This window comes from Hemitrygon akajei, chromosome 23 (assembly GCF_048418815.1).
Source record: "Hemitrygon akajei chromosome 23, sHemAka1.3, whole genome shotgun sequence".
NCBI lineage: Eukaryota > Metazoa > Chordata > Chondrichthyes > Myliobatiformes > Dasyatidae > Hemitrygon > Hemitrygon akajei.
Genome location: NC_133146.1, coordinates 18,703,131 through 18,847,309, shown reverse-complemented (window position 1 = coordinate 18,847,309; position 144,179 = coordinate 18,703,131). Strand labels below are relative to the sequence as shown.

Here is a 144,179-nt window from a genome sequence, read left to right as displayed (position 1 = left end):
AGGAAGTCAAAGCTCATGTAAAAGCAAGAGAGAGGGCATACAACAAAGCAAAAATTAGTGGGAAGACAGAGGATTGGGAACCTTTTAAAACCCTACAGAGAGCAGCTAAAAATATCAGGAAGGAAAAGATGAAATATGAAAGCAAACTAGCAAACAATATCAAGGTGAATAGTAAAAGCTTTTTTCAAGTATGTACAAAATAAGAGAGATGAGAGTGGATATAGGACCGCTAGAAAATGAGGCAGGAGAAATAATAACGGGATCAAGGAGATGGCAGGTGAACTAGATGAGTATTTTGCATGAGTCTTCACTGTGGGAGACACTAGTGGTGTGCCAGATGTTCAGATGTTGAAGGGTGTGAGGGAAGAGAAGTGAGTGTAGTTACTATGACAAGGGAGAAGGTGCTCAAAAAGCTGTAGACCTAAGGGTATATAAATTACCCAGACCAAATGAACTGCACCCTAGGGTTTAAAAAGAGGTAGTGTTAGATATTGTGAAGGCATTAGTAATGATCTTTCAAAAATAATTGGACTCTGGCATGGTGCCAGAGGACAGGAAAATTGCAACTGTCACTCCACTCTTTAAGAAAGGAGGAAGACAGCAGAAAGGAAATTATAGACAAATTAGCCTGACCTTAGTGGTTGGGAAGATGTTGGAGTCAATTGTTGAGGATGAGGTTATGGAGTACTTGGAGCCACAGGACAAGACAGGACAAAGTCAGCATGGTTTCCTTAAGGGAAAATATTCCCTGATGAACCTGTAGGAATTATTTGAGGAGATTACAAGTAGCATAGATAAAGGGGATGTAGTAGATGTTGTGTATTTGGAATTTCAGAAGGCCTTAGACAAAGTGCCAAACATGAGGCTGCTTACCAAGTTAAGAGCCATGGTATTACAGAAAAGTTACTGGCATAATTAGAACATTGGCTGATTGGTAGGAGGCAGCGAGTGGGAATAAAAGGATCCTTCTCTGGTTGATAGCCAGTGACTAGTAGTGTTCTGCTGCAGGGGTCAACTTCTCTTTATGCTGTATATCAATGATTTAGATGACGGAACAGATGGCTTTGTTGCCAAGTTTGCGGATGATACAAAGATTGGTGGAGGGGCAGGTAGAGTTGAGGAAACAGATAGGCTGCAGAAAGACTTAGATAGATTAGGAGAATGGGCAAGAAAGTGGCAAATGAAATGCAATGTTGGAAAATGCATGGTCATGAACTTTGGTAGAAGAAATAAAATGCAGAATATTTTCTAAACAGGGAGAAAATCCAAAAATCTGAAATGCAAAAGGACTTGGGAGTCCTTGTGCAGAACAACATGAAGATTAACTTTCATGTAGAGTCGGTGGTGAGGAAGGCAAATGTAATGTTAGCATTCATTTCAAGAGGTTTAGAATACAAGAGCAGGGATGTGATGCTGAGGCTTTATAAAGCACTGGTGAGGCTTCACCTTGAGTATTGTAAACAGTTTTGGGCCCCTCATCTAAGAAAAGATGTACTGGCATTGGAGAGGGCCCAGAGGAGGTTCACAAGGATGATTCCAGGAATGAAAGGGTTATCATACGAGGAAGGTTTGATGGCTCTGGGTCTGTACTCGCTGGAATTTAGAAGGATTGTGGGGGGGGGGGGGGCGTGAAATCTCATTGAAACCTTTCAAATGTTAAAGGGCCCAGACAGAGTAGATGTGGAAAGGATGTTTTCCATGGTGGGGGAGTCTTGGACAAGACGGCACAGCCTCAGGTAGAGGGTCATCCATTTAAAACAGAGATGTGGAGAAGTTTCTTCAGCCAGAGGGTGGTGAATTTGTGGAACTTGTTACTACATGCAGCTGTGGAGGCCTAGTCATTGGGTGTATTTAAGGCAGAGATTGATTGGTTTTTGATTGGACACGGCATCAAGTACATGGGGAGAAGGCTGGAGAGTGGGGTTGAGGAGGGAAAAACAAGATCAGCCATGATTGAATGGCAGAGCAGACTCGATGAGCCAAAATGGCCTAATTCTGCTCCTATATCTTTTGGTCTTGAAGGTATAGCGTCCATATGGTGTGATAAAGATTGTGAGCTTCTGTGACTTAGGAGCCAAACGGATATCCCAAAACCCTGAGTTTGGATCTAGTTTGGTGAAGATCTTTGCTCCACCCGCCAGACCAAATTTGTGCTCAACAAAGGCGGAATGAAATTCTCCCGCCTCGCTATTCAGCATTATTCAGTTTTGTGTGGTCATCAATGTGCCATCTGGCTTGGGAATGAGAACAATGCCTGCACAGCAGCCAGTAGGTCCATTCACCCTGGTTATGATATCGAGCACCTTTATTCTCTCAAGTTCAGCTTTGACTTTGGGATTGGTATACACCTCACTGTGGTCAGAGAGTAGGGTGTCACTCCTGGCCTAGTTGGATAACGTAATCTTCTTTCGGTACCCCCAGGCCTGTGAACATTCCGGATACTTCTGCCACTGAACATTGTTTGGCGAACCCAGCCTTGCAGTGAGGTTCGGCTTCTTGATGGCAGGTCATCCTAGCAGTGTTGAGAAGAGATTCTGAACCACATGGACATCCTTTTTAACTGTTTCTCATTTTGATGAATGGAGGTGGTGAACCTTGCTTTCACCCTGGCCCCATGAGCACTTTCCCTGTTGGGTTTAGTGTAACGGCTGTTTTCTTCGCCAGCTTTGTGAAGAGACTTTTGGGCATGGCTTGACACCTGACCCAGTGTCCATTTTGAAGATCACTGCCTCATTTTGCTACTGAACCATAGTACACCAGCCTTGTCTATTTGAATCTAGAGTCTCAAGGAAAGCGCTCTCTTTTTTGGAGTCTCCTGAAGACTCGTTTTTGAGTAACGTTGGCTTTTATAGTGGCCAACCCGATTGCACTGTGGCATTTCACTTCTTTTGCTGGACAGAACTCCTTGACGTGCAATGGAGACTTGCTGCATCTCCTGCTGTTGGACCATTTTACCCATTCTTGGTTTCACTTGTCTGTTTTGTTTGAGCTGACCTTTACTGTCATCTCTTCCTGTAGTCTTCCTGACTGCACCTTGTTTCCTCTCATATGTCCCATTTTGCTTTCCTGTGAATTATTTTCTTAATTTGTCCTGCACAAACTAAGTTGCCGTTGTGGAGGGAGTCCTGGTACGATACGCATCCAACCGGGCCAGCTTCCGGAAGTTTGGATGCTCTAACTCTCCGGAGTATGGATAGTTGGCGCGGTCTCTTTAAGTATTCAGGACTGTCCCCCAAACTGGCTGCCATGTTTTGGTAACAGGATTTCAGTATTTAAGGAACACCTGAACAGGGGTTCAGGTGTTCCTCCATGCAGAATACAAACTATCTACAACCACTCTCTGCCTTCTGTGGGCAAGCCATTTCTAGATCCACAGAGCAGGGGAACATAGTCAGATACCTTCCTGAAATCCATATACACTACATCCACTGCTCTACCTTCATCAATGCATTTTGATACATCCTCAAAGAATTCAATTAGGCTCGTAAGGCATAACCTGTCCTTGACAAAGCCATACTGACTATTGCTAATCAGATTATGTCTGTTCAAATGGTCATAAATCCTGCCTCTCAGGATCTTGTCCAACAACTTGCCCACCACTGAAATAAGACTCACTGGTCTATAATTTCCTGGGTTATCTCTACTCCCTTTCTCGAACAAGGGAACAACATTTGCAACCTTTCAGTCCTCTGGTACCTCTCCTGTCCCTATTGATGATACAAAGATCATCGCCAGAGGCTCAGCAATCTCCTCCCTCACTTCCCACACTAGCCTGGAGTATATCTCATCCAGTCCTGATGATTGACTTAACTTAATACCTTTCAACAGCTCCAGCACATCCTCTTTCTTAATGTCTATATACTCAAGCATTTTAGTCTGCTGTAAATCATCCCCACAATTGCCGAGGTCTTTTTCACTGGTGAATACTGAAGTAAAGTATTCATTAAGTACCTCCGCTACCTCCTCCGGCTCCATGCATGTGTTTCCACTGTTGCACCTGATTGGTCCAATCTCACACAGCTCATCCTCTTGCTCTTCATGTACTTGTAGAGTGCCTTGGGGTTTTCTTTAATCCTGCTCACCAAGGCCTTCTCATGGCCCCTTCTGGCTCTCCTAATTTTATTCTTGTGCTCTTTCCTGGAACTCTTGTAATTTTCTAGAACTCTAACAGTACCTAGTTTCTTGAACCTTTTCTTCTTAACTAGATTTTCTACATCCTTTGTATAGCGTGGTTCTTTTACCCTACCATCCTTTCCCTGTCCGTGGAACATACCTATGCAGAACGCCATGCAAATGTTCCTTGAAAATTTGCCATATTTCTGCTGTGCATTTCCCTGAGAACAACTGCTTCCAATTTATGCTCCCAAGTTCCTGCCTAATAGCATCATATTTCCCCCTACCCCAATTAAATGTTTTACCCATATTGTCTGCTCCTATCCCTCTCCAGCACTCTGGTAAAGGAGATAGAGCTGTGATCACTCCCTCCAAAATGCTCTCCCACCAAGAGATCTGACATCTGACCAGGTTCATTTCCCAATACCAGATCAAGTACAGCCTTTCCTCTAGTTGGTTTATCTACATTTTGCATTAGGAACCTTCCTGAACGTACCCAACAAACTCCACCTCATCTAAACTTCTTGCTCTAAAGAGATACCGGTCAATATCAGGAAAGTTAAAATCACCCATCACAACAGAATCTGCCTCCCTATCCACTCACAAACAAGAGAAAATCTGCGGATGCTGGAAATCCAAGCAACACACACAAAATGCTGGAGGAACTCAGCAGGCCAGGCAGCATCTGTGGAAAAGAGTAAACAGTTTCACATTTCAGCCATTTCACATTTCAGAGAGAGTGATTGGAGGGACAGAGCATGAGAAAGAGGTTAACGTGGGAATCGAACAAGAAGAGTGGGGGAGTGAAGAATCAGATGAGGAGAGTGTGGGAGTGAGGAATCGGACGAGCAGAGTGTAGGAGTGAAGAATCAGAAGGATTGCAGGGAGAAGGTGTGAGAGTGAGTGTGCGAGTGAAGGATTGGGAGAGGGGGAATGAGGCAGTTGAGACAGAGGATGATGGAGTGAGGCATTGGAGAGAGAGAATGTGGGAATGAAAAATTGCAGGAACAGTCTATGAATGAGTAAGGGTTTGGAGGGAGGGAATGCGGTGGGGTGGAGGATCAGAGGGTGTGATGGGGTGAGGGGTCAGAGGGAGAGGGTGCGGTGGGGGTGAGGGATTGGAGGGTGGGGGTGAGGGGTCGGAGGGAGAGGGTGCGGTGGGGGTGAGGGATCGGAGGGAGAGGGTGAGGGATTGGAGGGAGAGAGTGAGGTGGGGGCGAGGGGTCGGAGGGAGTGTGCGACTTGGGGGTGAGGGGTCGGAGGGAGTGTGCGACGTGGGGGTGAGGGATCTGAGAGAGAGGATGCAGTGGGTGATCCCCAACAGTAGGAATTCTGCCTATGGGACAGATCCATCTGTGGCACAACATGGAGGATGTAGGGTTTAAGGAGGAAGGATTTAAAGACGACCTGATGGTCAGCCATGCTGAGAGTGGTCCGGTTATGGAATGAGCTGTCAGAGGAAGTGGTTGAGGCAGGTGAATTAGTAAAAGTTAGACAACTTGGACAGATTAATGGATTGGAAAAGATTAAAGGGTTATGGGCCAAAGGAGGGCAGATGCGACTAGTTTCAACAGGCATCTGATCTGGGGTGGATGAGCTGGGCGATGACTCCATTGCATGCTGCGTGACTCCATGATTCGAACTGCTCTGTGGCTCTGTAAGACGAAAGTGTGGCCCTCCAGCTGAGACCCTCGCTCTCGGGCTGTGGGCCCTTGCCTCTCAATGTGGGCCTGGAGCCGATGCATCAGCCGAAGTTGGACAAGAGGTGGTCCTGATGAAGGGTCTTGACCCAGAACATCAACTGTTTATTCCTCACCATTGATGCTGCCTAACCTGCCAACCTGCAACCTACCAGGCTCCTAAATCAGAGGAGATAACTTCAAATCACCCCAATACTGAACTGATCCCACAACCTACATGCTCTTTATCGAGAACAAATTGATATTCAATACCATCATTCCTTCAGAACTAATCAATAAGCTTCAATAGTGAGGCCTCCATCGCTCAGTGTCGAGCATGGATGTTGCATCCTGGCTGTCTAGATGTGCAAGCCAGGGCAGTACGATATGGAGAGCAAGTTGTTGCCCCTGTAGCAGGCTCCCCCTCCCCATGCATCTGATAAACCCGAATGAATGGCAGGGACCGATACAGTTTGGTACCAGCAGGAGTTGCCAGTCAGCATTGAACTCAATGGAGGACTGCCTGAGGGACTCCATCTCCAGATTTTCCATTGGGGTTTACTCCCGAAGCCTTTCCCATGAGTGGGTTCAGCCACAAGGAAGTGGAGGTTTGAGATCAAGAGCTTTCCTGCTCCCAAATGAGCTGCCAACCACGGCTGATGAGTCCCATCTGCCCAAAGCGACTGGTTTTAAGGCTCCAGTAACCTGCCTTTACCCCTTCTCCTGTCAGTAGAAATGGTTCCACCGGGCTTAGTAACTAAGCCACATGTGAAGAGCAGGAGCTGGACTTGATTGTCGGAGGCTATTTCAGGCGCATGTCATTGGGAGCATTAAATAGGTAGTGGGAACTTGTCCCCATTCTTACCCCCAGCTGTAACAATCTTAAGGGACCAAGCCTCCGTACCCTTTTGTGCAATTGGATCCTCTGTTTCCCCCCCTTGCAGACCCCAATCAACTTAGAGTGGTAACATCTCCTGCACAATCTCCATCAGCACAGGTGCATCACAGTGCTGTGTGCCCAGCCCCCTGTTCGCTTCATACATATGAGTGTGTGAATAAGCACAGCTCCGATGTCATATTTCAGTTTGCTGATGACACCACAGTCACAGGTCGAATCAAAGGTGGTGATGAATCAGCATGTAGGAGGGAGACTGGAAATCTGCTGGCACAACAACATCTCACTCAACGTCCACAAGATAAAGAAGCTGATTGTTGACTTCAGGAGGAGGAAACCAGAGGTCCATAAGCCAGTCCTCATCAGGGGATCAAAGGGGGAAAGAGTGAGCAATTTTAAATTCTTCAGGGTTATCATTTCAGAGGACCCGTCCTGGGCTCAGCACGTAGGTGCAGTTATGAGAAAGCACAGCAGCACCTCTACTTCCATAGAATTTTTCAAAGATTTGGCATGACATCTAATACTTTGATAAACTTCTACACTGTAGAAGTGTGGTGGAGAGTATATTAATTGGCTGCATCAGTGCCTGGTACGGAAACACCAATGCCCTTGATCAGAAAAAGCCTAAACAAAGTAGTGGATTTGGCCAAGTCCATCATGGGTAAAGCCCTCCCCTCCACTGAGCACATCTACACAGAAAGCAGCAGCTATTATTGGAGACCCCCACCACCCAGGACATGCTGTCTTTGCATTGCTGTCATCAGGAAGAAGGTACAAGAGCCTTAGGACTCACACCACCTGGTTCTGGAGCAGTTACTACCCCTAAACCATCTGGCTCTTGAACCAGAGAGAAAAACCATGCCCCATCTCTGAACCGTTCCCACAGCCTATGAACTTATTCTAAGGACTCTTCACCTCATGTTCTTGATACTTATTGCTTATTTATTATTATTATTTCTCTTTTATATTTGCTCGGTTTGTTGTCTTTTACATATTGTTTACATATTGGTTGTTTGTCCATCCTGTTGAGTGCAGCCTTTCATTGATTCTATTTTGGATCTTGGATTTACTGAGCTTGACCACGAGAAAGCAAATCTCATGGCTGTATATGCTGACATATTTTGTACTTTGCTAATAAATTCACTTTATTTATTTGTTTTGAGAAGACTAGAATAGAAAAATAGGAATGTGATGTTGAGGCTTTCTATGGCGTTAGTCAGGCTGCACTTGGAGTCCAGTTCTGGGCCCCTTTGTCAAAGGAAGGATGTGCTGGCATTGGAGAGAGTCCAGAGGAGGTTCATGAGAATCATCCCAGGAGTGATAGAGTGAGCGTATGAGGGTCTGGGCTTGTACTTGCTGGGGTTTAGAAGAATGAGAGGAGATCTCTTTGAAACCTATTGGGGATCTCATTGAAAGCTATCAGTGAGGAGGAATGTCTTTAGCCAGATGGTGGTGAATCTGTGGAGTTTATTGTCACAGACGGCTGTGGAGGCCAGGTGATTAGGTATATTTAAAGCAGAGGATGATTGGTTCCTGATTAGTAAGGGCATTGAAGATTTTGGGGAGAAGGCAGGAGAATAGGGTAGAGAGGGATAATAAATAAGCCATGATCAAAGGTTGGAAAAGGGAAGAGGTCCTGAAAGGAGAATATAGGGAGTTAGAAAGGGAGTTGAGAAGAAGGACCGCAAAGGTAGTAATTTCAGGGTCACTGCCTGTGCCACGCAACAGTGAGAGTAGGAATGGAATGAGGAGGAGGATAAATGCGTGGCTGAGGGATTGGAGCAGGGGGCAGGGATTCAAGTTTCTGGATCATTGGGACCTCTTTTGGGGCAGGTGTGACCTGTACAAAAAGGACGGGTTACACTTGAATCCTAGGAGTCCAATATCCTGGCGGGGAGATTTGCTAAGGCTACTGCAGAGACTTTAAACTAGAATGGTTGGGGTGGCGGGAATCAATTTGAAGAGACTAAGGGGAGGAGGTCAGTTCACAAATAGAGAAAGCTAGTAGACAGTGTGTGATGGAGGATAGGCAGGTGATAGAGAAGGGGTGCGCTCAGACCAAAGATGTAGGGGAGAAGGAAGAAAAAGATAATAAAGTTGTTTGCAACATTAGGGATAAACAGAGAGGAAGAGGTGGAGAATTTCTTAAATGCATCTATTTTAATGCTAGGAGCATTGTAAGAAAGGTAGATGAGCTTAAAGCATGGATTGATACCTGGAAATATGATGTAGCTATTAGTGAAACATGGTTGCAGGAGGGGTGTGATTGGCAACAAAATATCACACACAAAATGCTGGTGGAACACAGCAGGCCAGGCAGCATCTATAAGGAGAAGCACTGTCGACATTTCAGGCCAAGACCCTTCGTCCTGGGTCTTGGCCCAAAACATTGACAGTGCTTCTCCTTATAGGTGCTGCCTGGCCTGCTGTGTTTCACCAGCATTTTGTGTGAGTTGTTTGAATTTCCAGCATCTGCATATTTCCTCGTGTTTGGCAACTAAATATTCCTGGATTTTGTTGCTTCAGGTGTGATAGAATTGGAGGGGCAAGAGAGGGAGGTGTTGCATTGCTTGTCAGAGAAAACATTACAGCTGTGCTTTGGCAGGATAGGTTAGAGGGCTTGTCTAGGGAGGCTATTTGGGTGGAATTGAGGAATGGGAAATGTGTAGTGACACTTATAAGGGTGTATTACAGACCACCTAATGGGGAGCGAGAATTGGAGGAGCAAATTTGTAAGGAGATAGCAGATATTTGTAGTAAGCACAAGGTTGTGATTGTGGGAGATTTTAATTTTCCACACATAGACTGGGAAGCCCATTCTGTAAAAGGGCTGGATGGTTTGGAGTTTGTAAAATGTGTGCAGGATAGTTTTTTGATGCAATACATAAGAGGTACCAACTAGAGAAGGGGCAGAGTTGGATCTCCTGTTAGGAAATGAGATAGGTCAGGTGACGGAGGTATGTGTTGGGGAGCACTTCGGGTCCAGTGATCACAATGCCATTAGTTTCAATATAATTATGGAGAAGGATAGGACTGGACCCAGGGTTGAGATTTTTGATTGGAGAAAGGTTAACTTTGAGGAGATGCGAAAGGATTTAGAAGGAGTGGATTGGGACAATTTGTTTTATGGGAAGGATGTAATAAAGAAATAAAGGTCATTTAAAGGTGAAATTTTGAGGGTACAGAATCTTTATGTTCCTGTTAGGTTGAAAGGAAAGGTTAAAAGTTTGGGAGAGCCATGGTTTTCAAGGGATATTGGAAACTTGGTTTGGGAAAAGAGAGAGATCTACAATAAATATAGGCAGCATGGAGTAAATGAGGTGCTCGAGGAATATAAAGAATGTAAAAAGAATCTTAAGAAAGAAATTAGAAAAGCTAAAAGACGATATGAGGTTGCTTTGGCGAGTAAGGTGAAAATAAATCCAAAGGGTTTCTACAGTTATATTAATAGCAAAAGAATAGTGAGGGATAAAATTTGTCCCTTCAAGAACCAGAGTGGACAGCTATGTGTGGAGCCAAAAAAGATGGGGGAGATTTTGAATGATTTCTTTTCTTCAGTATTCACTAAGGAGAAGGATATATAATTGTGTAAGGTAAGGGAAACAAGTAGGGTAGATATGGAAACTATGGTGAATAAAGAAGAGGAAGTACTGGCGCTTTTAAAGAATATAAAAGTGGATAAGTCTCCGGGTCCTGACAGGATATTCCTTAGTACCTTGAGGGAAGTTAGTGTAGAAATAGCAGGGGCTCTGACAGAAATATTTCAAATGTCATTAGAAACGGGGATGGTGCCGGAGGATTGGCGTATTGCTCATGTTGTTCCATTGTGTAAAAAGGGTTCTAAGAGTAAACCTAGCAATTATAGGCCTGTAAGTTTGAAGTCAGTGGTGGGTAAATTAATGGGAAGTATTCCATTAGATGGTAATACTTTGGTTGATAATAGATGGTAATTAAATGGAAAGAGATGGTGTATATAATTATCTGGACAGACAGGGTCTGATTAGGGACAGTCAACATGGATTTGGGCGTGGAAGGTCATGTTTGACAAATCTTATTGGATTTTTTGAAGAGGTTACTAGGAAAGTTGACGAGGGTAAAGCAGTGGATGTTGTCTATATGGACTTCAGTAAGGCCTTTGACAAGGTTGCACATGGAAGGTTCAATCGTTAGGTATTAATATTGAAGTAGTAAAATGGATTCAACAGTGGCTGGATGGGAGATGCCAGAGAGTAGTGGTGGATAACTGTTTGTCAGTTTGGAGGGCAGTGACTAGTGGTGTGCCTCAGGGATCTGTACTGGGTCCACTGTTGTTTGTCATATACATTAATGATCTGGATGACGGGGTGGTAAATTGGATTAGTAAGTATGCAGATGATACTAAGATAGGTGGCGTTGTGGATAATGAAGTAGGTTTACAAAACTTGCAGAGAGATTTAGGCTAGTTAGAAGAGTGGGCTGAAAGATGGCAGATGGAACTTAATGCTGATAAGTGTGAGGTGCTACATTTTGGTAGGACTAATCAAAATAGGACATACATGGTAAATGGTAGGGCATTGAGGAATGCAGTAGAACAGAGTGATCTAGCAATAATGGTGCATAGTTCCCTGAAGGTGGAATCTCATGTGGATAGGGTGGTGAAGAGAGCTTTTGGTATGCTGGCCTTAATAAATCAGAGCATTAAGTATAGGAGTTGGGATGTAATGTTAGAATTGTACAAGGCATTGGTAAGGCCAAATTTGGAGTATTGTGTACAGTTCTGGTCACCGAATTATAGGAAAGATATCAAAAAAAAAAATAGAGAGAGTACAGAGGGGATTTACTAGAATGTTACCTGGGTCTCAGCACCTAAGTTACAGAGAAAGGTTGAACAAGTTAGGTCTTTATTCTTTGGAGCGTAGAAGGTTGAGGGGGGACTTGATAGAGGTATTTAAAATGATGAGGGGGATAGATAGAGTTGACGTGGATAGGCATTTTCCATTGAGAGTAGGGGAGATTCAAACAAGAGGACATGATTTGAGAGTTAGGGGGCAAAAGTTTAGGGGTAACACGAGGGGTAACTTCTTTACTCAGAGAGTGGTAGCTGTGTGGAACGAGCTTCCAGTAGAAGTGGTAGAGGCAGGTTCGATATTGTCATTTAAAAAAAAATTGGATAGGTATATGGACAGGAAAGGAATGGAGGGTTATGGGCTGAGTGCAGGTCGGTGGGACTAGGTGAGGGTAAGCGTTTGGCACGGACTAGAAGGGCTGAGATGGCCTGTTTCTGTGCTGTAATTGTTCTATGGTTATATCAAATGGTGGAGCAGACATGATGGGCTGAATGGCCTAATTCTGCTTCTATGTTTTATGGTCTTATTGTTTTATTCTATGTTTTATTGGTCACTGGACCAATAGGACTGATCCTCTGCAGTCACCATGATTCTGTGATATCTAATGTCAGCATTGCCAGTGACACTGATCCCTGAGTGAAGCAGATATCTTGTAGCTGCCATTCACCGTGTTATTGTCCTGTCAGTGCTCTCTCTAAAATCGCGACCTTCTCTTCACGTTCCTCGCCTTCACCTCGATAACTCCTCTTCCACTGTACCATGGAACTGTCCATCTCCCCATCATTCACACCATTATATCATCTTGTCACTCCACTATTTCAGATCCTAGAGATCCCAATTGTAATATTCAACCATTAACTCATTCTGTTCAATAATTCCACCTCTCTGTCCTAGTGCCACCCGTGGATTAAAACCTCTTTGATTCAATCATTCTGTCAATCTATCAGCCTCTGATACTTACATTTTACTGCTCTCATTCCATCTACTTGGTTACCAGTTGCTGCTCAAAATCTAATATAGTGCCTGTACTTCTGTCAGTTGTAGCATTCTGCTCTTCTGTCATGCAGTGTGTCTCTCATTTCACGGTCCTACGTCTGCCTCTGACGGTTTGCACATTTTCCCTGTGACTGTGCGGGGCTCCCCGGGTATTCTGGTCTCCTCCCACTTCGCAAAGGTGTGCGGCTGCAGTTATTACCACCAGCACCGCGCAGGAATGTACGGCGACACTTGCCCGCAGGTGACGCACTTCACTGTGTGTTTCGATGTACGCCTGATAAATAAATGAATCTGCACCCGGATCTTAAAGAAAACTATCTGCTGCAGGAATGCAGCTGGTCAGGCAGGATCTGCTGGGAAACCCTGTATCTGGATTGAGTACCCTTGCTAGTGGTAGCCTCCTGCTGATGTGATAGCCTCTAACTGTGGAGCGTCACTGATGATAAAGCTCACTTCTCAGGGTGCAGGGACAGCTGGAAGTACTCAGTGAGCCGGACAGCATCTGTGGGGCTGAACCTCCCTGGCTGAGCTCTGCTCCCCCCTCCCCCCCCCACTCACATTTACACCAAATGTAGGAGATGGATAACAACTGGGAGTGGCAGAGTTCACCTGCTAGCAGGCTGAAACTGCATGGTTAGTAACCTCCCACCAACTCACCCCACCCCATCACCGACTCCCCTCTGTCACCAACTCCCACCATCCACAACTCAACCCCCCCCGACACTAACTCCCCCGTCCACAACTCCCCCATCCTCAACTCCCCTCCACCTTCAGCTCTCCATCAATAACTCTCCGTCACTGACTCCGCACATCCATAACTGCCCTTCCCCTCAACTCCCCCTGTCTACAACTCCCCCATCCACAACTCTCCCCTATCACCAACTACCCCCATCCACAACTCCCCTCCATCCACATATCAGCCCCCCCAGTCATTAATTCACCGGCTTAGGAAAGTTTCCTTAATCAGTATGTAGAAGTCCCAGCACGAGAGTGTGTGATACTTAATCTGCTGTTAGGGAATGAGACAGGGTAGGTGAGAGAATTTTGTGTAGGGGGACACTTGTACCTCATGATCATAATGCCATTAGTTTTAAATATGGAAAAAGATAGGTCTGTTCTGTGGGTTGAGTTTCCAAACAGGAGAAAGGCCAATTTTGATGGCATCAGAAAGGGTCTGGCACTTGAGGATTGGGACTGTTTTCTGACAAAGGAGAATTTAGTAAGTGGAGGCTTTCAAAAGTGAAATTTGGGGAGTGCAAAGCTTGTATGTGTCTGTCAGAATGATAAGTAAAGATAATAGGTTTAGGAAACCTTGGTTTTCAAGATATTGAAGCCCTAGTTAAGATAAAAGAAGAGGTGCATAGCAGATATAGGCAGATAGGAACAAATGAGGTGTTTATGGAGTATAAGAAGTGCAAGAGAACATAAAAGAAAGAAATCAGGAGGGCTAAAGGAAGGCATGAGGTTGCCCAGCAGACAAGGTGAAGGAGAATCCTGAGGGATTCTACAGGTATGTTAAGAGCAAAAGGATTGCAAAGGACAAAATTGGTCTATTGGAAGATCAGGATGGTAATCCATGTGTGGAGCTAAAAGAGATGGGGAGATCTTAAATGGATTTTTTGCCTCTGTACTTATTCAGTAGACAGACACAGAGTCCATAGATGTGAGGCAAAGCAGAAGTGAGGTCATAGACCCTATACAGAATACATAGGAGGAGGTGTTTGCTGTCTTGAGGCAAATTAGGGTGGACAAATCCTTAGGGCCTGATGTGTTGTTCCCATGGTGAGCTTGACATCAGTAGTGGCAAAGTTATTGGAAGGTATTCTCAGGAACTGGATATATGAGTATTCGGACAGGCATGGGCTGATTAGGGATAGTCAGCATGGCTTCATGCGTGGCAGGTCATGTCTAACCAATCTTATAGGTTTTCAAGGAAGTTACCAGGAAAGGCGTTGAAGGCAAGGAAGTGGATGTTGTCTCCGTGGACCTTAGCAAGGCATTTGACAAGGTCCCGCATGGGAGGCTGGTCAGGAAGGTTCAGTCACTGGGCATTCAAGATGAGGTAGTAAATTGGATTAGACATTGGCTTTGTGGGGGAAGCCAGAGAGTGGTAGTAGATGGTTGCCTCTCTGACCGGAGGCCTGGGTCCATTGTTGCTTGTCATCTATATCAATGACTGGATGATAATATTGTTAATTGAGTCAGCAAATTTGCCGTTGACACCAAGATTTGGGGTTTAATGGACAGCAAGGAAGACTGTCAGATCTTGCAGCAGGATCTGGACCATCTAGAAAAATGGGCTGAAAAATGACTGATGGAATTTAATGCAGACAAGTGCAAGGTATTGCACTTGGAAGGACCAACTGGGGAGGTCTTTACACAGCGAACGGTTGGGCACTGAGGAGTGCAGTAGAACAAAGGGATCTTTGTAGAACAAAGAGTATGGTTGAAAGAGTACAGAGAAAATTTACAAGGATATTACCAAGACTAGAGGACCTGAGTTATAAGGAGGACTTCATTTCTTGGGATGTAGACATTGAGGGGAGATCTGATAGAGGTATACAAAATTATGAAGGGTGTAGATAGGGTAAAAGCAGGCAGGCTTTTTCCATTGAGGTCAGGTGGAGCTACAACTAGATGTCATAGATTAAGGGTGAAAGGTGAAAAGTTTGAAGAACATGAGGGGAAACGTCTTCACTCAGGAGGATGTGAGAGCGTGGAACAGGGGTATGGAAGGCTGTGGTTGGTGCAAGTCAATTGGAATAAGCAGTTTAAATAGCTTGGCATGGACTAGATGGGTCAAAGGGCCTGTTTCTGTGCTGTACTTTTCTATGACTGTAAGACCAGCTCCCCACATCACCAACACCCCCCCCAACTCCCTCCCCCCCATCACCACCTTCCCTGTCCACAACTCACCCTGGCACTGACTCCCCCCCCAGCAAACAGTTCTCTACACTCATGAAATCTCCCACAGCCCATGAGAACCCTCTCCCATCATAGATTCTCCCCTCGCCTGGAACGTCCCACTGCCGTTGCAGACCACTCGTACATCGAAAGATGAACTCTTGATCTCCCATTCCACCTCAGTACGGCAGTAGTACTTTATTTCTCTGCCAGCACCGCTCGTTCTCTGTAATGTCACCACATTATCCTGTTTTCTTTTTAACTACCTTGAGCAACCTCTGTGATGTGATTTACCGGGATGGCACACTAAGGTTTTCACTGTAACTATACATGTGACAAAAACAAGTTAATAAGGCCACAGACTTTCTCCTCGATCAAACCTTTCCCTGGCTACTGTGTCCCCTCCCACAGTCCTCGGACACGCTTCTCACATCACCCCCTCTCCCCTCCCAAGGACACTCTCCCCCTTCACCCCCTCTCCCGGTCCACAGAATGTCCCACAGACAACGGACACTTCTGCCCCTTTGCCCCCTCTCCCTGCTCGTATAATGGCCCAGCCCGAAGACACTCTCCACCATCACCTCCTTTCCCACCCGCTGATAATCTCCCTCTTCACCCCATCTTCCCACCCACAGAATGTCCCACAGCTCACAGATACCCTCCCCCTTCACCCCCTCTCCCTGTCCACTGAATGCCCCAAAGCCCAGGCATACTCTTCCCCCCTCATCCCCTCTCTCCACACACAGAATGTCCCACAGGCCACGGACACTCTTCCTGCATCACCCCCCTCCCCTCCTGAGAACAGTCTGCCCCTTCACCCCCCTCTCCCCACACACAGAATATCCCACTGCCCAGGAGCACTCTCCCTCTTCGGCCCCCCGATGCTTGGGGACAGTGAACTTGTCTAAGGGAGGCTGGTGTAATGATCGATGGTCGGGGAGTGATTCAGAACAGAATCCTCTTCTGGGAGTCCGCTGCACCTAACACCATTGCAATGAGGCAGCTGGGAGGAAGCGCTGGTGGTGTCTGGCCTGACCACGTCGGTCAGTGCTGGTGTCTGGGGCTTCTCCTGCAGCGTGGGCTGGACTGGCCCTGATCGCGGGCTGACACCCTCTGCTGCTGTTGGTGAGGGGGCAGGAAGCTAAGCAGTCGGCACCAGCGCTTATCAGTAACCTGGCTGCCTTCAGCACAGTAACGCTGGCAGATAATGTGCAGACCCTGCCCGCTCCCCAAGCCATTAACCCTTCCTGTGCCACTAACTGCCCACTCCCCAGACCATTAACCCTTCCTGTACCACTGTGCCCATCTCAGACAATTACCCCTTCCTGTACCACTACCTGCCCATCCCAGACTATTAACCCTTTCTGTACCACTCTGTCCACTCCCATCCTGTACCACTAACAGTCAACTCCCCAGACCATTATACTTTTCTGTACCACTAACTGGCCACTCCCCAGCCCATAATCCTTCCAGTACCACTTAACTGCCCTCTCCCCAGACTATTAACCCTTACTGTATCATTAACTGACCACTCCAGTCCATTAACCTTTCCTGTACCACCATGTATCTGCCTGCACACCAGTGCCATTAACCCTTCCTCTACCACAATCCTCCCATTCCTCAGCCCTATTAATCCTCCTTTACTCATATGCAACTGCATGTTCCATCGCCCTTTAAAGCTTCCCGTACCACTGTGTAACTGTCCATTTGCAGTCCAATAACTCTTCCTGTACCTCTAACTGCCTGCGGCCCATCTCCATTAACCCATCCTCTTCCTCTGTGACTGTCCAGACCCATTAACCCTTCCTGTGCCATGATGGCCCTGCCCGTTAGCTCGTGTATCAACATGAGACCCTTGCCACTTCACAGCCTCATTTTCTCTTCCACTTATTAGTTTTCTGGTATCGGGCGCCACCGTCGCAGGCCAGCGTGTACTGCCGCTGTTAGAGTGGGATGCGGGCGAGATGAGCTGCCTTCTGGAACCGCCGCAGTCATTTCTGGAGAAGGTGCTCCCTCAGTGCTTTGGGGAGGGAGTTTTGGGGTTTACACCCAGCGACGATGGAGGAGAGGGGAGGTCCCTGGCGTGGGACCTGGAGGGGAGCTTGTGGGTGGTGGTGTTCCTCCTTACCCGCTGCTCCTGCCTTTCTTGGCGAGGGTCGTGTGTTTCTGTCGGAATAGTCTGTGAGAGTAACCGATTCAGGTTTATTTATCGCTTGTACGCAGAAGCGTACAGTGAAATGTGTCCTTTGTGTTAACAACCAACAGAGCCTAAGGATGGACTGAGGGCAGCCAGTAAGTGTCATCACACATTCTGGCACCAGTGAAAATCCACAGTGTTTGGCAGAGCACGGAGCACAGCCAGCTACAAGACAAGCCCCGTCCCTCCCTCCCCAGGAACACTCTGTAGACGGTGCACAGCACAGCACTGTCACCTGTAGGGGAGGGAGGGAGTGTTAACCTTTGCAAGAGCTGTGGAATCACGAGGGCCCAGGTCACTGGGGACTGAGGCCTGTGCGAGTCCAGAGGTCGCGGCCCGAAGGTCAAACTCATGATCGGCAAGTCGTGGGGTAAAGCTCGAAGTTGGGGCCCAATGTCTGTGAATCTGAGAACCCGAGAGCAAAAACTGGAAGGCCAGAGGCAGCTTTACCTGGAATTGGAGGCCTGTTTGTGTGGGTGTGTGGGGTGGGGGGGGGGGGGGGAAGGAACTTGTTTTGCTGTTGTTGTTGTTTGCGTTGTTCTGCTGAGCGTTGCGGATATGCTGTGTTAGTGGCAGAACGTATGGCTGGCCCCCAGCTCATCCATAGGAAGTGTTGATTGTTAACGCAAATGATGCGTTTCCGTGTACGTTTTGAAGTGTGTGTGATAACTAAATGATTCTGAACCTGAAATCTGAGAATTGAACGCCACAGAGCAAAAATATATTCTTTCTTTCACTCCTTTTATTTTCTGAAGGATATTTCTCATTTTCTCATTTTCCATAGGACACTCAAAGCTGCTGCGCAGATTGACTCTGTGGTTAAGAAGCCATACGGTGTATTGGCCTTCATCAATCGTGGGATTGAGTTTAGGAGCCGAGAGATAATGTTGCAGCTATATAGGACCCTGGTCAGACCCCACTTGGAGTACTGTGTTCAGTTCTGGTCGCCTCTCTGCAGGAAGGATGTGGATACTATAGAGAGTGCAGAGGAGATTTACAAGGATGTTGCCTGGATTGGGGAGCATGCCTTATGAGAATAGGTTGAGTGAACTCAGCCTTTTCTCCTTGGAGTGATGGAGGATGAGAGGTGACCTGACAGAGGTGTATAAGATGATGAGAGGCATTGATTGTGTGGATAGTCAGAGGCTTTTCCCCAGGGTTGAAATGGCTAGCACGAGAGAGCATAGTTTTAAGGTGCTTGGAAGCAGGTACAGAGGAGATGTCAGGGGTAAGTTTTTTTTAATGCAGAGGGTGGTGAGTGCGTGGAATGGGCTGCTGGTGGAGGCAGAAATAATAGAGTCTTTTAAGAGACTCCTGGATGGCTAAATGGAGCTTAGAAAAATAGAGGGCTATGTGTAAAACCTAGGTAGTTCTAGGGTAGGGACATGTTTGGCACAGCTTTGTGGGCCGAAGGGCCTGTATTGTGCTGTAGGTTTTCTGTGTTATTTTTTAATTTAGGGTACCCGGCACTTCTCACCCAGTGAGTCTGTGCTGCCTAATTACATCCAATGTGACCCGTTAACCTATTACCCTACATATGCCTTTGGGCTGTGGGAGGAAATCAGAACACCCAGAGGAAATCCACGCCGTCACAGGGAGAGCATGCAAGCCCCTTACAGGCAGCAGTGGGATTTGAACCCCGGTTGCTGGCACCGTAATAGTGTTGGGCTAACCACTACACTACAGTGCCTCCCCGCTGGGGTATCGCTTCCTGCTTCCTACAACACTGAGACCAAAACTGGTTTAAAAAAAAATTCCCAGGTATTCGTAAGTGCAGGAAAACCCCTTCACATAGCCGACAAGTTAAAGATGTTTCCGTCCTCTGAGTCAAAGAAGCTAGGCCAGTGATACCCAACGGTACTTCATTCCCCTCTGAGAAAGATGAACATCTCCATCACCATTGAAATCAGAAAGCTAGGAGACAGAAGAGGAGGCAATGTGGGTGAGAGAGAAGGAAATAATTCACTTTGTGCTCTTGATAACAGTTGTTTTATGTTCCCTGTAACATAGTCATTTGGTTTGGTGGTGGAATTGTTTGAGTCCTCTATCAGGCTCGGGACATGACATGGAGCAATATAACAATCAGATGCCAGCGTGCTGTAAGTGGAAGATTTGCTCAGTAATACACTCACATGTTCAACAAATAAAATAAAAAAAAAACAAGAAGTTTGGGAGTTAATAAGAAAATCTAAGAACAAGCCTCTATATTGAAGCAATAAAAGCCCAACAATTGGCAAAGCATTATGTATCAGAAAATTGTGTTGTTCATAAAACAATGAATAATTTATAGGGAGCATTACATTATTTAGTAAACCAAGGTCCCATAACTCAAAGTGTGACATAAGTTATTAAACCTGTATATTATTTATTTAAAATGAATAATTTTTCAAACAGCAACATTTTTATTAAACTATTTACATTTTTTTGAATAATGAATTGTGTGTCACATTAAGATGGTGTTTATTAAGACCTGAGTTTTCTCCCCAGTAAAACAGACAGAATATTTCACATCGCAATCAGCTCAGTCACATGAGTGTCTCCACAGTCAGAGTAAAATTCATGCTCTTGTTGTCGGGTTGGGGGGGGGGGGAATAGAAACTGTTCTTGTACCCTTTCCATCTCCTCAGCAATACAGAGATTTCAGAGTAAATTTATTATCATAGCACCATATACTACCAAGATTCAACTCTTGCGGGCATCCAGGACACGCACTCCCTCTTCTCCCCGTACCCACTTAATGACAAGTTTCAGTTACTCTTTCTCTCTGATTAAAGACTTTGTGAAGTAATGAGAGCTGCTCCTGTGTGAGCTGGTCCTTCGATTTGTGGGACCTACCCAGAATGCATCCAAACGCACAGTTACCATTGCGGACGTACGATCAGTTTTCTGAAGAATGAACCCATGGAAAGCATCTGGCCTGGCTGGTGACGCTGCCCGTGTTCTTAGATTCTGCGTAGATCAGCTGGAGGGTCTTTTCAGACATTTTTAACTTCTTTCTACTTCAGTCTGGGATTCCCACCTGCTTCAAGACCACTATTATCTTTAAGAGAAACATGATAACGTGCATTAATGTCTACCGCCCAGTGACCCTGACATCCATCATCATGAAGTGTTTCGAGAGGCTGGAGTTAATGCATACCATGACTATCCTCACAGAGAACTTCAACCCATCGCAATTTGCCCACCGTCGAAACAGTTGTATGACCGTTAGACACTGCACCATGCTTAGGGTGAACACTTTTTAAACAGCTTCCATTGCATGTACTTATGTTCAATAAACAATGCTTTTTTGTGACTGATAGTTGGTAAGAAATAAGCAACAAGACAATTTAGAATTGTTTTTCTCACTGTGGTTTCAAGCATTCAGGCTTGGAGATGCCAGAAACGGCTGGGAGTGAAAACGAAACGATTCCACTATTTCAACAAGTTAGGAACTACAAAGAATTTGAAGGTATGGACAATCATCTTGAATGTTACAGTGAAAATGAAGATTATGATGATGCATCATCAAAAGCTTTGTCCACAATCTGCACTAGGTACCTGTACTGATTTTGTTCATTTAGTGTCAATCAAAGGAACATGGCACCATGTTGGTTGTACATCGTATCCGGTGATGACGAGGAAACCCGTGTGAAAAAGCCATTACACTGACACAGTTCCGGTGGTCGCCACAAACTGGGACCTTCCTTGGAGGCAGTGGATAACCATGACTTCTGTGCCTCATCACGCCCTTTGCTCTCCACAAAGTGTTGCAGAAGTGCCTTCTTGGCCGATCCATTAGATCTCGCCTTTGATCTCATTTGCCTGTCCTCTGTGGCTGACTTCACACGCGACTGTATGACAGGCATGTCCCTATTTCACCGGAGTATGAAGCCTGGTTTGGCCTGTCTGTCATAGCAGTGCACCTGGGTGTGGTAGCCGTCACACGCAAACGGCTACTTGGAGCCACAGGTGAGAGCCGAGTGTCCGGTGGGGGTCAAAGTTGAGTGAGCTGCCCCAGAATGGACACGATAAACCCTTTCACCGGAGGTTCTACTGCTCCCTGGACACCCCATCCATGGCAGTGTACACTGGACGAATTCCTCCATCAATAACTATTAGAAACTAATTCACAGTTCTATATTACAGTGGCGCATTTCCACAGTGATGAAGTATTTTCAGAGGCTGGTGTTGAAGCATATCAGCTCCCGTCTGAATCGTGACTTGGATCTGCTCCATTTCATTTATTGAAGTAACAGGTCTACAGCAGATGCCATCTCATGGGCTCTTCACACAACCTTGGAACATCTGGACACATCAGAATGTGTTTTATTGATTACAGCTCAGCATTTAATACCATCACCCCTCAAAATTAATCAGCAAACTCCAAGACCTGGACCTCAATATCCCTTTGTGCAATCAATTGGATTATGTATTCCCTCACATGTAGACCCCGGTCAGTCTGGATTGGCAAAAACATCTCCTCCACAATCTCCATCAGCACAGGAGCATCACGGGGGTGTGTACTTAGCCCCCTGCTCTACTTGCTTTGCACCTGTGGCTTTGTGGCTCCAACACCAGATGACACCACTGTTGTGAGCCGTATCAAAGGTGGTGATGAATCAGCATACCGGAGGAAGATTGCAAATTTGTCCGAGTGGTGTCATAACGACGACCTCTCTCTCAATCTCAGTAAAACTAAGGAACTGATTGTAGACGTCAGGAGAGAGAAACCAGAGGTCCATGAGTCAATAATCATCGGAGAATCTGAGGTGGAGAGGGTCAGTAACTTTAAATTCCTGATGTCACTGTCTCAGAGGACCTGTCCTAGACCCATCGTATAAATATAATTGTGAAGAAAGCATGAAGCGCCTCTATTTCCTCAGGAGTCTGTGAAGGTTCGACATGTCATCAAAATCCTTGGCAAGCTTCTATAGATGTGTGGTGGAAAGTGTGTTTACTGGCTGTATTATGGCCTGTTATGGGAACATCAATGCCTTTGAGTGGAAAATCCTACAATAGGTAGTGGATTCAGCCCAGTACATCATGGGTAAGACGCTCCCAACCATTGAGCACATCTACATGGAGCAGTGCCATAGGAATGCAGCATCCATCATCGAAGATCCTCACCACCCAGGCTGTGCTATCATCAGGTTGAAGGTACTGGTGCCTCAGGACTCGCTCCACCAGATTCAAGGGCAGTTACTACCCCTCAACCATCAGGCTCCTGAACAAAAGGGGATAGCTTCACTCATTTAAGGACTGTTTTATCTTGCCATCTTTCATGCTCGTTATTTATGCTATTTATTTATATTTGCATTTACACAGTTTGTCGTTCATTGATCTTGTTTACAGTTACTGTTCTATCGATTTGCTGAGTATGCCCGCAGAAAAAGAATCTCAGGGTTGTGTGTGGTGACATGTATGTACTCCGATAATAAATTATACCTTGACTTTGACTACTGTAATAGCATAGGTAGTGTTTTAATTTGTTCTGTATTTAATTTAAATATGCAACTTGCTACTTAGTTAAACTGGTGTTTGTCTTTTTGCTACCTTTTTATCTATTTCCATGAAACTTCATCTAATTGTGGCAACCATTTAACTAGGCCAAAATTTTATGGTCCTGTAGTGTCCTAACTAACCGGAATCCATTGTGTTGCCATTGCCTTGGCCTCCACAGCCATCTGTAGCAATGAACTCCATAGATTCAACATCCTCTGGCTAAAGAAATTCCTCCTTATTTCTCTTCTAAAAGGACATGCTGATTTGAGTGTATTTCTATATTACATTGACTGTTCTATTTATTATAAATTATTATGATTGCACACTGCACATTTAGATGGAGATGTAACGTAAAGATTTTTACTCCTCATGTATGTGAAGGATGTAAGAAATCAAGTCAATTCTAATCCTAATTCCCTCTGATCATAGACTCTCTCACTATTGGAAACATCCTGTCCATGTCTACTCTAGGCTTGGCAATGTTTGATAGATCCGAATGAGATTCCCTCTCTTCTGAACTCCAGTGAGTACAGGGCCAGAGCCATCAAACACTCCTCAGACATTAACCCCTTCTTTCTCGGGACCAATCTCGTAAACCTTCTCTGGACCCTTCCAAGGCCGGCACACCCTTTCTTACACAAGTGGCCCAAAGCTGCTCGCAATGCTCCAGACGAAGCCTGGCCAATGCCTCAGCGTTACATCTTTGGTTACGTCCCACAGCTGGACAATCCCAGAGACAAGCCGTGGTTTTCTGCTGCCTTCCCCCCAACCCACACCCCCGGTCTGCAGGTTTGAACTTTACCACCCCACTCCCGCCACAACGCGGAGCCATTTGACATCTACCAGCAGCTTCAGTAACTAACCTCTTGTCCTCGTGCTCTCCCTCCAGGGCTCCGAGTGTAGAGTGTGGGCTACACGGGGAATGTACAGGCCTCGAGAATGGGTGCCTGGTTCATTTGGGTTGTTTTTCAGACTGCATCCAAATGCGCCACAGTGCAGGTCACAGCCATAGAGTAATAGAGCAGAGAAAACGGCCCTTCTGTCCATCCCATCCATGGTGCCTATTAAGCTCGTCCCATTTGCCCATCATTGGCTCATTTCCCGCCAAACCCCTCCTATCCCTACATCCATCCAAATCTTTCAAATCCATTGTACCTGTCTCAGCCACAACCTGTGGCAGCTCATTGCATATATCCACCTCCCTCTGGGTGAACAAGTTGCTCCTTGTCTCCCCTCTCACCTTAAACCTCTGCTCTCTTCTGATTAGTTCTGTCTCCCTAGGGATAAATACTTATGTGCATTTAGCAACAGAATCATGTCTATTTTCACTGATTTCTGTCATGAAATTTGTTGTTTATGGCAGCAGTACTGTGCAATAAATAAAAAAATTATTGTGTTACAATGACAAATATATTAAAAAAATAAATAGTACAAAAAAAGCAAAATAATGAAGTAGTATTTACTACTTTATGGGCAGTTCAGGTGGAGGGAAAGAAACTGTTTTTAAAACATTGACTGTGTGTCTTCATAAGGTCCTCCCGAAGTTCACCCCTCTGTCTCCTATGGTCCAGGAGATGAAGTCCCAGCCTGCGTCCGGCTGGACGGTGAGTGACGTCAGCCTTCCTTCCTGAGCCAACCCACCCTTCCAGCTTCCCTGCCCAGCTCCTGCCATTCCGTAAGGGATCTGCAGGTGGAGCTCTCCCATGAACGATGGAAACCTGGGAGCATTCCCAGTGTTACCAAAAGCTTTAAGTGCATCCGCGACAAACAGACGCCATCCTCCTGTTGGTGAATCCCGTTTCCCCTGGCGGGCACCATGGACACCAGAGTGTTCACCCCATCCCCACTCCACATTCCCTGCACTGTGGGAGTCCAGGAGATGGCAATGCCTCCTCAAACTCCAGACAAACTGAAACCCCACCATATCCTCCACTCAAACTCAGACCCTCCTCATCCTTCACTCAAACTCAAACCCTCTTCATACTCCACTCAAACCCTCCTCATCCTCCAGTCAAACTCAAACCCTCCTCATACTCCACTCAAACCCTCCTCATCCTCCACTCAAACTCAAACCCTCCTCATCCTCCAGTCAAACTCAAACCCTCCTCATCCTCCACTCAAACTCAAACCCTCCTCATCCTCCACTCAAACTCAGACCCTCCTCATCCTCCACTCAAACTCAAACCCTCCTCATCCTCCAGTCAAACTCAAACCCTCCTCATACTCCACTCAAACTCAAACCCTCCTCATCCTCCAGTCAAACTCAAACCCTCCTCATACTCCACTCAAACCCTCCTCATCCTCCACTCAAACTCAAACCCTCCTCATCCTCCAGTCAAACTCAAACCCTCCTCAAACTCCACTCAAACCCTCCTCATCCTGCACTCAAACTCAAACCCTCCACATCCTCCAGTCAAACTCAAACCCTCCTCATCCTCCACTCAAACTCAAACCCTCCTCATCCTCTACCATTATTTAAACCCTGCTCATCCTCCACTCAAACGCAAACCCTCCTCATCCTGGGGTCAGACACAGAGTGAAGCTCCCTCCACACAATCCTATCACACACTCCCAGAATCAGACACAGAGTGAAGCTCTCTCTACATTGTCCCATCACACACTCCTGGGGTCAGACACAGAGTGAAGCTCACTCCACACTGCCCCATCACACACTCCCGGGGTCAGACACAGAGTGAAGCTCACTCCACACTGCCCCATCACACACTCCCAGAATCAGACACAGAGTGAAGCTCCCTTTGCACTGTCCCATCACACACTCCCAGAATCAGACACAGAGTGAAGCTCTCTCTACATTGTCCCATCACACACTCCTGGGGTCAGACACAGAGTGAAGCTCCCTTTGCACTGTCCCATCACACACTCCCAGGGTCAGACACAGAGAGAAGCTCACTCCACACTGCCCCATCACACTCTGAGTGAAACTCCCTCCACAGGAGTTAATGGTGGTGTCATAGATTTTGGAGAAGAATGAATCATGCTTTGGACAGGTTACTTGGGGGTGAGAGACAACAACTGTTGAACACTGTTCATGTTCCAACGCAGGTAATCTGGCAACCATAACAGGCAAGGCCAGCAGCTATCTGCCGCTGTTACCAGCCCATGAAGTGGGTGCTTGCTGGTTCATTTTCACAGTCAGACTGGGTTTAAGATGGCGAATTTTGTTTGTTGATGAACAGCACTATATGATCATATGACATTGGAGCAGAATTAGACCATTTAGCCCATTGGGTCTGCTCCACCATTCCATAAGGGCTGATGTATTATCCCTCTCAACCCCATTCTCCTGCCTTCTCCCCATAACCTTTGACACTCTAACTAATCAAGAACCTATCAATCTCTGCTTTAAATATATTCAATCTCTTGGCTTCCACAGCCTTCTGTGGCGTTAAATTCCGCAGATTCTCTACCCTCTGGCTAAAGAAATTCCTCCACATTTCTGGCTTAAAGGGTTGTCCTTGTATTCTGAGGCCAGGATCACTGGTGCTGGACTCCCCCACTATGGGAAATAGACTCTCTATGTCCACTCTATTCTAGGCCTTTCAATATTCAATCGCTTTCAGTGAGATGTCCCATCATTCTTCAAAACTCCAGCGAGTAAAGACCCAGAGCCATCTAATGCTCATCATACATTAAACCTTTAATTGCTGGGATTGTTCGTGTGAACCTCCTCTGGACCCTCTTCAATCCCAGCACATCTTTTCTTAGCTAAGAGACCCAAAACTGCTCACAATACTCCCAGTGTGGTCTGACCAATCCCTTCCAAAGCCTTGGCATTACATCCTTGCTTTTATATTCTAGTCCTCTCGAAATGAATGCTAACATTGCATTTGGCTTCCTCACCACCAACTCAACCAGCACACTAACCTTTATGGAATCCTGCACAAGGACTCCCAAGTCCCTTTGTAACTCTGATTTCTGAATTTGCTCCCCTTTTAGAAAATAGTCCATGCCTTTATTCCTTTTATCAAAGTGCATGACCATATACTTTCCACATTATATTCCACCTTCCACTTCTTTGCCCATTCTCCTCATCTATCTAAGTCCTTTTGCATACTCCCTGTTTCCTCAACTCTACCTGCATCTCCACCTAGCTTTGTGTCAACTGCAAACTTGGCCACAAAGCCATGAATTCTGTCATCCAAATTGTTGATAGATAGATAGATAGATAGATAGATACTTTATTCATCCCCATGGGGAAATTCAACTTTTTTTTCCATGTATAAAGATGAAAGAAGTGGTCCCAACAGCGACCCTGCGGAACACCACTAGTCATTGGCAGCCAACCAGAAAAGGCCCCATTTATTCCCACTTTGCCTCTTGCTAGTTAGCCAATCTTCTCTGTCTGCTAGTATCGTTCCTGTAATACCATGGGTTCTTATCTTGTTAAACGGTATATGTGCAGCACCCTGTCAAAGACCTTCTGAAAATCTAAATAAACAACTTCCCCTTTGTCTATCCATTGACTCGCCGACTCTTCTTTGTCTATCCTGCCTGTTATTTCCTCAAAGAATTCCGACGGATTGGTCAGGCAAGAATTTCCCTTCAGGGAACCACGCTGACTTTCACCTGTTTTATCATGTGCTTCCAAGCACTCCAAAACCTCATCCTTAACAATGGACTCCAACATCTTCCCAACTACTGAAGTCAGGCTAACTGGCCTATACTTTCCTTTATTCTGCCTCCTTCCCTCTTAAAAAGTGGAGTGTCACTTGTAAATCTCCAGTAGTCTGGAGCCATTCCAGAACCTGGTGATTCTTAAAAGATCATTGCTAATGCCTCCATAATCTCTTCAGCTACCTCTTTCAGAACCCTGAGGTTAGCCCACATGGTCCAAGTGATTTATATACCTTCAGATTTTCAGTTTTCCAAGCACCTTCTCACTCACAATATCAACTGCACTCACTTCTGCCCCTCTGATGCTGAAATTTTTGGCATACTGCTGGTGCAGAATGCTCATTCAGTTTATACACCGTTTCTTTGTCTCCCATTACTATCTCTTCAGTATCATTTTCCAACGTCCGATATCCACTTTCACCTTTTTTTATTCTTTATACGAGGGGTGATTGATATGTTCATGGCCTAAGGTAGGAGGAGTCAATTTTAGAAAACCTGGCACATTTATTTTTCAACATAGTCCCCTCCTACATTTACACACTTAGTCCAGCGGCCGTGGAGCATACAGATCTTGGACCTCCAGAAAGTGTCCACAGCAGGGTGATTGATAAGTTTGTGAACTCAGGTAGAAGGAGTTGAGTTATACAGCTCTCGTTACATGCACATGCAGGTCAACTCTTTGAGTGATTATGCAGAAAGTTTGAAATTAATAACATTAGTTAATAACACAGCAGGGTGATTGATAAGTTCGTGGCCTAAGGTAGAAGGAGATGAGTTATTAACTTCAAACTTCCTGCACAATCACTCAAAGAGTTGAACTGCATGCGCATGTAACGAGAGCTGTATAACTCATCTCCTTCTACCTCAGGCCATGAACTTATCAATCACCCATGCTGTGGACACTTTCTGGAGGTCCAAGATCCGTATGCTCCACGACCGCTGGACTAAGTGTGTAAATGTAGGAGGGGACTATGTTGAAAAATAAATGTGCTAGTTTTTCTAAAATTGACTCCTCCTACCTTAGGCCATGAACATATCAATCACCCCTCGTATATCTGAAAAAACTTATGGTATTCCCTTTTATATTATAAGCTGGCTTACTTCCATATTTCATCTTTTATCTCCTTATTGCTTGTTGCCTTTTGTTGGTTTTTAAAAGCCTCTCAATCCTTTAGCTTCCCACTTGGAAGGATATCAATAGATAGCCGTACTATTTGTTTATATATTTTAGCTAACTTTATCTTGCCCCTATATTTACCTCTCTGGTGATATTTTAGTTCTTCACTGTGATTTCTAATATTCACTGCTGCATTTTTAGAGGGAACTCTGTACTGCCAAGGGGGTGCCACATTATCAGAAGTGAAATCTGATGTTACACTAAACCTCCTGTCTCTGATTCCTGTTCCCCTCCATTGCTGCTGTTTTCCCTTCAAATCCCTTTATCCTTCCCACTTTCTGCATGTCTTTCCCTCTCCCTCTGTCCCCCTTTCTCCCCTTCCCCTTTTCACTAGCTCAGTCCCTTGGAGATCCCTTGGATTTTGAGCACCCATATATGAGGAGAAGTCTGATGTTGGTGTCAGTGTTAAAGTGTGCAGATTAGGCTTTGAATCTGCGCTGCACACTTCCAAGGTGCTCTGAAGGGTTTGGGGGGTGTTGATTATTGGTGATAGGAGGTTGTATAGGAGCACAGGGCTCAGAGCAAGATTTCTGCCGGAGTAGTTATGACTTGAACAGAAATGGGAAGCGTAGAAAAAGCAACTCAACCCTCTGGAGTTCCTGGAGTGAGGAGGCAAATGCTTAGGAAGCTGCTTCTAATGAGTTATTGGTTGCTTGGAGGGAAATTGCAGTTCATGATCCTGATTTACGGGCTCAGCCCGATACATCACAGGCACATCCCTCTCCACCATCGGTTGTATCTACAGGAGGCACTACCTCAAGGTGGCAGCATCCAGTATCAAAGACCCTCAGCATCCGGGCCATGCCATCTTCTTGGAGTTAACATCAGGTAGGAGGGACTGAAGTCCGCACTCCCACACCACCACGCTCAAGAACAGCTACTTCCCTTCAACCATTTTGTTCTTAAACCGACCAGCATAGCCATAATCACAAGCTAGTTTAGTTATTTTAATTAGTTTTCTATTGATTGCGTTTAATTCTCTAATAATTTTTCAGTGAGGTTGGCAAGTCCCAGGGTTTGAGGTCTGTGAGGGTAGGCCGTACGAGGGCTGATGACCACGCCCCCCCCCCCCCCCCCCACCAAAGTTTCTCAAATTTTGGTTCAAGGCCTGTGTGCATCTGGAAGTTGAGGTCTGAAGATAAGACCCCATGACCAGTGAGTCCTGGGGCAAATACCCAGAGGCTGGCAAATTCCAGAGGTTGAAGTGGGCAGGCCAAGTATCGACGAGCCCGCAGGTCAAAGCCTGAAGGCTGAAGTCAGCAGGATCAGCGGTCGAGGCCCAAAGGTCAAAGCAGAGATCTGCGAGTCTGGGCCGGGGACTGGGAGTTGGAGGCTTGATCTCTGAGTCTGTGAATCCAGCGCCGGAATTTTAGCTGACACTTGTGAGCTGTCCCCAGCACATCCTTAGGTTGTGTTGATTGTTAAATCAAATGGCGCATTTCACCTGCGTGTTTCGATATACATATAACAAATAAATGAATCTGACTCTGAACCTTTAATTTGAATACTGTAGATCTACAAGTCTGTGAATGCCAGAGAGGTTCTGAACTTAGGGATATTTCAAACTATAATGAAGACGTAACCAGGCAGATGGAGACAGATCAAGGTCAGGTCGATGGAGGTAGGTCACGATCTGTCATTGAACAGAAGAATAGGTTTGAGGGACTGAATGAATTCCTCTGTATCTATGTTCCCTATCCCTCGCTCCCTCCCTCTCTCTCTCTCACACACACACTCTCTCAGTAAATATCAGCTCATTGAACCTCAGCAGGATTCCTTGCAGTATGGAGGAACAGAAGGATCGTAAGGTCCACATCCATGGATCCCTGAAATTTACCACACAAGTTGATAGGGTCGTTATAAAATGTAATGTGCTTTGGCCTTCATAGTCAGGGGATTGAGATCAAGGGCCGCATAAAACTCTGGTTATACCACACTTGAAGTGATGTGCTGAGTTCGGGTTGCCTCATTATAGAAGGACGTGGAAGCTTTAGAGAGGGGGTAGAGGAGATTTACCAGGATGCTGCCTTGATTAGAGAGCATGTCTTTGAGATAAGGTTGAGTGAACTGGGGTTCTTCTCTTTGGAGAGAAGGAGGATGAGATGTGACTTGGTTAAGATGTACAAGATGATAAGAGGCATAGATCGAATGGACAGCCAGAGTCATTTTCCCAGGGTGTATATGGCTAATAGGAGGAGGCATAATTTTAAGATGTTTGGAGGAAAGTATAGGGAGGATGTCAGAGTTAAGTTTTTTTACACAGAGAGTAGTGGGTGCATGGAACATAATGCCATGGGTAGTAGTGGAGGACGATACATTAGTAGTATTTAAGAAACTGTTAGGCACATAAAGCCATAAGACAGAGCAGAATTAAGCCATTTGGCCTGTCGAGTCTGTTCCACCATTCAATCATGGCTGATCCTTTATCCCACTCCCTGTAACCTTTGATGCCATGTCCAATCAAGAACCTACCAACCTATCATAACGTTACTCTTATGGTAACCCTTTCATTCCCAGAACCACCCTTGTGAACTTGTTCTGAACCCTCTTCAATGCCAGTGCATCTATTCTGAGATGAGGAGTCCAAAACTGTTCACAATACTCAAGGTGAGGCCTCACCAGTGCCTTATAAAGCCTCAGCATCACATCCCTGCTCTTGTATTCTAGACCTCTTGAAATGAACGCTAACAGGGCACTTGCCTTCCTCACCACTCACTCGACCTGAAAGTTAACCTTTAGGGTGTTCTGCAACAAGAACCCCAAGTCCTTTTGCAACTCAGATTTTTGGATTTTCACCCCGTTTAGAAAATAGACTGCACATTTAATTTTACTACCAAAGTGCATGAACATGCATTTTCCAACATTATATTTCATTTGCCACTTTCTTGCTCATTCCCCTTATCTGTCTAAGTCCTTCTGCAGCCTATCTGTCTCCTTAACCTTACCTGCCCCTCCACCAATCTTCATATCATCTGCAAACTTGGCAACAAAGCCATCAATTCCATCATCTAAATCATTGTATACAGCATAAAAAGCGGTCCCAACACCGACCCCTGTGGAACACCAGCAGCCAACCAGAAAAGGATCCTTTTGTTACCACTCGCTGTCTTTTAGCAATCAGCCAATCTCCTGACCGTGTTAGTAACTTTCTTGTAATACCATGGGCTCTTAAATTGGTAAGCAGGCTCATGTTTGGCTTCTTGTCAAAGGCCTTCTGAAAGTCCAAATATACAACATCCACTGCATCCCCTTTATCTATCTTACTTGTAATCTCGTCAAAGAATTCCAGCAGGTTCGTCAGGAAAGATTTTCCTTAAGGAAACCATGCTGACTTTGACATATCTTGTCCTGTGCCACCAAGTACTCCATAACCTCATCCTTAACAATTGACTCAACATCTTCCCAACCACTGAGGTCAGGCTAACTGATCCATAACTTCTTTTCTGCTGCCTTCATCCTTTCTTAAAGAGTGGAGTGACATTTGCAATTTCCAGACCTCTGGCACTATGCCAGAGACCAATGATTTTTGAAAGATCGTTAATAATGCTTCCACAATCTCTAACGCTACTTCTTTCATAACCCTAGGGTGCAGTTCATCTGGTCCAGGTGACTTATGTACCCTCAGGTCTCTCAGCCTTTTGAGCACCTTCTCCCTTGTCGTAGTAACTGCACTCACTTCTCTTCCCTCACACCCTTCAACATCTGGCACACTGCTAATGTTTTCCGTAGTGAAGACTGATACAAAGCACTCATTTAGTTCATCTGCCATCTCCTTGTCCCCCACCATTATTTCTCCTGCCTCATTTTCTAGCAGTCCTATAATCTACTTTCGTCTCTATTTTACGTATTTGAAAAAGCTTTTACTATCCACTTCAATATTGTTTGCTAGCTTGCTCTCATATTTCATCTTTTTCCTCCTAATATTTCTTCTAGTTGCTCTCTGTAGGTTTTTAAAAAGCTTCCCAATCCTCTATTTTTCCACTAACCTACATACTGTAGATGATACAAAAGTGGACGGTTTTGTGAGTGGGAAGGGTTAGGTTGATCTTGGATTAGGCTAAAAGTCCCAAAGCCTTGTACTGTGCTGTAATGTCCTATGAATGTGTCAATGGGAGTCTTTGGGAACCAACTCTCTGCACATGGCAAAGACCCCCAGAAGCCAGTAGAAATGAAAAGTCAGATCGAGGAGTTATTTGGGTAACACCAACAGACTTTATTATAACCATTGCTCCCTCCCAGTCGAGCATTATTGCTCCCTGCTGGCCTTGGTTTAGCCGTCAGTAATAGTCGTCCATATCGGAGTAATCATCCACCAGCGGCTGGGCTTGTCTCCACGGAGTGTCCAGCTCACCCAGCTGATCTGAAAGAGAAAGGGGGAACGACAGGAATGAAGAATTTCCCCATGGGGATGAATAAAGTATCTATCTATCTAAGAACACTCCCTGCTACAATAAAGCTGGGGTTGGGGTCAGAAAAGAGTGGGTGGGTAGTGACTGGAGCCCAAAGTAAAGAGATGGAGAACTAGAGGTCGTAGGTTAAGGGTGAAAGGTGAAGTTTCAAGAAGGACTTGGGGGGGGGGTTCTCTTCTCAGAGGGTGGTGAGAGCATGGAACGAGCTTCCACAGAAGGTTTGATTTCAACATTTAAGAGAAGTTTGGACAAGTATATGGATGGGAAGACTATGGAAGGCAATGGTCCATGTGGGAGTCAATGGAACTAGTCTGAGTAACAATTCAGTATTGACTAGATGGACCGAATGGCCTGATTTGTGCTGTAATGCTCTATGGCTCCTTGACTATGAGTCTAGGCTGGCATACTGATGGGAATAGGTGGCTCCATGGGCTGCATACAGGGCATAACCTGTCTAATGGGTAGAACTAGGTTGAAGGTCTCTTGTCCTGTTGGAGATGGGAAAGTATACTCCAGATTGCTAGCCTGATCCCAAGATAGTCCACTCTGGGATATACTCCCATGGCATGCGTTCTTGGGCCATGGAGAGAGAGGGGTGGAGAATTCTGCTCACCACCCCTCTCCAGCCTCCTCCAACCCGATGTGGTGGGATGGGATATCATTAGGCAGACAAACACTGAAACTGTCCCCACTCTCCCCCCACCTTCACTTTAACTACTGGTCCACAGAGAGAGTCATCCCACCAGGCTCTTAGATACAAGGGGCATGATGGGCTGAATGGCCTAGTTCCATGCCACCCCACTGTGGAAGGGTAAGAGACAGGCGGTGGCTTGATGCACTGCTCCCCTCACTCACCTGGTGAGACCACTGTCAGACTGGCAGCTGCCGAGACTTCCCCCAGTCTGTTTCGAGCACAGCAGCGGTACGTTCCCGAATCCGAAGTGCGGATTCCCTGGATCTGCAGCCAGCCCGTCACCTCGTATTTCATTGGGCCTCCTCGGAACTGTTGTGAAACACAAACAGGAGGGTCACCCGGACTGGTTGCTGTGACTGGCCACAGGATGGGGCTGGCGGCTGAGGAAGGGTTAAACACTACCTACCCCTGGAGTTCAAAGACGCCTCCTCGGTGAGGATGACACCAAGATTAGGGGCGCAGTGGACAGCAAAGAAGACTATCAAAACTTGCAGTGGGACCTGGTCCACTAGAAAAACGGACTGAAAAATAGCTGATGGAATTTAACGTGGACAAATGTGAGTTGTTGCACTTTGGGAGGACGTAACAGGGTTGAACTTACACAGTGAATGGTAGGGCACTGAGGAATGCAGCAGAACAGAGGGATCTGGGAATACAGATCCATAATTCCTTGGAAGTGTCATCCTAGTTTGAATGGCACATCAGCTTTCATAAATAAATATTGAATACTGGAGTTGAGATGTTATGTTGAAGTTGTATAAGACATTGGAGAGGCCTAATTAGGAGTATTGTGTGCAGTTCTGGACATCTTCAATAAGATTTCAAAAAGATTGAAAGAAAACGGAAAAAAATGAACAGGGGTGTTGCCGAGACTTCACGACCTGAGTTATAGAGAAAGGTTGAATAGGTTAGGACTTTACTCCCTGAAGCATAGTGGATAGATAGGAGTCAATGCCATCAGGCTTTTTTCTACTGAGGTTGGGTGAGGCTAGAATTAGAGGTCATAGGTTAAAGTTGAATGGGGAACATGAGGGGAAACTTCTTCACTCAGAGGGTGGTGTGAGTGTGGAACGTTTAAGAGAAGTATAAGTACAGTGGGCCGGCTGGTGGTGTAGTGGACTTCAAGGCAGATGGTCCTGAGTTCAAACCCAGCTGGGCCCCAACCTGGGCAGCAGCAGAAGGGCCTGGCAATCTACTTCCGTATCCTGCCATATGGACTCCATGAGGTCACGAAGAGTCGTACTCAACAACTGAACAACAAAATAAGTACATCCCATGGTGGGACAGGAATGAAAGGCTTTGTCCAGGTGAGAGTCAATGAGACTAGGCAGAATAACTGGTTGGCACGAGTTATTCCACGAGATGGGACCAGATAGGCTGAGGGGCCTGTTTCTGTGTTTAGTGGACTATGACTTTGAGTCCTGCTGTTAGACTCATTCTGGCCTGGAGTCCATTCCAGAGTCCTCACAACCTCCACAATGGCTGAAAACCTTTTGCCATTTCCACAAGAGTTATCCTGCTTACAGCTGGTTCTCCAGACGTTCCCATTCCCCACCCCCAGCCATTCCACAACTCACCTTCCCTAGTGCACCCCCCTCAGCCCACTAAAGCCCCAGGTCTCCCGGAGGCAATTTTCCCAATCTCTGCAAGTCCCCCAAACACTGGGCAGAAATGAGATCAGGAGAGGCAGACAACAGAGCCGATGTGGATAACCTTATAAGAGTGAGTGGAGGAAAGTTGAGGCGATTTTCCTATCTCCACAGACATTGCCTGAGCTGCTTGATAGAGGTGTACAAGGTAAGAGGCAAAGACTGAGTAAGCAGCCAAAGACTTTTCCCGAGGCAGAGAGCGGGGGATAACTTTCAGATATTTGGAGGAATGTATGGGTGGGGTGTGAGGTATGTTTTATCTATACACAGAGAGTTGTGGGTGCCTGGAACACCTTGCCAGGTGTGATGGTAGAGACATATACTTTAGGGACATCTAGATTGGTACTTGGTTGTACCACAGTTGGAGGGTTATGGGAAGGGTTAGACTGGTTGCACAGCAGGTTTATATGGGTCAGTACAACAATGTGGGCTGAAGGGCCCCTGCTGTGTGGTACTATTCTATGTGCCCAGAACCTGCCCCAGAGCCAGGGCCTATCTCTTGGGAATCTTTAAAACCCGGGACCGGGACTCTGGTGCAACCCAACAACCACGATGGGCGTATGAAAGCCTTCAGAGCAACTGCACTCCCAGAACCTGGGCACTGCCTGTGCCCATTAACCAGCCACGGGCAGGGTGCCCATTTCCGATTGCTGACGGAATGCCGTCAACCCGCTGTGACAGATTGGAAGCGTTCCGCAGATACCTGCACAGAGATGTGGGGGTCGTCCCCCGGCAGGAAGCTCTCCAGCCCCTCCTTCCGCCACTCGATGGCAGCCATTGGATAGGCAAAGATCTCACAGCCAAAGATGACGTCCTCTCCGGTGGTATTCCAAATGCTGAATGGAGGGGAGATGATCTGTGGGACTGAGACAAGAAGAGCAACGTTACACACTTCACAAAGAGAGAGAGAGAGACTACCAGGGAAGTTGCCAGGATTGAGCGGACAATGTGCTTGAAGAACATAGTGGGCAGGCTATGTTGGTACCTGAATGTGTGCTGCTGCTTGCGGGCTGCCCCAGCACATCCGTGGGTGTGTTGGTTGTTACAAAACTGACGAATTTCATAAGTCATAGAATATGTGATTAATTTAACACAATGTGTCAAATACATCTGAATCTGAACCCTTTGGTGATTGCCCACTATCAGAGGGCAGTGGAGATGCACTCCCGGGTGGACATCAAAGTGAGCAACCCGAAAGAGTTTCAAACCTTTAACGTTTAACTTTATCTGAAAGATAATGATTTAAGGTTAGCTTTGTTTGTCACTTACATCAAAATATCGAAACATACAGTGAAAAGTGTAATTTGTGTCAACAGTCCAAGGAAATGCTGGGGACAGTCAAACTACATTTAATATCAAAGTATGTATACTTTATACAACCGTGAGATTTGTCTTCTTGCAGGCAGCTATAAACCCAATAGAACCCATTAAAACAAATAGTCGTGCACCTAACATGCGGGGAAAAATATGCAAACAATGAAAGTAAGCAAATAGCGTTCAGAAATGAAATCACGCTGTGATAGGTGCAGGTCCCAGCCACAGTTCAGTGCAGAGATGAGTAAACCCCACAGAATAACGAGCTGAAGTTCAGTGGAGAGTCGAGTAAAATTCATGGAGCAGTGATATGAACAGGATCGTCCCTTGCCTCCGGCCCGGCGTTTAAATTGTCCGGACCTTGCTCTCAGACCCGGACCCTGCCGCTTTGATACGCTGTCCGGCCAGTGCCCCGCCACCTCAACTTTTCCAATTCAGCTCGGCGCGTAAGTCGATCAAACCTCGTGTCTTTCCTTGCTCTCCGGCTTTGGTCCGGGCCTCGCCGCTTTGACTCTGCATTGCCACCGCTCTCCTCGCTTCGAATTGCCTCCAGGTCTGCACCAGCCAAACACTGGCTCATTCCCCACTCTCTCGGGCCCGGACCCCGCTGCCTCGATTCAACCCGTACACAGCACACTGCAACCGCCTCGCACCCTCCAGACTTCAGTTCCCACCGCAAAAGCGCCAGGTCGCCCAGGCGGTTCGAAAGCTCAACTCCGACAGGGGAGTAACAGCCTGTTGCTTACAGTGATCGTTTAGCAGAGAAAGTGTAATTAATGCAGTTTGATTGTTTTCTTTGTTGTATTTGTCACCAGCGCCATCTTGTATTGCTTTTGACATCAACACAGCACGCTGGCAACTTACTGACCCTAGCCTGTACATCTTTGCAATGTGGGAGGAGACCCACACCGCGCTGGGAGAACATACAAACTGCTTACTGACGGTGACGGGAATCGAACCCTGATCTTAAAGCTGGTGCTGTAAAGCGTTACACTTACCACTACATGACTGTACCACCCTTCTGGCAGTCCTCCACGGAACTAATCCAGCCCCTGTTAGTCCACAGTTAATGGTAGGCCTCTGAATGGTATTGAGCTATGGAGGAATCTTGGGTTCCAGGCCATAGCTCACCAGAAGCGGCTGGCGCTAGAGGAGGGGGCAGTGAAGAACGTGCAAGGCACACTTGCCGACGTTGGTAGGAGTGTTGACTACAAGAGTGAGGAAGTCATGCTGCAGATATAAAACAAGTCAGACTGCACTTGGAGTATTGTGTGCAGTTGTGCTCACTCATTACAGGAAGGATGTGCAGAAGAGGTCACCAGGATGCTGCCTGGATTAGAGGGCGTGAGGTAGAGTGAAAGGTTGGGTTAAATTGGGCCGAGGGGAGCCTTGATAGAGGTTCTCAAAGTTATTAGAAGCATAGCATGGATGGTCGGAATCTTCCCCAGGGTAGGAATGTCTAACACCAGAGGATTCTGTTAATGTTGGGGGGGGGGGGGGGGGAGTTTAAAGGTGCCGTGAAGGGCAAGATTTTGCTTTATGGAGAGAATGGTAGCTGCCTGGACTGGGTTCCCAGGGGTGGTGGCAGAAACTAGCAGATTAATGGAGTTTTAGAGGCTTTTAGATAAACCCATGAATATGAAGGGGAAGGAGGGATATGGGTGATACACAGCATTTAGCATAAACTGGCATCAAGATTGCCACATTGCTACAACATTGTCCAGCACTGTACTGTTTGATGTTTTAATGCTTCTGCTCTACTGATGTGTAACAAGTTTTGAGTTCCTCATCTAGATTGGGTTCCTCATCTAACAAAAGGTGTGCTGGCATAGGAGAGGGTTCAGAGGAAGTTCACAAGAATGATTCTGGGAATGAAAGGGCTATCATACGAGGAACGTTTGATAGCTCTGGGTCTGTACTCACTGGAATTTAGAAGGATGAGGAGGGGGGATCTCATTGAAACCTTTCGATGAAAGGCCTGGAGACAGTAGATGCGGAAGGGATGTTTGCCACGGTGGGGAAGTCTAGGACAAGACGACACAGCCTCAAGATAGAGGGGCGCCCATTTACTACCTCACTTTTTAAAAAATATACAGTATTTCTGTTTTAGCACTTCTTAAAAATCTATTCAATATATGTAATTGATTTACTTGTTTATTTATTAGTATTATTATTTTTATTTTATTTATTTTTTTCTCTCTGCTATTGAACTGCAGCTGCAAAGTTGACAAATTTCATGTCATATGCCAGTGATAATAAACCCGATTCTGATTTTAAAGAAAGATGTGGTGAAATGTTTTTAGCCAGAGGGTGGTGAATTTGTTACCACGTGCAGCTGTGGAATCCAGGTCAATGGGTGTATTTAAGGCAGTGCTTGATAGGTTCTTGGTTGGCCACAGCATCAAAGGTTATGGGGAGAAGGCTGGGAAATGGGGCTGAGGAGGGGATAAAAGGTTCAGCCATGATTGAATGGCGGAGCAGACTCAATGGGCCAAATGGCCTAATTCTGCTCCTATGTCTTATGGTCTTATGTGTTGAAGTTTGGACACAAAGTTAAGTACAGCAAAAGGCATCAGGGACACAGGGAACTTGGTACTGAGACCCAGGTCAGCTGTGAGTTAACCAGACTTGAAGAGTGAGTAGTGAGAGTGGGAATGGGTGAAGGTGAAGCTGCCTCATTAGACCAGGGAGCAGGGGATGGGAATGAAGGGCAGAGATGGAAGGAACAGGGTGAGTGCATTAACTGAACAATAAACTGTAAAATCTTAAACAACACACACAAAGTACTAGAAGAACTCAGCAAGCCAGGCAGCATCTACGGAAAAAAAGTACAGTTGATGTTTCGGGCTGAAACCCTACGGCAGGACTGGAGAAAAAATGCTGAGGAGTAGATTTAAAGGGTGGGGGTGGGGGAGAGAGAACCACCAGGTGATAGGTGAAACCTGGAGGGAGAGGGTTGAAGTAAAGAGTTGGGAAGTTGGTGAAAAAGACAGAAGTCCATGGAAGAAAGAAAATGGGGAGGAGCACCAGAGGGAGGCAATGGGCAAGCAAGGAGATAAGGTGAGGGAGGGAAAAGGCGATGGGAGATGGTGAAGTGGGGGGTGGGGGGCATTGCAGGAAGTTAGAGAAATTGATGTTCATGCCATCAGATTGGAGGCTACCCAAATGGAATATAAGGTGTTGTTCCTCCAACCTGAGGGTGGCCTCATTGTGACAGTGGAGGAGGCCATGGATTGACATATTGGAATGGGAAGGGGAAGCGGAATTAAAATGGGTGGCCACTGGGAAATCCTGATTTCCAGCAAATGCAGGTTCTCTCTTGTTAGTAAAATCTTAAACATGAGATCCTGAAGGAGCTGGAAATCCAGAGTAGCACAGAATGTTGAAGGACTCAGCAGGCCAGGCAGCATCTATGGAGGGGAAGAAACAGTCGGTGTTTCAGGCCAAGACCCTTCATCAATTCTCGGCCTGAAACTTCACCTCCTAAGATGATGCCTGACCTGCTGAGTTCCTCCAGCATTTTTGCGTGTTAAACTGTAAATCCTTGTATTTGGGTCTTCCTCCTGGGTAATCTTCACTAGTGGCTAAAGAAAACAGGAAGTTGGAGTGCTCCTGCAAGAAAATCACACTGTTAAAAGTCAAAGCAAAAATTTCCCGGATGCCTCTTGATAATCCATCTTTTCAGACAGGATAACAAAGTATGTTACTAACTGGGTTGCAAAACTTGATCTGTTTTCATTGGTAACATATGAAGGGCAAAGAGAAAGGAATTTTAAACTCAGGAGAGGGGATTTCCTAAAAGGAAGTCCAGAAAGGAGTGAGGGGGGTGTGGGGGAGCAACTTATCTGCCCACTATTACAGTGCTGGGAAAGAGCAGGACTCGGGGTCTGGAGGGGTGGTGAGTGTACCAGCCTCTTGCCCGGCCCATTACTGCAGTCTATGCCAGCTACAGATCCCTGGAAACCCAGCTGCCCCCCCCACCCACACTCCTCTCCCTCCAACCCGACGACGAGCCGGAGAAGTCTGCTCTCCTCATCCATTCCGAGATCGCTGGAAAACTGCCCAAACTCTTGGAAAATAGAGTCGGAATGTGGCCTTCGGCAGCCTGGAATCTGTTACGATGATCTGGAGCAGTGGGAGAGCATGGCTGGGACAGTGCCATTTCCTTCCATTAGAAACACTTGTCAAACTGATAGACTCACAAAAGGATATCATTAAAAGCTCATTACAGTCAGAGAGGCAGCAGCTGGGAAATTGCTCAGGAGAGGGAGTTGCAAGGGGAAATATTTATGTCTGAATCACAGTGACTGATCATTCCCACCTCCCCTTCCATCTGAAACTAAGAGAACTGTGTTCAACGACACCTACCTGGCCTTGGTTCTGTATAGTTTAACACTCTGACCCAATGACAGGCTGTCAGAGTACCCGGCCCATTCAGCCCAAGCCCAACCTCTGCAGCTTGTTGAGAAGGGGAAGGGGAGTGTAGAACTCCAAACTTACCCCCCCCACCCACCGGGTGAGGAATTGTCCCCAAATCTCTCAGATGTCAGGGTTTGTCTCTCACCTAGGCTAACCCCATAAGGGACCTCTGCATCCCTCTACAGGCACCTTGGGAGCCTGGGAATCTCTTCCTCTCTCATGAGCATGGCTGCCTCTGTGTAATCCATACCTTCCCAAACCCAGGGTAATTCTTTTAAAGATTAGCTTTATTTCTTACATGTACATTGAAATACACAGTGAAATACATTGTTTACATCAACAACAAACACAGTCCAAGGATGTGCTGGGGACAATCTTTGGAATGTGGGAGGAAACCAGAACACTTGGAGGAAACCCTCACAATCATTATTGAGATACAGCATGCAATAAGCCCTTCTGGCCCTTTGAGTCATGCCGCTCAGCAGTTCCCCTGATTTTAATCCTAGCCTAATCACAGGACAATCTAAAATGACCATTTAGCCTCCAACTAGTACATCTTGGGAAATTGGGAGGAAACCGGAGCACCCGGAGGAAACTCACACAGTCACGGGGAGAACGTACAAACTCCTTACAGGCAACGGTGGGAATTGAACCCAGGCCGCTGGTACAGTAAAGCATCGTGCCAACCACCTTGCTACCCTGTGTGCCACGTTCTCATCGGGAAAGCGTGAAAACTCTTTACAGACAGTGGTCGGAATTGAACCCCAATCTTCTGGGCACTGTAAAGTGTTCTGCTACCGTGCTGTGCCAAACTTCCACCTCATGGAGTGGGTTGAGGAGGCAATAAACCCCAGGGACTGATCAGAGTTGATCAGTTGAGAATGGTTCCGGCACACAAGGCCATTCAGCCCATTGAGTTTATACTGCCTTCTTCCTGCACAGTAAACCAGAGAGTCCCATTCTCCTGCTATTCCCACGGCCATACATTGGGAGAACTGTCTGACTGACTCTCCTCCTCCAACAGACAGTTCCCGACAATCTGGGTGGAGTTTGTCTTTTCCTCCTGTGACTTTTACCCAGAGCTGTAAATCAGTGCAGACACAAACATTAACTGCTTTACACTAGAGGTACAACCTGATGAGCTGTATGTATCCTGTCCACCAGGTTTTAGAGACATTCAAAGCTGAACCCACTCTCTGACAGTCGTACACAGACTCAGTGAGCTGAGTGCGATCCCGCCCGCTCGTACTGTCTGTGCGGAGTTTGCACGTTCTCCTTCCCTCTGCATGGCTGCTCCAGTTTCCATAGGACCATAAGACATAGGAGCAGACTTAGGCCATTTGGCCCATCGAGTCTGCTCCACAACTCAATCATGGCTGATTCTTTTCCTCCCCTCCCCAACACCATTCCTCCCACATCCCAAAGGCACGCGGGTTGGTGGGTCAATTGGCCACATTAAGTGGTCTTACAGTGTTTTGGTGAGGGATAGAATCTAGGGGTGAATGAATGCAATGGGTTGAAGAGCCTGTTTTTATGACCCTATGATCAGGCTAAATGGACGCTTGATGGCTAGCACACACTCGATGGGCCAAAGGGCCCGTTTTTATGCCAGATCTCTCTGCGACTCTTTATCATTCCACCATTGCCACTGGGGCATTCACCGTTATTCCAGTTGAACTGGTAAGCCTCCATGTCAACCGGAAAAGTAGAGAGAGTGGTCAGACCGTCTCCAAATGGCCCAGTTCCTCAAGCACTGCCTAGTCTACTCTCTGGATGCAGAGGTCAAAACTTTCCCACCAACTAACTCAACCACACTACGGGAAGTGGAATCAGGTGCCTCTTTTACACAGCTCCGGGATAAGCTGGCTAACTTTCTGGGGTGGTTTTTTTTTGCTTTCTTTTTCTCCAACAAAAAAAAGGTGGAAAAACTGCAGTGGATTCCAGTTAATTGGGGCATTGGTGAATCGGGGCAGCCGCTTATTTGGAACAACTAATCATGAAAAATAGCCAGGCTTCCCTTCATTTATTTCGGACACATGGCCGCTTGATTGGTGCAGAAGACTGTTGCCAGTCAGATTCCAACCAGTGTTAGTCGCGTGCACTCGTGTTGCAGATTGACATTACACCGTGCTCAGAGTGAACAGATTTTTAAACAGCGTCAACTGCGTGTGCTTGTGTTGAAAAAAGCAGTGTTTTTGGCACTGATAGCTGGCAAGCGGCGAGCAGTAAGACAATTCAGAATTGTTCTGCTCGCTGTAGTTCCAGGCACTCAGAATTAGAGATGCCAGAAAATGCTGGGAGTGAAAATGAAATGATTTTACCACTTCAACAAGTTAGAAGCTATGAAGTATTTGAAGGCACTGACAATCACCTTGAATGTTGCAATTAAAATGAAAATTTGGAGGATGCAATCATCGATAACATTGCATGGAAGCAGTCCATGATCTACACCGGGTGTCTGCGCAGATTTTGTTCATTTATACTCAACAAAAGGACACAACAGCATATACTGGATGAATTCCTCCATGGATAACTGTTAGGAACTGATACACAGCCTTATAGTACTGCGGTGGCATTGACAGTGTTCTAATTTGTTCTTTATTTCATTTAAATACATAATTTGTTACTCAGTTAAATGGTAGTTCGTCTTTTTTATACGTTTTTAACTAGTTCCATGAAACTTTGGCTAATTGGGGCAGCCACTTTATTGGGCCAAAATGGTCTTGTCCTGGTATGTCTCAATTAACCAGGATCCATCTAAAATGATTGGATTTTGTTTCCAATTAGAAGTAATGACCATCTGTCAAAAGTAATTTACAAACCAATCAGCGCCGGGTCCTTCTGGAACAGGCAGGCTGGGCTGACGCTTCCTACCAGTCAATTAAGATAATTATAAACATGAGAAGGTCTGTGGATGCTGGAAATCCAGAACAACACACACAAAATGCTGGAGGAACTCAGCAGGTCAGGCAGCATCTATGGAAATGAATGAACAGTCGGTGTTTTGGGCCGAGACCCTTCTTCAGGGCTGAGAAGGAAGGGGAAAGATGCCAGAATAAAGGGGTGGGGTAGGGGGAGGGAGATGGAAAGGAGGCTGACTGGAAGGTGGAAGGTGAAAGGTGAAGCCAGATGGGTGGGAAAGGTTAAGGGCTGGAGAAGAAGGAATCTGATAGGAGAGTGGACTGTAGGGGAAAGGGAGGAGGAGGGGACCCAGGGGGAAGTAATAGACAGGGGAGAAGGTCAGAGGGAATTAGTTTACTGGAAGGAAAAATCAATATTTATGCCATCAGGTTGGAGGTTGTCCAGACAGAATACAAGGTTCTGCTTCTCCATCCTGATGGTGGTGTCACTTGGCTTAAGAAGAGGCCATGGAAGGACATGCCAGAATGGGAGTGGGAATGGGAATGTTTGGCCACCAGGAAGATCCACTTGTGGCTAATAGAGAGGAGGTTCTTGATGAAGCAGCCCCCCTCCCCAATTTATGACTGGTCTTACCAATGTAGGGGAGGCCACATTGGGAGCACTGGTCACTATAGGCGACCCCAGCAGATTCACAGGTGAAGTGTTGCCTCACCTGGGAGGACTGTCTGGGCACCTGAATGGAGGTGAAGGAGGAGATGTATGGGCAGGTCTAAGTGCTGGGAGGGAGATTAGTGGGAGGGATGAATGGACAATGGAAATGTGGAGGGAGCTATCCCTATGGGATGCAGAGGGGTGGGGTGGGGAAGTAAAGATACGTTTAGTGGTTGGACCTCTTTGGAGATGGCAGAAGTTGTGGAAGATGATGTGTTGGATGCAGAGGCTGATGGGGCGGTAGGTAAGGACAAGAGGGACTCTATCACTGTCTGGGAAATGGAGGAACTGCGGGTGAAGGCAGCATCAATAGTGGAGAGAGAGAAACCCTGTCCTTTGAAGAAGGCAGACATCTCTGATATGCTGGAATGGAAATCCTTGTCTCGGGAACAGATGCAGTGGAGGAGAAGAGACTGAGAAAAGGGAATAGCATTTTTATAGAAGGTAGGGTTTACAATATGGCACCCTTACATGAAGCGTGCGGAGCTCAGATGGGGCTGGATGGCTTCTTTGAGCTTATCTGCAGAAACAGCTCTTTTCTACCTTTAGTGTCCCTCTTTTTTCTTTTTCAAGGTGAGAGAGAGCCTGTGGTATGTCGAATTGTCAGGAGAACGATTAGTTTTTGTTGTACTGCAGATCATGGTCTTTCTTTGCTATTGTTTGGTGGGTGGAGGGTGCTGATGCTTTTGCTGAAGTAAGTGGGGGGGTTGATGTTTTGTTGCTGCTCGTGCAGGGGCTTTGGGGTTCTAACATTGTCACTCTTTCATTCTGTCATTCTTTAGGGCACTCCTGTTTTTGTGGATGTCTGTGAAGAAAAAGAATTTCGGGTTGTATATTGTATACATTCTCTGATATCAAATGGAACCATTGAACTATTAACCCACAATGCACACCAATCCACCCAGTGTCCATTGGTGATGGAAACCCTGATCCATTAGTGGACACCCCAACTACTCACCCTCTTAAAGAGTCCATGGGCTCAGACACAGCCAGTGGGAAGAGGCGGGCAGTCAGGGTAAGCAGCCCCTTCCCTCATCTCCACCCCCACTTCCCTCACCAATACCATCTACAGGAGGTAACAACCATCAAAGATCCCCACCATTTGGGCCATCTTCTTGAAGCTACTGTCAGGCAGAAGGTACCTGAAGCCCCACACCCCCAGGTTCAGGAACAGCAACCTCCCTTCGACCTCCGATTCTTGAACCAACCAGCAAAGTCATAACCACAACTTCAGTACAGCAACACGACAACCACTTCGACCACTCTGCACTAAAATAAATTATTTGTTGTTCTAATTGTGATCTTTATTGCAAAAATTGTATATAATTAATGCTTAATTTATGTTTGTTTGCAGATTTGCTGGAACTGTTGGGGAAGTTTGTAAACTAGTTTGGCAGGGAGGTGGAAAACAGAATGATTAGTCAGAAGATGGGCACTTCATGTACAGCTAGATGCAGCATGTAGTGGGACCGTGAGGAAGGACAGGCAGTTGATAGGGCAAAATTGCAGTCAGTTGGATGGGTTAAAGTGTGTCTATTTTGATACAAAAAAGTATCATGAACAAGGGTGAGGTATTTAAAAAAGGATCAGCCATGATTGAATGACGGAGAAGACTCAATGGGTCAAATGGCCTAATTCTGCTCCTATGCCTGATGGTCTTATGGTCTTAGAGCATAGATTAGTACACAGAACTATGCAGCTGTGGCCAGTACAGAAAATTTGGCTGTCATAGGGGCAGGAATGGCTAGAGTATGTTCTAGGGTTTAGATGTTTCAAAAAGGACACGGAGCAATGTCAGAGAGGTGGGGGAATGGCATTACTAATCGGAGAGGATCACTGCTGCATGAAGGGAGGGTGCTGTGGAGGAATTGTCTACTGAGCCAGTGTGGGAGGAAGTTAGGAACAGGAAGGGAGAATTCATTCTATTGAAAGTATTCTATAGACCCCCAATAGCAACAAAGGCAGTGAGGAATAGATCAGCTGGGGGAGCATTTCCACAACTCCATAACCTTTACCATAGCCTTGGAGAGAGATAGGAACAGATGGTAGGGGAAAGTATTTAATTGAGGGAAGGGGATTATAATGCCACTAGGCAGAAATTGCTGAGCATAAATTGGGTACTCATGCAAAAATGTGCAACAGAATTGTGGAGGTTGTTTAGGGAGCGTTTGCAGGGGGGTTCTGTGAGGGTTTGTCCCATTGAGTTAGGGAAAAGATGAAGGAACCGTGATTGACAGAAGATGTGGAGCATCTAGTCAAGGGCTTGAGAGAAGCTTAAGGTTGAGGAAGCGGTAATCAGACAGGGGTCGAGAGTTACAAGGTAGCCAGTAATCAGCTTTGAATGGACTTGGGAGAGCTGGAAAGGGGCATGAGAAGGCCTTGGTGAATGGGATTAGGGAAAGTCCCAAGGCATGCTATATGTATGTGAAGAACAGAAGGATGTTAGTTCCAGTTAGAGATAAAAGAGGAGACATATACTTGGAGTTGAAGGAAGTAGGGAAGGCCCTTAATGAACACTTTGGTTTGGTACTTTCCAGTGAGAGGGACTTTGACTAATGAGAGATCAGCGTAGAACAGGCTAATGTGCTGGAACATGTTGATGTTAAGAAAAAGGCGGTTTTGGAACTTTTGAAAAATATTATGATAGATTAATCCTAGGGTCCAAATGGGTTATACCCCAGATTACTGTGTGAAATGAGGATGGTTGTGACTTTACTGGTTACAGGAGTAGTCCCAGAAGAATGGAGAGTGGTAACCTTTGTTCAGGGTAAAAGGGTTACCTTTATAATTCCTGGGAATTATAGACAGTGAGTGTTTCATCAATGGTAGGCAATTTATTGGGGAAGTTTCTTAGAAACTGAAATTATGAGCATCTGGAGAAGCTTAGTTTAATTAGGGATGGTCAGCATGGCTTTGTGAAGGGTAGGTTATGCCTCACAAATCTGATTGACTTTTCTGAGGAATTGACAAAACTGATTAATGAAGTTAGAGCAATGGATGTGGCATATATGAATGTTAGTAAGATGTTTGAAAGGTTTTCTAAGGTAGGCTCATTCAAAAAGTCAGGAGGCATGGCATCTCGGAAAACAAGGATTCAGAGCTAGCTTGCCCACAAAAGGCAGAGGGTCGAATGTATTCTGCCTGCAGGTCAGTGGCCAGTAGTGTTCTGCAAAGATCTGTTCTGTGCCCATGTTCCACCTGGGCAGTTTTTTTCTAAACCTTTTCCATTAATTCCCTTCCATTAATGTATACAAAATTATGAAGGGTATAGATAGGGTACATGCAACTGGGCTTTTGCCATTAAACTAGTGGTCATAGGTTAAAGGTGAAGGGTGAAATATTTTACGACAACTGAGGGGAAACTTCTTCACTCAGAGGAAGGTGTGAGTGTGGAATATGCTGCCAGTGGAAATGGTGGATGTGGGTTTGTTTTCAACATTTAACAGAAATTTTGATAAATACATTGATGGCACTGGTGTACTTCTGGTGCGGGTCAAGGCAACAGTAGAGTTAGAGTTCAGCATGGTCTGGATGGGCAGAGGAGCCTGTTTCTGTGCTGTTCTACTCCGTGGCTCTAACTCTCACATCCATGTCAACAGGAAAACCCCTGCTATCTGATAAGTTCCTGTAGGCCTCTCACACCCAGTACTGTTTGGCCAAGAAGGGAATTGCAGTCATGACTGTCACTGTGGGCCTAGTTGCCATGAGGGCATGTCTCTAAGGAGCCTGTATTTGTTTCAACTGAACTTGTCTTGCAAGACCTGTGGATTCTCCAATGCTGAACAATACTAAATACTAATGATTCCATGTTTGAATGGCTTGTCCTATGAGGAGCGTTTGATGGCCCTGGGCCTGTACTCACTAGGATTCAGAAGAATGAGGAATGACCTCATTGAAACCTATCGAATGTTGAAAGGCCTTTATACAGTGGATGTGGAGAGGATGTTTCCTATGGTGGGAGAGTCTAAGACCAGAGGACACAGCCTCAGAATAGAGGAGCATCCTTTTAGAATGGAGATGAGGAGGAAGTTCTTTAGCCAGGGAGTGATGTGTCTGTGGAATTTGTTGCCACAGGCTTTATGTATATTTAAGGCAGAGATTGATAGATTCTTGATTGGTCAGGGCATGAAGGATACAGGAAGGCAGGAGACTGGGGCTGAGGGGAAAATTGCATCAGCCATGATGGAATGGTAGAGCAGACTTGATGGCCCAAATGGCCTAATTCTGCTCCTATGTCTTGTGTACGCTAATTAAGCTGCAGCAGAGAAGCTTCACAAGGAAGTTACCCGGCCTTAAGGAGAGTGGACCCGGAGTGATGGAGGCTGAAGGGGGGGGGGGGGGGGATCTTTCAGAGGTTTTAAAATCATGAGGGGTGGAGATCATGTGGATGGTCACTCTGTTTACTCTACCATAATTTTTAAAACTCTGTCAGTTCTCCTCTTAGCCTCTGCTGCTCCAGTGAAAATAACTCAAGTTTATCCACCCTCTCCCTATAGCTAATTCTCTCTAATCCCTGCAGCATCCAGGTGAACCTCTTCTGCAGTCTCTCCAAAAGCCCCCCACATCCGCCCTGTAATGGGGTGACAAGAAGTGCACACCATGCAGCTGCCCCACTAATGAGATACCTGAGCAAAGTGTTGGACCGCCGGGGTGGGTGCAGAGAGAGTCTGATTGCCTCATCACTACTCGTGGGATCTTGCTGTGCACCCGAGGGTTGCTGCAGTTCCCCCATTGAAAGCAGGGAGGGTCAAAGCGGTCTACAAACCTCTGCTGTGAACAGTGGGGCAGCCGAGCAGCCGCTGTGACGTCGACGCACTCCCGTGTTAAAAAGGTAGAAGCAAATTGTTGCCAACAGGAGGTGGATCCCTGGAGCTCTCTGCTCCTGGGAGTTGTAGAGGCTAGATCATTATCTATGGCTGGAGAACCTGGGCGGTGCGGTAGTGTGGTAGCTAACACATTACATTACAGCAGTAGCTGTAAGACTGGGGTTCAGTTCCCATCGTATCAGCAAAGGGTTTGCATGTTCTCCCCATGACTGCATGGGTTTCTTCCAGGTGCTCTGGTTTCCTCCCACATTCCAACAGCTGTACAAGTTAGTGAGTTTTGGACATACTAAGTTGGCGCCGAGGACGTGTCATCACTGATCATCATAAATTTGATGTTTTTCACTGTATGTTTTGATGTATATTTGACAAATAAACCTGACCTTAATGCCTGACAGATTCTGGGCAATGGGGAGTTGGGACACAGGAGCAGATGAGCAGCTCAGCCATGGTCATATTGAGTGGTGGGATAGGCTTGAGGGGCTGAGTGGCCTCCTCCTGTTCCTATTTTCCTGAAGAACTCAGCAGACCAGACAGCATCTGGTAGGCATTTCAGGTCCAGGCTTTGCATCAGTGTAGAAGGGAGATACCTACTATAATTGGCAAAGAGATGGAGCAGACATGATGGGCCAAATGGCCTAATTCTGCTCCTATGTATCTTATGGTCAAATGGGAGGGGTAGGTGTTACAGGTAGACAGGGCAATGAAGAAGGCTTTTGGGCACAATGGCCTTCGTCAGTCTGCACCAAGCACAGGTGCCCTGACTGACCAAGTCAAGAGCATCAGGTCCTGATGCAGGGTCACGGCCCAAAACGTCAATTCCCTTCCCTAGTTGGTACCTGACCTACTGTGCTCCTCCAGAATTTTGTGTGTTGCTCTGGATTTCCAGCATCTGCAGTACCCCTTGTGTTTACCAAGTACAGACGTCATGTTACCGTTGTACGAGATGTTACTGAGGCTGCAATATCGTGTGCAGTTTTGACAGAATTGTTAGAGGAAAGATGCCATTAAACTGAAAAGAGTAGTGAGATTTACAAGGACGATTCCTAGGGCATGAGTTATGGAGAAAGGTTGAGCATATTGGGACTATTTTAATTGGGGGTGTACGGGAAAGCATGGTGATATTATAAGGGAGTAAAATATCGTGTGGGGGGGGCGGAGAGAGGTCAGGTAAATGAGGAGTCTTCTTCCTAGGGTTGGGGAATTGAAAATTAGTGGGTATAGGTTTAAGATGAGAGATTTATTAGGACCCTAAGGGATAATTTTTTAGGTTAAGGTTGGTACATTAACAACATTTAAAAGATACTTGGACAGCTGCATGGATAGGAAAGACCATTTGGGCCAAATACAGGCAAATAGGATGGGCATCTTGGTCAGTATAAATCAGTTGGGCCGAAGGGCCTGTTTCTGTGCTGTATCACTCTATTGTACTGTCTTCTTGTAGGTATTAGAATATGGAGCATATAATGGGCCCTTCGGTCCACCATGTCATTCTGACCTATCAACCTACTCCAAGATCAAAGACTCTTGGCATTGAGTGAAAAGGCGTTGCCTCTGGCACTGACCCCAAACCGCTATCCCTCCTACCTGCCTCGCAGGGGCCCTCATGAGCCAGGCTGAGGTTGACTGTCTGGTTGGCATTAGCTACTTCCTGGAAGCGGCAGATGTGGGGGTAGGTCTGGCCGTTGGAACCACACACGGCCTGGTTGGAGCGACACACACACTGGGGCTCGGGGATCTCCCCTTCTTTCAAGCCGGCCAGCTCCAGCCGGCATTCCAAGTTCTCCCCGCACTGCCCGTAGAAGTGGTTGGTGTTGTCCAGGTCACACGGCTGCCCCTCGATGTTGGCACATTCCCAGCAACAGCCGCAGGGGTCCTGCACCAGCCCGGCCAGGCAGCCGCGGGGAGACGTGCATAGCTCCGCCTCACAGTCCGGGCAACCGTCGCCCTCGTCCAGCAGCCTCTGCCACCCTGGATGGGTGTCACCCACAGGTCCCACGGCGACCCATCCCGAGCCCAGCGGGATGCCGCTGATGAAGAGGAGCAGGATCGGACTAACGAGAGCGGAGAGAGGTGATTTCATCATCTCTGGCTGGGCCTGGTCTACGGAGCACGCTCATTCCCTGGAATCTCACTGGTCTTCCCAGGAATAACAGCTCCTTCAGACCTGGATCATGATTCTCACAACTCGGAACCTGAAAGAGGAATTTGCAAATGGCAAGGGTTACGCTGCTGTTCGGGAACAGAACAAGCCCACTTACTCCCACTACACCAGCCGCTACCCCTCAATGGGTACTCAACCGCATCTGATCCTGACTGCACCTCCACTGTTCACATCTGCCCTCTTCACCTCCCTTTATTTAGTTCCAGACTCTGCCCTCCTCTCCCAACAGATTCCTTGGTCATCTCCACTTCTTTTCTCCCAGCCTCTTGTCACTCTTCCTCCTCTCTCCCTCCATCCATACCCCCTCACCCATCACCTCCTGACCCACCACTTCCCTTCCTCCCTCTATCATTCAGTTCAGATGAGGGACCTCAACCTGAAACGGGGACTATATTATCTACTTCCCTCCACAGAGGCTGCTCTGCTTCGAAGCTTCCCACGCCAATTGCCCTTGAGAAAGCGGAGAGGGGTGGTGTACCCCTGCGGTCCTTCTGGTGAAAGTGCGCTAGAGAGGGGTTTAGACCCAGAGACTACACACTTGAAAAACTTCAAGTCAGGAAGGCTTCAGACTCAGGAGGGAAACCTGCCGGTGGCCGTGTCCCTTTACCCTTGTCCTTTTCACTGGAGGAGGTCCAAGGGCTCGGAGGGTTGTGTGAGCCCGGTCCATTTCCCGACTTTGCTCTGGACCCCGGGGTGACACAGACCACCCCCATCGACTGACGGTGTGTTTCTGCTCCCGGGAGAGCTGCCTTTACGACGACATACCGTACCAGGTGGGGGTGGGGGGTGGTGTTGGGGAACGTGTTCGCCTGCGCTCCCCGCCAGAGGAGGGCAGCGGGTTGGATGGACTGGACGATGGAGGAGGGAGCAAACCGTGGCCGCCCCGTCACCCTGAAGAGTCGCGAGGGCTTCTGGATGTGGCCCCATTCAGGCTGGAACTGGTCATCGGGACCGGTCCGGAGACTCTCCTCGGGAGCCGGTTCCGTATTAAATGCCCACTGCACAATTCTGTATCACAGAGAGGGAATTCCGTTCAGAGATGCGCCTGCATATCCCCACCCGCCTCTGCTGTTTTTACACGCCAAGGGGGCAGGTCTGGCGTCCCCATGGAGCTTCTCCACACTGGAATCCTTCCTCTTTACATCAGGGTCCTGGGTAGAGAACGTTGTAGCCCCTGTTTGAGTGTCTGAAGGGGCTTTTCCTGAAGCCTGGCTGTGCTTCAGCCTCACGCCCCACCCGGTGTAGAGGGGGAGAGACCAAGGGCCTCCCCATCGGCCTAGACAGCCGATTTCCTGTCCTTCTGCCCGGTATATACCCGTGTCTAGGGGCCTCTGGAAAGCGGGCATGCGATGTCCACTCTCCGGAGACACTGCGGGACAGTGGGAGCTGCAGTTGTAGGAATCCTGTACACGGATGGACGTATTTGATTTGTTATGCATTCCGATTGAAGTTATACGCACACTACGGATATGTAAATAAACATTCAAGGCCGGAACAGGGGTCACGTGGTTCGGGCACGTGACACCCGAGCCGTATCCTGCAGGCTTGTGGCCGATCTCTGGGGAAGCGCAGTCGGAATGCGGAGCGCCTGCGTCGGGAGGAAGCGGGGAGATGCGCGGGGAGGGGGAGGGAGCGGGGAGGAGAGACGAAGTTGTGGCTGGGGGCTGGAGAGGGAGCCTTTGGCAAAAGGCTTGAATATTCTTTGAATGACTGCTCCTGCCAGGGTGACGGAGACTTGAAGCCGTTTGTTGAAAAGAATGATGTCAGCTTTGGTCTCCGGAGGGAGACCAAGTAAAAGGAATCCTGGCCACAATGTCTGAAGCGAGAGCAGGAATGGGATGGGGGAGAGGGAGGAGGGAACCAGGAGAGAGGGGCGAAGAGGGGAAGACGGGCAGAAGGAGAGAGAGAGAGAAAGGAAAGACGGAGAGATGGAGATGGAACGAGCAAGCCAGAAGGAACAGGGGAGGGGCATTGAGTGTGTGTGGGGGGAGGGGGTGGAATCAGCGAGCCGCACTGTCTAAGGTACCGGAACTGTCGGAAAGAGGAGCACAGGTCAGGAGAGTTCTCTTCACTCCGAGAGGAGAGACAGGTCGGGGTGGGCACTGTCACTTGGGAAGGGTGGATGAGGCGAGGGCTCAGCGCCTGGAGACATCGTTAACAAGATTAGATGACGCGGGCTGGAAGGAGGTTTGTGGAGTTGGCGCCTGAGTGCGAACAAGGTTAATGATGCCCCTGATAGCAGAATTTCCAGTCATCGACACCAGCTGCTAAAGGGGAAAGTATTGAAGCATCGGAATCATAGCAAGTGATCCAGGCGTCCCTATACATAAGACCATAACACTTAGGAGCAGAATTAGACCATTCTGGCGTTCCATCATGGGTGATTACTATTCCTTTCAACCACCTTCCCCTGCTTTTCCCGTAACCTTGGACGCACCGACTAATCAAGAACCATCAACCTCCACTTTAAATACACACAAGGACTTGCCCTCCACAACCATCTATGGCAATGAATTCCACAGATTCGTCACCCTCTGGCTAAATAAATTCATCCTCATCTCTGTTCTAAAGGGACGTGCTTCCATTCCAAGTCTGTGCTCTCCGGTCCGAGACTTCTTCGCCATAGGAAACATTCTCTCTACGCCCACTCTATCTAGGCCTTTCAATATTCGACAGATTGCAATCAGATTCTTATCCTCATCCTAAAAAGTTATTTTTCTAATTCTCTACAGACAGAGCCCCTCTCACTCTCTCTCCACTCCCCCCCCCCCCCTTTGTCCTCCCTCTTTAATCCCTCCCGTCCGTCCTCATCCCTCACGTCCTTACACTTCCACCACTCTCCCTCTGGACTTGCCTTTCACTCTCTAACCCACTTAAACTTCCGGTCTCCCCATAACAGCCCAGGAAGAGCAGTGGGAGCTGCCTTAACGACTATCGCCCGGTAGCACTCACATCTACGGTCACGAAGTGCTTTGAGAGGCAGGCCATGGCTAGAATCAACTCCTGCCTCAGCAAGAACCTGGACTGACTGCAATTTGCCTATCAGCACAATAGATCTACAGCAGACGCGATCTTATTGGCTCTCCACCGACCTTGGATCACCTGGACAATACAAAAGTCTGTATCAGGATGCTGTTTGTCGACTATAGCTCAGAGTTTAACAGTTCTGTTCAAAGAAACTGCAGAACCTGGGCCTCTGTATCTCCCTGTGCAATTGGATCCTTGACTTCCTAACCGGAAGACCACAATCTGTGCGGATTGGTGAAATATCTCCACCTCGGTGATGATTATCTCTGGCGCACCACAATCTCTCTCCACACCCACGATTGCGTGGCTAGACACGGCTCAACTACCACTTGCTGATGATACAACTACTATTAGCAGAATCTCATATTGTGACGAGAGGGCGTACAGGAGCAAGATATACGGCTAGAGCAGCAACAACCTTGCACTCGAGGTCAGCAGGACCAAAGGGCTGATTGTGGACTTCAGGAAAGGTAAAACAAACCCGTCCTCATAGAGGGATCAGAAGTGGAGAGAGCGAGCAATTTCAAGTTCCTGGGTGTCAATATCTCTGAGGACCCAACCTGGCCCTAGCATATTGATGCAGCTATAAAGAAGGCAAGACAGTGGCTATATTTCATTAGGAGCTTGAGGTCGCCTGAAACACTAGAAGTACCATAGAGAGCGTCATGACTGGCTGCATCAGCATCTTGTACGGCGGGGGAGGGATTGGTTCTCCTACACAGAATCAAAGCTGCAGAGAGTGGCGAAGTTAGTCAGCCCTATCATGCCTCTGTAGTATTCAAGACATCTTCAAGGAACAGTGCCTCAAAAAGACGGCGTTCTGCACTACCCAGGAAATGCCCCTTTCTCATTGTTACCATCAGGGAGGAGGTACAGAAGCCTGAAGGCACACACTCAGCGATTCAGGAACAGCTTCTTTCCCTCTGCCATCTGATTTCTGAATAGACATTGAACCCATGGACACTACCCCATGATTTTGCATTAATTTAACTATTCGATATACAGATATATACCTACTGTAATTCGCACCCACCCCCCCAGGGGTATTGCATTGTGCTGCTGCTGTAAAGCTAACAACTTTCGCACCATATGTCAGTGCTGCTAAACCTGATTCTGATTCTGAACTCCTTTCGTCCATCCCACCCACTCTACCTCCTCCCTCCAAAACTCACTCTCTACCTCTTGCTCAATTTTCCACGCGTTCTGTGGTTTAATGATTCCAGTCTCTGGTGTGATGGTGGGGGTGGGGGGGGGGTAGAATTGAAAAAGTTCAAAAGTAAATTTATTATCAAAGAACGTATACTGTATGCCACCATATACCACCCCGAGATTAATTTTCTTGCAGGCATTCACAGTACAACAAAGAAATATAACAATCAATGAAAAACTACACCAAAGACTGACAAACAATCGATGTGCAAAAGAGGACAAACTGCAAATACAAAAAAGGGTAATAATAAGTAAGTAAATAATACTGAGAACATGAGATGTCGGGTCCCTGAAAAGTGAGCCCATAGGTTGTGGAATTAGTTCAAAGTTGAGTGAAGATATTACTGAACTGATTCCAATTACCAGCGCTGGTGGGGTGGGGAGGGGAGTTTCCTGCTCTCGGGGCTAGTGGGATGGGGCTTCAGCTACCACGTGTGGCACCCCATTATTCCCCAAACCCCAGGGTTATCTTGCTTGTGGTGGTGGGAGACAGCAGCAGTTTCTGCCAGACACCCAGTCGCATGTGATGCATTGAAACACACACACACACACACACACACACACACACACACACACACACACACACACACACACACACACACACACACACACACACACACACACACACACACACACACACACCCTCCCAAGGAACTTAGGTAAGCAGGTAAAATAATCTCCCACCACCATTCATAAGTAAATCACATTTCATCCCTCATCCATATTCTTCAACCCTACTTAACATCCACCTGCCCATATTCCTCTCCACTTTCTCATCCCACAACCCCCAAACATATAGTCCCAACCCCACCCCCTATATCCCTCAATATCCCCTCCCACCTCTCCTGCTCAATCCATCAAATCCCGACCAGCCCAGCCCGTCCAGCATCTTTCCCATTCCCAACCCAACTCCTCAAAACACCTCCACTGAACAAACCCCTTCCTCTTCTAAACTTAGCTCCCTCTGACTCGTCACCCATTTCTGCTCCAGACTCCAGGGTTGTCAACTCTCCCAAAGTTCTCCTCAGGTGATCACAAACCCCCATCTCCCCATTTCCTATCCCTGCTTGTTTACCCCTTTCCCTTGGAATCCAGCTCCATCCTTCCCCATCCCAGGATTAACACTCAGCAGAGAGATGAAGTAGGATCCGCGTCCATTGTTGGTGGCTTGGATTTTAAGCCCCCTGGACAATTTATCTGGTTCAGGTCTCAATCAATGAGGCCAGGGGAGTGGATGATCCCACAGTTCATAGGGGAGCGGAGATGTCAGGGGTAAGTTTTTTTACGCAGAGAGTGGTGAGTGCATGGAATGGGCTGCCGGCGGCGGTGGTGGAGGCAGAAACGATAGGGTCTTTTAAGAGACTTCTGGATGGATACATGGAGCTCAGAAAAATAGGGGGCTATGAGTAAGCCTAGTTAGTTCTAAGGTACGGCACGCTCGGCACAGTTTTGTGGGTTTTCTATGTTCTCTATGCTCTATGATCCCACAGTTCCCTGGACTTCCTAGTGAGGACCGAATACGGAACCAGGGAGGGAGGGAAGAGCGGAAACAGAGAAGGCAGAGTGAGGGGGGGGGGGGAAACAAAGATGGGGGAGGAGCTCAGGGAAAGGGGGGGAGCGAAAAAAGAGGAGAGGAAAGAAATAGGGAATTCAGAGGGGTTCCGGAAAGGGCGCACTGGCAAAGCTGTAAGAAACTCGGGCTGGTAATTCACGGGGTCGGTCAGTCGCTGCTGTAGTTTGCATCGAACGCAGCACCTACCGCTCCCCGAGGAATCCCACCGACAGGAGCAGCACTGGGCTCAATAAGTCCCCATTTCCTCAGACAACATTAGCTCGTTCAGAAGTCACTGAGGTCTGAGCGGTGCCGCTGATGCCTCACTGAAGCTCCACTGAACGGACCTTGCCTCTGACGAGAGCGGCTGCTTTAAAGACGACCTGAAACTTCAAACTCTCTCCTTCCACACGTGCCTGACCAGCAAAGCGCTCCCAGCACTTTTTTTATGGGGGTACTTTTGAATTAACTCTTTGGTTGCCGCTGTCTCCTTTTGTACAAATGTTCAGGAGCAGGGACAGTCCGCATATCAGACACAGACAACTAGAGCGCGAGGTACAGCTCCGGAAAGGGGTGGTGTCGGTGGCGGTGATAGACTGAGAGAGGACAGCGATGGGGAAATAAATAGATGGAATATGAGAAAATAAATCGGATTATTATTGTTACATGGACCGAGGTATAGTGAAAAACCTGTCCTGCCCGCCATTCATACAGATCAATGCATTGTACAGTGTATTGGGGGAAAACAATATCAAAGTGCAGAACAAAGTGTAACAGCTACAGAGAAAGAGCTGTGGAGGTAGAAGCACGCGCGAAAGAGAGAGAGAGAGAGAGAGAGTTAACGATCACTCAGGGTCCGAGGCTTTGGGACAGGATGTGCAGGTGAAAAAATCTCTGCAAACTGATTTCTGGTCTGATATTCCTCTGTGGGGTGTGTGTGTGTGTCACTGCCCTCGTCTCTCTCCGTCCGCGATCCCGCCCTCCCGGTCTCTATCTGCGAACTATTGTCTGTCCCTATAAACATCCCGCCGTCGCCCCTTCCCCTCTCCCCTAACATGCTTGTTCCACCCCATCCACTCTCCCTCCGTCTTCCCTCCTTCCTCCCGTATCCCCTTCTCTCTCTACCCCTCTCCACTCTCACTCCCGTGTACCCTCTGCTTGCCTCTCTTTCGCTCCCCCTCCCCCCTCCCCTTGTCTGACCATCTCTGCCGCTGTTACATCGCACGGCTTCTCTCTCCGGGTTCCGTGAAGGACGGAGACGGCGAAGGAAGGGCGGCCGGGCTCCGCCGGAGCGGGACTGGCGGCGAGGTGACCGGCCTCGGCCCGAATCCGCTCCTTACCTCCGCCGGCTGCGCTCCCGCGATCGCCGGATCCGCAATGAAGACTCGGCCGGGCTACCAGCCCGTTACACTCGCTCCCTGGATTTGCAGCATCCGCTCGCTCTGACTGGCCAGAGCCCAGTTCCCAGCCACGCTTAAAGAGGAAACCACCTGTCCCGTAAATCAGCGGCCCTCTACTTCCAACCCCTCCTTCCTCCTCCCCACTGTCCCCTCATCTCCCTCCCACACCTCCGCCCTCTCTCTTCTCCCTCCACTCCACATTTTGTCTCATCTCCCTCCCCCACCTCCTTTCCAACCCCTCCCTCCTCCTCCTTCCACTGTCTCATCTCCCTCCCCTCACCTCCCTTCCAACCCCTCCCTCCTCCTCCTTCCACCGTCTCCTCTCCCTCCGACCCTTCCTTCTCCTCCTTGTCTCTTCATCTCCCTCCGCACACATCTCTCCTCACCCTTCTTTGTCCCCACATCTCCTTTCCCAATCCTCTTTCTTCCCCTCCCCTTCTCGTCCTTCTGTTCGCTCCTTCTCCCTCCCATCCACCTTTCTTCCCCTCCTCCTCACCTTCTCCCTCCCACCCATCCTTCCTCCTCCTCCCTCTGTCCCCTTCCATCTCATTCCTACCTTACTACTCTCCTCCCTCTCCTACCCCTCGCTCTCCCTTCCCAACACCCCTTCTTCCTCTCTCCCTACCCCTTCCCTTCTGCTTCCTCTCTCTTCAGTGCCCGCCCTGTTCACACCTCTCATCCTCCCCACCGCTCCTTCCTCTCTCCCCTTTCATCTCCCTCCCTCTTCTGCCCTACCTCCCCTCTCCTCAGATCCTCTTCTTTCCCAATTTTCTCTCTCCCTGCCTCACTCTTCCGCTTTCCTCCCTCCCCTACCCCTTCTCCCACACCCTCTTCCTCCTCCTTTCCCTCCCTCTTCATATCCAACCTCGCTTTCTTTATCTCTTCGTCCCTTTGCTTCTCACGCTCCCTCCTTCCCCTCCCGCTCCCTGTCACCCCCCTCTCTCCTTCTCCCTGCATCACTGACACTGTCCTCCACTCGTTTTCCCCATTATCTCCACCTCACTAACTGGAAAGAGTTTTCAAATGTCCACAGATCAGAGCAACTGGAAATAGACCAACAATCTCCATCTCTCTGTCTCCCATCATCCACCCCCCCCCCCCACCACCACCACCACACTCCCTCCGCCTCCCATACTTCCTGGCCATCAGTTTCCTGGTTAATATTGCAAATCAAAGTTGCTGCAGATGCTGGAAATCTGTATTTTAAAAAAACCAGAGGATTTTGGGAATGTTCCGCAGGTCAGGCAGCATCTATGGAGTGGGAAACAGGGGGAATGAGGCCCTTTCTCAGAACACCTTTGAGGATCAGTTTCTCTGCCACCGCCCTCAGATTTCTGAACAGCAAAAGCATGAACACTACCTCACAATATTTTTATGGTCCCTTTCTGCGCTACTTATTTAATTTATTTTATATATATATATATCTTATTGTAATTTATAATTTTTTTAAGAATTGTAGATCACAATGTACTGTTGCTGCAAAACAACATATTTCATGGCAAATGCCAGTGAAATTAAACCAAATTCTAAACAGTAAAAATGTGAAAATGTTAATTTTCTTCATTTAGTTTTCCACTTCAGTTCCCTCTTTGGTCTTATCTTTGTCTCTGGGTCGGTCCACCATTCAATTGTTTTATGTACATGGTAACCTGAATTATATTAATATACTGTACCTTGAAAGGCAGAATGAAAGATGGACTCTTGACCTGACAATCTGTCTTGCCATCACCCTATTGTCTACCACTTTCTCTGTGTAATTTGTTTTGCGTCTTGTTATTGATTTTCCTTTGCCCCAATAATGTTTTGGGCAGGGTTCAATTCCTGCTACTGTCTGTAAGGAGTTAGTACTTTCTCCCTGTGACCTCATGGGTTTCCTTTCGGAGTTCTGGTTTCCTCCCACGTTCCAAAGTCATATGCTTCGGGTTAGTAAGTTGTGGGAATGCTATGTTGGTGCCGGGAGTGTGGTGGCACGTGCAGGCTGCCCCGTTGACGTAAATGACGCATTTCACTGTGTGTTTTGATGTACATGTAACAAATAACTAAATTACTTTAATTTATCTATTTATTGTGACGTGGCACAGAGTAGGTCCTTCCAGTCCTTTGAGCCACGCTGCCCAGCAACATCCGATTTTACAGTGACCAATTCATCCACTAGCCTGTAGGCCCTTGGACTGTGGGAGGAAGCCCATGCAGTCACGGGGAGAAAGTACAAATTCCTTACAGGCAGCAGCGGGAATTGAACCCAGGTCGCTGGTACTGTGACCACTATTCCACCCTTCTGCCCTAGTATACTGATGTGATGAAATGATCTGAATGGAAAGCATGCAAGACAAAGTTCTGCTCAGTACTTTGGTACTTGTGACAATAATAAACCGATTTACCTGTTTACCAGCCAGCAAAACCCTAATCACCGCCATTTAACCATGAGCACTTTGACCATGTCACACTACAATGGACTTCCTTTAATTCTAATTGTGTTCTTTCTTATATAATTTTATAGTATGTGTTTAATTTATGTTTTTATTGTGAAGTTTGTGTCTCTAATGCCATCTGGCAGTGATGTTCCTGCAATTTCTTTTTTTGCTTCACCTGTACACACATGTGCAGATGACAATAAAGTGAACTTTGAATACTTTTTGGAAACGTTCCTGCCTCACTGTTTCCTTAGTGAATCTCTATGCTTCTGCAATGGGGGCTATCTATGTAAACACGCCACACTCTAATTACCCCAGGCCACAGGTCACCTGTCACTGCCCAAGCACACACAGTACAGCCAGGTATCCCCATCAGCTTCCCACCATCCACCCCACTGCTGCACTACCAGGACTGCCAGGAAAATAGCAATGCACTGTAGTTTCACTCCATTATAGATAAAATGGATTTCTTCTGGCATCTAATCTGGGAATAAGGGGAGCTGTGATGTACAAGGCGTGTCATGCTGAAAAGTAATGTGTGGCCCTGGACTCCACCGAGGGAATGGGGAGAGGTGTGGTGCATTTGAATTGAATGGTAAGGGCTGGAGGTCTATTGGGATTGCGTCCTGTGGGAATGGATGAGCTCTGTTGGGATTGTGTCCATTGGAAATCAGTGGGAATGGATAGGGTCTATTGGGATTATGTCCTGTAGGAATAGGTGGGCTGTGTTGGGATTGTGTACCAGTGGAATGGATGGGGTCTGTTGGAATTGTCCACTGGAAGTCAATGGGAATAGATGAGGTGTATTTGGATTGTGTCCTGCAGGAAATGAACGGGAAAACATGTTCATTGAGATTGTTTCCAGTGAGAGAGAATGAGAAAGTCGATCTTGCTTGTGTCCATAGAAGTGATGGGGAAGGAAAATGGGGCAGCTCTCAGAAGGCTGCACCTTGGTATGATGTTCTCTGTTATTACTGAGTAGGATTGGGTTGGATGGCTCAGACATTGAGGAAATTTGACATAATATTGAAAGATAACTTCAGAACAACTGAAAGTGAATCTAATCCTATCGGTATGACTTGCTGCAAGTTCTACTTACAAAATTAATTCATGGAGCTGGGATGTTTGTAACAATGGCCAGGATATAGCCAGAAATCTTCTCACTGACTGCCTTGCCAAGTGCCTGAAGCTCATTGCAAATTTCTTCCTCATCCTCCACTATGCTTACCCTCGCCTTGGACTGAAGACAAGAGGAGCTTACCCAAGAAAAGCAAAACGAACTCTGCCCAGCCGCCAAGCTCCTGTTTCTTGTGTGTGTGTGTGTGTGTGTGTGTCGCTCTCTCTACCCAGTTCTTGTCAGACCAGGGTTGAAATTTGTTGTCTTCCTCTCTTTCTCTCTCTCTCTCTCCTATTTCTATGCAGCTCTTTTGTTTTCTCATTCTCTAACACTCTCTCACTCTTTCTGTCTCTCGTTGCCTCTCTCACTCTGCCTCTCTTGTTCTCTCTGTCTTTCTGTCTCTCTCTTTCTGTTCCCTTGCTTTCTCTTTTTTCCTTTCTCATACACACTGTCTCCTTTCTCACTCTCTCTCTCATTCACTTTTTGCTTCTCTTTCTCTTTCATTTTTTCTCTTCTCTGCATCCCTCCCTGCTACCCACTCTCTTGACGCCATGTGGTAAGACTTAAGTCCAGAGTGGTGGAAGGGAAAGGCTGAAAGTCTGCTGAAAACCACAGCCTTTGGTTAGTCCACACTGTGCTGGGTGCTGGTTTCCAGTCTCCACATTACAAAGAGGTTCCTGAGGCACCAACGAGGATGAAGAAACCCTCGCTGTGCAGAGAGTGAGCTACGCTTCAGAGGAACTGAGCCTCCTCGGGTCATTTTTGCTGGGGTCCTTACGGTTTTGTCAGATTGATTTGTTAAATGTAGGGAGGGTTCTTCCATGTGCGAGGGAAGTTCAGGGTCTAGTTTAAGAAGAGTGGATATGAATTCAGACAGGGACGGCAAGAGGAGGTTCGTGACAATGAATGGAATTCACTCCACCACCCATAGCTCAGATGAATGTCACAGCTGTGTCCAAAGAGAACACATGTGGAGAAATAAAAACACATGGGAGGGAGGGGAACAGACATGGCGATGTGGAAACAGGAAGGGAAACATATGGGAGCGAGGGGAACACGTGGGAGGGAGGAGAACATGTGGGAGGGAGGGGAACACGTGGGAGGGAGATATTCATGAGAGGTACAGAAGTTGAAACTCCCATATCACCAGGTTCAGGAACAGTTACTTCTCTGCAACCACTAGGTTCTTGAACCAATCTGCACAACCCTAACTCTACCCCAGCTACAGAGCACTACAGACCACCTCTCGCAATACTAAAGGCTTGCTTCCAACCGTTTTTTAATGATCCCTTACTTCGCTCAGTAGTTTTCTTCACCATCTGGAACAATTTATGTAAATTTTATACATAAATATGCAGTAGCGTAGACGCTAGCATAATGCTTTGCAGAATTGCGATTGGGGTTTGTACATTCTCCTGGCTACTGTGGTTTTCCTTTGAGTACTCCAAAGAGTACAGGTTAGGGTTAGTAAGTTATGGTTACTAGTGGTGCTGGAAGCGTGGTGACACATGTGGCTGCTCCCAGCACGACCTCAAACTGTTCCAATGTTGTGATGTATATGTGACAATAAAGCTCATCTTTAATGGGTTTTCTGTGTGTCTGTAATGATGTTCCTGTGATGTTGCTGCAAGCAAACTTTTCATTGTGCGTGTACGACATTGTAATTCCGCACATAACAGTAAACCCAACCGCCTTGAAGTAGAGAATGTGGTTAGAGAAGCATGGGGGTTACTGTCCTTTATTAGTCAGTGCACTGGATATGCAGGCAGGGAAGTTTAGCTCCAACTTTGAAACATTGATCAGACCTCTGAGCTGGAGCAGCTCATTTAAGAGGGCAGACTGGAGAGGCTAGGTCTGTTCTCCCTGGAACAGAGGAGTTTAAGAGGGGACATAAAGTGATGTGGAGTATTGATAGAACAGGCTGCAGAAATGAATCCCCGTATCAGAGGCAGACATACCAATAGGATGAAGATTTAGGGTAAAGAGGAAGAGATTCAGAGGGAGACTGCAGAAGCTGCAAATCTGGAACAGCATGCAGAATTCTGGAGGAACTTAAAGGGCCAGGCAGCATCTGTGGAGGAAAATGGACAACCTAGAGGAAGGGTCTTAACGCAAAATATTCACTATCATTTCCCTCTGTAGATGCTGCCTGACCGCTGAGTTCTTCCAACGTTCTGTGTGTTGCTCCGGAGGTTCAGAAGGGATCATAGGGGGTATTGTTCACCTGAGTGTTGTGAGTACTTGGAACACACTGCTGGAGAGAGCAGTGGGGGCAGAGTGATGGCCAACACAGAGAAGTGTCTACACGAGCAGCAGAGGAAGCATCCTGTCCTGAATGGATCCCCAGTGTGGTGGTTTCTTTCGAACTTATAGTCTTTTATCATCTTTGGACTATTTTTACTGTGCCCATGGTCTGTTTTTTTTTTAATCAGTTATGGCATTGTCTGCACTGTTGTAACTATATGTTAACTATAACTATATGTAACTATATGGTTTTGTGCAGGTCTTGTAGCTTTAGTTTTTGGTTTGTTGGGTGGTAGAGTTGGTCTCTTGACTTGGTGTGTCTGGGTAGTCTTGTTTTGTCTGGTGGGTTTGGAGCTCCTTTCCAGGGAACACACTAAGATGGTAACGTGATATTAATATGCAGCAGCCTCTCCGGACTCTGGATTTGGGGATTACCAAACATTATGTGGATTTTCTGGTGTAGTCTGTTTTGTCGTGTGCTTTTGTGATATCATTCTGGAGGACGTTGTCTCATTTTTTAACTGCATTGCTGTTGTGGTTTCTAAATGACAATAAACTGAAACTGAACTGAACTGAAATGGCTGGTATGGAAACTGCTCTGCTTGACACCACAGTAAACTACAAAGAGTTGCGGACACAGGCCAGCACGCCACAGGAGCCAGCTTCCCCTCTGCTTACTCTGTCTATACTTCTTGCTGCCTCAGTAAAGTACTCAAAGACCATCACCCCCATCCCAACCTTGGCCATTCTCTCATCTCTTTCTTTTGAGGCAGAAGTTACAAAAGGCTGAAAGGATGTACTGCCAGGCTCAAGGGACTCTTGAATGGACCTTTTGTCGATAACATGACTCTTGGCTTCCCAATCTATCTCATCGTGATCTTACACCTTATCACTTGCCTGCTCTGTACTTTTCTCAGTGCGTTTTATACTTTATTACAGATTGTTATTTTACCTTGTTCTGTCTCAGTGTACTGATCTGTATGAACAGTATGCAGGACAAGCTCGGTCAGAGTGACAATAACAAACCAATACCAATTTGAATCTCTGCGTTGGAGAAGAGTTTGGGCCAAGTGCTGGGAGGTGGGATTAGCATGCATTGGTAGCCAAAGATGTAGTGGGCCAAATGGCTTGTTTCTGTGCTCTACATCTCCAGCAGTATGTGCCATGTAAGGGATGGGGAGGGACATATTGATGGGAGAGACATGGAAGGGTGGGAGGAGCCGGTGGGGAGAGGTTACCTTGCCGTGGGAGGTGGGGAGTGTGGACAGCATTGTTTCGTATCCTACATAGAAATCCCCTCAATCTCACTGTTAGACACCAGCCTATAACTCACTCTCAGAGATCTGTCATTCTACATATAAACCCCCAGAATCGTTCCATTCAATTACATTATGGCCTCTGGGTAATTCCATACCCCTTGATTAGATCCCAGTCTGTAACCCACTCCAAATATGTGTCACTCTCCCAACATCTCTCACCCACTATTAATCCCTGCAACAACTGTTGAAATGAAGTGTCTCGGTCCCAAACACCGACTGTTTATTCCTCTCCGTAGATTCTGCCTGACTTGCTGCGTTCCTCCAGCTTACGTTGAAATGATTTCCTTCCCATTATTAGGCCCCCGCCGTGCAAAGTAACTGGGTGGAAATTGAATTGTTTGTGGAGATTTTTACAGCAGCGCAGTATAATCGCAAGATTGCTCTGTGGGTCCCGCTCGGATTTGGCACTGGCTCTGCTTTCTGTGATAAGTGTGCGCCGAATTAACGTGAAAAATCAGGTTGTTTCTAAGACATGGCCTGGGGTAGGTTTGAACAGCCAGTGCTCTCCCCACACTCTGCTTTGCTCAGCCACTTGACGGAAGAGGCTGGGTTGGGCTGTTAATCTGGAGGGGTAGAGATGAGTTGTAAATGATCCGGATGCATGGCTATTAGAGGAGGCCCAGCTCTGGGAACAGGAATGGAGGTGGCTGCTTGCTACCTTTGCTTCCCACCGTCTGTCTGTCCTGGCTGCCATCAATACTTGTTTCAGAGAAATCAGCGAGTGATACAAACTATCAGGCAGGATTTGCTATGCCGCCAAAGGCTCCAGCAATTTACAGATGTGCCGAGCAGAGCACTCGGACTGGTTACATCGCCTGTTGGTGTGGAGGGTCCAACGCACAGGATCGGGAAAAAGCTGCCGAGGGCTGTGAACTCAGCCAGTTGCATCGAGGGCGTTAACCTCCCCACAGTCGAGGACATCTTCATAAAGAGATGCCTCAAGAAGGCAGCCTCCATCATCACCGTCCAGGGCATGCCCTCTTCTCATTACCACCATCAGGGAGGAGGTACAGGAGCCTGTAGACACACACTCAATGATTCAGGAGCAGCTTCCTTTTTACACTGTATATTTGGGCAGGTGGGGTTTGTCAGCCTCGGACAGCAGCCCGCCTGGGAGAAGGAAACCTCCGCTGCCTTGCAGCCAGACCCTCCCATGGGAAAAGGTTCGCGAGTGAACCCTGAGGAAGAAATCTGGAGCTGGGGTCCCTCAGGCAGCTTACAGCTTCACTCTGGCAAACTCTGCAACGACACCGGTGCCAAGCTGTACCGGCGCTTGCCCCTCCCTTCAGTTACATCAGTGACGTGGAGAGGGGAAACCCCCTGCATGGGCAACAGCTGGTTCTTCAAATCTTCCCGCCCAGGCTTGCACCCTGGAGAGGACACAGTCCATCAGAGGCGCAAACCCATGATCCCCTGGGACTGACAGCTGCCTACTATATACATATACTGTTGATTAATTTATAGTAATGTTTATGTGTTGCACTGCATTGCTGCTAAAAAAACAAATTTCATGATCTATTTCAATGTTAATAATGCCATCAGTTGATTACACTCCTGATGAAGGGTCTCAGCCTGAAATGTCGACTGTTTATTCATTTCCATAGATGCTGCCTGACCTGTTGAGAAACCCTGGAATGTTGTGCATTGCTTATTGTTAATAAACCTGACCCTGATTCGAATTCCCTCCGACCACCCACGGCTGAGTCTGGAGAAGGCAGATGGCTCAAGAATGCAGCACAGACAGAAGAGGTACGGGTGTTTTACACATGTGTGGTCTGTCCCAGCGTTCCATAAGAGAAAGAGAAGCAGTCTATTCAGCCCATCAAAGCTGTACTGCCTCACTTGTTAATTTCTCTGAGCAGAGCTTTTCCATCCTTTAGATAACCCACATCAGCATAGGCAGAAGGGATTGGGGTTCAAATTAACGTTTATTGTCCTCGCCTAAATGACATGAGAATTGGTGTTTTTGCAGCGGACATTTAGGACAAAGAGCTGATTCTTTTCCTGTATTGTTCCACACCGAAAGGATAGGAAGGTGGGGTCGCATGGGACCCAGGAGGAGGTAGCAGACTGGATTCATAGCAGCACACACAAAGTGCTGGGAGGAACTCAGCAGGTCAGGCAGCATCCATGTAAAAGAGTAAACAGTCGACGTTTCTTCAGGACATATGCATAATTGGTTCAATGGTAGGAAGCAGAGGGTGACGGTCGAGGGTTATTTCGCAGACTGAGTGTTTGTGTCTCATGGTGTGCCATAGGGGTGGCTGCTGGGACCTTCTATTGTTTGTACTGTACAAAAATAATTTGGTTGCAAAGGTACAAGGCATGTTTAGTAATAGGTGATTTTCAAAGTTCAAAGTACATTTATTATCAAAGTATGTATGCAGTATACAGCCCTGAAAGTTATTCTCCTCACAGACAGCCACAAAACAAAGAATATTTATGGAACCAACCAATTCAAAGAAAAACATCAAACATCAAACATCCTCTCCCCCGCACAAAAAAAAAATCAGGCAAATGGCAACAAAAAAATAAGCAAAATCACAGAATATATACACAAAATCAAAAGGCATAATTCAGTATAGTTGTAGATGGTGTAGAGGTTATGAAAAGTTGCAGAGGGATCTTGACCACCTTGGTATGTGGGCTGAGGACTGACAAATAGCTTAACCAGCAGGCCAGGCAGCATCTGTGGAGAGCAACATTGATGATTTGGACCAAAACACTTCATCAATTCTGGAGAGGAAAGGGGAAGAAGCGAGGATGAGAAGGTGAGGGCAGGGGAAGGTCAAGTTGGCAGGTGATAGGTGAGACCAGGAGAGAGGGAAGCTGAGTAGGTGGGGAAGGGTGCTGAAGTAAGACGCTGGTAGGTGATAGGTGGAAGAGGTAACCATATAACCATATAACCATATAACAATCACAGCACGGAAACAGGCCATTCTGGCCCTCCTAGTCCGTGCCGAACTCTTAATCTCACCTAGTCCCACCTCCCCGCACTCAGCCCATAACCCTCCACTCCTTTCCTATCCATATACCTATCTAATTTTACCTTAAATGACACAACTGAACTGGCCTCTACTACTTCTACAGGAAGCTCATTCCACACAGCTATCACTCTCTGAGTAAAGAAATACCCCCTCGTGTTTCCCTTAAACTTTTGCCCCCTAACTCTCAAATCATGTCCTCTCGTTTGAATCTCCCCTACTCTCAATGGAAACAGCCTATTCACATCAACTCTATCTATCCCTCTCAAAATTTTAAATACCTCGATCAAATCCCCCCTCAACCTTCTAAGCTCCAATGAATAGAGACCTAACTTGTTCAACCTTTCTCTGTAACTTAAGTGCTGAAACCCAGGTAACATCCTAGTAAATCGTCTCTGCACTCTCTCTAATTTATTGATATCTTTCCTATAATTCGGTGACCAGAACTGTACACAATATTCCAAATTTGGCCTTACCAATGCCTTGTACAATTTTAACAAAATTGTTAACAAAATTTAACAAAAAAGAAAATATGAAACATAATGATAAAAATTTGCTTTGTTTGTCATATAATCATTGAAACATCGAATCACGTAGTGAAGTGCATCCTGTGTATTGAGAATACACTGGGGGCAGCCTGCATGTGTCACCATGTTTCCAATGCCAACGTAGCTTACTAACCCTAACTCGTGTGTCTTTAGAATGTGGGAAGAAACCAGAGCACTTGGAGAAAAACCATGTGGTCATGGGGAGAATGTACAAACTCCTTACAGACAACACTGAGAATTGAACCCCAATCTTTCAGCTGACACTGTAAAGCATAATGATAACCTCTATGGTACTGTGCTGCCCTGAATATGGGATGAAGAACAAGGGAACCTGATAGGAGAGGAGAGTAGATCCATGGGAGAAAGGAAAGGAGGAAGGGCACCAGAGGAACATGATGGGGAGAAAATGTCCATTATTACATTTTGGGAGATCAAATCCGAGTAAAACTGTTCGACTATATCAGCTGTTTATTCCCCTTCATGGATGCTACTTGGCCTCTTGAGTTTCTCTAGCATTTTTATGTGTTGCTCAAGATTTCCAGCATCTGCAGAACCCCTTGGATCACCATCTAGATTCAAGATTATTTAGTGTCTTTTCTAGTGCACGAGTGTAAAGGTGAACAAAATAGTTGTTACTTCGAATCTGACACATTAAGATAAAGAACACAATAATAATAATAATAATAATAATAATAATAATAATAATAATAATAATAGAACACAACAAATATAAATACATGTGATAGCCTATATGCATTGAATAATTGTATGTCCATAAAGTGACGCTAGGCACAGGAATGTCTCTACGTAAGGTAACTGATGAAATGATAAAGTAGTGGTGGTTGGGGTTGTGCAGGGGCGGGTTAGTGGGTGGAGGTGCTGATCAGGCTTACTGCTTGGGGAAAATAACTGTTTTTGAGTCTGGTGGTCCTGGTGTGGATGCTATGTAGCCTCCTCCCTAGTGGGAGTGGGACAAACAGTCCATGAGCAGGGTGGGTGGGATCCTTCATGACGCTACTGAGTCTTTTCCGGCACCTTTCTCTATGTATGTCCTTGATGGTGGGTAGACTGTGCCGGTGGTGCATGGGGTAGTTTTGACTACCCATTATACAGTCTTCCTGTCTGGCACCGTGCAGTTTCCATGCCAGGCAGTGATGCAGCTTGATAGGATGCTTCTACTGTGCATCTATAGAACGATGTGAGTTTGGATGTGCCCAGTCCAGCTCTCTACAGCCTCCTCAGAAGGTGAAGGTACTTGTGAGCATTTCCGATCACGTAGGATGCGTTCAGAGACCGTGAGAGGTTGTGCAAGATGTGCACTTGCAGGAGTTTGAAACTGCTCACAGTTCCCACTACTGTAAAATGAGGGGTGAGTGGTGTGAGTTCTGCAGTTGATAATCATCTCCTTTGTCCTGTTGACATTGAGGAAGAGGATATTTGTCTAGTAAGTGCATAGATAGGAAAGGTTTAGAGGACAACTGGCCAAATACAGGCAGATGGGACCAGCTGGCTGAGCAACACACTCAGCATGGAGCAGATACATTGATGTTTCCCTGTTGTTTGACTTTATAACTTTATGTTCTATGTTCTATCTCTACATGCACGGACGCTAAAAATTCTGGGGACAGAAAACTCCTTCCTGGGCCAGGAGTAGAGGGGTTACTGAGCTTGAATTTTATAAGTAAGGTTTGATCTCACACTATCAGAGATAGAGTCATAGACTCATAGAGCACAATAGCACAGATAAAGGTTCTTTGGCCCATCTAGTCTGTGTCAACCTGTTTTTCAATGTGCTCCCATATACCTGCTCCTGGAACATATTGCTGCCATCCACTTACGTATCCAGAGTTTCCTTAGTGGTAGCAATCAAACCTGCAACCACCACTTGTGTTGGCAGCTTCTGATGAAGGAGATCCTCCTCAGGTTGCCCTTGAATATTTTACCTTTCACCCTCTAGTTCCAGTCTCATCCGACCTCAGTGGAAAAATCTGGCTTGCGTTTACTCTTTCTGTACCCCTCATAATTATGTATACCTCCATTAAATCGCCCTCATTCTCCTGTGCTCTAAGGAATAAAGTCCTAACCTATTCAACCTTTCCCTATAACTTGGGTTCTCAAGACCTGCCAACATCTTTATAAATTTTCTCTGAACACTTTCGATCTTATTGATATCTTCCCTGTAGGTCGTTGACCAGAAATGCATGCAATACTCCAAATTATGCTTAATCAATGTCATATAACTTCCACATAGCATCTCATCTTTCTGTATGCCCTGGGTTATGAAGGCTAATGTGCCAATAGCTTTTCCATCTGTCCTCTCCCTCCTTCCTCACCCCACCCCACTCCCCCCACATCTTCCTTCCAGCTCAGAACTATTTGTCTCTCCCACTTCTGAGGAAGGAGATACAGCTTCAGGTCCCACACCTCCAGATTCAATAATGGTTACTACCCTTCAAGCATCAGGTTCTTGAACAGAGGCGATATCCTCACTAAACTTCACTCACCACCATACTGAACTGTTTCCACAACCTATGGACTCACTTTCAGGTCTCTTCATCTCATGTTCTCAATACTTATTGCCTGTTTATTATTGTAATTTATCTTTTCCCTGCTTAAGCTGGTAAAACCTGAGGAACGGGCATAGCCAAGCATACTCATTTCTTAATTGCTAGGAGCTTTCGGACGATTCTAGTGGTGTCTGGTATTGAGACCTTCTGAAGATTTACATAGGTACTGCTGTGTAGCCCTAATTGTTTAATGCTATTGTGTAGTGACTTTGGGATAATACCAGTTGTAGACATTACTATTGGGACAATGTATACCCTGTTCATGTTCCATAGTCTTTCAATTTCTTCTTTTAATTCAGCATATTACTGGTGTTTTTCACTTACTGATTTTTGTAAATTATGTATGTTTGGAATGCTATATCTATTTAATAAGTTGTTCTTGCTTGTTTATTCTGTATTATTATATCCAGACAGTTATTATGAATTGTCCTATCTGTAATAACCGATTGGTCATAATATAATTTGTGGTATTCTGACTCTAAAACTGGATCAGGATTATTATTTTTTTTCTCTCAGCTCAAGCTGGTAAAACCTAGGGTACGGGCAGAGCCGAGCATGCTCATTTGTCAATTGTTAGGAACTATCGGACTATTCTAGAGGTGTTTAGTATTGTGGCTTTCTGAAGATTTACATAGATATTACTGTGTAGCCCTAATTGTTTAATGCTATTGTGTAGTGCCTTTGGGATGATACCAGTTGTAGATATTACAATTGGGACAATGTATACCCTGTTCATGTTCCACAGTCTTTCAATTTCCTCTTTTAATTCAGCAGTTTCTGGTGTTTTTCACTTACTGATTTCTGTAAGTTATGTTTGTTGGAATGGCTATATCTATTAAATAAGTTGTTCTTGCCTGTTTATCCTGAGTTGTTACATCCTGATGGTTATTATGGATTGTCCTATCTGTAATTACGGATTGGGAACAGTATAATTTGTGGTATTCTGACTCTAAAACTGGATTAGGCTTGTATATATAGTAAGTTGTGATTTCATTTATGAGTTTGTATGGTAAAACACGATTTTGATGAATGACGTTTACCACTTGATTGTGCCTGTGTAAATAATCAGATTGTGTTAAACTGTTACAGGATCCTGTAATGTGTTGAATTGATACTGCTTTTTTTTTCTCTCAGCGTTTTCTACATTTATCAGCTTGAACTTGTTGATATGTTTTATTTTGTAGTTTTGATAATTATTTGTGTTAACCACCTGCTCTTGTATTGCCACGAGGAACCCTTCTGTTTCTGGGAAGAGGTCTCCAACTCTGAGCCAGGTGTTCAATGCTTCCTTGTCGACATCTAGTCTGCGAAGATCTTGTCTTCCATGAAGGGTCATGCTCTTCCACTGCTCAACCTTTTCTTCAATAGTGATAAATGTCTTCATTTTTCTGGGTTAGGTTCTCATTTAGGTTTAGTGGTGTGTATTTCTCATCAGAATTACGTATGCTGATGTAGAGTGCTGAATGCTGTTTTCACTGGTGAAAGTATATCCTTAGAAGTTTCATCTCACTGTTGTGTAGATTTTTAATGTCTGTTATTCCTCTTCCCCCTTTTGTCCTAGGTAGTGTTAATCTAAGCACAATCGAGTACACATAATGTTTTCTGCAATTTGTCATTTCAGCTCTTATTTTTCTTTGTAACTTTTCCAGATCAGTTTTGGACAAAGATATTATGCCAAAAGAATACATTAATATAGGTATAATGAAAGTGTTCATTGCCTTTGTTATATTTTTACTGTTGACCTCTGTTTGGTGGATTTTCTTAAGCCTTCAAGTAAATTCTGTCAAAAGTTTTTCCTTTATCGCACTATGATCTATTTTCTTTTCTTGTTGATATCCCAGATATTTAAGTGTTTCATATTCATCCATTGGTTGTATTGTATTCTGCTGCTCTGGTTTGTATTCTATGAGGTCTATTGCACCTTTCTTTATGTTTAATATTCTGCATTTATCCGGTGCAAAGTTCATGTTTATATCTTTCAAAAATACTATTTGAATTAATTGCTTTAGCTTAACTTATGAAGGAGTGTATAATTTCAAATCATGTATAAAAGGTGTGTTAAGGTATAGCTCATTTTGTTGTTTCTGTTTTGATATACAATTTTCAGCTGATTCAGTAAATTGGAAGTTTAAAGCTAGACAGAACCATAGTGGACCTAGACAGCCACCTTAGAAAATGCCTGTTTATTTTAATAATGGTGTTTGTTCTGTTTTGGTTGTAAATAGATAGGGTGATTATAGTACACCAATACTTCATCAGATGTTGCAGGAATTTCACAAGTATTTATATATATTAAGAACTTCTATTAATCATGAGTGTGGGACAGAGTCAAATGTTTTTAAGTACCGTAGTCAATATAGCAAAATGAAAGATTTCTGCTTTTCTACCAGGCTTGATTTAGAATTACAGAATCTATTTTCAGTTGTTCTTTACATCCTTTCAATCTTTATGGCATTCTTTTTGATCTTCTGTAAGAATACTGTGGTTAACCGAGTGAATGGTGATTAGTTATGATATTACAATTTTATAAATAGTTTAAAAGTAATAAGACAATATTTTGATGGATCTGTTATTTCTCCTTTAGATTATATGTATGTTTTACCATTTGTCAAAAATTCAGATACTTTTTCAGGAACTTAAAGAAAGTTATTGATATGCATTAATAGGTACCATAGTGAATTTTTTACACCAATAATTGTGAATATTCTCACTTCCAGTACTTTTCCAGTTGTGGGTATATTTTATACCCTCTTCCAGAATACCCATTGTAACTTCAGGTATTTGCATTTCTTCAATCATATGTGTGTGTTCTTTTTCCTGCCTAACCCATCTTGATTCTTAAGTGTGTGTCACCCTGTTTGACCAGATATTAGACAAAAAGTTCATTATATCTGTGTTTGTTGGTAATCCTGTGCTGGAGTCGGTGACATTTTGGTGCGTTGAATTTAGTTTCAATGTCCTGTGTAAACCTTTTCCATTGTTTCTGAACTGATAATTCTGTTTCTTTGTCTGGTGCATTACATTTATCTATTTAGTCTGGCTTTGTATGCACCAAGCTTTTGTGTTAGTGTATCAGGATCAGGTTTGTTATCACCTGCATGTGACGTGAAATTTGTTAACTTAGCAGCAGCAGTTCAATGCAATACATAATCTAGTAGACAGAGAAAATTTATAATAATAAATAAAATAGAACATAATAATAAATAAACAAGTAAATCAATTACATATATTGAATAGGTTTTAAAAAAATGTGCAAAACAGAAATACTGTATATTAAAAAAAAATGAGGTAGTGTCCAAAGATTCAATGTCCATTTAGGAATGGGATGGCAGAGGGGAAGAAGCTGTTCCTGAATCGCTGAGTGTGTGCCTTCAGGCTTCTGTACCTCCTACCTGATGGTAACAGTGAGAAAAGGGCATGCTTTGGGTGCTGGATGTCCTTAATAATGGACGCTGCCTTTCTGAGACACTGCACCCTAAAGAAGTCCTGGGTACTTTGTAGGCTAGTGCCCAATTTGGAGCTGACAAGATTTATAAGGTTCTGCAGCTTCTTTCGGTCCTGTGCAGTAGCCCCTCCATACCAGACAGTGATGCAGCTCGTCAGAATGCCTTCTACGGTACAACTGTAGAAGTTTTTGAGTGTATTTGTTGACATGCCAAATTTCTTCAAACTCCTAATAAAGTATAGTTGCTGTCTTGCCTTCTTTATAACTACATCGATATGTTGGGACCAGGTTAGATCCTCAGAGAGCTTGACACCCAGGAACTTGAAACTGCTTACTCTCTCCACTTCTGATCCCTCTATGAGGATTGGTATGTGTTCCTTCGTCTTACCCTTCAAGAAGTCTACAAATAGCTCTTTCATCTTACTGACATTGAGTACCAGGTTGTTGCTGCGGCACCACTCCACTAGTTGGAATATCTCACTCCTGTGCACCCTCTCATCTCCATCTGAGATTCTACCAACAATGATTGTATCATCAACAAATTTATAGATGGTATTTGAGCTATGCCTAGCCACACAGTCATAAACTCTATAAACGCTACAGTGCTTCTGTTAGGCTGATCGTGTCATGTGCAGACCTTATATTTCCTTAGCTTTTCTTTTAACCTTCTTGCTCAGGTTATCCTTTTTATACTCCATTAAATGGGTTATTTCTGACCTTAAGGTTTCAATTCAGTTTTTAAAAATTTCTTCTGCCATTTTGGTGTTCTCATTTCATTACTGAGTTTTGAATTTCTATTAATGAGAGCCTCTATTTTGTAGCCATTGCACTGCTGATAATGCTGCACAGTATGTTATTATGTGTAGTTCAAATATTTCAAGTTTTCCTAAATGTTGCACTAATATAATATTATTGAGAAGATTAACAATTTTTTGCAAATTTTGAGGACATATTTTGTTTTGGCATGTGGGGTCTTTTTGTTGGTTCGATGCCCACATATCCTGTTAGTGTAGTGTTAAATATTAGGATCATTTTGTCTGTAAGCACAGCTTCATCATCAGCATCCTGCGGAGGCTCTGGATTTGTGTTGTTGCTGTTGACATCCAATTGTGAAGCAGTTGAAATAATTGTGTTTTCATCAGCACTTCAGTGGGTTGCATCTTCATTATTTTCTTGTGTAGTATTGTTACGGTCTTTCGGTTGGTTTCTTTCTAGCTCTTGAGCAACTTCATGTTTTATTTGGTTTAACATGTCTATAGGGTTTAAGTTATTTTTTACTATCACTCTAAGTTGATCTGCTATTTGTTGTGTATTTACTTGCACGGAAGGTTGACGAAGTTTGTCCCTGCTTGCTGTCACGTCAGTCTCAAGTTCTGTTACTTGGTAATATACACACATTATGAATGTGTTTACTTCTAATGGCCATTTCATGCGTGTCTTTCTTCTAATTAACTGCTTGAGTGGTCTCGGTTGTAAATTTGCTGTTTTTATTATTATTTGTTTCTTTGTATTTACTGTGAATGCCCAAAAGAAAATGTATCTCAGGAGAGTATATAGTGGCATATATTTACTTTGATAATAGATTTCCTTTGAACTTTGGTCATTAACCTGAAACATTCCCTCTGTGTCCCCCTCTACAGACACTGCCTGACCTGCTGGGTGTTTCCAGCATTCTCTGTTTGTTTCAGGACTCCAGTACCTGCAGCCTTTTTAAATTTTGTTTCAGGACTTTTGCGTTTAAGGTTTGAAATAGTGAGTGAAGGACAAGCCCTGCACTTTACAAACCCATTCCTGAGCACAGGTACAGAGCAAAGCCCCTGCACTTTACGAACCCATTCCTGAGCACAGGTCCAGAGCAAAGCCCCTGCACTTTACGAACCCATTCCTGAGCACAGGTCCAGAGCAAAGCTCCTGCACTTTACGAACCCATTCCTGAGCACAGGTCCAGAGCAAAGCCCCTGCACTTTACGAACCCATTCCTGAGCACAGGTCCAGAGCAAAGCTCCTGCACTTTACGAACCCATTCCTGAGCACAGGTCCAGAGCAAAGCTCCTGCACTTTACGAACCCATTCCTGAGCACAGGTCCAGAGCAAAGCCCCTGCACTTTACAAACCCATTCCTGAGCACAGGTCCAGAGCAAAGCCCCTGCACTTTACGAACCCATTCCTGAGCACAGGTCCAGAGCAAAGCTCCTTGTGACAGGGTGGTGCACGAGGGTGGAAAACTACTAAAAAGAAGATCCCCCACAACACCAGCACTGGAGGCTCTGCAGATGCTGGAAATTCAGGACAGCACAAGTGAAACGCCGGGGGAACGTGGAAAGTCAGGCGACACCTATGGATGGTTCAGGCTGAGACCCATTGCCAGAATTGGAAATGAAGGGGGCAGAAACCGAATATGGTGCGAGGAGGCAAAGGAGTACAAGCTGGCAGGTGATAGGTGAACATGTCGATGAATTGGAGAGCCACAGCGATCGCAAAGAGTGAGTAGTGAGGAGGAGTCCTACGGAACATACAAACGCCTTACAGACGGTGACGTGACTGGTGTAAATAAATGTTTTCTAAGAACTGCGGTTAGGCAGAGAGGAATGTCCCATCTGGCTGTGTCTGACTCCCCGATGAACCTCCCTCCCGCAGTGTGAAGCTGTGTGTGAGAGGATTCCAGCACAGACTTCCTCTGCTCTGTGCCTCTGCAACCTGAGAGAATGGGAAGAGACTTGGGGAGTGGGACCCTGCGATTGGATTCAATCCGGGCTGATCCCTGATTTCTTCATCTCTCTGTTGCTGTTCTTCGCTGTGCCTCTCCTCTGATCACTGACAGTCTGCAATCTCCATCCCAACCCAGCAAATTAACCCCTTGTGCTGCAGTCGTTCTCCTGTCTGGCAGTGGGCACTGGAACTCAGACGCACTGAGGTCCACTCACCGTTCAAATTCAGCAGATTCAATCCATTCTCTACAACCTACAGTTCAAAGCTGTGGGAGATGTGGCACTGAGGGAGGGGTGATACTGAGGGAGGGGTGGTACTGAGAGAGAGGTGGCACTGAAGGAGGGGTGGTACTGAGGGAGCTTGGCACTGTGGGAGAGGTGGCACTGAGGGAGGCCCAAAATGAGAGAGAGGTGGTACTGAGGGAGGCCCACACTGAGGGAGAGGTGGTACTGAGGGAGGCCCACACTGAGAGAGAGGTGGTACTGAGGGATGTCCACACTGAGGGAGAGGTGGTACTGAGGGAGGGGTGGCACTGAGGGAGAGGTGGTACTGAGGGAGGGGTGGAACTGAGGGAGGGGTGGTACTGAGGGAGGCCCTCACTGAGAGAGAGGTGGTACTGAGGGAGGTCCACACTGAGGGAGAGGTGGTACTGAGGGAGGGGTGGCACTGAGAGAGAGGTGGCACTGAGGGAGGGGTGGCACTGAGGGAGGGGTGGTACTGAGGGAGGCCCTCACTGAGAGAGAGGTGGTACTGAGGGAGCTTGGCACTGTGGGAAGGGTGGCACTGAGGGAGGGGTGGCACTAAGGGAGGTGGTACTGAGAGAGGGGTGGTACTGAGGGAGGCCCACACTGAGACAGAGGTGGTACTGAGGGGGAGCTGGTACTGAGGGAGGCTCACACTGAGAGAGAGGTGGTACTGAGGGAGGCTCACACTGAGAGAGGGGTGATACTGAGAGAGGCCCACACTGAGAGAGAGGTGGTACTGAGGGAGGCCCACACTGAGGGAGAGGTGGTACTGAGGGAGGCTCACACTGAGAGAGAGGTGGTACTGAGGGAGGCTCACACTGAGAGAGGGGTGGTACTGAGGGAGGCTCACACTGAGAGAGGGGTGATACTGAGGGAGGCCCACACTGAGAGAGAGGTGGTACTGAGGGAGGCTCACACTGAGAGAGGGGTGATACTGAGGGAGGCCCACACTGAGGGAGAGGTGGTACTGAGGGAGGGATGGCACTGAGGGAGGGGTGGTACTGAGGGAGGCCCACACTGAGAGAGAGGTGGTACTGAGGGAGGTCCACACTGAGGGAGAGGTGGTACTGAGGGAGGGGTGGCACTGAGAGAGAGGTGGCACTGAGGGAGCTTGGCACTGTGGGAAGGGTGGCACTAAGGGAGGTGGTACTGAGAGAGGGGTGGTACTGAGGGGGAGCTGGTACTGAGGGAGGCCCACACTGAGAGAGAGGTGGTACTGAGGGGGAGCTGGTACTGAGAGAGGCTCACACTGAGAGAGGGGTGGTACTGAGGGAGGCCCACACTGAGAGAGATGTGGTACTGAGAGAGGCTCACATGGAGAGAGGGGTGGTACTGAGGGAGGCCCACACTGAGGGAGAGGTGGTACTGAGGGAGGCCCACACTGAGGGAGAGGTGGTACTGAGGGAGGCCCACACTGAGAGAGAGGTGGTACTGAGGGAGGCCCACACTGAGGGAGAGGTGGTACTGAGGGAGGCCCACACTGAGAGAGAGGTGGTACTGAGGGAGGTCCACACTGAGGGAGAGGTGGTACTGAGGGAGGGGTGGCACTGAGAGAGAGGTGGCACTGAGGGAGGGGTGGCACTGAGAGAGAGGTGGCACTGAGGGAGCTTGGCACTGTGGGAAGGGTGGCACTGAGGGAGGGGTGGCACTAAGGGAGGTGGTACTGAGAGAGGGGTGGTACTGAGGGGGAGCTGGTACTGAGGGAGGCCCACACTGAGAGAGAGGTGGTACTGAGGGGGAGCTGGTACTGAGGGAGGCTCACACTGAGAGAGGGGTGGTACTGAGGGAGGCCCACACTGAGAGAGATGTGGTACTGAGGGAGGCCCACACTGAGGGAGAGGTGGTACTGAGGGAGGGATGGCACTGAGGGAGGGGTGGTACTGAGGGAGGCCCACACTAAGAGAGAGGTGGTACTGAGGGAGGCCCACACTGAGGGAGAGGTGGTACTGAGGGAGGGATGGCACTGAGGGAGGGGTGGTACTGAGGGAGGCCCACACTGAGAGAGAGGTGGTACTGAGGGAGGCCCACACTGAGAAAGATGTGGTACTGAGGGAGGCCCACACTGAGGGAGAGGTGGTACTGAGGGAGGGATGGCACTGAGGGAGGGGTGGTACTGAGGGAGGCCCACACTGAGAAAGATGTGGTACTGAGGGAGGCCCACACTGAGGGAGAGGTGGTACTGAGGGAGGGATGGCACTGAGGGAGGGGTGGTACTGAGGGAGGCCCACACTGAGAGAGAGATGGTACTGAGGGAAGCCCACACTGAGAGAGAGGTGATACTGAGGGAGGCCCACACTGAGGGAGAGGTGGTACTGAGGGAGGCCCACACTGAGAGAGAGGTGATACTGAGGGAGGCCCACACTGAGAGAGAGGTGGTACTGAGGGAGGCCCACACTGAGGGAGAGGTGGTACTGAGGGAGGCCCACACTGAGAGAGATGTGGTACTGAGGGAGGCCCACACTGAGGGAGAGGTGGTACTGAGGGAGGCTCACACTGAGAGAGGGGTGATACTGATGGAGCTTGGCACTTTGGGAGAGGTGGTACTGAGGGAGGCCCACACTGAGAGAGAGGTGGTACTGACGGAGCTTGGCACTTTGGGAGAGGTGGTACTGAGGGAGGCCCACACTGAGAGAGAGGTGGTACTGAGGGAGGGGTGGCACTAAGAGAGAGGTGGTACTGAGGGAGGCCCACACTGAGAGAGAGGTGGCACTGAGGGAGGGTCCCAATGAGAGAGAGATGGTACTGAGGGAGCTTGGCACTGTGGGAGGGGTGGCACTGAGGGAGGCCCACACTGAGAGAGAGGTGGTACTGAGGGAGGCCCACACTGAGAGAGAGATGGTACTGAGGGAGCATGGCACTGTGGGAGGGGTGGCACTGAGGGAGGCCCACACAGAGAGAGAGGTGGTACTGAGGGAGGCCCACACTGAGAGAGAGATGGTACTGAGGGAGCGTGGCACTGTGGGAGGGGTGGCACTGAGGGAGGCCCACACTGAGAGAGAGGTGGTACTGAGGGAGGCTCACACTGAGAGAGGGGTGGTACTGAGGGAGGGGTAGCACTAAGAGAGAGGTGGTACTGACGGAGCTTGGCACTTTGGGAGAGGTGGTACTGAGGGAGGCCCACACTGAGAGAGAGGTGGTACTGAGGGAGGGGTGGCACTAAGAGAGAGGTGGTGCTGAGGGAGGCCCACACTGAGAGAGAGGTGGTACTGAGGGAGGCCCACACTGAGAGAGAGGTGGTACTGAGGGAGGCCCACACTGAGAGAGAGGTGGTACTGAGAGAGGCTTACACGGAGAGAGGGGTGGTACTGAGGGAGGGGTGGTACTGAGGGAGGCCCACACTGAGAGAGAGGTGGTGCTGAGGGAGCTTGGCACTGTGGGAGAGGTGGTACTGAGTGAGGCCCACACTGAGAGAGATGTGGTGCTGAGGGAGGCCCACACTGAGAGAGAGCTGGTACTGAGGGAGCTTGGCACTGTGGGAAGGATGGCACTGAGGGAGGCTCCCACTGAGAGAGAGGTGGTACTGAGGGAGGCTCCCACTGAGAGAGAGGTGGTACTGAGGGAGGCTCCCACTGAGAGAGAGGTGGTACTGAGGGAGGGGTGGCACTAAGAGAGAGGTGGTACTGACGGAGCTTGGCACTGTGGGAGAGGTGGTACTGAGTGAGGCCCACACTGAGAGAGAGGTGGTGCTGAGGGAGGCCCACACTGAGAGAGAGCTGGTACTGAGGGAGCTTGGCACTGTGGGAAGGATGGCACTGAGGGAGGATCCCACTGAGAGAGAGGTGGTACTGAGAGAGAGGTGGCACTGAAGGAGGGGTAGTACTGAGGGAGCTTGGCACTGTGGGAGGGGTGGCACTGAGGGAGGCTCACACTGAGAGAGAGGTGGTACTGAGAGAGAGGTGGCACTGAAGGAGGGGTAGTACTGAGGGAGCTTGGCACTGTGGGAGGGGTGGCACTGAGGGAGGCTCACACTGAGAGAGAGGTGGTACTGACGGAGCTTGGCACTTTGGGAGAGGTGGTACTGAGGGAGGCCCACACTGAGAGAGAGGTGGTACTGAGGGAGGGGTGGCACTAAGAGAGAGGTGGTACTGAGGGAGGCCCACACTGAGAGAGAGGTGGCACTGAGGGAGGGTCCCAATGAGAGAGAGATGGTACTGAGGGAGCTTGGCACTGTGGGAGGGGTGGCACTGAGGGAGGCCCACACTGAGAGAGAGGTGGTACTGAGGGAGCTTGGCACTGTGGGAGAGGTGGTACTGAGTGAGGCCCACACTGAGAGAGAGCTGGTACTGAGGGAGGGTCCCAATGAGAGAGAGGTGGTACTGAGAGAGGGGTGGCACTAAGAGAGAGGTGGTACTGAGGGAGCTTGGCACTTTGGGAGGGGTGGCACTGAGGGTGGCCCACACTGAGAGAGAGGTGGTGCTGAGGGAGGCCCACACTGAGAGAGAGCTGGTACTGAGGGAGCTTGGCACTGTGGGAAGGATGGCACTGAGGGAGGCTCCCACTGAGAGAGAGGTGGTACTGAGAGAGAGGTGGCACTGAAGGAGGGGTAGTACTGAGGGAGCTTGGCACTGTGGGAGGGGTGGCACTGAGGGAGGCTCACACTGAGAGAGAGGTGGTACTGAGAGAGAGGTGGCACTGAAGGAGGGGTAGAACTGAGGGAGCTTGGCACTGTGGGAGGGGTGGCACTGAGGGAGGCTCACACTGAGAGAGAGGTGGTACTGACGGAGCTTGGCACTTTGGGAGAGGTGGTACTGAGGGAGGCCCACACTGAGAGAGAGGTGGTACTGAGGGAGGGGTGGCACTAAGAGAGAGGTGGTACTGAGGGAGGCCCACACTGAGAGAGAGGTGGTACTGAGGGAGGCCCACACTGAGAGAGAGATGGTACTGAGGGAGCATGGCACTGTGGGAGGGGTGGCACTGAGGGAGGCCCACACTGAGAGAGAGGTGGTACTGAGGGAGGCCCACACTGAGAGAGAGATGGTACTGAGGGAGCGTGGCACTGTGGGAGGGGTGGCACTGAGGGAGGCCCACACTGAGAGAGAGGTGGTACTGAGGGAGGCCCACACTGAGGGAGGGGTGGTACTGAGGGAGGCCCACACTGAGAGAGAGGTGGTACTGAGGGAGGCCCACACTGAGAGAGAGGTGGTACTGAGGGAGGGGTGGTACTGAGGGAGGCCCACACTGAGAGAGAGGTGGTACTGAGGGAGGCCCACACTGAGAGAGAGGTGGTACTGAGGGAGGCCCACACTGAGGAAGAGGTGGTACTGAGGGAGGCCCACACTGAGAGAGAGGTGGCACTGAGGGAGGGTCCCAATGAGAGAGAGGTGGTACTGAGGGAGCTTGGCACTGTGGGAGAGGTGGTACTGAGTGAGGCCCACACTGAGAGAGAGCTGGTACTGAGGGAGGGTCCCAATGAGAGAGAGGTGGTACTGAGAGAGGGGTGGCACTAAGAGAGAGGTGGTACTGAGGGAGCTTGGCACTTTGGGAGGGGTGGCACTGAGGGTGGCCCACACTGAGAGAGAGGTGGTACTGAGGGAGCTTGGCACTGTGGGAAGGATGGCACTGAGGGAGGCTCCCAATGAGAGAGAGGTGGTACTGAGGGAGCTTGGCACTGTGGGAAGGATGGCACTGAGGGAGGCCCACACTGAGAGAGAGCTGGTACTGAGGGAGCTTGGCACTGTGGGAAGGATGGCACTGAGGGAGGCTCCCACTGAGAGAGAGGTGGTACTGAGAGAGAGGTGGCACTGAAGGAGGGGTAGTACTGAGGGAGCTTGGCACTGTGGGAGGGGTGGCACTGAGGGAGGCTCCCAATGAGAGAGAGGTGGTACTGAGGGAGGCCCACACTGAGAGAGAGGTGGTACTGAGGGAGGCTCACACTGAGAGAGAGGTGGTACTGAGGGAGGCTCACACTGAGAGAGAGATGGTACTGAGGGAGCTTGGCACTGTGGGAGGGGTGGCACTGAGGGAGGCCCACACTGAGAGAGAGGTGGTACTGAGGGAGGCCCACACTGAGAGAGAGATGGTACTGAGGGAGCTTGGCACTGTGGGAAGGATGGCACTGAGGGAGGCTCCCACTGAGAGAGAGGTGGTACTGAGAGAGAGGTGGCACTGAAGGAGGGGTAGTACTGAGGGAGCTTGGCACTGTGGGAGGGGTGGCACTGAGGGAGGCTCCCAATGAGAGAGAGGTGGTACTGAGGGAGGCTCACACTGAGAGAGAGGTGGTACTGAGGGAGGCCCACACTGAGAGAGAGGTGGTACTGAGGGAGCTTGGCACTGTGGGAAGGATGGCACTGAGGGAGGCTCCCAATGAGAGAGAGGTGGTACTGAGGGAGCTTGGCACTGTGGGAAGGATGGCACTGAGGGAGGCCCACACTGAGAGAGAGCTGGTACTGAGGGAGCTTGGCACTGTGGGAAGGATGGCACTGAGGGAGGCTCCCACTGAGAGAGAGGTGGTACTGAGAGAGAGGTGGCACTGAAGGAGGGGTAGTACTGAGGGAGCTTGGCACTGTGGGAGGGGTGGCACTGAGGGAGGCTCCCAATGAGAGAGAGGTGGTACTGAGGGAGGCCCACACTGAGAGAGAGGTGGTACTGAGGGAGGCTCACACTGAGAGAGAGGTGGTACTGAGGGAGGCTCACACTGAGAGAGAGATGGTACTGAGGGAGCTTGGCACTGTGGGAGGGGTGGCACTGAGGGAGGCCCACACTGAGAGAGAGGTGGTACTGAGGGAGGCCCACACTGAGAGAGAGATGGTACTGAGGGAGCTTGGCACTGTGGGAAGGATGGCACTGAGGGAGGCTCCCACTGAGAGAGAGGTGGTACTGAGAGAGAGGTGGCACTGAAGGAGGGGTAGTACTGAGGGAGCTTGGCACTGTGGGAGGGGTGGCACTGAGGGAGGCTCCCAATGAGAGAGAGGTGGTACTGAGGGAGGCTCACACTGAGAGAGAGGTGGTACTGAGGGAGGCCCACACTGAGAGAGAGGTGGTACTGAGGGAGGCTCACACTGAGAGAGAGGTGGTACTGAGGGAGGCCCACACTGTGGGAAGGATGGCACTGAGGGAGGCTCCCAATGAGGGAGAGGTGGTACTGAGGGAGCTTGGCACTCTGGGATGGGTGGTACAGTACTGAGGGAGCTTGGCACTCTGGGATGGGTGGTACAGTACTGAGGGAGGTTTACAATGGAAGAGGGGCAATACTGTGGGAAGCTGACTGTTTGGATGATCTACTGATGGACGCTCCTAGGCCTGAACAAGACGGCTATTCATGAGTCCAGGTGGTGGAAAGTCGAGGGCTCTGCCTGTCCCTCTTCCGAGGATACATTCGTGCCCAGCTGTCGTTGAGAGGGGGCATGCAATCACAATGGGTACAATGAGGGATTTCCAGGAGTAGTGGGGCCCCCCAGGGAATTGACTGTTCTATAGACAATAATAATCATGTTTTACTTTGAATTCATTCACTGTCTTCTAAGTACTGAATGTTTGTACTTTGTGTATTTGTTGTGTAAATAAACTTCTGCAGTTTTGTAAAAAAAAAGGCCATCCATGCACTTGAGGCACCATCTGCCCTTTCACAAAAAGGGGGGGGCTCACGCAGTGAGAGTGTCGGTACTGTGGGGGGCTCACGCAGTGAGACGGGTGGTACTGTGGGGGGCTCACGCAGTGGGAGGGGTGGTACTGTGGGGGGCTCACGCAGTGGGAGGGCGGTACTGTGGGGGGCTCACTCAGTGGGAGGGGCGGTACTGTGGGAGGCTCACGCAGTGGGAGGGGTGGTACTGTGGGGGGCTCACGCAGTGGGAGGGGCGGTACTGTGGGAGGCTCACGCAGTGAGAGGGGCGGTACTGTGGGGGGCTCACGCAGTGGGAGGGGCGGTACTGTCGGGGGCTCACGCAGTGGGAGGGGCCGTACTGTGGGGGGCTCACGCAGTGAGAGTGTCGGTACTGTGGGAGGCTCACGCAGTGGGAGGGGCGGTACTGTGGGGGGCTCACGCAGTGAGACGGGTGGTACTGTGGGGGGCTCACGCAGTGGGAGGGGCAGTACTGTGGGGGGCTCACGCAGTGAGAGTGTCGGTACTGTGGGGGGCTCACGCAGTGGGACGGGCGGGTACTGTGGGGGGCTCACGCAGTGGGAGGGGTGGTACTGTGGGGGGCTCACGCAGTGAGACGGGTGGTACTGTGGGAGGCTCACGCAGTGGGAGGGGCGGTACTGTGGGGGGCTCACGCAGTGGGAGGGGCGGTACTGTGGGGGGCTCACGCAGTGGGAGGGGCGGTACTGTGGGGGGCTCACGCAGTGAGACGGGTGGTACTGTGGGAGGCTCACGCAGTGGGAGGGGCGGTACTGTGGGGGGCTCACGCAGTGGGAGGAGCGGTACTGTGGGAGGCTCACGCAGTGAGAGGGGCGTTACTGTGGGGGGCTCACGCAGTGGGAGGGGCGGTACTGTGGGGGGCTCACGCAGTGGGAGGGGCGGTACTGTGGGAGGCTCACGCAGTGAGACGGGTGGTACTGTGGGGGGCTCACGCAGTGGGAGGGGCGGTACTGTGGGAGGCTCACGCAGTGAGACAGGTGGTACTGTGGGGGGCTCACGCAGTGGGAGGGGCGGTACTGTGGGGGGCTCACGCAGTGGGAGGGGCGGTACTGTGGGGGGCTCACGCAGTGGGAGGGGCGGGTACTGTGGGAGGCTCACGCAGTGGGAGGGGCGGTACTGTGGGGGGCTCACGCAGTGGGAGTGGCGGTACTGTGGGAGGCTCACGCAGTGGGAGGGGCGGTACTGTGGGAGGCTCACGCAGTGAGAGGGGCGTTACTGTGGGGGGCTCACGCAGTGGGTGGGGCGTTACTGTGGGGGGCTCATGCAGTGGGAGGGGCGGGTACTGTGGGGGGCTCACGCAGTGGGAGGGGCGGTACTGTGGGAGGCTCACGCAGTGAGACAGGTGGTACTGTGGGGGGCTCACGCAGTGGGAGGGGTGGTACTGTGGGAGGCTCACGCAGTGGGAGGGGCGGTACTGTGGGGGGCTCACGCAGTGGGAGGGGCGGTACTGTGGGAGGCTCACGCAGTGGGAGGGGCGTTACTGTGGGGGGCTCATGCAGTGGGAGGGGTGGTACTGGTTGCCCCGATGATCTACTGGTGGACCTGCTCCTGGGCCTGGCCAAGTGGCCTTCCTGGCGACCTGCAGTCGAGGGCCTTGCCCAGGACAACTGCCTGCCTCACTTCCAGGGAGACGTTTTTGCCCGGGTGTCCTTGGGGAGGGAGAATGCAGTGACCAGGGGTACAGTGGGGGAATTGCCAAGAACACAGGCCCTCCCACAGGGGATTAACTGTTTCATAGACAGTAATAATCACACTTTAATTTGAATTTACCTGTTGCCTAGTAAATACTTGATGTTTGTATTTTGTGTATTTTTGTGCGAATAAACTTCTGTAGTTTTGTAAAAAAACAGAAAAAGGGCTGGGACTAAGGTGGGTGACTATGGGAGGGGTGATACTGCAGGAGCATCACACCGTGGGAGGGGCAGTACTGTGGGAGATTTGCACTGTAGGAGGGGCAACACTGCGGGCTCTGAACTCGGAGCCTTGCTTTGATGCTGTTGGAGTGCGGAGGGTTAACACCGCTGCCCTTCTCCGTGGGGAGGGCCGGACATCTGGAGTGAATTTAGTTATTTGGAAGAAGTTGTCGGAGCAGTGCAGACAGCTCCTGCATCACTCTCTTGCCCCCAGGGCCCAAACTGCGCGCCTGCCACTCCCTTGCATTCTTTCCCTGGGTAACTGCACAGGGATTATTGAGGAGAGGGGACGGTACTTACTCCGCCTGTCCCAAGATCACATAGATCGAGAGCCATCCAGGCCCTCCACACTGTCTATTCAAGAGCAGGAATACCAACCATCACAGCAGCGGCCGATGGGAGTGGGGGGGGGGGTGGTCTGGATCAAACCCCCCCCCCCCGCACCTGACAGTGGAGACAGACTCGAGGGGGGGGGGTCAGATGGACTGTATTGTGAATATATTTCATCCCCTCCCCCTGCACTACCCTTCCAGCCACACTCACAGGAGTGATGGTTGAGAGTGGCACATCAGGGGGCCAGGGAACCCTGAACAGGGATTGGATCTTTGGGGAGCTCAGATCATTGACTGACCTTGACACAGGGTCATCAGATTCTGCGATACAGTGGCCCCACTGTTGAATACGAGCTTCATATTTATCCAAAAATGCTGGAGAAACTCAGCAGACCAGGCAGCAGCCGCGGACAGGGATACACAGCTGATGTTTTCGGCTGAGACCCTTCATCGGGACTGGAGAGGAAGGGAGTTCCTCCTGTATTTTGTGTGTGTTGCTGAAAATTTCCAGCTTCTGCAGAATCTTTTGCATTTGCCTTTACACTTATGCCTGGGTAAGACCAGCACTTACCGCCCATCTCTAACTACCCCCGAGGAGGTGGGAGTGAGCTGCCTTCTTGAACTACAGCTGTCCTTCAAGTGGAGGCCTGAGCTGTTGGAGGAGGAGGGACCCAGTGGTGCTGAAGGAATGGGGATGATTCTGAAGGTCAGGCCAATGTGTGACTTGGAGGGGAACCTTGATTCTTCGCCTCATGTTTCACAGTGGAGGAGGCAGGGGTGTGGGAGGTAGTGTGAGAGCGATCCCCTACATCTTTAAAGATTAGAGGCTGAAGATGACATTTATTTGTCACACATAGAGCGAAATGTGTAGTTTGCATCAAATCAAATCAGCAGGGTTTGCACTGGGCAGCCTGCAAGTGTGACCCAACTCACTAACCCAAATATCTGGAATATGGAGGAAACTGGGGCACCTGGAGGCAACCCATGTGGTCACGGGGAGAACGTACAAACTCCGTATAGGCAGTGTCGGGAGCTGAACCCCGATCAGAGGTCGCTGGCACTGTAAAGCGACTGTGCTAACCACGAAGCTGTCATGCCACCTGTACAAGGACTCCTTTGATACTGAAGAAGAAAGTTGACCAGGTGAGCCCCAGTTCCCCTGACACTTCTCCTCCAGGTGAGAGAGGCAAGGTGTCCGGTCTGTCTCCCAAGGGTGGGGGGGGGGGGGGGGGTGGCGGGGTGAACAATCTTTGATCCATCAATGGGAAGCCTAATGAAGTTCCACCCAACGTCCTGACCAATGGCCGCTCTTCAACCAACACCTTGGGTTGTCTCCCAGTCACTGCTCTTTTGTGTGTAAACTGTGTGCAGAGTTGCTGGCATTTCACGAGGCAATCCTCATTGACTGCTGGTGCAGGCATCTCCCAAAGTTGCTGAACTATTGGAGAAATCAAACTCCTGTGAGCGTGATAACAGCAGTCCTGTCCTCAGCCTTGTGTGATGCCGGGATAAGATCATAAAGCCATCAGCATAGGAGCAGAATCAGGCCATTTGGCATATTGACCCTGCTCTGCTATTCCATCTGACTTAATATCCCTCTCGGCCCCATTCTCCTGTCTTCTCTCCGTAACCTTTGAAGTTGTAACTAATCAAGAACCCATCAACATTTGCTTTAAATATACCCAATGACTTGGCCTCCACAGCTGCCCGTGGAAATGAACTCTGCAGATTCACAATCATCTGGCTAACGAGATTCCTCCTCATTTTCTGTCCTTGAGGGACATCCTTTCATTGTTCAGCTGTGCACTCTGGTCCTAGACTCTCCCACTATTGGAAACAGTCTCTCCATGTCCACCCTACCTAGGCCTATCAATATTTGGTAGGTTTCAATGAGATTTCCCCCCACCCCATTCCTCATTATTCCAGTGAGTATAGACTCAAAGCCATCAAATGCCCCTCATGCGTTCACCCTTTCATGTTCAGGACGTCTCCCATGGTGTAGACATACCCCTCTCCCCCATCTCTGGACCAGTCCTGATACTCTATCTACCTTCCCTGCTCCAATGAGAACGTCCCCCCCCACCCTGAATCTGAGATCAGAATCAGAATCGAGTTTATTATCACCAGCATGTGATGTGAAATTTGTTAATTTAGCAGCAGCAGTTCAATGCAATACATAATCTAACAGAGAGAGAAAAAAAAGTTATAATAAATAAGTAAATCATTTACAGTATATCGAATAGATTAAAGATCATTCAAAAAACAGAAATAATATATACTAAAAAAGTGAGGAAATGTTCACAGGTTCAATGTCTATTTAGGAATTGGATGGCAGAGGGGAAGAAGCTGTTCCTGAATCGCTGAGTGTGTGCCTTCAGGCTTCTGTACCTCCTACCTGATGGTAACAGTGAGAAAAGGGCATGTCCTGGGTGCTGGAGGTCCTTAATAATGGACGCTGCCTTTCTGAGACACCGCTCCCTGAAGATCCCTTATCTTGGACCACCTTTCAGTAAAACATTGACTGCGTCTGGCCTAAGAAATGTAAACCATCTGGCTGAAGAAATTCGTCTGCATCTCTGTCCTAAAGGGACATCATATTTCTCTGAGGCTGTGCCCTCTAGTCCTAGACTCTCTCACTATAGGAAGCATCCTTCCCTTGTCCCCTGTACCTAGGCTGAGGTAGGGATGGATTACCTCAGCTTTCATTGCACGGGCTGACCTATGCCATCCACCCAGTTTCTCCAGGACAGATTCCCTCTTCATCCACACTCACAGAGGTGGAGCACACATCAAGCTGCTGAACTTGCACTCAGCATTATACAGAACAGCTGCTACTGCTCCCATTCCACAATAGCGATTATCAGTTAAAGTAACAGTGATTGACCCAAACCTTTCATCTGCAGCCGAGCCTTTGAACAGCACAGGGCTGACTCCAAGTTTAGACCAATTGCTACCATTTAAACCAACAGCAGTTTATTATCCCAGCTCAGCCTAGCCTGCGGTGTTGGCCCTGTGGGACCTCCTGATTCTGCTCATTAACCAGAATGGAGCTGCTCAGGAGGAAATCAGAAGCTGAGAGGATCAGGAGTCGGGTATTTAGGGGGGAAAGTGAGGTAGGAACTTATAACAACAATGGTAACTGAAGTGTATCAGAAAGAGCAGAGGGGGGTGACAGAAATAAGTCCAAAATAATTAGATGTACGGTGCAAGTTCGAGTTGGCATGGTAATGTAGCAGTTAATGCAATGGTATACAACACCATTGATCGAGGGTTCAATTCTGCACTGTCTGTAAGGACTTCTTGCCGTGACCGTGTGGGTTTCCTCCGGGTGCTCTGGTTTCCTCCCACATTCCAATGACATGCGGGTTAGGATTAGTAAATCGTAGGCATGCTACGTTGGCACCAGAAGCGTGGCGATGCTTGCGGCTGCCCCAGCTGGCACATCCTCGGAACGGGTTGGCCACTGATGCCAACGATGCAATATATGCATATTTCGCTGTAGATGTGACAACTAAATCTCACCTTTAAAAGTAGAAATAAAGGTGTGTGATTGGATGGACGTTCTGGAGAGGTAAGTGCAGGGTGACTGATGCATTGGACACTTTGGAAGGGGAGGTAGAAGGCAGGAATGTGTCGTCAGTGAAGAGATCAGTTTTGGGATTGTTTATCACATGCACATCGAAACCTGCTGTGAGACGTGTCATTTGAGAAGATTACCAACACACCCAAGGACGTGCTGGGGTCAGCCCACAAGTTTCACCACACATTCCGGTGCCAACACAGCATTCCCACAACGTAAAACAAACCAGAACACAACAAGCAAGAGAACAACAACAGCTACACCAGCCCTGTTCCTCCCTCCAACTCACCCACTCACACAGACCTCCGAGCCCAGGCCCGGTCGCCTTCGGCATCCCCCCCTCCAGTGGACTTGGACTTTGCAGACAGCGAGCCTTTCGAGCTCCCCGTCAGACTCGCGGAGGTTTGCAGGCTCGAGTCTCCCCGGTCAGATCGCGGAGGTGGTTAAGAAGGAGACTGGCTTGCCAGCTCAGTGTGGAGAATCGGTTTGGGTGGAGGCAAGAAGCCAGGGGATGAGAAACCATAGGGTGGGGGAGAGTGCGTGGCCCCTAACAGGAGCCATACAGTGCAGCAGGCAATCTAGCTATCTTCCAACTGCAGGTTCGATCCTAACCTTGGACTCTGTCAATGAGGAGTTTGCAAGTTTTGTTCTGTAACCATCTGAACTCTCCTGGGTGCTCCAGTTTTACCCACATCTTGAAGGCTTGCGGTCTGTTTCAAAGTTTAGAGTTCGAAGTAAATTTATTATCAAGCAAACATATATGACCACATATTCATAATCTTGCAGGCATTTACATGAAAACATATAATAGAATTTTAGAAAAAACTAAACATAAACAGCCAACGAACAGCCAATGTGCAAAAGAAGACAAACTATGCAAATAAAGAAAATATATTGAGAACAAGAGTTGTAAAGTGTCCTTGAAAGTGAGTCTGTAGCTTGTGGAAATCGTTCAGAGGTGTGGTGAATGAAGTTATCCACGCTGGTTCCGGAGCCTGGTGGTTGAAGGGTAAGAACTGTTGCCATTGTAAGTTGACCCTGGGTGTGCACGATAGGGGTAGGAGTTGGGGGAATAGTTGTGGCTGTGTGAGAGTAAATAGATGCGGCAAAAGAAGGAAGGGAATGCGATTACTCTGAGATCCAGTATAAACTTGATGGGTCGAATGGCCTTCTCTTTTGTGTAATATAAATCAATTAAAGAATGAGCTTGTAAGAAATCACCATTGGCGATTTAAAATGTATTTATCAGATCCTCATTGGGCAATGATTGCTCAGTTCGTTCCTGGACAATTATTTGCTCGGTCCTGAATAACATGCAGGGGAGGTGGCTGGCTGGAATGGTGAACTGTCATCCTCCATCAGCAGATGAGACCCATCATTCGCACTCTCAGAGTGGCTGTTTGCCACTCTGTTTCTCCCCCCTTAGAGGCTGGCTGACCGGCTGAGCAATTCCAGCCTCAGGATTCCCTGAGGATTCCCGCTAGGACCATGCCCAATCAGATAAACTGCGAGGCTGACATTTGGAAAACCCCCCCAGTGTTTCCCAGTAGCTTGCTGAGTTCTCTTTGGAGATACCAGCTCCCAATGTCTCCTCCAGTGTGATATTGGTGTATCCATTGGTGGACGGGCTTTCTCTAACGCCAATCTAGAGCTCAGTCAGTGTAGGCCTGGACTGTCTCTAAAGCTGATCTAGAGCCCAGTTAATGTAGATATGGGCTGTTTCTAACACAGATCTAGTCCAATTCACTTTCCTGTAGTTTTAGACACAGCCTGACCCTGCAGGCTGAAAGCTGATGATAGGTCTGGTAGATGTTGTTTTAATAATCAGAGCTGAAAAACCCTCAAAAGCCACAACTGAGAAGTTTCTTTTCAAACTCCCGTTTAACCTCTTGGAATCCAACAAATCCTGAAATCTTCCATTTCCCCCCAAATCCTTGAAGAGTCTAGGCACTTCAATAATGCTATGGCCTCTATCAATTTCACTCAGTAAATCATCCCCAAAGTACTGTCCTTCCCCACACTATCACTGCGATCCTTGTTCTCCAAACTTGTATCAGATTCCCTGTAAACTCCAAATCCTTGAAACGGTTCTTTGTTTTTCTGGAACCTGAGGGGCCCATTCAGCTCAAGACACTTCAACACTTTGTTAACCCTTTATCGTTGCTGTCCCAGCTCCTCAGTCCACACTCCAGATTCTCCAAGCACTCACTCCTGGCATCACAAGGCTGACTGGCATTGGACGCTGGTCCGGGACAGGTGAATTGCCTTTTTCCTCACTGTTCTCAGTTCAGAATGCCCCGGACTTGGTGACGTCTGTAAGCACAGATTCTGTGCAGTTACAGGAAACTCGCAGACAACTAACTCTAACATTCAGCTCACTGTTATAAACAACAAGCTCGCTCCTAAATCAATGCTATGTTAATGTCCATGAAATCCTCAGCCAAGGGCTCCCTCCCACAGTGTGACCCTCCCTCAGTACTGGTTCTCCCAACCTTCCTTCAGTACAAAACTCCAAAAGTTCATTCACACAAAAATACACAAAACACAAACATCAAGTATTTACAAGACAGTGAACAAATTCAAGTTAAAATGTCAGTTCTCTGGGGGTGCCCACTGGTCCCAGAAATCCCCCACTGGACCCTTCTGCACCATGCTCCCTCTCCAAGGTCAGCCAGGCACAAATGTATTCCGAGGTCTACTGCCCCTCCCATGGTGTGACCCTCCCTTGGTACCACCCCTCCAACAGTATGAAGTCCTGAAGACCCAAACTCAATGTTTTCCAAACAGCTTCTTCCCGCTGGCATCAGATTTCTGAACAGTCCATGAATACATAAATTCTACCAAATTATTCCTTTTTTTGTTTGTACTGCTTATTTTTGTCTTTATTTCTTACATCCTTCATATACATGAGGAGTAAAAATCTTTACATCTCCGTCTAAATGTACAATGTGCAATTTATAGCAATGTACAACAGGATAGTCAATGTAACATAGAAAAGCAGTTGTGTCAGCGTAAGTCTGATGGCCTGTAAAAGCTGTCCCTGAGCCCGTTGGTCCTGGCTTTTACGCTGCGGTGCCTGGGGTGGGGGTAGAGGCAGAAACATTAGAGACTTTTGAGAGATGTTTAGATAGGCACGTGAATGTGAGGAAAACTGAAGGATATGAACATTGTTTAGGCAGAAGAAATCAGTTTAGTTAGCCACCTGATTACTAATTTAACCTGTTCGGTATGATATTGTTTGTGAAGGGCCTGTTACTATGCTGTACTGTTCTATGTTTTATATTCTCCAATCCTTCCTCATCTTGGGAAAATTCCATCCCAGGCAAGGTCCTGGTCAATCTCCTCTCCAGTGCTACCATCTCCTTCTTGTGGTGTGGTGACCAGATTTGTGCACAGTCTTCTTCTGCGGTCTAACCAATGAGTTATAAAGTTGTACCATAAACTTTTTGTTCTCCCTCTCTCTGTCTCGGCTAATGAAGGCCAGCATCCTCTAATCTACCCGTGTTGCCACTTTCGGGGTTCCTCCTTTTCTCAGTACTGTCTAGGGCTCAACCATTCACTGTCCATGTCCTGTCCTTACTCCACCCAAGGTGCATCACCGCATACTTCTTCGGATTACTTCCATGTGCCAATGTTTTGCCCATTTCCCCAGCTGCTCAAACTCATCATATAGTCCATTGTTGTGCGTTTAATATTTCAGCAACATTTGAGTAACCTTGCATATATATTGCTTGATTCTTGTTCCTTTCAATAATTAATTAAGGGTTACATGTCTCTCTCTTAATCCTTTTCACTCCTTATGGAGCATAGGGCCTCAACAAATGTCCTCCACTTTCCTGCGATCTCTAGCAGATGTTTTTGCAGTTTCCCAAGTTTGGCCGGCGGCTTTCAGTTCATCCAAAAGCCTACGCCTCCAGGTTTGCTTTGGGCGACCTCTTCTTCTCTTCCCTTGTGGATTCCATTCGAGTGATTGTCGAGTGACATTCGACTGGCTCTTCCTCAAGGTGAGGCCGACCCATCTCCACTTCCTCCTCCTTATCTGGAATACAATGGGCTCTTGGTTTGCTCTCTTCCATAGGTCTAGGTTTGACACTCTGTCGTACCACTTGAGGCGGAGGATCTGCCGGAGGCATTTGTTGAAAAAGGGCTGGATCTTGTTGCAGCTGGTGTTAGTGATTCTCCATGTTTCGGATCCATATAGCAGGATGGCTTTCGCATTGGAGCTGAATATACGAAGCTTAGTTTTGACAGAGATGGCCGTAGATCTCCAAACAGGTCGCAGGGTTGTGAAGGCATGTTGGGCTTTTCCGATCCTTGCTCTGATGTCCTCATCTGTACCTCCTGATTTACTGATTTTGCTTCCGAGGTAGGTGAATTTGTCTACATCTTCAACTATTTGTCCTTCAATCCATAATGGCTCCTCTTGTTTGTTATTAATGCATAGAACTTTGGTCTTCTCCTGTCTGATCTTAAGGCCTACTTGCTGTGAGGTCTCTCCCAAGGAATCTACTTTCTTCTGCATATCTTGAAGCCAGTGTGAGAGAAGAGCGAGATCATCTGCAAATGCCAAGTCTTCCAATTTCCCTGTTAACGTCCACTGGATGCCTCTCTCTGAGCCAGCATAGGTTGTTCTTGTAGCCCAGTCGAGTACCACAAGAAAAAGTAGAGGCGACAGCAGGCATCCCTGTCTGACTCCAGTAGTGACCAGGAACTCTTCGGACAGTCTCCCATCATGGATGACCCTGCATGAGAAACCATCATGAAGCTGCTTGATGATATTCACTATCTCTTCCGGTACACCATAGTGTCATAAGATGCTCCACATTGACTTTCTGTCCAGGCTGTCAAATGCCTTCTCAAAATCAGTAAGACACACATATAGTGGAGTTTGCCATTCTATTGTCTGCTCCACAATGACTCTTAGTGTAGCTATCTGGTCAATGCATGATCTCTCTTTCCCGAACCCTGCCTGCTCATCTCTAAGTCTCTGGTCAGTGGCGTCTTTCATCCACTCCAAGATGACCCTGGTGAGAACTTTGCTAGGAATGGACAACAAGGTGATTCCCTTCCACTTGCCACACAGTGAAAGATCTCCAGATTTTGGCAGCTTCACAAGGAGGCCCTCCTTCCAATCTGATGGGATCTCTCCTGTTCTCCATATCAAATTCAGCAGTATATGCAAATAGTCCACCATAACCTCTCCACCCTCTTTCAATGCTTCTGCAGGAATGTTGTCTTCTCCAGCAGCCTTGCCGTTCTTCAGGCTTTTCAGGGCTTTTTGAATTTCTTGCTTGGTGATTTCACCTGTATTGATGTTGAGTGGGTCTCCAGGCTCCAGGTCAGGTGGGTTCTGTGGTGGTGGTCTATTCAATACTTCCTGGAAGCGTTCCTTCCATCTCACCAGCTGATCTTCAACCGAAGTGAGCAGATGGCCTGTCTTGTCTCTAACAGGTCTGTTGAAATTGCTTTTCTTCCCTCTCAAAAGTTTAGTGGTCGTGTAGAGTGCCTTGAGGTCCCCTTTACTGGCCGCTGTTTCTGCTTGCTCTGCTATTTCATTGAAGTATGACCTCTTGTCCTTTCTGAGCTGTTTCTTCACCTCCTTGGCCATCACGTTGTACCTGTTGGCGGTGATTTGTTTCTGTTGCCAGGTTCTAGCCTGATTCAACTCCTGTTTGAGCTTTTTCCTCTCCTCCACCTTCTGCCATGTCTCGTCCCTGATCCAGGGTTTACTGTTGACTGGTGGTCTTCCCAGTACTTCTTCGCAGGCTCCTACAGTGGCCTGCTTGAAGGTAATCCAGGCGTGTTCCGCTGTTCTCTCATCTTGTTCCTCTATTTGAAGAGCCCCAAAGCAGTTTTGCAAGGCAATGTGGAAATCTTCCTTGTTCTCTTCCGTCTGTAGTTTTCTAACATCAAACTTTATTTGCGTGTTCTGTTGCTTCTTCTTGGCTGATAGCTTCATCTTCAGCTTTGCAACAACCAAATGGTGGTCAGATCCAATATCTGCTCCTCTTTTGGCTCTCACATCTTGCAATGAACTTCTCCAGCGCTGGCAGACTATGACGTGATCAATCTGGTTCTCTGTTTGATAGTCAGGCGAGACCCAGGTTATCTTGTGGCAGTGTCGGTGGGGAAAGAGGGTACCTCCAATGGTCAGTTCATTGAAGGCACAGAAGTCGGTAAGGAGTTCTCCATTTTCATTCATGTTCCCCAAACCATTCTGGCCCATCTCTCTTTCCCTGCCAGTGTTATCGCTGCCTAGTTTGGCATTCAGATCTCCCATGACAATCAAAATATCTTGCTTAGGTACTTTTCCAACTACTGCTTGAAGCTGGGTGTAGAAGAGATCTTTTTCTTCTTCCTCTGCATTGTTAGTTGGGGCGTAGCACAGGATAATGGATACCTTCTGGAATCCGGACTCGAACCTGGCTGTGATGATACGGTCGGACACTGGTTCCCATTCTATCAAACTTCTGGCTGCTTCTTTGGACAACATCAGGGCCACACCAGCCTCATGCGGGTCTTCCTGTTTTTCTTTGCTGGAATAGAGCAGAGTTTCTCCCATCTGCAGTTTGGTCTCACCAAAAGTATTCCACCTTGCTTCGCACATGCCCAGGAGTGTGAGGTGGTATCGGTTCATTTCCTTCACTGCCTGTGCGCACCTACCTGTCTCCCAAAGCGATCTCACATTCCATTTTCCGATTAGGATAGATTTCTTCTGTGAGAGCAGCTTTGGAACCTCCATTATGGTTTTCCTCGGGTGAAGGAGGGTTGTCAGCCCTGCAGCTTCCTGACGGGTTTGGTTGCAGCGCGTCATCAGCCTCCTGAACGGGGCCCTGCTTTTCCCGAGATCTGGGTTAGTGGTTGACAATCTGTTGACGGTTTCTGTAACAATTGCTTGCTTTACGTGAACGGGTTGTTAGCCCATTGCACAACCCCCAACCTGGAGGACCAGGGGTTTTCTGTCGGGATCACCTTCCCCTAGGCGATGGCATTTCCATGCTAACGAGCTCCACCTGCCCGGGTTTGAAATCAGGGTTTACCCTCTCCTAGATAGGCTGCCATCCAAGGCTAACGAGTCCTATCTACCCGGGTTTGGAATCGGAGTTCCTTCTTCTAGGCTATATTGGTTCGCGGCACCTTCTTCCATATTATCCGGTGCACCCCTCACACGAGGGATCCCCCATTCACCACCCAGGAGATGCACCTCAACGCCGTATAGCCCCAGCACGAGGAAGGGTTATATGTAAAATACATGAACTGCATATGTCATTACACCTCCATCTGATTCGTGCATAACTTGCTTAAAGTAAACACAAAGTTAGACCCACATTTCGGACTCCTGTGTCTTCTTTTAATTGGTTTAATGTTTTCAAGATACAAAACATAACCTTGGTGACATGGTACCGTAGTGGTTAGCATAACAGGTTCAATTCCCACCGCTGCCCGTAAGGAGTTTGTACATTCTCCCTGTGACTGCATGGGTCTCCTCCAGGTGATCCAGTTTCCTCCCACAGTCCAAAGACGTGCCGGTTGGTAGGTTAATTGGTCATTTTAAATTTCCCTGTGATTAGGTTAGCATTAAATTGGGGATTGCCGGGTGGCCTGGCTCGAAGGGCATCAATAATGGGGGGGAGGAACCCCCGTTCTTTGAAGAGGGAGGACGTCTCTGATGCCCTGGAATGGAAAGCCCCATCCTGAGAACAGATGTAGCAGAGACAAAGGAACTGGGAAAGGGGAATAGCATTTGTACAGGAGACAGAATGAGAAGCAGTTTAGTCAAGATACAGTGGGGAAGCGGGATAGAGTTTGCCTCCAGCGATGGAAACAGAGAGGACTGAATAAAGCAATTGAAATTTACTGGGCTGTGGATATCTGTATATAGTAGTTGTATTATACAGTATACTGTATACAGTTGAGATGCATTCGCTATTGAATTGAAGCTTATAGCTATGCAGGGAGGAATGTTGCGTATTTAATATTTCAGTAATATTTGAATAATCTGATATATATTGTTTGATTAAGCATTCTTATGTGTTTAAATAATCAATTCTGGGTTATCTGTAAAATATGTGAATGGCATAGGCCATCATGCTGCCATGTGATATGTGCATGCCTTGCTTAAAATAAACACTAAGTTTGACCACATTTTGGACCCCCATGTTTTTCTTTGAATTAGTTTAATGTTTTGAAGTTACAAAACCATCATCCATGACCTTCAGCAGCGCTGTCAGGTTTTGTGGCATTTTTATTCTTACCTCTTCCGTTTCTCCGGACAGGTGTGATCCTCGCTTTTGGGATGGTTTTCTTTGGAGGAGATCCACAGAACCATAGCAGTGCACAGCTACAAGGAGCGCTGTCACAGGAAAGCAGTGTCCATCATCAAGGACCCCCACCATCCCGGCCATGTTCTCTTCTCACTGCTGCGGTCAGAAGAAAGGTACAGGAGCCTCAGGACTCACACCACCAGGTTCAGGAACAGTTACTACCCCTCAGCCATCAGGCTTTTGAACCAGAGTGGATAACTTCACTCAATCTCACTTACCCCATCACTGAACTGTTCCCACAACCTGTGGACTCACTTTCAAGGACTCTTCATCTCATGTTTTTGAAATTTATTAATTTATTACTTTTTTTCTTTTTGTATTTGCACAGTTTGTGGTCGTTTGCACATTTGCTGCCCACACTGATGACCCCTTCTCCCATCTTCAACCCTCCTCCTCTTCCTGGACATCCCACTCTGGTCTTCTGCCTGCTCTGGATCTTTTCATTGCTAACTGCTGTCGAGACATCAACCACCTCGACTTTACTACTCCTCTCTCCAATTTTAACCTCACTCCTTCTGAATGCTCTACCCTTCACTCTCTCTCTGCACTAATCCTAGCCTCGCCATCAAAGCCGCAGATAAGGGGGTGCTGTAGTAGTCTGACCAACTGACCTCTACCTTGTGAGGTCAGGCAACAACTCTCAGACACCTCCTCTTACTTACCCCTCGAACAGGACCCCACTAAGGAGCACCAGGCCATTGTCACCCACATCATCACTGACCTTATTAATTCTGGGGATCTTACATCTACTGCCACCAACCACATAGTTCCCTCATGCCGCACCTCCTGTTTCTACTTCCTACTCAAGATCTACAAACCTGCCTGTCCCGATAGACCCATTGTTTCTGCTTGTTCCCGCTCCACTGAACTTATTTCTGCATATTTCCACTCTGTTTTATCCCATCTGGTTCCATAAGACCATAATATATAGGAGTAGAATTCGGCCATTTGGCCCATTGAGTCTGTTCTATCATTTCATCAAGACTGATCCATTTTGCCTCTCAGCCCCCATCTCCTGCCTTCTCCCCATATCCCTTCATACCCTGAACAATCAGGAACCTATCAACCTCTGCCTTAAGTACACATAAAGACTTGGCCTTCACATCTGCCTGTGGCAAATTCCACAGATTCACCATTCTCTGGCTGAAGAAATTCCTCCTCATCTCTGTTCTAAAAGGATGCCTCTCTATTCTGAGGCAGTGTCTTAGACTCCCCCACCACAGGAAAGATCCTCTCCAAGGCCTTTCAACATCCAATTGGTTCAATGAGGTCACCCCTAATTCTTCTGAAATCTAGTGAATACAGGCCCAGAGCCATCAAATGCTCTTCATATGACAAGCTGTTCAAATCTGGAACCCATTTTCATGAACCTGTTTTGAGCCCTTGCCAGTTTCAGCATATCCTTTCTAAGATAAGGGGCTCAAAACTGCTCTCAATAGACCAAGAGAAGGCCCCGCCAGTGCTTTACAAAGTCTCCTTGTTTTGTATTCTAGTCCTCTGGAAATGGATGCTAATATTGCATTTGTCTTCCTCAACACAGACTCAACCTGCAGATATAACCTTTAGGGAATCCTGCACAAGTCCCTTTGCACCTCAGTTTTTTGGATTTTCTCTCCGTTTAGAAAATAGTCAACCCTTTCATTTCTTCCACCAAAGTGCATGACCATACACTCCCTGAAACTGTATTCCATCTACCATTTCTTTGCCCATTCTCCTAAACAGTATGTCCTATAGCCTCTCTACTTCTTCAAAACTACCTGCCCCTCCACCTATCTTCATATTGTCTGCAAACTCTGCAACAAAGCCATCAATTGCATCAACCAAATCATTGGCATATAACCTAAAAAGAATTGGTCCCAACACAGACCCCTGTGTAACACCAATAGTCACTCCCTTTATTCCCACTCTTTGCTTCCTGCCAATCAGCCACTGCTCTATCCATGCTAGAATCTTTCGTGTAATTCCATGGGCTTGTAGCTTGTTAAGCAGCCTCATGTGTCGTCTACCATTTACTCTTTACGTATCTGAAGACAATTTTGGTATCTTCTTTAATATTATTGGCTTGCTTACCATCATATTTCATCTTTACCTTCTTAATGATTTTTAGTTGCCTTTTGTTGGTTTTTGAAAGTTCCCCAATCCTCTTATTTCTCACTAACTTTTGCTCTATTATATACTCTCTCTTTGGCTTTTATGTTGGCTTTGACTTCTCTTATTAGCCACGGTTGTGTCATCTTTCCTTTAGAATACTTCTTCCTCTTTGGGATGTACATATCCTGTGCCTTCCAAATTGCTTCCAGAAATTCCAGCCATTCCTGCTCTGCCATCATCCCTGCCAGTGTTCTTTTCCGATCAATTCTGACCAACTCCTTTCTCCTGCCTTTGTAATTCCCTTTACTCCACTGTAGTACTGATACGTCTGACTTTAGCTTCGCCTTCTCAGATTTCAGGGTAAATTTGATCAAATTACGATCATTTTCCTCTAAGGGTTCTTTTACCTTAAGCTCTCTAATCATTTCCATTTTATTTTACAACACCCAATCTAGAACAGCTGATCCCCTAGTGGGCTCAACCATGAGCTGTTCTTAAAGCCATCTTGTAGGCACTCTAGAAATTGCCCCTCTTGGAATCCAGCACCAACCTGATTTTTCCAATCTGCATATTGAAATCTCCCATGACTATTGTAACATTGCCCTTTTGACATGCATTTTCTATCTCTTGTTGTAATTTTTAGACCAGAACCTTACTACTGTCTGGGAGGGGGGTCTGTATACATCTCCTATCAGTGTCTTCTTACCTTTGTAGTTCCTTCACTTTATCCACAATGATTTAACACCTTCCAATCCTATGTCACTTCTTTCTAATGATTTGATTTCATATTTTAGCAACAGAGCAATGTCACGCCTGTTCTTTCGATACAATGTGTATCCTTGGACATTAAGCTTCCAGCTATAATCTTCTTTCAGCAATGATTCCGTGATGCCTACAACATCATACATGCCAATCTCTAGCTGTGCTACAAGTTTGTCTACCTTATTCTGTATACCGTGTGTATTCAAATATAACACTTTCAGTCCTGTATTCACCCTTTTCAATTCTCTTCACATTTTACATTGCAACTCATCCGGTTGATTGCAATTTTGCCCCATCAACAGCCTCTCCTCACGAAACATTTCCTCTGTTTGTGAACCAACTACCTCATCTTCAGCACTATCCTTCCAGTTCCCATCCCCCTGTCAAATTAGTTTAAATTTAAACTAGTTGAAATTAGTTCAGTCCCATCCTACCTACATCCATGACACTTGACATGCTCTGGATCTTTTCAATGACTTTAAGTTCCCTGGCCTGATCGTCTCATTTTCACCATGGACGTTTCAATCCGTTTCTCTCTAGACAACAGACCCAACCTATTCTCCTCCGTCTGGTGGAATAGGTCCTCACTCTCAGCAGTTTCCCCTTCCGCTCCTTCAACTTCCTTCAAACCATGGGCACTCGCATGGGTCCCAGCTATGTCTGCCTTTTTGTCAGCCATGTGGAACAGCTTATGTTCCAAGCTTACACTGGTGTTGCCCCCCCCACCCCCACTTTTCCTACGCTACATTGATGACTGCATTGAGCCCACCCTGAGCTCGTCATCATCCACTTTACCTCCAACTTCCACCCTGCCCTCAAACTTACCTGGTTCATTTCCAACACGTCCCTCCCCTTTCTCGATCTCACTGTCTCTATCTCTGGAGACAGTTTATATAACCATATAACAATTACAGCACAGAAACAGGCCATCTCGGCCCTTCCAGTCCGTGCCGAACGCTTACTCTCACCTAGTCCCACTGACCTGCACTCAGCCCATAACCCTCCATTCCTTTCCTGTCCATATCCCTATCCAATTTTACTTTAAATGACAATATCAAACCTGCCTCTACCACTTCTACTGGAAGCTCGTTCCACACAGTTACCACTCTCTGAGTAAAGAAATTCCCCCTCGTGTTACCCCTAAACTTTTGCCTCCTAACTCTCAACTCATGTCCTCTTGTTTGAATCTCCCCTACTCTCAATGGAAAAAAGCCTATCCACGTCGACTCTATCTATCCCCCTCATAATTTTAAATACCTCTATCAAGTCCCCCCTCAACCTTCTATATTCCAAAGAATAAAGGCCTAACTTGTTCAACCTTTCTTTGTAACTTAGGTGCTGAAACCCAGGTAACATTCTAGTAAATCTCCTCTGTACTGTCTCTATTTTGTTGACATCTTTCTTAGAATCCGGTGACCAGAACTGTACACAATACTCTAAATTTGGCCTCACCAATGCCTTGTACATCATTAGAGAGATTTCATTAAAAACCCTGAAGAAGGCTTCCGTCTCAGGTGATTTTTGCCCTTGCTGCATAGTTGTGCCCAGATGCACAGCGAGGGCAGTAGAATGTCCATGCCATGGTTTTGCTTATCTGCACTAACCCTGCTTAGGTCCATATCCTTTCATTCTTGCCTATTTTAAGTACCAGTCCCAAAATCACTGAAATGTAGTGATTGTATCTGATTCCACCATCTCCTCTGGCTGGTTGTAGATACCAACCACACTGCGTGAAGCACGTACCCTCAGACCCCTTTTAAAAGCTTCTTCCTCTCACTTTAAATGAATGTTCTCTTATTCTTTGCACTGCTACCACAGGAACACATTTAGAATCGTTGCTTATATATATCCAAAAGTTATAGGGGTAACTAGAGGCAAAAGTTTAGGGGTAACACGAGGGGGAATTTCTTTACTCAGAGAATGGTAGCTGTGTGGAACGAGCTTCCAGTAGAAGTGGTAGAGGCAGGTTCGATATTGTCATTTAAAGTAAAATTGGACAAGGCCACTTCTTAGCCATTTTATTCCATGGGAAGAAAATTCCAGCCAATTCAAAATTCAAAGCAAGTATATTATCAAAGTGCATACAGTATATGTCACAATATACTACCACTCTCTCCTGATAATAAAAATTCTCCAACTCAGCCAACAACCTGGTGAATCTCCTTTGCAGTCTCTCCAGTGCAACCACATCCTTCCCATGGTGTGGGGACCAGGTGCAAAGAATACTCCAAGTGTGGTCTAAATAATGTTTTGTATAGTTACACTATGATGTCCCATCTCTTATCTTCTGTGGCCAAATCTATGAGCAAATCTACCTTTTTCACAACCCTGTCTACCTGCCAGTATGCGAGGAGCTTGGTCATGCTGTCACATGGTGTGAGCAGAATCATCTGCAGCTTAATGTGAAAAAGACTAAGGAGCTGGTGGTGGACCTGAGGAGGGCTAAGGAACCGGTGACCCCTGTTTCCATGGAGGGGTCAGTGTGGACATGGTGGAGGATTACAAGTACCTGGGGATACGAATGGACAATGAACTGGACTGGTCAAAGAACACTGAGGCTGTCTACAAGAAGGGTCAGAGCCGTCTCTATTTCCTGAGGAGACTGAGGTCCTTTAACATCTGCCGGACGATACTGAGGATGTTCTACGAGTCTGTGGTGGCCAGTGCTATCATGTTTGCTGTTGTGTGCTGGGGCAGCAGGCTGAGGGTAGCAGACACCAACAGAATCAACAAACTCATTTGTAAGGCCAGTGATGTTGTGGGGGGTGGAACTGGACTCTCTGACGGTGGTGTCTGAAAAGAGGATGCTGTCCAAGTTGCATGCCATCTTGGACAATGTCTCCCATCCACTCCATAATGTACTGGTTAGGCACAGGAGTACATTCAGCCAGAGACTCATTCCACCGAGATGCAACACTGAGCGTCATTGGAAGTCATTCCTACCTGTGGCTATCGAACTTTACAACTCCTCCCTCGGAGTGTCAGACACCCTGAGCCAATAGGCTGGTCCTGGACTTATTTCCGTTTTTTCTCCCTTTTTTTCCAGTTCTGATGAAGGGTTTTGGCCCAAAACATCAACTGTTAACTCTTTTCCATGGATGCTGCCTGGCCTGCTGAGTTCCTCCAGCATTTTGTGTGTCTGTTTTGTTGTGTGTGTGAGATATTTTTCCATTGATTTTATTGCGTTTCTTTGTATTTACTGTGAATTGTCTGCAAGAATAAGAATCTCAGGGTAGTATATAGTGACATATGTACAGTATGTATTTTGATAATAAATTTATTTGAACTTGATCCCAACACCTTTCATACTGATATCCCAACATTGGTATTGTATTGGTTCATTGGTGTCACATGTACCATGCATGTCTTAGGAGGATTCATTAAGAGAGCCTGGGCTGTTTTCTCTGGATCGAAGGAGGATGAGAGGTAACGTTATAGAGGTGTACAAGATGACAAAGAGTCATAGATCGAACCGTCAGCCAGTGCTTTTATCCCAGGGCAGAATGGCTAATACTAGAGGGCATCATTTTAGGATGATTGTAGGAAATTATAGGGGGAATGTCAGACGTGAGATTTTTACAGAGGATGCCAGAATTGAACTCTGGCCTCCAGTGCCCCAAGCTGTAATAGTGTCGCACTGCCCTCTATACTACTGTGGCGCCCCCCCCCACAGGACAAAGGAGGCAGCTCCCCATGCAGATTGCCTGGTTCTCCAGGTTTGGAGAGATATTTCCAGCCTTTCATTCTGATATTCATTCACTCCTTTCGCCATTGGGGTTCAGTGGCTGCATAGCGACCCATCTATTCAACAGCCCAAAGTTCCTGACGCAGGCTACACTGACATTGCCTCCACTGCCTCTCCCACTACAGAGACTCTTATTCACTCTATCTTAGTACATGTGACAATAATAAACCAATTTCAATAAACATTTAAAACCTGGTTGTACAGGTGCATGGATTGGAAAGGTTTGGAAGGTTGTACTGACTATTTAAAGGCCCAGATAGTTGACGTAGAGAGAGGATGTTTCCCATAGTGGAAGAATCTCAGACGAGAGGGCACAACCTCAGAAAAGAAGGCTGTCATTTTTGAATTCAGATGAGGAAAATTTCTTTTGCCAGAGGGTGGAATCCATTGCAAGTCATTGGGTAGTAGGCCTCCGTTAGTCTCGATAGACCATAGGCAAGGTTTTCTCTATGGAAGACTGACAGTTGCCCAATCTGCAAGTCTCCCCTCTCCACGCCACCGATGTTGTCCAAGGGAAGGGCATTAGGACCCACATAACTTGGCACCAGTGTCGTCACAAAGCAATGTGCGGTTAAGTGCAAGTGTTCTTGCAAGGACACACACGCAGCCTCAGCCAAGGCTCGAACTAGTGACCTTCAGATCACTAGGCAAAAGCCTTAACCACTTGGCCACGCGCCGACACCAAGTATTGGATACATTTAAAGTGGAGGTTGATTCGTTCTTGATTAGTAATGGGGGAAAGATTATGGGGAGAATGAGGTTGAGAGGGAAAGTAAATCAGCCACAGTTGAATGGTGGTGGAAATCGATGGGCAGAATGGCCTGATTCTGCTCCTATGTATTATGGCCTTAGGTAATGTGCCAAACGCTGGCAAACGGTGATAGGTATTTCGTTCAGCATGGACCAGATGGGCCGAAGGGCCTGTTGCTGTGCTGTGTAACTACAACCACCATGATATTGTGCTTCTCGCTAACCGTTTTTGTAGCTGAGAACAGACTGCGAGTCGCCTGTCCCAGCTGACTCCGAGTTGGCCGGTGGGAGACGCAGAATGAGGAAGCCTCTGTCCCTGGCCCTGGGCTGTAACTGTTTTCCCTGAGGCAGTGTAGAGAGGCATTAACGGCACCTCATTAAATAACAATTGGATGTAAATGAAGATGAGTGCAAATATTGATTATATCATCAGTAGGAAAATCCTCTTTGTCGACAGAGATTATAGACAGTTCCCCCCATTACAGCAAGGTTAAAGCCTGTGGTTAGAGTTGTTCTGTTGAAACTTTAATGATTTATTGAACCCTCTCCACCCCTTTAGAATGTTCCAATTGAGTTTTATTGCTCTCAGAGTCCCGAGGGGCTGTCACTTAACCCCTCGTACGCCACGCAAGATTCCAGTAATTGTCCCAAATCTCTCTTCTCTCTCTCCTGCCGTCAGTCCTGGAGTCGATACATGCCGTTATAAAAGGCAGTGGGGGAGGGTGGGTGTGAAGCAGAGAGAGAGAAAGAGAGAGACTCAAAGTTCAAATCAAAGTATGCTACCTTGAGATGCATTTATTTGCAGGCATTGACAAGAAAATAAAGAGACACAATAGGAAATTACAAAAAAAAACTATAAACACTGACAAAGAACCGGCGAGCAAAAAGAAGACAGATTTTGCAAATAAAGTATAAAAAAAATCCAGGGAACATGATTTGTAGAGTCCTTGAAAGTGAGTCTATAGGTCGTAGGGTTTGGAGTTGTGGTGAATGAAGCCAATAGCAAGAAGAGAGCTTGGCCTCTTGGTGTGGGGTCCAGAGGGTGGATGCTGCTTTCAAGTTGAGAGGGGCACAGGTGTCTTAGAGCCACAGAGTCATACACCATGGAAATGGACCATTCAGCCCAACGAGTTCGTGCTGGCCACCAACTTGCACAAATGCTACACAGATCCTGACGAAGGGGCTTAACCCAAAACATCAACTGTCCATTTCTCTCCACAGATGCTGTAGTTCTTCCAACTCCTTTGTGTGTCACTCCAGATCCTAGCATCCGCAATCTCTCTCTATTTTCTTAGAGATACAGCGTGGAACAAGCCCGTCTGGTGTCTGGCAACCTGCCTATTTAAACCTAGCGTAATCGCAGGACAACTCTCAATGACCAATTAACTTACCATGTAGCATTGCGTCATTGAACTGTGGGAGGAAACCCACATGCTCATGGAAAAGATGTACAAACTCCTTACAGAGGACGCCAGAATTGAACTCTGAGCTGTATAGTAGCATGCGCTATCTCTATGCCACCTGGTTCCCAGTTTATTCTCCCCCACAGTCCCATCAACTTCCTGCAGATTCTTCCCCTCGCCCACACACTTGGGACGATTAACCCACTGGGGTGCTCGTCATTGGAATGTGTGAGGGGACCAGAGCACCTGCAACAAAGCCACACAGACATAGGGAGCGTGTACAAACTGCACACTACACAGACAGTGACAGAGGTTGGGACCAAACATGGGTCTCTGGGCCACTACCACGGTGCTGGCCCAGCCTCAGATGATTCTGATCAGCCTTTGACCGTCCATGCATCTGGGGGAGAGTTCAGAGCTCATGGGGGGGGGGGGGGCGGGGGAGAAAGAGAGAAAGAGGGAGAGAGAGAGAGACGAAAATTGGCACAGACTTGATGAGCCAAAGGGCCAGGTTCATCAAGCCTGTGCCAACTTTTTTTTTCTCTCTCTCACACACACACACACACACACACACACACACACACACACACACACACACACACACACACACACACACACACACACACACACACACACACACACACACACACACACACACACACACACACTTTGGTTAGGGACTCCGCAGATGTCTGAGAGATCAGCTCCAGGCCACACCGCAGAGCTTCTCAATGGCAAGACAAGCCCACTGATACACCACGATGGGATGGGAATTAAAGAGAGAGAGAGAGAGAGAGAGAGAGAGAGAGAGAGAGAGAGAGAGAGAGAGGAGAGAGAGAGAGAGAGAGAGACTGAGAGAGAGAGAGAGAGAGAGAGAGAGAGAGAGAGAGAGAGAGAGAGAGAGAGAGAGACTGAGAGAGAGAGAGAGAGAGAGAGAGAGAGAGAGAGAGAGAGAGAGAGACTGAGAGAGAGGGAAAAAAAGTTGGCACAGACTCGATGAGCCAAAGGGCCAGGTTCTTTGCTTATACTGCTCTATGTGAGGTAATGTTGCAGAAAACCCTGGTTAGACCACACTCGGAGTATTGTGTTCAGTTCTGTTCACCTCTTTATATGAAGGAAGTGGAAGGTTTAGAGAGAGCGCAGGATTAGAGGACATGTCTTAGGAGTAAAGTTTGTGTGAACTTTGGCTTTCCTCATTGGAGAGAAAGAGGATGAGAGGTGACTTGATGCAAGATTATAAGTGGCATAGATACAGCGCGCAGCCAGCACCATTTTTTCCAGGGCAGAAATGGCTAAAATGAGGGGGCATAACTTTAGGGTGATTGGAGGAAAGTAGATGGTGGTGTCAGAGGTCGGAGTTTTTACATGGAGGGTGTTGAGTGCATGGAACATCCTGCCAGCGTAGAGGTAGACACACTCGGGACATTTAAACAGACTCCAGGCATGTGGATGAAGGAAAATTGCTATGAAGGAAACCATATGGGAGGGCAGTGTTAGATTGATCTTGGAGTAGGTTGAAAGGTCAGTACCACATTGTGGGCTGAAGGGCCTGTACTGTGCTGTACTGTTCTATGTAAACCTGAATGCGGAAGGGAACAGACCTGTGGAGCAGTGGGGAGACAGCAACAATTTGTTTTCTGCTGTGAGATGGCTCTGTCTAGGAACTTCCCAAACTTGACAACTTTCTGGGAACTGCTGACTGCATAGATTAAGGTGCTGTGTGAATGGGAGAATGTTGGTGGCATGGAGAGGAAATGTTATTCCAGGGAAATGGAAAAGGGAGTGAGGCCGGAGGCTTGCGACAAAGTCTGGCAAAGGTTAGTGTAACAAAAGTGCGGCGGGAGAAGCAGATTGCATTTGAAACTAGGGTAAAGGTAAGTTCAAAGGAATTGTGTGAAGCGAGGTTTTTACACAGTACGCTCTGCTAGAGGTGGTCTTAGAATAAGTTAAAAGACCACAACATCGTGGTCTGAAGAGACAGCACTTTTCTGTAATGTATGTTCTGTGTTCCGGACTGAAATGAGAAACGTGTTCACTCAGAGGTTGGTGACCTGTGGAATTTCCCACCCCAGAGGCCGCGAAGGCCAGCTCACTGAATTCACAAGGAGGCATGCCTGGGGAAGGTTGTCAAAGGCTATGGCACGGTACAGCCCATTCAGAAATGCTGGTGGAGAAATGGCAGATGGAGTTTTACCCGAACAGGTGTAATGGACTGACCTCTGGGAGGTCAAATGCCAACAGTAAGTGGCATTAATGTACAGGGAGATCTGAGGGTCCACGTGTATAGTTCTATGAAGCTGCAAAACAAATAGGTGAGGTGGTAGGGAAAGTTTGCTTTCATTAGTCGGGGCATTTGGCATAAAGCTCAGGAAGTTATGTGGCAGCTGTATGAAACTTTGCTCAGGCCACATTTAGAATGCAGTGCTCAGTTCTGGTTGCCCCATTACTGGAAGGAGTTGGAGGTTTTGGAGGGGGTGCAGAAGAGACAGTAAGGAGAGGCTGTCCAAACTTCTGTTATTTTCTCTGGAGTTTTGAAGTCAGAGGGGAGATCTGATAGAGGTTTATAGAATTATGAAAGCAGAGATAGTTGAGACAAAGTCTTTTTCCCAGGATGGAAATGTCACATACTAGAGATAATAGGGTAAAGGTGAGAGGGGAAAGTTTTCAAGGGGGAGTTTTTTTTTACACATTAAGTGGAATGGGCTGGAAGCAGACACATTAGTGTTGTTTAAGAGACTTGGTCAGACACATGAATGGCCATAGAGGTAGGTGGGAATAGTTCAGAATAGGAGGAAACAGTTTGAGGAGATTTGGTATGCCAACAACACAAGAGATTCTGCAGGTGTTGGAAATCCAGAGTAACACACACAAAACGCTGGAGGAACTCAGCTGGTCAGAGAGCATCTATGGAGGGGAATAAAGAGACTACATTTTTGGCTAAGACCCTTGATGAAGAATCTTGGCTTGAGACGTCGACTCTTTATTCCTTTCCATAGATGCTGTCTGACCTGCTGATTTCCTCCAGCACGTTTTTTTGTGGTTAAGTCAGAAGAGGCTCGAGCAAATTTCTACGGACTTATTGTGGAGACCATTCTGACAGGTTACGTCACCGTCTGCTACACAGGCGCCAAATGCACAGGATTGAAAGAGTTTGCAGAATGTTGTAGACTCAGCCAGTCCAATCACGGGCACCAGCCTCCCTGTGATTGAGAAGCAAGAAGGTGCCACCCATCACTAAGGACCGTCACCGTGTGGGACCGTCACCATGTGGGACAAGTCAGCACTACTATCAGGGAGAAAGTACAGGAGTCTGAAGATACACACTCAATGATTTGGGAGCAGCTTCTTCCCATCCACGATTAGATTTCTGAATGGTCCACGATCACCACCGTGATTTTCCTGCTTTGCACGAATTTCTTTATTTTTATTTAACATTTCATAGTTTTATGTGTTGGACTGTACTGCTGTCACATGTACTCAGGACATACTGTCAGTGATAATAAATCTGATTCTGATTGCTCTACCTTAAAGCACCCTGTGTAATGAATTGATCCCAGCATCCAGTACATGTAACATTAATTGGTTTATGTTAATAACCCAATTCCAATAATGGGGGGATGATGTGGGTTACTGGAGTTGGAAGGACAATGTCTGACTTACTCAGTCAGCTGGTTTGGATCGGCTCAGCCCACGTGTACTGACCCCACACGGTCAGTCGGTGACCCTCCGTTCCTGGCACTGACCGGGTTTGGATCTGAACACCGCACTCACCCCATCACGGGCAGAGGAACTGATGACTGGGAGGAGTGCAGGAAATCGCAGGAAAATGTAAAGGCTCAGAGGAAGGCAGACAATGTTTTCGAGATGCAAGAGAGTCCGCAGACACTGGAAACCCTGGGCAACATCAAGTCAAGTCACTTTTATTGTCATTTCGACCATAACTGCTGGTACAGTACACAGTAAAAACAAGACAGCGTTTTTCAAGACCATGAGGCTACATGAAACAGTACAAAAACTACACTGAACTACGTAAAACAGCTCAAAAACCTCACTAGACTACAGACCTACCCAGGACTGCATAAAGTGCACAGAACAATGCAGGCATTACAATAAATAATAAACAAGACAATAGGCTCAGTAGAGGGCAGTAAGTTGGTGCCAGTCCAGGCTCTGGGTATTGAGGAGTCTGATAGCCTGGGGGAAGAAACTGTTACATAGTTTGGTCGTGAGAGCCCGAATGCTCCAGTGCCTTTTCCCAAATGGCAGGAGGGAGAAGAGTTTGTATGAGGGGTCCTTCATAATGCTGTTTGCTTTGCGGATGCAGCGTGTAGTGTAAATGTCCATGATGGTGGGAAGAGAGACCCCGATGATCTTCTCAGCTGACCTCACTATCCACTGCAGGGTCTTACGATCCGAGATGGTGCAATTTCCGAACCAGGCAGTGATGCAGCTGCTCAGGATATTCTCAATACAACCCCTGTAGAATGTGATGAGGATGGGGGGTAGGAGATGGACTTTCCTCAGCCTTCGCAGAAAGTAGAGATGCTGCTGGGCTTTCTTTGCGATGGAGCTGGTGTTGAGGGACCAGGTGAGATTGTCCGTCAGGTGAACACCAAGAAATTTGGTGCTCTTAACAATCTCTACCGAGGAGCCGTCAATGTTCAGCGGAGAGTGGTCGCTCCACGCCCTCCTGAAGTCAACAACCATCTCTTTTGTTTTGTCCACATTCAGAGACAGGTTGTTGGCTCTGCACCAGTCCGTTAGCCGCTGCACCTCCTCTCTGTATGCTCACTGCATGCACAAAGAGCTGGAGGAGCTCAGCAGGTCAGGCAGCATCCCATGAGGGGAATAAAGAATCGACATGTTAGGGTGACACTCTTCGTCAGAACTGGAAAGGAAAGGAGAAGAAACCAGAATAAGGGGAGAGGTGAGTCAGGAAGGGGAATGAGGTTAGGGTGGCACAGTAGTGTAGTGGTTATCACAACGCTTTACGGCACCATTGATGCAGGTTCAATTCCTGGCACTGCTTGTAAGGAGTTTGTACGTTCTCCCTGCGATCGTGTGAGTTTTTTTCGGGGGCAGTAGTTTCCTCCCACAGTCCAAAGACATACCGGGTGGTTGGTTAATTACTCATTGTAAATTGTCCCGTGATTAGGCTAGGGTTAAATCAGTGTTTGCTGGGCGATGTGGCTCAAACAGCTGGAAGGAACAATTCTGTGCAGTATCCCAATAAATAAATAAATGGAGTGTGTAGCCGGGAGGGGATAGACAGAAAGGGCAAAACAAGGAATATGGTAGGAGAGGACAGTGGACCATGGGAGAATGGGAAGAAGCAGGGAACCAAAGGGAGGTGATGGATAGGTGAGGAGAAGGGGTAAGAGGAGAGCCAGAATGGGGAATGGAAAAGTGAAGAGGGAAGGGGGGTGGGGAGAGGACGATAGATCATGGATGGAGGAGGGGAGCCAGATCCTGACTTGTAGGTCAGGGAGGTAAAAATGGAACCACTTAACCCTGCAGTGAATGGCCACTTGTAAATCAGGATGAGTTAGAATGTTTGAGGGTGATTTAAATCGGTCAATCTTCGCCAGCATCTGCTGGAAGAGTTAGTGTGGAGAGGCCAGTGTGGGGAGAAGTTGGTCTGGTCTCTGTCGGAGAGAATAGTAAACATTTAGCTCAGTACTTGTAGAACTGTAAACACTTCTCCCAGCACAGAGCCAATGGTTGGAGCATCGTAACCCATGGCTCCCTGTCAGACTAATTCTCCCACAACTACCGGGGTGGAATCACAGCCCGTTAACACAGAAGGCGACTGCACAGAAGGAGGCCGTTTGATCCATTGAGTCCCTGCTGTCTCCTGGCAGAGAAATCCCACCAGCCATTCATTCTGTTCCCCCGGACCTGTTGATGACTTCCCATTGCGACCAACCCCATTGACTGTACCTCTCCCACCGCAGGAGTCCCAGACCTCTCATCCTTTTCCCAAACCCATCCTCCCTAGTTCCTCCAATCCATGGGATCTACTTCCATAAGACTATAAGAGATAGGAGCAGAATTAAGACATTTGGCCCATCAAATCTGCTCTGCCATTCCATGATGCCTGATCTATTATCTCTCTCAACCCCATTCTCCTGCCTTCTCTCTGTAACCTTCGATGTCCTTACTAATTGAGAACCTATCATCTTCTGCTTTAAATATATCCAATGACTCGGACTCCAGTGCTGTCTGTGTATATAACAAGATTAATTTATGTTTTTCTCGTGAATGCTGCCTGTCTGATGCTCTGTGCGGGTGATGCTGCTACAAGTACGTCTTTCGTCTCATCCGTGCACACATGGACGTGTAGATGACAAAAAACTTGACTTGGACTTTGCCTCAGTGTGGGTGAACTTCCTTGAGAATGAGCGATCTGACTGGGTGCCCAAAGCGGCTTCCCACAGAGGGAGAGCTGGGTGTGAGACTGGGCGTGGGCCCCAAGTGAACGACCAGACACCCTACTGCAGGGGTCGAGGCCCAAAAGTCAGACCCGCCTCTGGGTCAATACCCAGAGGCTGGCAAAGTCCAGAGTGCAGAGCTGATCATTGAAGTCCAGAGGTACAAGCTTGAAGTTAAAGTCTGTGAGTCTGAGCCAGGATTTGGAGATTGGAGGCTGATGTCTGAGGGTCTAAAAGTCTAGGGCCAAGAAATGGTCTGTCCTGGGGGGGGGGGGGGGGGGTGAGAGAGAGAGAGAGAGAGACAGACAGAGGATGGGAAAGGGCTTTTTTAGCGGTTGTTATTCTGCTGAACATTGTGTGCAAGTTCTGTTGGTGCTGGAATGTGTGACGACACTTGCTGGCTGACCCAGCACATCTTTAGGTTGTGTTTGGTTGTTAACACAAACAAGTTTCGCTGTATGTTTTGATGTACATGTGGCAAATAAGTGAATCTGCACCGTGTTCACACAGTCACTGCCAGTAACTCTGGCCACGCAGTAGGGTGGAATAGTAGCGGTGCAGTTACAATGATAGTCTTTAGTGATCTTTAGCGATTCCTATAACAGTCTATAAATAATTTCTATGCTCTCCCTGTGACCTTGTGGGTTTCTTCCAAGTGTTCCAGTTCCCTCCCACATTCCAAGATGTATGAATTAGGTTGTGGGCACGCTATGCTGGTGCTGGAAGCATGGAGGCATTTGCGGGCTGCCCCCAGCACATCCTTCACTGCGTGGGTTGTCGGTGCAAGGCCTCACCTTGAGTATTGTGAACAGTTTTGGGCCCCACATCTTAGAAAAGATGTGCTGCCATTGGAGAGGCTCCAGAGGAGGTTCAGAAGGATGATTCCAGGAATGGAAGGGTTACCATACGAGGAATGTTTGATGGCTCTGGGTCTGTACTTGCCGGAATTCAGAAGGATGAGGGGGTCTCATTGAAACCTTCCAAATGTTAGAAGGCCTAGACAGAGCAGATGTTTCCCACGGTGTGAGAGTCTAGGACAAGAAGGCAATTTAAAACAGAGATGCAGAGAAATTTCTTTGGTCAAAGGGTGGTGAATTTGTAGAATTTGTTGCCACATGCAGCTGTGGAGGCCAGGTCGTTGAGTGTATTTAAGGCAGAGATTGGTAGGTTCTTGATTGGACATGGCATCAAAGGTTACAGGGAGAAGGCCAAGAACTGGGGTTGAGGAGGAGAAAAACAAGGATCAGCCATGATTGAATGTCGGAGCAGACTCAATGGGCCAGTTGGCCTAATTCTGCTCCTATGCCTTATGGTCTAAGTAAGTGACGTATTTCACTGTGTGCTTTGAGGTCTCATCTGTCGGTCAGAGTTGACCATGGATATTGCATCCTAGCTGTTTAGATACACAAGTCTGGGCAGGACGATATGGAGGCCCGTGTAGCAAACTCCCCCTCTCCATGTATCTGATGAACCCAAAGGAACGGCAGAGACCGATGCAGTTTGGTACCAGCATCGTCGCAGGAGATGCCAGTCAACATTGAATTCAATGTAGGACTGCCTTACGGACTCCAGCTCCAGATTTTTCCCTCGAGGTTTATTCCCCAAAGACTTCCTCATGAGTGGGTATAGCTGCAAGGCAGTGAAGATTTGAGATCAGAGTTTTCCTGCTCGTAGACGAGCTGCCAACCATGACAGACGATCCCTATCTGCCTGAAATGACTGGTTTTAAGTTGCCGGTAACCTGCCTTTACCCCTTCTTCTGTCAGTAGGAATGGTTCCACCGGGCTTAGGAGCTAAGCCACACGTGAAGGCCAGGAGCTGGACTTGGTTGTCAGAGGCTGTTTGAGATGAACTCCATTGAGAGCATTTATAGGTAGTGGGAGCTTGTCCTCACTACCTCCCCCAGGTATGACAACCTTAAGGTTTTGACAAATGAAGCAAATGCTTATCTTTTTGGGTGATCCCAGTACAGACAAACTGTCAGGATGAATCCTCCCTACCAGTTCCCAACAAATGGCCTGCGGTCACTCTCTGCTGGGCTAGGCCGAGGTTAAATCCACCTGGGCATTGCAGATTGAAGTGCTGGAGGGGCTTTCTATTGATCAGGAGGTGCTGTAGCTGACAAGTGCATTACTCAGCGGGGCTGAGAGTGGAGGGTGGAAGGGGGGAGTGGTGAGGTCAGTGCTGCCTACAGACAGGCCTGTGGCTGGGATCAGGGTGGCCCCCACTGGCTCTCGGTACTGCCTCTGTCTCCACTTGCTTGTGCTGGGGACACTGAGGCGGCCACTTCCAGGCAGGGCAATCGCACTCGCTCTGGCGAAGGGTGCTGCTTTCCTGCCACAGTGGGTGGCGTGAGGGTGGAGTGTGTGAGTGTGTTTGTGTTAGGGTGTGTGCGTGTTTACGTGTGTGTGTGAAGAGGGGATGTGTATGTGCTGGGGAGGGCAGTGCTTAATTGCAGAAGGGGCAACTATACAAAAATAACTTCTCCGTATCTCACTGTAAGACTTTATACATTAATGTCACCAAACAATTGATACTAGAGTGTACAATCATCACAGCGATATTTGATTCTGTGCTTGGCGCTCCCTGAAGTACAAACCGAAGTAAATATAATAAAAATTTAAATTATAATTCATAATTAGAAAGTAGAAAAGGGAAAGTAAGGTAGTGCAAGTCAGGTCCGGATATTTGGAAGGTACGGCCCAGATCCGGGTCAGGATCCGTTCAGCAGTCTTATCACAGTTGGAAAGAAGCTGTTCCCAAATCTGGCTGTATGAATCTTCAAGCTCCTGAACCTTCTCCCGGAGGGAAGAGGGACAGAAAGTGTGTTGGCTGGGTGGGTCGTGTCCTTGATTATCCTGTCAGCACTGCTCCAACAGTGTGCGGTGTAAAGTGAGTCCAAGGATGGAAGATTGGTTTGTGTGATGTGCTGGGCTGTGTTCATAATCTTCTGCAGCTTCTTCCGGTCTTGGACAGGACAACTTCCATACCAGGTTGTGATGCACCCTAGAAGAATGCTTTCTATGGTGCACCTATAAAAATGAGTGAGGGGTTTAGGGGACAAGCCACTGATACATGACCCTCCCCACAGACACTCACAATCACTGGGAGATGGGTCCCACTCACACTGACTTTCACTCAGGCACGGGTCCCACACACACACAGTGATCCTCACTGGGAGACAGTCCCTCACACACTGACCCTGCCTATGGGACGGGACCCACACACACTGACCCTGGCTATGGGACGGGACCCTCACACACTGACCCTCACTGGGAGACAGTCCCACACACACTGACCCTGGCTATGGGACGGGACCCACACACACTGACCCTCACCGGGAGACAGTCCCACAAACACTGACCCTCAACGGGAGACAGTCCCACACACAGTGACCCTCAGTAGGGGATAGGTGCCACAGACACACTGACCCTCACCGTGAGACGGTCCCACACACACTGACCCTCAGTAGGGGATAGGTGCCACACACACTGACCCTCACCGGGAGACAGTCCCTCACACACTGACCCTCAGTAGGGGATAGGTGCCACACACACTGACCCTCACTGGGAGACAGTCCCACACACACTGACCCTCAGTAGGGGATAGGTGCCACACACACTGACCCTCACCGGGAGACAGTCCCTCACACACTGACCCTCAGTAGGGGATAGGTGCCACACACACACTGATCCTCACCGGGAGACAGTCCCACACACACTGACCCTCAGTAGGGGATAGGTGCCACACACACTGACCCTCACCGGGAGACAGTCCCACACACACTGACCGTCACTAGGGGATAGGTGCCACACACACACTGACCCTCACCGGGAGACAGTCCCACACACACTGACCCTCAGTAGGGGATAGGTGCCACACACACACTGACCCTCACCGGGAGACAGTCCCACACACAGTGATCCTCACCGGGAGACAGTCCCACACACACTGACCCTCACTAGGGGATAGGTACCACAGACACACTGACCCTCACCGGGAGACAGTCACACACACAGTGACCCTCAGTAGGGGATAGGTGCCACAGACACACTGACCCTCAACGGGAGACAGTCCCACACACAGTGACCCTCAGTAGGGGATAGGTGCCACAGACACACTGACCCTCACCGGGAGACGGTCCCACACACACTGACCCTCACTGGGAGACAGTCCCACACACACTGACCCTCACTGGGAGACGGTCCCACACACACTGACCCTCAGTAGGGGATAGGTGCCACACACACACTGACCCTCACCGGGAGACAGTCCCACACACACTGACCCTCACTGGGAGACGGTCCCACACACACTGACCCTCAGTAGGGGATAGGTGCCACACACACACTGACCCTCACCGGGAGACAGTCCCACACACACTGACCCTCACTGGGAGACGGTCCCACACACACTGACCCTCAGTAGGGGATAGGTGCCACACACACACTGACCCTCACCGGGAGACAGTCCCACACACACTGACCCTCAGTAGGGGATAGGTGCCACACACACACTGACCCTCACCGGGAGACAGTCCCACACACACTGACCCTCAGTAGGGGATAGGTGCCACACACACACTGACCCTCACTGGGAGACAGTCCCACACACACTGACCCTCACCGTGAGACGGTCCCACACACACTGACCCTCAGTAGGGGATAGGTGCCACAGACACACTGACCCTCACCGGGAGACGGTCCCACACACACTGACCCTCACTGGGAGACAGTCCCACACACAGTGACTCTCAGTAGGGGATAGGTGCCACACACACACTGACCCTCACCGGGAGACAGTCCCACACACACTGACCCTCACTGGGAGACGGTCCCACACACACACTGACCCTCACCGGGAGACGGTCCCACACACACTGACCCTCACTGGGAGACGGTCCCACACACACTGACCCTCAGTAGGGGATAGGTGCCACACACACACTGACCCTCACCGGGAGACAGTCCCACACACACTGACCCTCACTGGGAGACAGTCCCACACACACTGACCCTCAGTAGGGGATAGGTGCCACACACACACTGACCCTCACCGGGAGACGGTCCCACACACACTGACCCTCAGTAGGGGATAGGTGCCACACACACACTGACCCTCACTGGGAGACAGTCCCACACACACTGACCCTCAGTAGGGGATAGGTGCCACACACACACTGACCCTCACCGGGAGACAGTCCCACACACACTGACCCTCAGTAGGGGATAGGTGCCACACACACACTGACCCTCACCGGGAGACGGTCCCACACACACTGACCCTCAGTAGGGGATAGGTGCCACACACACACTGACCCTCACCGGGAGACGGTCCCACACACACTGACCCTCAGTAGGGGATAGGTGCCACACACACACTGACCCTCACCGGGAGACGGTCCCACACACACTGACCCTCAGTAGGGGATAGGTGCCACACACACACTGACCCTCACCGGGAGACGGTCCCACACACACTGACCCTCAGTAGGGGATAGGTGCCACACACACACTGACCCTCACCGGGAGACAGTCCCACACACACTGACCCTCACCGTGAGACGGTCCCACACACACTGACCCTCAGTAGGGGATAGGTGCCACAGACACACTGACCCTCACCGGGAGACGGTTCCACACACACTGACCCTCACTGGGAGACAGTCCCACACACACTGACCCTCAGTAGGGGATAGGTGCCACACACACACTGACCCTCACCGGGAGACGGTCCCACACACACTGACCCTCAGTAGGGGATAGGTGCCACACACACTGACCCTCACCGGGAGACGGTCCCACACACACTGACCCTCACTCTGAGATCTGTATCACACACACTGACCCTCACTGGTGGATGGGACCTACATTCACTGATCCTCACTCTGAGATGGGTCCCACACCCAACCCTGACCCTCATTGGTCCCATTTTGGATCAGGCAATGTGTCAGTCTTACTGTAAACGCCCACATCCTGCACTGACTGTCCATTCCCAGCTGAGAGACACGGTGATGCACCCACTCCCATCGCACAGATGCACAGTGCAGAGTATTGTGACTGGCTGCATCACAGCCCAGTGTGGAAATGCCAGTGCCCGGGAATGGAAGAGTGCACAGCGGGCCGGGCCTGGCACAGGTAAAGCCCTCCCCACCACTGAGTGCACTTACAGGGAGGGCTGCCACCAGAAAGCAGCAGCCATCGCCACGGACCCCCACCATCCAGGCCAGGGTCTCATCTCGCTAAGTCCATCAGGCAGGAGGAATAGGAGCCTGGGGTCTCACACCTTCAGAGTCAGGAGTAGTTATCACCCTACAACCATCAGTCTCCTGACCCAGTGTGGATAACTTCACTCACCACAACTCCGAACTGACTCCACAACCTACAGGCTCACTTCCGTGGACTCTACAACTCCTGTTCTCAGTATATTGCCTCACACACAGAACGCTGGAGGAACAGCCGGCCAGGCAGCATCTGCGGAAATGAATAAACCGTCCACATTTCAGGCCGAGACCCTTCATCGGGGCGGAAGAAGGGTTTCGGCCTGAAACGTTGTCCGTTTATTCATTTCCGTAGATGCTGCCTGACTCACAGAGCTCCCCCGGGTATTTTCTGTGTGATACTCTGGTTTTCCAGCATCTGCTGAATATCTTGTGTTCATAACTTTGATTTGCACTTTGGTTGTTTGTCACTCTCTGTCTGCTTATGTATAGTTCCTTTTTCATAAATTCTATCGTATTTCTCTTTCTGAAAGCAGACTCTCAGGGTAGTATTGAGGCCCTCCGTTGGGCGGGGTTGACCAAGGATGTTGTGCCCTGGCCATCTACGTTGTTGATGATGAAGCCGGTACCAGACCAAGGCGGCAGGATATTGAGAGCAAGCCAGTGCGACAGGCTGCCCTCTGCTTGTAGCCAGTGAATCCAAAGGAACAGCGGAGACACCAGAGGCATTGCAGGAGTTATCAGTCAGCAACGTAGGACTGCCCTAGGGACTCCAGCTCTGCAAATCTCTTCAAGGTTTACTCCCCCACCACTGGCAACAGAGGTTCGACATCAGGATTTTCCTTCTAGATAAACTGCCAACGTTGGCAGATGAGCCCCATCTGCCCAAAGCGAATGGTTTTAAGGCACCAATAACTCACCTTTGCCCCTCCTCCTGCCGGTAGAAATGTCTCCACCAAGCTTTGTAGCTAAGCCACAAGTGAAAGACAGGAGCTGAACTTGATTATCAGAGGCTATTTGAAATGCAGACCATCGGAAGCATTTAATCACTGGCAGGAGCTTATCCCCACCAGTCCCCTCTAGTTATGACAACTTTAAGGAACCTCAGGATGGTTATTGGTAACAAACCAGTAGTTTGGTAATAAACTTACTTTGAACTTTCAATATCGGCTACCTGGCTGCCATAACTTCTGTCCGCATCCTCTCCCACAGACTCCTGGCCAGTCCCTCGATGTGTAAGCTTGCTGCCCCGTGCAGTATCTGGATCTGATTTCTGTTCCATTTCACCGACCCCCATCCCAGACCCCTCCCCCCCCAAGCCAAGTAAGGGAGGTGCCCCGATTTTACGTTGTCCACCCTGTGCTCACATCTGTCCAGCCCCATCCTCCCCACCTACCTATCAACAACCATACGTCGTAGTCACATAGGAAACGGAGCAGGCCCTTTGGCCCATCACTCATCATGCTGACCCCCTACACCAATCCCATTCACCATCACTGGGGCTGGAGGCTCCGTGATCATCGAGGTACTTCTCCAACACAGTGAGAGCCTCTGCCTCTACCACCTCCTTCAGCGGGGCATCGCCGATTCCAGTCCCCTCCTGGGGGAGAAAAATTCCTGCCCTGAACCTGATCTAACATCTTACCCCTTACCTTAAACCTGTGTAGGCCCCTCTGCCATGGAGGGTCGTTTACCAGGAGTGGACTGACTCGTTGGCATGCCTATCCTTGGCCTCCTCCACTGCCTTGGTGAGGCCAAGTGCAGATTATTTATTGATTTGGAGATACAGCATGGAATAGCCCCCTTTAGTCCTCCGAGCTGCATCACTCAGCAATCCCAGATTTAAACCCAGCCTAATCACAGGACAATTTACAATGGACAACTAATCTACTAACCAGTAATTCCTTGAACTGTGGGAGGAAACCGTAGCTGCAGGAGAAAGCCAGTGCATTCCACGGGGAGGACGTTAAAACTCCTCCAAGGGGACGGTGGGACCGAACTCCAAACTCCAGCGCCCCAAGCTGTAACTACGTTACCATGGTACCCCAGGTCAGAGGAGCAACACCTCATATTCGTTCTCAGTGGCCTCCAACCAGATGGCATCACATCAATTTCTCGAACTTACGGTAACCACCCCCCCACTTTGTCTTCGCTCATTTTGATTCCTCTCTCACCCCTGCTTTACTCCTCCTCTGTCTTCCTTCCTCCTTCTCTTCCTCCCATGGTCCACTGTCTTCTCCAATCAGACTCCTTCTTCTTCAGCCCCTTACCTTTTTGACCTATCACCTTCCAGCTTCTCAGTTCATTCCTCTTCCCCACCTACTTCCCTTCCCCCTCACCTGGCTTTGACTATCACCTGCCAGCTCGTGCTCCTCCTTTCCCCCACCCCCCACCATCTTATTCTGGCTTTCTTTCCAGCCCTAATGGAGGGTCTCGGCCTGAAACGTCACCTGTTTATTCACTTCCACAGATGCTGCCTGACCTGCTGAGTTCCTCCGGCATTTTGTGCGTGTTGCTCCAGCAGACGCTGTCGGCTCCTGATCCAACGCCAAACGTCACCAGCCGCTTTTCCCATGCGGCGGCCAACAAGGGGTAGTGGTTAATCTGTGGCAGGGGCAGGGGCAAGTGGAGCCACTGTCTCACAGCTTCAGAGAGCTGGGTTTGATCCCGGCCTCCTCGGCTGTCTGTGCAGAGTTCGCATGTGCTCCCCGTGTCTGCCTGCATTTGCCCTGGGATCTCTGGTCTCCTCCCACATCACAAATACATGTAGAGTCTGGGGGGAGGGGGAGTTAATCGGCCATTGTAAATTGCCCCTCATTGTGTGGATGAGGCGTGCAGTTTGGTAACGGGGATGTAGGGGGAGAGTGAGATACGATCAGGGTGGATTTACACAAGCGTTCCTGCGCTGTGTGACTCTGAATCGATGAATATTTGACCTCCCTGACCACCCTCTCCTGCAGTCTCCCTCGCCCAGTTCAACAGGCTCCACCCTCCAGCAGACTCCCAGCCAATGGGAATGTGAGGCTGAGGATGGCCGTCCACCGGGCTGCGTCTCGTTGACTTTGAGATCTCCCAGAAACCGCCAGCAAACGGCCGAGGCTCCTTCAGCACTAATGGTGTCTGGAAGGAGAGCGAAGAACAGGTCTCTCCACACTTGAGACTGCAGACGCACTGGGCATTGTATTGTCTGTCTCTCAAGAGGGCCATTAAAATGCGGTTACACCCCGTGGACCCCACTCATTCAGACAACCGCAGCTCAGCAAGAGGAAACAATGGCAGCAGTTAACACAATCACTCACCACGAGACAGGATTCCTCTCCAATGACTCCAAGGGGATTCAGACTCAGATTTATTTACTTATCACATGTACAGTACGTCAAAATGTACAGCGAAATGTGTCGTTTGTGTTCCTAACCAACTCAACCTAAGGATGTGCTGGGGGCAGCCTGCAAGTGGGCAGGAGTCACGTCACCAGGTTCAGGAACAGTTAGTACCCGACAATCATTAGGCTCCCGGACCAGTGAGGATGACTTCACCCAGCTCAAGGCCGAACTGATTCTACAAACAATGGATTCACTTCCGAGGGCTCTGCAACTCATGTCTGCACAGCTTGGCTTCTCTTAAATATTGCTGTTTGTTAGTCTTTGTCCGTTTATCTGTAATTTTTACACAAAATTCCATTATACTCCTCGTTTCCTGTAAATGCCTACAAGAAAATTAAGCTCAACTTAGTATATGGTAACATAAAGGTACTTTGATAATAAATTTACTTTCAACCTTGAACATTGGGCACCAAGTAGTTTGGGTTTCAAGTGATGGTGAAGGCGAGGGCATCACATTTGTTGACATAGGCTAGAGCATAAAATAAAGGTGCAGAATTAGGCCATTTGGCCCATCGTGTCTGCTCCACCATTTCATCATGGCTAATCCACATCCCTCTCAGCCCCAATCTTTTGCTTTCTCCCCTCAACCCTTCGTGCCTTGACTAATCAAAAATATATCAACGTAAGCAATGACCTGGCCTCCACAGCCAATTGTGGCAATGTATTCCACAGTTTCACCACTTGCTGGCTAAAGAAATTCCTCCTCATCTCCATGCTGAGTGAGCATCCCTCTATTTTGAGGCTGTGCCCTCTATCCTATCCTTCCCAGCCATAGGAAATATCCTCGCAACATCCACTCTTCCGAGGCCTTTCAACATTCGATAGGTTCCATCGGGAGCCCCCCTCATTCTCTGAATTCCAGTGAGTAAAGGCCCAGAGCCATCAAATGTTCCTTTCATTCCTGGAATCAGTTTTGTGAACTTCCTTTAAACCGTCTCCAATGTTGGCGCATCCTGTCTCAGCTAAGGGGCCCAAAGCTGCTCACAATACTCCAAGTGAGGCCTCACCAGTGATTTATAAACCTCAACATTACATCCTTGCTTTTATATTCTTGTCCTATCAAAAAACATTGCATTTGCCTTCCTCACCACCAACTCAACCTGCAAATTAACCTATAGGGAATCCTGCACGTGGATTCCCAAATCCCTTTGTATCTCAGAGTTCCGAATTCTTCTACAAAGTGCGTGACCATACACTTCCCGACACAGTATTCAATCTTCCACTTCGTCACCCATTCTCCCTCTGCAGCCTCTCTGCTTCTTCAACACTGCCTGCCCCTCCACCTATCCTGGTATCAACTACAACTTGGCTAAGGTGCTCCCAATTTCATCACCCAAATTATTGACATGTAACGTAAAAAGAGGCGGTCCAAACACAGACCCCTGTGGAACACCACTGGTCATCAGCAGCCAACCAGAAAAGGGTTCCCTTTATTCCCAGTGTTTACCGCCTGCCAATCAGCCAATGTTCTATCCATTTTCCCTGTAATACTTGATAAGCAGCCTCATGTGTGGCACCTTGTCAAAGGCCTTCTGAAAGTCCAAGAACACACCATCCACCGATTCTCCTTTGTCTATCCTGTTTGTTATTTCTTCAAAGAATTCCAATGGATTTGCCAGGCAAGATTTTCCCTTGAGGAAACCGTGTTGATTTTGGCCTATTTTATCACGTGCCTCCAAGTACCCCCAAACCACATCCTTAACAACTGACTCCAACATCTTCCCAATTGTTGAGGTCAGACTAATTGGCCTTTTTCTGCCCCCCTTCCTTCTTGCAAATTTCCAAACCTTGGAATCATGCCAATGTGGCGACCCACTTCCCAGCGCACTCGAACCGGCTCACAAAGCGGCGCGCGCCGGCATTGAGGCCGGTCCCAAAGAGGGCGCCAAGCCTGCTTCACCAGCAAGGGGAAAAGCCCGCGCGCGGGACGGGACTGTGAATACGCGCCCCCTGCAGCATTCCCACCCAGGGAGGGCGGGATCGGGAAGGCTTTAAAGCGAGGCCGTGAAGTTTGAACTTTTGTAACTGCAGCTCCATGACTCTGTGTCGTTATTTCAGCGCTGCGTGTAGCACACCGCTACACCAAAATCTTATTGATTCTTGAAAGGTCATTAGTAATGCCTTCATTTCAGCCACCTCTTTCAGAACCCTGGGGTGTAGACTGGCAGTTTCCCAAGCACCTTCTCCCTAGTAATGGCAATTTCACTCACTCTGCCCCCTGACACTTTCAAACTTCTGGCACACTACAGCAAAGATTGATGAAAAATCCTTTTTCAGTTCATCCTCCATTTCCTTGTCTCTCATTACTCCCTCTTCAGCATCATTTTCCAGCAGTCCAATATTTACTCTCGCCTCTCTTTTACTCCCTATATATCTGAAGAAATTTTTGGTATCCTCTTTAATATTATTAGCTACCCTACCTCCGCATTCCATCCTTTTGCTTTTAATTACTTTTTCAGTTGCCTTCTGTTGTTTTTTAAAAGCTTCCTTATCCTCCAGCTTCCCATTAATTTTTGATTTTTATGTTAACTTTGACTTCCCTTGTCAGCAACGGTTGTGTCTTTAGAAAATTTCTTCTTCTTTGGGATGTATCTATCCTGCACCTTCTGAATTGCTCTCAGAAATTCCAGCCATTGCTGTTCTGCCATCATCTCTTCTCGTGTGCCCTTCCAATCAACTTTGGCCAACTCCTCTCTCATGCCTGTATAAGTTTCTTTACTTCTCTGTAATACTGATACATCTGACTTGAGCTTCTCTCTCTCAAATTGCAGCATGAGATCTATTATCTTAAGATCACTGAGCCCAATGGGCTCCTTTACCTTAAGCTCTCTTATGAATTCCGGTTCATTGCACTACACCCAATCCAGAATAGTTGATCCCCTTACGCCTTCAACCACGCAGCTGCTCTAAAAAGCTATCTTGAAGACATTCTACAGATAACCCTTATTGGGATCCAGCACAAACCTAATTTTCTCCATCTACCTGAATATCGAAATCCCCCATGACCATCATAACATTGGCCTTTTAATATGCACTTTCTACCTTCCATTGTAATTTGTAGACCACACATTTGCTACTGTTTTGAGAGCCTTTTTACCCTTAAAGTTTGTTAGCTCTACCCATAACACTTCTACACCTTCCGGTCCAATCACACCGCTTCCTAAGGATTTGATTTCATTTTTACCAACAGATCTACCCCACCCTCTCTGCCTGCTTGCTTCTCCTTGGATGTTAAGCTCCCAGCTATAATCTTCTTTCATCCGTGATTCAATGATGCTGGCAATATCAAACGTGCCAATCTCTAAGTATGCTGCAGGTTTGTCTACCATATTCCCTATACTGCGTGCATTCAAACACGACACCTTCAGTCCTGTATTCATCACGCTCTTTGATTTTGTTCCCCCTTTTACACTGCATCTCATCCCATTGACAGCATTTTACCCTTGCTAGCGGTCTCACTACACACTGCTTCTGTAAACCAGCTGCCCCATCCACAGCCTGACACTCTGGTTCCCACCCCTCCTTCCAAATTACCCTTCCGAACAGCTCTAGCAAACCTGCCCACAGGATAGTGCGACCCTCAGGTTCCGGTGTGAACTTTCCCTCTTGTACAGGTCATACCTTCCCCAAAGGAGAACCCAATGATCCATGCCCCCTGCACCTGTTCATCAGCCACGCATTCGTCTGCCAAACGCTCCTAATCTCACTGGCAGCAATCCAGAGGTTACTACACTGCCAGTCCTGCTTCTCAGCTTTCTACCTAGCTCCCTAAAATCTCTCTTCAGGATGTCCTCACCTTTCCTATCAATGTCACTGGTGCTAATATACACCCAAACTTCTGGCTGCTCACCCTGCCCCTTTAGAATGTCACGGGCCCGATCCAAGACATCCCTGACCTTGGCATCTGGGAGGCAACAGACCAGCCGGGTGTCTCTATTGTGCCACAGAATCTCATCTCTGTTCCTCTAACTATAGAATCTCCTATCACTACTGCAATCTCCTTCACCTCTCTTCTGAGTCACGTCACCGGACTCAGTGCGAGGGACAAGGTCACTGCCGCTCTCCCAGGCAGGTACTCCTCCCTCAACAGTATCCAAAATGGATTTAGAGAGAGTGGAATGGGTCAAGTTGTTTTATGGGAAGGATGTAATAGAGAAATGGAGGTCATTTAAGGGTGAAATTATGAGGGTACAGAATCTTTATGTTCCTGTTCGGTTGAAAGGAAAGGTTAAAGGTTTGAAAGCGCCATGGTTTTCAAGGGATATTAGAAACTTGGTTCGAAAAAAGAGGGATGTCTACAATAGATATAGGCAGCATGGAGTAAAGGAATTGCTCGAGGAATATAAAGAATGTAAAAGGAAACTTAAGAAAGAGATTAGAAAAGCTAAAAGAAGTTACGAGTTTGGTTTGGCAAATAAGGTGGAAGTAAATCCGAAAGGCTTCTACAGTTATATTAAAAGCAAGAGGATAGTGAGGGATAAAATTGGTCCCTTAGAGAATCAGGGTGGTCAGCTATGTGTGGAGCCGAGGGAGATGGGAGAGATTTTGAACGATTTCTTCTCTTCGGTATTCACTAAGGAGAAGGATATTGAATGGTGTAAGGTGTGGGAAACAAGTAAGGAAGTTATGGAACCTATGACAATTAAAGAGGTGGAAGTACTGGCGCTTTTAAGAAATTTAAAAGTGGATAAATCTCCGGGTCCTGACCGGATATTCCCCAGGACCTTGAGGGAAGTTTGTGTAGAGATAGCAGGAGCTCTGACGGAGATCTTTCAGATGTCATTAGAAACAGGGATTGTGCCGGAGGATTGGCGTATTGCTCATGTGGTTCCATTGTTTAAAAAGGGTTCTAGAAGTAAGCCTGGCAATTATAGACCTGTCAGTTTGACATCAGTGGTGGGTAAATTAATGGAAAGTATTCTTAGAGATAGTATTTATAATTATCTGGATAGACAGGATCTGATTAGGAGTAGCCAGCATGGATTTGTGCGTGGAAGGTCATGTTTGACAAACCTTATTGAATTTTTTGAAGTAGTTACGAGGAATGTTGACGAGGGTAAGGCAGTGGATGTAGTCTATATGGACTTCAGCAAGGCCTTTGACAAAGTTCCACATGGAAGGTTAGTTAAGAAGGTTCAGTCGTTAGGTATTAATGCTGGAGTAATAAAATGGATTCAACAGTGGCTAGATGGGAGATGCCAGAGAGTAGTGGTGGATAATTGTTTATCGGGATGGAGGCCGGTGACTAGCGGGGTGCCTCAGGGATCTGTTTTGGGCCCAATGTTGTTTGTAATATACATAAATGATCTGGATGATGGGGTGGTAAATTGGATTAGTAAGTATGCTGATGATACTAAGGTAGGAGGTGTTGTGGATAATGAGGTGGGTTTTCAAAGCTTGCAGGGAGATTTATGCCGGTTAGAAGAATGGGCTGAACGTTGGCAGATGGAGTTTAATGCTGAGAAGTGTGAGGTTCTACATTTTGGCAGGAATAATCCAAATAGAACATACAGGGTAAATGGTAGGGCATTGAGGAATGCAGTGGAACAGAGAGATCTAGGAATAACAGTGCATAGTTCCCTGAAGGTGGAGTCTCATGTAGATAGGGTGGTGAAGAAGGCTTTTGGAATGCTGGCCTTTATAAATCAGAGCATTGAGTACAGAAGTTGGGATGTAATGTTAAAATTGTACAAGGCATTGGTAAGGCCAAATTTGGAATATTGTGTACAGTTCTGGTCACCGAATTATAGGAAAGATATCAATAAATTAGAGAGAGTGCAGAGACGATTTACTAGGATGTTACCTGGGTTTCAGCACTTAAGTTACAGAGAAAGGTTGAACAAGTTAGGTCTCTATTCATTGGAGCGTAGAAGGTTGAGGGGGGATTTGATCGAGGTATTTAAAATGTTGAGAGGGATAGATAGAGTTGACATGAATAGGCTGTTTCCATTGAGAGTAGGGGAGATTCAAACGAGAGGACATGATTTGAGAGTTAGGGGGCAAAAGTTTAAGGGAAACACGAGGGGGTATTTCTTTACTCAGAGAGTGATAGCTGTGTGGAATGAGCTTCCTGTAGAAGTAGTAGAGGCCAGTTCAGTTGTGTCATTTAAGGTAAAATTGGATAGGTATATGGATAGGAAAGGAGTGGAGGGTTATGGGCTGAGTGCGGGTAGGTGGGACTAGGTGAGATTAAGAGTTCGGCACGGACTAGGAGGGCCGGAATGGCCTGTTTCTGTGCTGTGATTGTTATATGGTTATATGGAGTAATTATTATTGAGGGTAACAGCCACAGGGGTAGCTGCTCATTTCCCTTCCTTCTCCGGACGGTCACCCAGTTGCCTGCCCCCTGCAACCGAGGGGTGACTACCTCCCTTTAGCTCCCGTCCATCACTTCTCCAGTCTCCAGTACGAACTGAAAGACATCGAGCTGCAGCTTTGGTTCTTTAATACATTCTCTGAGGAGCTGCAGCTGAGTGCACCTGCTGTAGAGGTGGTTATCTGGGAGGCTGTAGGTCTCCCAGAATACCCACATCTTACAGAAAGAATGCAACGCCGTCCCTGGAGTCATTCCCACTGTTCTAACTATGCCCTAACACATGAGAAATGAAGAATAAAGGAGAAACTCAGCAGATACTTCCCTTTCCTAAGCCTAAGGAGCCAAGCCAAGTCCTCCGCACTCTAACACTAGCCCACTCTAACACTAGCCCACTCTAACGCTAGCCCACTCTAACACTAGCCCACTCTAACGCTAGCCCACTCTAACGCTAGCCCACTCTAACACTAGCCCACTCTAACGCTAGCCCACTCACACCATGGCCGCTCCACCAGTGGCCTCTCCACTTGCCCCTGCCTTATTCTTATTCCCACTTGCTAATGAATCCCGTTCACTGATTGGCTGCAGTTCAAACTCTAAAAACTGCTGTGAAGCACTTCTTTTGTAAACTTCCATCACGGATCTGTGTGAAGTCGCCTCTTCTTGCTGATTAGGCGCAGTTCAAACTCCAGGTGGGATTTTGAGTTGGAAAGAGGTTTGAGAGAGTTTTCAGGAGACATAGAATGAGTGTGGATCTGCAGGCGGAATAAAATGTGAAAAATCCAATTTATTGCCAAAACAGTAAAGCTCCCTGTACACACCGTCCCATCACACTCTCCCGGGGTCAGACACAGAGTGAACCTCTCTCCACACTGTCTCATCACACTCTCCCAGGGTCAGACACAGAGTGAATCTCCCTCCACACCATCCCATCACACACTCCCGGGGTCAGACACAGAGTGAAGCTCCCTCCACACTGTCCCATCACACACTCCTGGGGTCAGACACAGAGTGAAGCTCCCTCCACACTGTCCCATCACACACTCCCGGGGTCAGACACAGATTGTAGCTCCCGCCACACTGACCCATCACATACTTTCCCAGGGTCAGACATAGACTGAAGCTCCCTCCACACTACACCTTTCCATCACACACTCCCAAAGTCAGATACAGCGAAGCTCCCTCCACACCGCCCCATCACTCTGTCCTAGGATCATGCAGAGAGTGAAGCTCCCTCTGCACCGCCCCATCACTCTGTCCTAGGATCATGCAGAGAGTGAAGCTCCCTCCACACCGCCCCATCACTCTGTCCTAGGATCATGCAGAGAGTGAAGCTCCCTCTGCACCGTCCCATCACTCTGTCCTAGGATCATATAGAGAGTGAAGCTCCCTCTGCACCGCCCCATCACTCTGTCCTAGGATCATGCAGAAAGTGAAGCTCCCTCTGCACCATCCCATCACTCTGTCCTAGGATCATATGCAGAGAGTGAAGCTCCCTCTGCACTGCCCCATCACTCTGTCCTAGGATCATATGCAGAGAGTGAAGCTCCCTCTGCACCGCCCCATCACTCTGTCCTAGGATCATATGCAGAGAGTGAAGCTCCCTCTGCACCGTCCCATCACTCTGTCCTAGGATCATGCAGAGAGTGAAGCTCCCTCCACACCGCCCCATCACTCTGTCCTAGGATCATATGCAGAGAGTGAAGCTCCCTCTGCACCGCCCCATCACTCTGTCCTAGGATCATGCAGAGAGTGAAGCTCCCTCTGCACCGCCCCATCACTCTGTCCTAGGATCATATGCAGAGAGTGAAGCTCCCTCTGCACCGTCCCATCACTCTGTCCTAGGATCATATGCAGAGAGTGAAGCTCCCTCTGCTCCGTCCCATCACTCTGTCCTAGGATCATGCAGAGAGTGAAGCTTCCTCTGCACCGTCCCATCACTCTGTCCTAGGATCATGCAGAGAGTGAAGCTCCCTCTGCACCGTCCCATCACTCTGTCCTAGGATCATGCAGAGAGTGAAGCTCCCTCTGCACCGTCCCATCACTCTGTCCTAGGATCATGCAGAGAGTGAAGCTCCCTCTGAACCGCCCCATCACTCTGTCCTAGGATTATGCAGAGAGTGAAGCTCCCTCTGCACCGCCCCATCACTCTGTCCTAGGATCATGCAGAGAGTGAAGCTCCCTCTGCACCGTCCCATCACTCTGTCCTAGGATCATGCAGAGAGTGAAGCTCCCTCTGCACTGGTTTATCCGAGTGAAGGTTTGACAGGTTCAAAGTCTCTGTCCTCTGCACCCAGGCAACAGGGCTCTTGGTTTCAGCCTGAAGTAACCAGTCAGGAATCTCAGCACTAGGCTCCACTCTGATCCCGCAATGCTGTCTCCAATATTTTCCTCTGAACCACAATTTACAATAATTAATTTGGTGTGAACGATTCCAATGTGAGTGCGCGGAATTATCTTGCGGCAGCCTTGCGCTCCAGCGGGCTCTCAGTGACTCTGCTGTGCCACCTGCTGGCAGAGGTGGGGACTGCTCCGCAGCGACAGCGTTTGTCTGGCCGTGTCCGTGGAGTGAGCAACAGCGCCAGGTTCCCGGTGAAGGGCCCCTTCTCAGGACTGGGAAAGAGGAAACGCTGCAGAGATGAGGCAAAGGAAAAAATGCATCCGATATGGATGCTACACCTTGGTATAGCAACTACCCTGTGGATACAGCTGGGCACCTCACAGGAGCCAGCCTCCCCTCCATGAACTCTGTCTACTCTTCTCCCTGCCTCAGTAAAGCAGTCAGTATAATCAGAGACTCCAACCATCCCAGACCAGCAGGGTCAAGGACAGCTTCTATCCCTCAGTGAACAGATCCTATTAGATAGGTTCTTGACCTCACAATCGACCTCATTATGATTTTACTGTCTGCCTGCACTAACTTTCTCTGTAACACTTTATTCTGTCATTGTTTTCTATTGTTCTACCTCAATGCACTGTTGTAATGAAATGATCTGCGCGAAGAGCAGGCAAAACAAAGTTCTTCACCGTACTGATTTATACTAGACAGGAGGAAGGTTGTCATGTCATCCGGAGCAGAGGAGGAACATAACGTGACAGAAGTTTTCACTCAGACAGGATATGAGAAAACTTGTTCTGAAACTTGGGACCTAAAGCTGAAAACAAAGGAAGCAATGAAGACTGTGCTGGCTACAGTGGATCGGGGGTGTGGGAGGGGAGGGGGAAAGGGGGGCTTCAGGAAGTGGTCTGACTGTAATGGACAAAGCGGGCATTTCATGGAAAAATACAGGAACTGCACGAGTTGGATATTCCAGCATGGCATAAGGATCCTAAAGGAAAAGCACCAGAGATTCTGCAGATGCTGGGATTCTTGAGCAGTAGACAAGATTGTTTGTTCCATAGAGAACTACTGCAGCCCATCTAGGCCATGCCAAACTGTCAATCTGTCTAGTCCCATTGAGTTGTACCTGGACCACTAGCCTCCATTCCCCTCCCATCCATTACTTATCCAAACATCTCCCCTCTTAAAGATTGAAACTGAACCCACATCCACCCTTTTAACCGGCAGCTCGCTCCACGCTCTCACCACCCTCTGAATGAAGGCCTCCATTCCCCTCCCATCCATGTTCTTGTCCAAACTGCTTGTGTGCTGCTCTCGATTCCCAGCATCTGCAAGATCTCTGGTGTTAGCCAATGTTGCCTGCTTTTCCTTATGCCAGGCTGGAATGTTTGGAGTGAAAAAGTTCCATCTCACATTCCCCTTAAATATTTCACCTTTCACGTTCCAGTTCTGGTCTCAGTGGAAATAGCCTGCTTGTATTTACTCCACCTATTCTCATAATTTTGTATACCTCTATCAAATCTCCCCTCCTTCTCCTGCACTCCAAAGAATAAAGTTCTAACCTATTCAATCTTTCCCTATAACTTAAATCTTCAAGTTCCGGCAACGTCTTTGTAAATTTCCTCTGATCTTTTTCAGAATTATTTGGCGTCCTCTGTAAGGAGTCTGTATGTTCTTCCTGTGGAATGTGTGGGTTTTCTCCGGGTGCTCCAGTTTTCTCCCACGGTCCAAGGACGGACCAGTTAGTAGGTTAATTGGTCATTGTAAATTGTCCTGTGATTAGGCTAGGGTTAAGTTGGGGTTTGTCATGGTTTGTCATGTTAAGTTGGGGTTTGTCATGGTTGGCTGGTCGGTGCAGTTCGACGGACCGGAAAGGGCTATTCCTTGCCTAATCTCTCAATAAAAAGGTAGGCAGATAAATAAATAGTGTTTGATCCAAAGGAGAGTTGCGTAAGATTCACAGACAGCAGTAAACTTGATGCAAAGACAGAGTGGAGAGCTCCAATGGCTCTTAAAAGCGGCTCCTTTGAGCTCATCTGCAGAAACAGCTTAATTTCTACCTTTAAAGTCTCTCTTTTTCCTTTTCAGCGTGGACGGGGTTCTGCTGGAGATCCTCACCGTAAGCCACACCCAGACTTTGGTTCTTTGCGGCGGTGGGACCCGCTCCAAGGGGCTCACGACTTGCCGCTTTTCGAAATCCCAAGGATGCGGCCTAGAAGACGAGCGCGCCTTCAGGGTTCTGAGGTTTCGTGGCCCCCCCTGGACGGGCTGATTCCGAGCCGGTGCCGCTGACTGATGCATCGCAGGAGAAAGTGGAACATCGGGAACAGCGGATCAGCTGTCGGGGGCTCTGTACAAATCATTCTCTTGGTGGGAGAGAGTTTGTTGCCGATTCTTGAGTCGGAGAACTCAGGGGGAGAAAAAGTAAAATGGCAGACTTTATTATCGTAAATCAGCGAGAAGTTTTGTTTATGACTCCCCCCTCGCTGTGAAAGGGTGACACCCCTCTGTCCCTTTATTAGGGAGAGAGAGAGCCTGTGGTATGTTGAATTGTCAGGTGAACAATTAATTTTTGTTGGAGATCATGGTCTTTCTTGGGGGCTTTGTTATCTTGGTGGGTGGGGGTGCTGATGCTTTGTTTTGCTGAAGTGGGGGGTGTCGGGGAGGGCCGTTGCTTCACTGCTGCTTTTGCATGGGTGGGGAAGTGGGGGGGCTTTGGGTTTCTAACATTTTTACTGTCACTGATTCTTTGGGATGCTCATCTGCAAAGAACAAGAATTTCAGGATGTGTATTGTACACGTTCTCTGAAATTAAATAGAACTATTGAATCGAAAAAGGATCTCGTGCTTTCCTGGTGTACGTGACAAATAAACTCTTCTCGGGCTTCCAGCTGGCTACAGGTATTGATTTTAATCAACGTTCCAATGACAAACTCCAACATCTTCCCTGATCCCTGATGAAGATAGCAGTGTTTGTCATCAAAATGTCGGTTATAGCAAATATCCGTACCCGGCTGGAAGCCCAAGGAGAGTTTATTCAAACTTTTGAACTATTAATGTCTAATACCAGAGGGTGGGCATTTAAGGTGAAAAAGGAGGGGTATGCTGAAAGGAGATAGAGAAGAAGGAGGTGGAGTCGTCGGGGCGCCGTCATGACAAGCTTTTTGCACCGATCTTTTTGGTGATTGCTCATCATGTGACGTTTCTGTACCATTCTCCAGTTGTTTTTACGAGGCCGAGTTGCCAGCTCGACGCTCAACCCAGCATGGATGGAAAGCGTGCAAGGGGGCCGGCTGGATTCGAACCTGGGACCGTTCTCTCCGGAGTCCAGCGCTGATGCCACTACGACACCAGCCGGCCATCGGAGGAGATGGGTGGGGCAAATATTTTTACGTAGAGTGGTGGGTGCTTGGAATCAGCTGCCTGGGGTGGTAGTGGAGGCAGATACGTTATAATCATTGAAAAGGTTCTTAGGTAGGCACCCGAGTGTGCAGGGAATGGAGGAGTATGGACAGAAGGGCGAAGGGATTAGTTAGGCATTTAATTGTGGACACGCTATCTAGGTGCTAGAATCTGCGGCGATACTTGCAGGCTGCCCCCGACACATCCCTGTCTGTGTTGGCTGTTAAACACAAACGGTGCATTTCACTGTAGATTTCAATGTGCCTATGATAATGTGATTCATTTCACCGTATGTCTCAATATAGACCAGTGAAATAAATCAGAATCTGAAGCTAGCTAGTTTAACTTGTTCAGCACAACATTGTGGGCCGAATGGCCTGTTCCAGTGCTGTTCAGCTCTATTGGGAGCAGATTATATGTCAGCAAAAATAAAAGAAATCTGATCAAGGAAGCTATAACGGATTGGAAATAACTTTATATGGGACATCAAAGTGGGCAGTGAAAGCTTCCATTGAAAAATCTAAAGGTTACTGAGGTCAAGGGTGGATCACGTAAAGCCTGAAATTGGGGAGTTCACAGTGGGGAATAGGGGAATCACAGAGAGTTAAAGAGACACTCGGGTTCTGTCTGCATTGAAAGAGAATCAAGGAACCTTCCAGAGACAGTGGGGAAACAAGGATGTCATGAAGTTGAAGAGTTAACGTGTTTCTGGGGTATAGGAGTTGGGTAGGAGGGGAAGGGGAGGTGGGCAAGCAATGGAAATGCTGGATGTCTTCGTCAGCTTTCAGGATTGTTCCTGCAGCAAAATGCAAACATAACCGTTCGAACCACTGCTTAAAGACAGGAGCAACACGCACAGAATGCTGAAGGAATTCAGCAGGTCAGGCAGCATCCGTGGAGGAGAACAAAGTCAACGTTTCCACCCAAGTCCCTTCATCAGGACCGGAGAGGAAGGGGGCTGATGCCAGAATAAGGTGGGTGGAGGGGAAAAAGTACAAGATGGCAGCTGATAGGTGAGACTAGGCAAGCGGGAATGTGGGTAGATGGGGAATGGAGAATTTGTAGGAAGCTGTTCCCCTCTCACCCTTTCTCTTCTACTCAACTCCCCTCCTCTTCCCTTCTCCCCATGGTCCACTCTTCTCTCCTATCAGATTCTTTCTTCTTCAGCCCTTTACCTCTTCATCCTACCTCCTCTCAGCTCCTCGCTTCATCACCATCTAGGCCCAGCATCTCCAGAATCTCCTATGTGTGTATTTATTGAGATACAGCATGAAATAGGCCATTCTGTCCCTTCTGGCCCTTCTGGCTCTTTAAGCCATTGTCCTAGTGGAGCCAGCTGGTGGCGTAGTGGCATCAGCGCTGGACTTTGGATCCTGAATCCTGAATTCAAATCCAGCCGGCTCCTGTTAAGACCTGGGGATCTCTTTAAAAAAACTTTTTTAAAAAAGGAGGCAAATCACTGCCATAACTTGCCTCGTACGCGATTTCCCAATATGTCAGAGCGGGGTGGAAGGAAATCGTCCGCTAACTGGAAATAATTCCAGATGCGACATACCTTTCCTACCCAGCAACTCCCGTCTTAACAATTTACAATGATCACCTTGTAGTTAGTTTTGCTACAACAAGTGTATGGGACATTGGAAAAAAAGTTGAATTTCCCCATGGGGATGAATAAAGTATCTATCTATCTATCTATCTATCTATCTATCTATCTATCTATCTATCTATCTATCTATCTATCTATCTAACCTACATCTTTGGACTCTGGGAGGAAACCAGATAAAATCCACGTGGTCACGGGGAAAACGCACAAACTCCTTACAGGCAGCGGTGGGAATTGAACCCGGTTTGCTGGTACTGTAAAGCATTGTGTAGTTCCTACCCAGATTGCAGGGGATCACTGTGCCAGATCCACAGGGGATTGTGGACATGACCCTCCACAATAAACCATATCAGGAGGGCGGCCAATGCCAAGACAGAATGTGCATTGTGTGTTACTTGCACGAGTGTGTGTGTGTGTGTGTGTGTGTGTGTGTGTGTGTGTGTGTGTGTGTGTGTGTGTGTGTGTGTGTGTGTGTGTGTGTGTGCTTGTACATTGTGTGTGATTGATTATATTGTGGGTTTACACTGCATGTGTATAAATTGTGTGTGTGTATGTATTGTGTGAAGGTGTGTTTGTATGTGTATATGTATTGTGTGTTTGTGTGTATGTGTGTATGTATTATGTGTGTATATGTATTGTGTGAAGGTGTGTTTGTATGTGTATATGTATTGTGTGTTTGTGTGTATGTGTGTATGTATTATGTGTGTATATGTATTGTGTGTGTGTATGTATTGTGTGTAGGTGTGTTTGTATGTGTATATGTATTGTGTGTTTGTGTGTATGTGTGTATGTATTATGTGTGTATATGTATTGTGTGTGTGTATGTGTGTATGTATTGTGTGTAGGTGTGTTTGTATGTTATTTGTATTGTGTGTGTGTATGTATTGTGTGTATGTGTGTATGTATTATGTGAGTACATGTATTGTGTGTGTGTATTATGTCTGTGTGTCCGCGCACGTGTGTGAGTGAGTTACACAACACGGGTATTTACAGATCAACAGCCACGGGTCAGCCATAGCTGTTTATTAAGCCACTGTTTCGATCCTAATTGGAGGTGCAGAGAAGCCACAACTGATCCTAATTAAAAATTAAAAGGAGGATTAACACCGAACATTCATCTATTTAAATGTGTGGAGCAATCTCATTATTTAAACATTAGAAGACTGAATAATTCGATAAAAGGAATGGTTTTAGCTGCGCTGTGTTGGGCTGGTACTTTGAACGATGGGGATCATTAAGGGATAATTACAGAGACAATGTTTGCTGAATAGACCCACCCAGTGTGAGTGAGTCATTCTCCAAGGGACAGGAGTCCGGTAGTGGGAAACCACAAGGCAGTCTTCACCACCTCAGCTGGGCAGTTGCACAGGGACAGGGAGGGGACTGGTGTCCACTGGCTCGGGAACAATTACAGAGAGCAGTGGGTATTGAACCCTGATCGCCGGCGCGGTGAAGCGTAACGGGAGCCGCACCAACCTGCGCTAATTGATCAATTGAACTATTCCACAAGGCCCGGTGACTGAACCCTCGCAACACCTTGGGCGAGGAAATCTCCCTCACCCCCAGTGCAAACAATCGGAGGCTGCCCCTGGTCCTGGACTCACCAGCGGGGTGGGGCAGAACTTAGAACAGTACCGCACAGGAACAGGCCTTTCGGCCCACAATGTAGTGCTGAACCAATTAAATCAATAATAACCTGACCAACTAAACTAATCTCTTCTCTGCCCACACAACGTCCATAACCGTCCATGTTCCCGATATTCACGGGGTGATTTAAACACACAATGCCCATATCCCACGCTATGTCCATAACCGTCCATGTTCCCGATGTTCACGGGGTGATTTAAACATACAATGCCCATATCCCACACAACGTCCATAACCGTCCATGTTCCCGATGTTCATGTGGTGATTTAAACACACAATGCCCATATCCCACGCTATGTCCATAACCGTCCATGTTCCCGATGTTCATGTGCTGATTTAAACACACAATGCCCATATCCCACACAACGTCCATAACCGTCCATGTTCCCGATGTTCATGTGGTGATTTAAACACACAATGCCCATATCCCACGTTATGTCCATAACCGTCCATGTTCCCGATGTTCATGTGGTGATTTAAATGTCTGTCAAGAGTCCTTAATGTTTCTGCCTCTACCATCACCCCTGGCAGCCCATTCCAGGCACTCACCATTCTCTGTGTAAAAAAACTTGCCCCTTGTATCCTCTTTGAGGTTACCCCTCTTACCCCAAATGCATGCCCTCTGGTATTAAGCATTTCAACCCTGGGATGAAGATACTCTCAGTCTTTATCCACGTCTCTGATAATCTTATAAACTTTTATCAGATCTTCCCTCAGCCTCCATTGCTTTAGAGAAAACAGCCCATGGTTGCCCAACTTCTTAAGATAGCACATGCCCTCTAATCCTGGTAAACCTTTCTGCACCCTCTCCAAAGCCTCAATATCCTTCCTAAAACGGGGTGACCAGAACCGTACGCCATACTTCAAATGTGGCCGAACTGGAATTTTATAAAACTACAACATTATTTCCTGACTTTTGAACTCAATGCCTCGACTAATAAAGGCAAGCAAGTCATATACCCTTTAACCAAGTCATATACCCTTTAACCATCCTGTCAAGCTGTGGGAGCTATGAACCTGGACCCCAAGATCCCTCTGCTCATCACCACTGTTCGGGGTCCTGCCATTAACTGTGAACTGTCTCTGTAGTTTTTGACACCTGCTAAGGTGCAACACTTCACATCTGGCCACACAACACCCAGCTGTCAACTCCTGGAAGGATCCAGTCCAGGGCAGGAACGCAGGCTACAGGCTCAGAGGAGGCCTGTACTGGGATTGAGGTTCTGTCTGTGAGGGGAGCGGGTTGTTTTCCTGTTGTGTTGTTGTTGTTGCTTGTGTTATTCTGCTGAACATGGTGGCCATTCTATGTTGGTGCCAGAACATCCTTACGTGTGTTGGTTGTTAACAGAAACAACACATTTCACTGTATGTTTCCATGTACACGTGATAAATAAATGAATCTGAATTTTGGTGAGGTCTGCATGGGTGGGGGGTGGGTGTTGTGGAATCGTCCTATCTGTGAACTTACAGACATGTTGGGATGTCAGATCTGGTGAGGTCTGCATGGGTGGGGGGGGGGGTGTGTGGAATCGTCGTACCCGTGTACTTACAGGCACGTTCACAGCTGTGACCGAGAAAGTTGGGAACAAGTTTTGCACAGACGGAAGTCCCCTCGTCCCTCCAGCTCACACCCTGCTCCCAAACATGTACAGACTGAGCTGAGGGTGAACTGTCAGAGGGAGAGATCACTGTATTCTGGCTAACATCACAGTCCAATTCTCACTGCACTTGTGTTCTTAGTAAAATATCAACATCCGTGGCTATATTTCATTGGAAGTTTGAGGAAGCTTGATACGACGCCAAAGACTCACAAATTTCTGCCGATGTACCGTGGAGAGCATCCTAACTGAATGCATCACCACCTGGTATGGAGGGGCCACTGCAGAGGTTCAGAAATATCTGCTGGAAGTTGTCAACTCAGCCGGCGTCATCATGGGGACTAGACTCCCCAGCATTGAGGGTATCTTCAAAAGGCAATGCCTCAAAGAGCAGCATCATTGATTAAGGACCCTGTCACCCGGGACAGGCCCTTTTCTCATTGCTACCATCAGGGAGCCCGAAGACCCGCACTCAATGATTCAGGAACAGCTTCTCTCCCTTTGCCATCAAATAGACATTGAACCCATTCACACTTACTCATTTTTTTTCTCTCTATTTACATTACATAGTTAATTTAATTTTTAAAACTATATGCCGCATTGTAATTTATAGTTTTCTTATTATCATGTATTGCAATGCCCTGCTGCTGCAATGAAGTGACATACACCAGGGATATTAAACTTGATTCTGATTCTGAATCAGAATTAGAAATCCTATGTGAGTAGAATTATTTATATGGTAGGCTGCACGATGGTGTAGCAATCAGCACGTTCAGTGCCAGCGACCCCCAATTAGGGTTCAATTCCCGTCGCTGTCTGTAAGGGAATAGTTTGTTCGCCCCATGGCTGTGTTGGTTTCCTCCAGGTGCTCTGGTTTCCTCCCACATTCCGAAGGTGGACGGGTTAGGGTTAGGGATGCCACGTTGACATTGAAAGCCGTGGTGATGCTTGCAAGCTGCCCCCAGCCACAGCCTCGGACGGTGCTGGTCATTGACACAAGTAAAGCATTTCACTGCACGTACATGTGACGAATAAAGCTAATCTTTATATGACGTGAAATTTCAAACAGGGGAAGATCTGCAGAGGCTGGAAATCCAGAGAACCACACTGAAAGTGCTGCAGGAACTCAGCATCCATGGAAAAGAGTAAACAGTCGATGCTTCGGGCCGAGACCTTTCTTCAGGGTGTGAAGTTTGTTCTTTTGCAGGAAGAGTACAGTGCAAAGGCATGGACGTACTACAAATTACTAAAATAAATATTTAGTGTCAAAGGCACTAATGCGGTAGTCTTCATGTTGCCAGTTACAAAGTAAGTCCTGCAAATTCATTATATCCCGGAATGTTCCCTAGCTGATGAAGCTTTTCCATTGGGTGTTGCTGTGCACCACACTTCCATACAATACACAAGGAGGCAATTCGGCCCATCAAAGCTTTCCCAGCCCATGGTGCAATCCCATTTCTCACTATTGTCCTTAGACTGCCACACTCACCTACAGACTTGGGACAAGTGATCCTAATCTGCATCCCACACACTGCTGGGATGTGGGAGGAAACCAGAGCACCAAGGAGGGAGCCCACATGGTCACAGGGAGAACCTGCAAACTCCACACCGACAGCTCCAGAGGTTCAGGTGGGACCGGGGAGCTGGGAAGCAGCGGCTCGAGCAGCAGCATTGCTGTGTGATGCAGGAAATCCGTGAGAGAAAATAAAAAGGTGGGACGGGGGGGTGGAGAGGGAGAGGTGGTGAAAGATGGAGAAGGGAAACAGGAAGGCAAGGGAAAGTTGAAAGAGGGACCAGAAGAAAAGAATGATAGAGGAAAGAGAACGAGAGAGAAAAGCGAAAGAGAGAGTCAGTAAGAGGGAGAGGGATAGTAGAAAAGAGAGGGTAAGGTAGTGAGTGGGGAGAGGAGGGCCAGAAACTGAGACAAAGTGGGGGAAGGGGAAAAGAGAAGAGTGCAAAGCCGGGGGGCCGGGGGTGGTGGAGAAAGAGGAAAGGTGGGGTGGGGGAAGAGAGGACAATGCAGAGCCAGAAAAG

At 47.8% G+C, this 144,179-nt stretch overlaps 1 protein-coding gene and 1 long non-coding RNA gene across 4 annotated transcripts; one reads left to right on the top strand and one right to left on the bottom strand.

Annotated features, from left to right (window-relative positions):
- Nucleotides 1-33,095: 33,095 nt before the first annotated feature.
- LOC140715209 (kazal-type serine protease inhibitor domain-containing protein 1-like) lies at nucleotides 33,096-59,228 on the bottom strand. 3 transcript variants are annotated; one of them, XM_073027069.1, is made up of 5 exons: nucleotides 59,080-59,228; nucleotides 51,375-51,982; nucleotides 36,362-36,522; nucleotides 34,171-34,318; nucleotides 33,096-33,266 (listed from the first exon to the last, which is right to left on the bottom strand). In XM_073027069.1, exons 2-5 carry the CDS (start codon nucleotides 51,871-51,873, stop codon nucleotides 33,184-33,186), a joined length of 891 nt encoding a protein of 296 aa, XP_072883170.1. In that variant the 5' UTR covers nucleotides 51,874-51,982; nucleotides 59,080-59,228; the 3' UTR covers nucleotides 33,096-33,183. The 3 variants fall into 3 exon arrangements, with proteins under 3 accessions (XP_072883170.1, XP_072883171.1, XP_072883172.1); XM_073027070.1 differs by lacking the exon at nucleotides 59,080-59,228 and adding an exon at nucleotides 57,947-58,090; XM_073027071.1 differs by lacking the exon at nucleotides 59,080-59,228 and adding an exon at nucleotides 53,267-53,287.
- On the top strand, nucleotides 58,311-100,637 carry LOC140715210 (uncharacterized). Its single transcript, XR_012096083.1, has 3 exons — nucleotides 58,311-58,621; nucleotides 67,838-67,982; nucleotides 100,409-100,637. It is a non-coding gene; the product is annotated as an uncharacterized lncRNA (long non-coding RNA).
- The last annotated feature ends 43,542 nt before the right edge of the window (nucleotides 100,638-144,179 follow it).

Bases quoted from the DNA above. Each gene is read 5' to 3' on its own strand.
- LOC140715209 (XM_073027069.1), bottom strand. From the start codon at position 51,873: ATGATGAAATCACCTCTCTCCGCTCTCGTTAGTCCGATCCTGCTCCTC. The intron at 34,319-36,361 runs GTATCTGCGGAA...GTTTCACAACAG, and splicing joins ACCCCCACATCTCTGTGCAG to TTCCGAGGAGGCCCAATGAA. The intron at 33,267-34,170 runs GTGAGTGAGGGG...TTTCTCTTTCAG, and splicing joins TCTGACAGTGGTCTCACCAG to ATCAGCTGGGTGAGCTGGAC.